General features: G+C 39.5%; 1 protein-coding gene across 1 annotated transcript; it reads left to right on the top strand.

Annotated features, from left to right (window-relative positions):
- Nucleotides 1-21076: 21076 nt before the first annotated feature.
- Nucleotides 21077-56825, top strand: RASEF (RAS and EF-hand domain containing). The gene is made up of 17 exons (XM_070935625.1): nucleotides 21077-21483; nucleotides 32897-33043; nucleotides 34816-34906; nucleotides 37166-37261; nucleotides 38215-38292; nucleotides 38852-38967; nucleotides 39052-39120; nucleotides 41641-41725; nucleotides 42349-42440; nucleotides 45636-45870; nucleotides 46407-46544; nucleotides 49357-49504; nucleotides 51193-51274; nucleotides 52444-52558; nucleotides 53463-53582; nucleotides 54015-54091; nucleotides 56717-56825. Exons 1-17 carry the CDS (start codon nucleotides 21077-21079, stop codon nucleotides 56823-56825), a joined length of 2205 nt encoding a protein of 734 aa, XP_070791726.1.
- Nucleotides 56826-129025: the final 72200 nt, after the last annotated feature.

Here is a 129025-nt window from a genome sequence, read left to right as displayed (position 1 = left end):
TGATGTTCTAGAATCTAGACTACAGGATGGGAGCTACAGCAGAAAAAGTCCTTACCTTGGATCCTGTCAGCCACAGAATTCTTTAACAAAAGGGTCCACAGCATGCCTCTTCTGCTTGAATGAGTGGGGTGGGCCAATCCCATTCAGGTGAGATGGTTTTGCAGGTATCCTGGACCCATGCCATAAAGGGGTTAAAAGATGATAATCAACACCTTGAATTGGACTTGGAAGCAAACCAGCAACCAGTACAGTTTGTACAGCAGCACTGTTAAATGTAGGGGCCATTCTAGGCCACTGTTAAATGTACCACTCTAGGGGCTCCTAGAACTACCCACGGGGCTGCTTTCTGTGTCAGTGGTAGCTTCCAAATACTCTTCCAGGATAGTAGCCCCATGCAGAATGCACTGCGGTAATCCAGGATGTGAGTGATTGAGCAGCGACTTTGGAGCAAGGTGCTCTTTTAGGTATCCAGAACCCAAGTCATGCCAGGCTTTATCTGGATTTGTAGCTGAAAGCCATTGCAAATGGTGTCACATAAGTTAACTGCAGAATGTTTATAATGAATTAGGGTCAGGAGGACCCTCTGGTTACACACAAATTCTGGTTGAGGTAATCCTGCAACCCTATCCAGAACAACATTGTCCAATATTACTGGCAATGGACTTCTTGTATTACTAGGCACTGAGACTTAATAGGGTTAGGCTTGAGCCTTTTCCTCCCAATCTGAATTCTAGCAGAATCCAGTCTCTAGAACAGGGCCCCAACCACATCACCAGTTCAGTCTAGAGTTGAGATATACAGCTGTATGTCATCCATATATTGATAGGGATAATCTTGCTCAGATGTTAAATAGAAGTGGAGATACAATTAAGTCCTAAGGAACCCTTACAAAGCACAGTTCTTGGGCTTGTGCCTACTAACTCTGAATGGAACTGACTCCAAGAAAAGAAGAAAATCACTGTAATCTAGGCTCCTTATTCTTAACTCTTGAATCAGTCACTCCTTAGAAGTTCTTATACCCTCTGCTTTCCTAAAAGGGTTAGGAAATAATACCGTGCGTGGACTTATATATAAACTCAAAAGAGCTATGGGGAAAATGTATGCCAATACACATTGAACATTAATCTATAAATAATATACCGGAGCTGGTCTCCTTATCGTACTGGCAATAAGAAACTTGACTTGCAGTGAATAGCTCTGTTCTATTATTGAAAGACAATCCTCCATATTGGCTTATTTCTTGCTTTTGTCTTGTCTTGGGCTGCAGATGAGGGATTCTCTAGTACATTGTATTTTGAAGAAGTGTCCTAAACTAGATTGCTTGGTTCTTAATTCGTGTGCTCACATAACTGACATCAGTCTAATTGAAATTAGCAGTTATTTGCCAGGGATCAGGTAAGATAATATGTTAGAAATCTACTTGTCCTTGAATTTATATATTTTGGTATTATTTAAATAATTTTCAGTGATGTTTCATCCTTAGTTACGTTGTTACATTTTGTTTTGCTTTTTTGCTGTTTGTGGCCTCAAATGCATTATTAAAGTGTCCTTGAAGCTGTACTGGATAGCACTATTTCTGTGGCAACTACTTAACGTTTTGTTGTGCTATCAAATGTATATGGTTTTAAACAGCAAAATTTAAAAGTGTATTAGATTCTTAACATTCTGATATTTTAATAATAAATTTAAAATAAAGAACTGGAACCTAGTTATAATTTAAAGTAACATGTATTCAATAAATGAAGTATGGGTTTAGCAGGATAGCCTGTTCTGAAACTCATTTTTAATCTATTTAATCAAAGAAGAGATAAGAAATCCTATAGCTGCACATCTCTGTGATTGTTATCTCCCCCTTAGTGTAATAATTATGTTGCTTTGAATAAAAAAAAGTTGTTTATTTTATTTTATTATTTTATTAGTCATATTTCTGTGCCGCCCACTCTCCAAGGACTCTGGGCGGCTTACACCAAAGACAGTATACTAAATAGCATATTGCCCCCTAACAATCTGGGTCCTCATTTTACCCACCTTGGAAGGATGGAAGGCTGAGTCAACTTTGAGCCAGTGAGATTTGAACCGCTGATCTGCTGAACTAGCAGTCAGCTGAAGTAGCTGCACTACTGCACTCTAACCACTGTGCCACCTCGGCTCTGTTGTTTTCTTTATTTTGCTAAAATTATGGACAGTATCTTGATGGTTCTTTTATTTATTTATTTATTTAATATAATTTATATGCCGCCCTATCTCCATAGGACTCAGGGCGGCTCACAACAAGTAAAAACGAAGCCAATAAAAGACATAAGTATACATACATACAATACATAAATGTATAAATATATAGTTTAAACATATATTAAAACCCATTAAAATAATCAAAAAACCCCTCAGTCCAGGCTGGGTGATGTGAACAGCCATGTTTTTAATTCGTGGCGGAAGGTGCGAAGGTCAGGAGCCAACCGAAGCCCTAGGGGGAGTTGATTCCAAAGAGTGGGTGCGCCCACAGAGAAAGCTCTACCCCTGCGGGCTGCCAGCCGACATTGTCTAGCCGATGGCACCCGGAGAAGGCCTTCCCTGTGAGAACGCACCGGGCGATGGGAAGCCGTTGCTGGCTGCAGATGGTCCGACAAGTATCCTGGGCCTAAGCCATGTAGGGCTTTATAGGTCATCACCAGCACCTTGAATCTCACCCAGAGGGCAACCGGTAACCAATGCAAGTCGCGCAGGAGAGGTGTAACATGGGAGTATCGGGACCCTCCCATCACAACCCGCGCGGCCGCATTCTGCACCAACTGAAGCCTCCAAGTGGTCCTCAAGGGCAGCCCCAGGTAGAGAGCATTACAGTAGTCAAGATGGGAGGTGACTAGTGCCTGAGTAACTGCGTAGGGCATCTCGGTCCAAATAGGGGCGCAACTGACGCACCAGACGAATCTGGGCATGCACCCCCCTGTCACGGTTGTTATATGATCATCTAAACTCAACCGTGAATCCAGGAGGACATCCAAGTTGGTGCCCTGTCTACGGGGGATAAAACTTCACCCCCTATAGCCAACGATGGAATCTCTCCTTCGGATCGAGATGCCGGTACCCACAGCCACTCAATCTTGGCAGGGTTGAGCCGAAGCCTTTTCCTCCCCATCCAGACCCGTACCGCTTCCAGGCACTGGGACATCACATCGGGGGCATCACTGGGCTGGTTCGGGGTGGATATAAAAAGCTGGGTATCATCAGCGTACTGGTGGTACCTCACCCTGAAACCACGGATGATCTCCCCCAGCGGTTTCATATAAATGTTGAACAGAAGGGGTGAGAGAACCGACCCCTGGGGCACCCCACAAGTGAGGGGCCTCATGGTCGATCTCTGCCCCCCTGCCAACACCGCTTGCGTCTGACCCGAGAGGTAAGAGGAGAACCACTGTAAAACGGTGCCTCCCACTCCTAACCCCTCGAGGCGCCGCAGCAAGATACCATGGTTGATGGTATCAAAAACCGTCGAAAGATCTAATAGGACCAGAACAGAGGAATGACCTCTGTCTCGAGCCCTCCAGAGACCATCCACCAGCGCGACCAATGCCATCTCTGTGCTGTATCCGGGCCTGAAACCCGATTGGTACGGATCGAGGTACTCCACTTCATCCAGGGCCATTGGGAGCTGACGTGCCACCACACTCTCAACAACCTTTGCAAGAAAGCAAAGGTTGGAGACTGGACGGAAATTACTCAAAACAGCTGGATCTAAGGCAGGTTTCTTGAGGAGGGGCCTCACCACCGCCTCCTTCAAGGCGGCAGGAAAGCTTCCCTCCTCCAAGGAAGCAGTTATCACCGCCTGGATCCAGCTGCGTGTCCCCTCCTTCTCCCCCCTCCCCTCCCCCAATGTAGACAAGGAGCCAGTTTCTGTGTCAGGTTACTGCTTTTTGCATCCTTTTAGGTACCTTGATGTTAATGGATGTAAAGACGTGAGTGATATTGGAGTTCAAGCTTTGGCAAGGAATTGCCATAAACTTTCTTATCTTGATTTGACTTCCACAGCAACAAGCAAAAGAGGGTAAGATATTTGGTAAAATAAATTGCACATTTAAAAAAGAAAATAGGTGACAAAAATTAAGACTGATCTTAAGAGTCTATTTAATATTAACTAAATTGTCAGTGCAAGCAGTGGCATAATACTACCATTGGTTAAAAATTGTTTTAAGTCACTTCAAGTGGTTATATAAAGAGGAAGCTGAGGGTATAAATTAATGAATGAAGTCTTTAAATAGGACTGCTTCTTGTTAGTGAACAGAAGAATATTTACAAATTACTTAATTTTCCTAGCAGTATAGGTAGTCTTCAATGTACAATTACAACTGAGCCCAAAATTGCTCAACAGTTGTTGAGTTTTGCCATATTTTATTATCTTTCTTGCCACAGTCGTTAAGTGAATCACAACAGTTGTTAAGTTAGTATCATAGTTGTTAAGTGAACCCATCAGACCCATGCCATGAAAGGCTTTAAAGGTGATTACCAACACCTTGAATTGCACCTGGAAGGAAACTGGCAGCCAGTGTAGCTTGCAGAGCAGTGGTGTTACATGGGCCATTCTTGGGGCCTCAAGATCTGCCCTCAATCCTGCATTCTGCACCAGCTATAGCGTCCAAGGGCTCATCAAGGGTAGCCCCATGCAGAGCGTGTTGCAATAATTCAAACACAAAATGACTAAGGCTTTTGAAGGATTGAGCACATGGATGCCTGATTAATATTCATTTCTTGATCTGATAATACAAGAAATTCACAGAAATTTGATAGGAAACTTGGAAAACATGAAACTTACTTGAGTCATGTTTGACTTCATTTGACCTGTAGTGCCAGTTAATCTACAAAAAGTGCTATTACTAAATTAGTTCAAGTAAACATTGGTTTTTAAAAGGGTTTGTGGGTAGATGTTTACCCCCATATTGTGGTTGGACAGTGGGCATCAGTTGCTACAACACTCCAGTTTGCCCATATGTATAGTGAATTTCAACATCTGTGTTGGTCTGAAGATCTATTAAGTAAGATAGAGTGGAGAGTAGACCAAAGAACATTTTCCAGTACATTTTCAATTTCCCTGAATTGTAAAACATTAAGCTCTGTATTCTAGGTAGCTATAATTGTGATTCTCAGCTTGCTTAAATACATTCCTGTATTGCTAATCTGAGTTTTATCTGATTGATTTGACGTATCTTTCGTTCAGCCCTAATTCAACCACCTTTTTAATGACTATTTTTTCCTATGAATTATTTAAATGCCACTGTACTAGAAGTTCTTATTGCAATGATATAGATTGTAGTACAACATTGTACACATTACTGTAGGAGTTTGATGATGTTTGCATTACCCTAGAATTCTATTGGCTTTCAATGGAACACAGTTTGAAAAGTTTTCAGAACTCACTCTCATATACATTCCTTATTTGCTGTTATGAAGCTTATATGTAAGTTATTCCCTGATCACTTAGACCCCTGAGAACTTCAAATTAGCTTTGCTTACTTTCTCATTTTATCAGTAGCCAGTTTTGACCAGCATTAATCTGTGAATTTAGTAAAAGGTTTGAAAGAAAATGCATACACAACATAATATACTGTATACTTCTGATATGGACATTTTTATTTCCAGTTACCTAACATGCAGACTTTTTGCAAGCATTTTCTTATGCTTAATTTTTTTGTAAAAAGTTTCATCTAATATAGAGATTTTTTTTCTTCTACAAATACAAAATGTGACAAACTGGTTGATATAAAGATTTGGGAGATTTTAAATTTATGTAACATTATGATGAATTATCTTTTAACTATTGCCACTGCTAAGAATACTATATCAGTCAGTGGGACATTTCACTCAGTGTTATTATTGCATGAATTTATATGTATGGGCAGATGCCAGGCATATGTATTTTCCTGTCCACAATATAGTTAGATAAAAATAATTGTATGCTAAGTTTAGTCCCCACTTAATCCCTTTGACCCAAATATATTTCAATGAATCTTTTAAGTAAATGGAAGCTGACACAACTTACATGGTAAAAACTATATCTTTTTGCAAATTTGAATGTATATGAGATTTCTATTAGTTAAAAGAATGTTCATCTTTTTAGTGTCCTTATACCTTTTCAAAGTAACAGATATATATTAAACAAAAGGTCTTTTTATGACCTGTTAAAAGATCCTTTTAACAGATAAAGCATTACAAATTAAGGGGTTTCCCCCCACATAGTGCCATTAAAGATAAATATGATATTATCTACCAATTGGAAGACAAAAGATGGCAGTGATGACCACTTAGCGTTATGTTTACTTAGTTACTGTGTTCATTGTCCAGGAATGCAATGAATATGGGAGAGACAACTATAGGTTTTGCCAAAATATCATCTTACTTCTTTTGTAGTGGGCACAAATAGTCATATCATAGGCAAGGCCAACAGTCATTTAGGATGGTGAATCTTTTCTACAGGTTCACTGTGTCCAACCAACATGGGCAAAAGGCCTTCTGCTGAATTTGTGACTTGTGATGATGGATGAAACTTTTATTTCTTCGAAGACCAGCCATCATACCCATCAATAGTAATGCAGAGATTGGCTTAAAGGGGCTCCTTTCTCAGCTGCTCTCAGTGGGTAGGACCAAAAGTGGGAGGGATTAGCTAGCAATAGAAGTAAAGCCTTACTTTTTGATCAGGGATCTAGAGCTGCAATGATGAACCAAGGACAGAAAAGGAGAAATGCATGGCCGTAGGATCACTTGTGTGGCAAAACTATTCTTCCATCATCTTAAATCACAAATTGTATATAAAGTGATAGTCATCTAAGCTAACCAAAGATGCCATGAATTAATTAGAGAAAACAGGACCATTCTCTTTACCATGTCACTGCAATTATTCATGATTAAGGACATAGATCCACCTAATATTGTACAATGTATCCAAGATAATTGTTTAATGATCTTTTTTTCAAATCTTATAGTAAAAGCATAATGTAGTTTGTTCTTGGATTTCAGGGTTTGCTTGTTGGCTAATTTCTGCTTTAATACCTTAGAGTGTCTGAAGCTTAGTTTCTGCAGGAATATCTCTCTAGATGCAGTTGCAAAACTGTGTAAAAACTGCAAAAGGTGAGTGTAATTTAAACTGATGCTAAAGTCTCTCTAAAATTCAGACTATTTCATTTCAGTGACTTGTTAATAAGCAGGGCAAGCTTATTTTAACTATTGAAATGAAGTTGTAAGGATAGATAGCCCGGTGGTCTCCAGATGTTATGGATTATTGGTCATAATAATCAAGAGATTTAGGGCTTATAAACGGTGTTATTTAGTATATGATATGTTTAAAATAATAAAAAAGAAACTGCCAGGGGTTATGACCAAGATTTATTATATTATATTATATGAAAAAGATATGGGAAAAAGAATAGGATCCCTATGTCCCGTACTAATACTCCATCCAAAAGCCAAAGTAGTTTTAATCTGTTCCTACTTAATGAAATTTGTTGTTTCAATGTATGATAATATCTTTAATTTTAATGGTCTGAGTAAAGGTTTAGATAAATTTGTGGTAGAACATATTTTTCTGATATTCAAGGATAAATGCTAATATAGCTTTAGAAATAAATTTCATCCATACACTGCAAATTATTGGAAATTCTAATCAAGGTTAGAAATGGAGGTGCAATGGACTGAAATATTGAGGAAAAGTGCATGGAGAAATGTTGCAATGCTTAACAGGACTGCTCCACCTTACATTTTATTGCATGCCCTCCTGTTTTAAATAACTAAATTAGAAATTCCTAACCTTTGGGCACCATTGGCAGGACCTGGAATTTGGACAGCCTGTTTTGAACATTTCTCACTAAATGGCTGATGTTTTTAGCAGGACCAGTTACAAAATATTCATTTATCAGTATTTATATTTTATACTCACTATCCTATCAAGGATCTCAGAAAGTTGTCTATTTCCTCCTGTCCCTTCCTTTTTATTTTTCTGGATAGATGGTCATTTGTAACATCCTGATATTTGGGTCCCAAGCATTATTTCAATAAAGATTTTTCTTGGGACTGGAACTTTATCCTGCAGAAGTTTCCCATTAGCTTTGGAAAAAAAATAACATTTCAAAACAAGAGAGACTGGAACCTGCTTCCTGTTCAAGCATTTATTCAGTGCTTTAATCTTTATGCTTAGCCAACCAGCATCATGAGGGAAAAATATTTGTACTTCCAGACAATTTAAATCTGCTAGGTAAACAGATTTAAGTTTTCAGTAGATGTCACCAACTATACTAACTATAGACCCATATCTTTACATCTCAAGTTACACTGAATTAATATTCAAAGGGTGTGGTTATGATTCTTTTGTTACTAAAGTGGTGATTTTATTGCTGCATATCACTTTAGAATTGATGAGAAATCTAACTGCAATAGATTCATTTATAAAATATTGCCGAAATTAGGTGAATGAGAACAACCAGTATTCTTTATTAACGTAAGTTTATAAATGTTAGAAATATATTGTATATCTGATAGACATGTGGTACGGAATAAAGCAAATATTTATGCTAATAAGGAAAAGGGCAGCAGAAATAATGCCAGGGATATTTTATGCATAAACATGTTGAGCAGTTTCATTCCCCATTGCTGATAATTCTTGGAACTGGTCCATATTTCAGGAAGTTAGCCAGATAGATAAAATGTGTAATAAAGGGTAGGAAAGGGATGTTGGTCTTACCGTGATACGTTCCTTCTCGTAGTGTAAAATGGGAGGTGCCAGTCTGGGTATTCCTTGCTCTAGCTCTATGTCCTGAGCTGAAAAGTTCTGAAGATCCGCCTCCCTGGTGACGTCTCTTCAGTTTTTGCCAGCGAAGCCAAAGCGAATGGTACACAGTCTGAAAGATAGAAACAACATGCTCCACCAGGGGAGCCGGCCCAGGCAGCCACAGACAGGGTGGGGCTGGCACCTCCCATTTTACACTACGAGAAGGAACGTATCACGGTAAGACCAACGTCCCTTCTCCATAGTGTAGAAATGGGAGGTGCCAGTCTGGGATATACCAAAGACCGGCCAGCCCTAAGGGAGGGAACTGTCCTGGGCCGACGACCCCGGATCTTCATGAACCCGCTGCAGTACTCTTCTCCCAAATGCTGCTTCCGCCGAAGCAAAGGAGTCGAGTCTATAGTGACGGATGAAGGGAGTGGGAGTAGTCCACGTGGCCGCCCTACAGATGTCCTCCACTGACGCCTGAGTAGACCAGGCCGCAGTTGTGGCAGCACTGCGGGTGGAGTGGGCCGTTATCCCCTGAGGCACCGGGAGAGCCTGAAGCTCATATGCCGAAGAGATGCACGTCCTAAGCCAGCGCCCCACCGTGGAAGAGGTCACCCTGTGGCCAAGAGTCGACGGCTGAAAAGAGACAAAAAGAGCCTCCGTCTTTCGGAAAGAAGAGGTCCTAAAAATGTAAATACGGAGGGCCCTCCTCACATCCAAGGTGTGCCAGGTCTGCTCCAAGGCGTGCCTAGGCCGAGGACAGAAGTCTGGCAGGATCAACTCCTGTGCTCGGTGAAACAAGGAGTTGACCTTAGGAAGGAAGGCAGGGTCCAGCCGCAGAACCACCCTGTTGGGGTGAAAAATACACAGATCTTTCCGCACCGATAAAGCCGCCAACTCCGAGATCCGTCGGGCAGACGTGACGGCCACAAGGAAAGCTACTTTACACGATAGGAGACGGAGACTAGCCTCCCTCAATGGTTCGAAAGGTGCCTTTGTTAACGCCTGAAGGACCTTAGCGAGGTCCCAAGTGGGAAAACGGTGAATAGGCGGTGGTTTTAAATTAGCTGCCCCACGCAGAAAAATCTTCACCCTTGGATGGTTAGCGAGGGAACCCCACTTCCCAAGTGTCAAGACAGTGCCTAGCGCAGCCACCTGTCGCCGTAGAGTGTTGGTGGAAAGTCCCATGTCCAACCCGTCCTGAAGAAACTCGAGCACCTCCACCACGGATGCTGAAGTTGGACTCAAATGTCTAGAGGCACACCACACCGCAAACCTGTTCCATGTGGCCTCGTAAATGCGCGTGGTGGAGGGCCGCCTGGCCGCCTGCATCGTCCTGATGACCCTGGCCGGAAAGTTCTCCCTCCTCAAGAGCCCCCGCTCAACCTCCACGCGGCTAACTGTAGTCTCTGCGGGTCCGGGTGCAGCACCGGACCTTGGCTGAGGATGACTCTGTCCGGGGGAATCCGCCAGGGCCTGGCGACCGACAGGTCGACGAGGTCGGCGAACCAAGGCCGCCTGGGCCAGTGCGGGGCCACTAACACCATCTCTGCCCCCTCCAACAACAACTTCCGAATGACGGCTGGGATCAAGGGTAGGGGAGGAAAGGCATAAAGGAGGCCCCTGGGCCACGGGGTCCGCAGAGCGTCCACCCCCGCCGCTCCCAGGGCTGGAAAGCGGGAGAAGAAAAGAGGAAGCTGTGAGTTCGCTGGAGAGGCAAAGAGGTCCACTACCGGGCGACTGAACCGGTCGACAATCTCCGCAAAGAGGTCGGGATGGAGCCTCCATTCCGAGGGGTCCACAGTTGCTCGGCTCAGCCAGTCGGCCTCGACATTGTCCGTCCCGGCGATGTGGTCCACTGACAGAGACAAAAGGTGAGTCTCTGCCCAAAGGCAAAGGGCCTCCGCCTCTCGCATGAGAGTCTGGGAACGAGTTCCCCCTTGCCTGTTGATATGGGCTTTCGTTGTTGTATTGTCCGTGAGAAGAAGCACATGCTGCCCCCTCACCTGCGGCAGAAAGGTCTGGAGAGACAGGCGGGCAGCTCGGAGTTCCAGCCAATTGATCTGGTGAGACATTTCGAGGCGTGACCAGCGGCCCTGGGCCACCTGGGATCCGCAATGACCCCCCCAGCCCAGAAGACTGGCATCTGACGTTACTACCACCCTGTGAGGCTCCCTGAAGTAACAACCCTTCTGGATGGCCTCTGACGTCCACCAGGTCAGGGAACGCAGAACCCGTAACGGAACTTGAACTCTGATCTTGGACGAGCTCATCCCTGCCTTCTGAAAGGGAAGCAAGAACCACTGTAGTGGTCTTGCATGGAACCTGGCCCAGGGAACAATGTTCAAACAAGATATCATTTTCCCCAGCAGGTGGGATAGTTGGTCTACTTGAACTGTCTGGGACCCCTGAAGGGAATGAATCAGTGCCCTTATACTGTCCTGTCTGTCCGGGGACAGGAAAACCTGCCCCGCTTGCGTGTCTATCAGGGCTCCTAGGTGCACTAACCTTGTGGAAGGTATCAGATGACACTTTGCCAGATTCACCGAGAACCCGTGGTCCCTCAATACCTGTATTGTAGTGGCCAAGTCCCGTTCTGCTCGCTGCTGGGAGGACGCTTGTAAGAGCAGATCGTCGAGGTAGCATTGAATTCTGATGGGAAGAGACCTGAGATAAGCCGCCAAGACAGAAAGAACCTTGGTAAACGTCCGGGGGGCGGAAGCCAGCCCGAACGGCAGGGCAAGATATTGGTAGTGACGGCCTGAATAGCAAAACCTCAGGTATTGACGATGCTCCGGCCGAATTGGTATGTGGAGGTATGCTTCGGTCAAATCGATGGAGGCTAGGAAGTCTCCCTCCCTGATTCCCGCCAAAATGGAATGCAGGGAATGCATTTTGAACCTCCGGTAAACGAGAAACTCGTTCAGACCTCTTAAATTTAGAATTGCCCTCCACCCCCCCGAGGCCTTTGGGATGACAAATAGGATGGAATAGAACCCGCACCCCCTCTGCCCCAGTGGAACTGGCTGAATGGCCCGAATATCCAGCAAATGCTGGATAGCCGATTCCATGAGTCCCCGTCTGAACGGGTCTCCAGAAACGGGGCAGGAGAGGAAACGCCTCGGAGGAGGTGAAAGGAATTCGAGGGAGAGCCCTGCTCTTACTGTCTCCCTCACCCAATTGTCTGTTGTTAGGTCGTCCCAGCGGTCTGCAAACAGGCTGAGCCTGCCTCCAAGAGGGTCCAAAGACGGACAGTCACTTAGATCTCCTGGCCCCTCTGCCCCCAGAGCCCCTGAAGGGCTTGTTGGACGCCTGTTGGCGACCCGGGGGAAGGCTGATCTATCTGCCTGGTAAGTAGGTCTAGAGAAGTGAAAGGGCCGTTGCTGACGGGGAAAGCTTGGCCCGGCTCCCCCCTGACGGAAGGAGGGCCGCCTATAGTAAGGGGAGGGACGGAAATCCGATCGCCTGCTCTGGGACGGGAGGACCTTCCTCTTATCCCTCGTTTCAATGAGTAGAGGATCTAAGGCTCGGCCAAAGAGAAACCCCCCCTCAAAGGGAGCTGAAGCTAACTTCCACTTATTCTTCCCGTCCATTCGCCAATGACGCAGCCAAAGCATACGTCTAGCAGTGACTGACGAGGCCATGGCTCTGGCGGAGAACCTGGCAGCGGCCAAGGTAGCATCCGCCGTGTATTCCGCTGCAGCTAAAACCTTAGAAAGGTCCTGGTGTGCCCGAACATCATCTGGTGCCAAATGGCCTTGTAGCTGGCGGAGCCATCTGACCGACGCTCTGGTGAGGAAAGATGCTGCCGAAGAGGCTCTTACAGCCCAGGCATCCGCCTGGTGCGCGCGACGAAGTGCCGTCTCCTCTCGCCTATCTTCTGCCTTTAAGGCGTCCTCTGCATCAGGTGGTAAAACAGAAGAAGAGGTGAGAGCCGCTACCGGAACATCCACCTTTGGAACCTCCAACAAGGCAAGCATGTCCGCATCCACCGTAAACAACTGGTTGTCCAGCCCTGAGGCCCGGGAGGGTAGAGCTGGGGCTGCCCACTGTCTACGGATCATGTCCAGAACATTTCCGGAATGGGAATGGTATCTGCCTCCACCGCCTGCTCTGTGAAAAGATAATCATCCTGCTCTCCAGTACCCGAGGTACCAGAGAGTGCTGGGTCAGGGCCCAATCGAGCAGTGGCCCTGGCCTTTGTCAGAAGTGGCTTCAAAAGGGCGGGGTTAAATAAGCCCTTGAAAGCTGGCCTGGGTGGTTGCACCTGATCCCCATCCGAAATCTCTCCCTCTTCCAAACAGTCTTCTGCATAGTCAACTAGTTCAGAGGGAGAAGGGGAGACCTGCCCATGGAAATCCTCAGAAGGGGCAATAAAGCCCTGGGACTCTACCTCAGGTCTAAGGGCATACATTTGTGCAAACATCTGTGACTGAAGCTGCATCCCTTCTGCAATGCCCTGCCTAATTGCCTGCTCCACCCAGGACTTCATGGAATTCTGAGCATCCAGTTCCCCCCCCCCATCCTGACGAAGGCCAGCCGCCGTGGGGGTAAATGTGGCTTCAGGGCAATTAATGGTCCCAGAAGGCCCTGGACGCTGATGGGGCTCGTCCTGCATCTCTGGAGACCAAGCCCTGGATGGCCCAGCCAAGGTGGGAGAATGGACAGTCTGAGGGACAGGATCTTCCACAGTCTGAACTGAAGTCTGAAGCGCAGGCACAGTGGCTTGAGGTGTGTCAGCAGCCGTATTAATGGCAGCAGCCCTTGCAAATTCTCTGTCCAAGGCACGTTGTCTAACTTGAGCTGTCTTTTCCTCAGCCTTGGAACGCCCAGGGCGAGCTCTAGCCTTGGCCTTAATTTTATTAGCTGCAGCAATGCTGGCAGTTCGAGGCCTAGAAGCCCTGCCCCTGTCAGGTATAGGAGACCAGGAGCCCTCAGCAGAGAAGGAAGATTGCCTGCCAGCATCCCTCATGATATAAGTCAGTTGTCAATCACAGGGAAACCAAAATCCAAAGACTCTGCAAAAAATAACAAAGGAGAGAGAATATATATATATATATGGAGATATATATATATATATAATTATACAGGCCTTGAATGAAAAACAAAATGGCTCTCAGGTCTCAAAATGGCCGCTCTTCAACTGCCACAGTATAAATAAAGGCCCACTTAGAAATTTAGAATCAGTATCAGGTCAGGCCAGCCAGCAAACCCGCAGATATAAATTACACTGTTAGAGATCCACGCTTTTCACTGCTTCACGAGTGTAAAAGCAGCAGCGCTGTGCCCAAAGGTTGCCAGGGGATCAAAGCCGCCTGGACTAAGTAGCGCCAAGAATGCGCGGGGACGAAAGCCGCCGCGACTTACAAGCCGCCATTACTAACAAAGGCGCAGCGAGGCCCTAGCGCCATGCCCAGATTCTTCAGCCATTGCCACTTTCATAGAAACTGCCACATTCAAAATAGCCAGTTCCCAGGCTAAGAATCCTGCTTGCAAGGCTGCAGCAAGCTTCACCAGGCAAAAAGGCAAGAAAAACGCCGCTCCGCTTCACAGCTGACGAGCGGTGATCAAAAGGGACGCCGCGGCAGCCAAAATGGCGCGCGCGGCTCCCGCGGCTGTTTGGGAAGCCTGGGAGGCTTCCGAAGAGGATCTGGAGGGACCGGGGCGAAAGCCAGCCGGCTAGCCCTTCACAGCCGCCCACGAGATAGGGGAGGTTGGGGGAGAACAACAGCCACCCCCCCCACGCTCGATCCAGAACCGGAGAGCGCCCCTTTGACCAATACCTGGTAATCCAGCAAAGGAGAGGCTTTCTGAGAAGAAACAGAAACAAAATCCAAAAGAAAGAAAAATAAAGAAAATCCAGGGAAATAATGATCACCATTTTGGCTAGCTCAAAGCTCAGGAGCTAAAAATTGCAACCAGAGCTGTGCTGAGCTGAAAAAAACTGAAGAGACGTCACCAGGGAGGCGGATCTTCAGAACTTTTCAGCTCAGGACATAGAGCTAGAGCAAGGAATACCCAGACTGGCACCTCCCATTTCTACACTATGGAGAAGAGGTTGTGGCCTGTATAACGTGTAAGTCTAAAAATTGGATTGCTCAACTCTTGTAACTTAAGGATATTTATAAAGGTAGAACTTTAGGATATTTGTTGTGTTGTTTTGCGGATGATTTGAAGATATTACTTTTAAGCTTTGTTAAGCTGTAGAGTTTAATTTTTGAAAGAATAATCATCTGTGTTTTCACACTTATGTTAAGAACCAGTGTATGCTCAGATGTGATTCAGTGTACATAAATCAAGTATGGAGTGCTATAATTAATTCTGGAGCAATTTGCTTCCAATATCATCTATTGTTTGTTTTATTTAATAGTTTTAGTGAAATAACCTTAAGTTTCTTTTCAAATGACTGACTGACTTCACTCAAAACTTCCTTGTTTAATACATTCTTTAGAGATATTGTAATGCTAACCTCACTGTTTATTATTTATGTCACATTGCTGTTTCCTAGAAATAAGAGCAAAATTAAAACTGCAGGTTCAGTTTACTTATAGAAACACGCCCAGTGTTTCTCATTTGCTTCAAATTCTACCAGTATTTTATGAATTATATATGTTGTAGTACTCATACTCTCTGCAATATATTTTACAGAAAAGAAACATCTTAATTATTATAAAAAAACATAACTGTGGTTGTGCAATAATTGTGATTGTGCACTAATTTGGCAATTGTGAAACTATTATTCTACTGATGTTCTTTTTTCATTCCAACAGACTGCAAATACTTCACTTATATGGTTGCCGCTTTATACCTGATTTGGAATCCATTACAAAAGTTAATAAAACTGTTAAAATATTTCATGACCTGACAATTGCAACTGTGAAGTTGTTACCTGAGTGAGAACTCTGACAAATCTTTCAGTAGTTGTCTAATTAATAGTTTAGTTTGACTATGATTTTTTTTTATGTGGTTAAAATGTAGATACGTACCTTTATCCAATGCTTCCTATTTGTGTTTCTTTGTCATCTGTGGAATAGTTAAAATGAAGAAAATCTTGTTAGAGCTATTTTCAAGAAATATTTCCAGTTTCTTTGATGATATAACTACCATCACCAAATTTGAATGACATGATGTTCTCAGAAGATCTAACCTCTCCAGATATTGGATATTTAAATTAGAGCTGCATTCTGACTGATATCTCTTTTAAAACCAATACCTACGTAATATATTTTGGAACAAAACCTTCTTTTGCTTTTTTTATGCGGAGAGCTCTGCCTTCATTGCTTGCACTATGGCTCATAAAAATAAATCGTCTTTTGTTGAATGTTTTTTCTGCCAGTTGCTTGAATAACATGGGTTGTCCCTCTGGCTGCTACACTGATGCCAGTCCTACATAGGCGGAAACTGGCTGCCTGAATAATACATCAAGAACCATCTGTTTTGTAAGCTGCATTTTCTGTGACACCATTAAATGACACCATATTTGATCTTAAGAAGAGAGTCAAAGCAAAGGGCTTGAACATTATGGCAAGATAAATATCAGCCTCCCACAATGTTGCATTTCTCTTGGGAATCAAATGCAAATTTTTGATAAGAGTATACCAATAACCTTTGGTCACAGCATTTTCAGATAACGTCGGCACACTATGTGTCACAAGTGGATACAAAATCTTGCTGTTCGATATCTTTCAATTTCCTGGATTATACTAAAAAGACTAGCCCAGCTACCTCAAATATCTCAGAAACCATCTCTGCTCTGAATGTTACTTACCTCAGAAGAAAATCATCTAAGTCCTTTCATCTCATAAAGCTAAATTAGTATCTCCACAAGATGTTTCTTAAACCTGAAACTTTTCCAAAACATTCTGTAATAATCACATTTACCTTATCGTCATACCATAATCATGATTTTAGAAACCAATCCTTTATAAATAAATAATAAAAATTTTGGACATCAATTAAAAATTAAAAATATAAGCAGATGCTTACATTTAGTATAGGAATACACAATTAAGAGAGATAGAATACTTATTTCCATATACATGGACGGCAGCCATAGAGAACTAAATGGCAACATCTTGTATTTTATTGTTTCAGAGGACAGGAATAGAACCAGAATTGGGTAGAAAATTACCAGAAAATTGCTTTTTTTAGAGTTAAGAGATGAAAACCAACGAAATGTAAATGTCTTAGAGCAATGGGCTTTGTGCAAGTGATATTCAAGAAGAGATTGAAGAATCATCTGCCAGAAATGCTGTCGCCATGATAACACTTTTATTATGGAAATTTGATAATTACCTCTAAGCTCCCTTCCAAATCTAATATTCTCTGATTCTAGGATTCCAGTATCAAAAATTGGTTTCTGAGTAGTGCCTTTCGTCCTAAATTATGTAACTTCTTTTCCTACTGGAAAGTACCCCAAATCTATGCTGTTAAATTAGAGGGATACAACAGAATCCCATGTGCCTAAGGACATCATCTTCATTAACACGCATCAAACTTCTGTCCCACTGATAGAATTGTAAAATATATTGTTTTAATTAAAGATTAAATGGAAACCTGGAATGATTTTTATTTTCAGCAGGGGAGGGCAATTAATTTTGCCAAGGGCCACATGAGAAACTCGGACTGTTGTGGAAGGCCGAACCAATTGGGCCGTGAAGTTAGTTGCATAACTGTTAGTTGCGATAGCAAAGAACATCCTGTGTGGCTAAAGGTGGGTAGGAAAATTCAAGTGTGCCCAGGTCTGATTTACAGCTCTATGCTTCTGAATCTACGTAAGACCAACAGGAAAACAAAAACGATGAAGGATTGCGATGCAGTACTTGGAATCTAAGGGAAAGTTTTATTTATTAAAAAGTACCAATTTGGAAGAAAAAAGTTCCATTGTTCTTTCAGATCATGATAGTGGATCATACTAATATAATTCTACTATATTCCTTCTTCAGAGTTTGCTGATCTTTTATTCTAGGGGTGGACTGGTAGCTCCCACATCAGTAGGATCCAGAATAAAAACAATGTCCCTAAATTATCTAGATTGTTTTGTTCATAAAATGATAGGGACTTTTCTTTTACATAACTCTTAGTTGCCATAGCAAAGAACATCCTGTCCTGTGTATGTGGGTAAAAAAGTTACTTACTGTTAGTATAAAAAATTGTGTCTCAATTGAAATTATTGATTTCTTATCTATTTGGAATTTTGATCTGTAGCATTCTGTTTTCCTAGGAAACATGATGTCTAAATCTTAAAAGTTAAATTAAAAAAAAATAAATTAAAAAAAAAGTTAAATTAAGTTAAAACCCAACTTAAAAGGCTTTTATTACCACTTGCTTGGATTGGCAATCCAATCAATAATAATGCAGAACAGAGGTATGTGTATGTGCATGTGTAGAAATTGAGGTTCTTGGATGGCACGAGCCTCCTAAAAGCCTTGGATGTGGCCCTCAGAGATCTTCAAATGCTATCTAATTGTAATCTATATTAAATGCTTGATTAGAAAACAAACATTTAAGTAAATTTAATTACAATTTAATTACATGAAATCAAATAGAGTTTTTGTGCTGGACTTACTTTTTTTTGAGAAACGTGGCCTTTGATATCGTTTTCTTTAGTAGTTCAGGCACTGGGCTAGAAATCAAGATACTGTGAGCAGGACTTTGGGCCAATCACTCACTTTCTCAGTTCAGCTCACCTCACTGGGTTATTGCTGTGAGGAAAATAGGAGGAGGAAGGAATATTAGTTATGTTTACCACCTTGAGTTATTTATTTATTATTATTTATTTATTATAAAAATGATAAAGGCCAAATAAAAATGACTCTGACATATGAGGCTTAAACCACAGAATCAGAATTTGAATCTGTCCCCTTATTGAGCAATAAATTGAGCATTTATTAAATTTTATTTATCAAACTTATATAGCTGCCCATCTAACCAGAGGTGACTTTGCATGGCCATACTACAAGCAAAAGGATTCAACTAGATATAAGCTGTCTGTTTATTACTGTTTCTCATTTGGTTGCCGCCTCTTCATTTCCATTTCAGCATATAGGTGGTCCTCAATGACCCAAGTCCATACCAACAAATCTGTAGCTAAACAAAGCAGTTCCAGTTATTGTCATAAAACGAATCCTGGGTTTGTTTGGTGAAGATACACCTAGATTCAAGCCATCCCTGACTTGGTCCCTCCCAGCCCAGAACTTCAATTCTCCAACCACTTGGAGAACTTCTTCTTCTCCCTCCACGTTCTCTCCCCCAATTCTGTTCTTTCAGCTGCCCTGAAGAGGCTGCTGTATGCCACTGCCACCATCCCAGTGGACCTTCCCATCCTCCCGGGTGGAATCATCATTTTCTTCTTCTCTCTGCTAAGCACGCACCACTACCAAGGAACACTGCCTCCTACTGCAACAGTCATAAGGTTGAGAACTGGTTCCAAGTCTATTTTTTCAGTGTTGTTGTAACTCAGTGTTCACTAACGAATGGACACTAAGCGAAGACTACTGTATTGTGAAATACTAAGAATCAGAGCAGATGGTTATATTATTTAAGATAAATGTGTCAGTAAGTTTCTCTATGATCTTAATGCAATGGCTATTTTTAAAATAAAAATACATGTTTTTTTAAAAAATGAGTGTCTCACTGCGATAACAAAGTGTTACAATCTTAGGTAACTTTTGATAAAGTATGGCTAAACAGAATTGTGTCCAGAAACAAGCCTGGCAAGAGAACATTTTCTCTAGTTATTCTTAATGACTCTCAACCTCACAAAACCAGTGTTACAAGTAAATGCCACTTCCTTTTCTAGAGTCTCAGGTGATTTATTTTGTGTTCACTGCAGAAAGGTCAGATGCTGCAATTTGTAGTGCCACTATTTCCTGAAACTTGTCCCAACCCCCAATGTACATAAGATTGGGTCCCACATTTCAGAATGACATTTCGTTGTATTTAATCAACTATCCAAAATTAACTTATGAACTCAGATAGGGATATGTGTGTGATTGTTTTTTTTACTATGAATGTAAAACATGTAATCCCAACCAAGTTAAATAAATGTATCATAAAACTTGTGAAATTACACAAGCTTGGGGGTGAAGCAGGGGTGAAATCCAGCAGGTTCTGACAGGTTCTGGAGAACCGGTAGAGGAAATTTTGAGTAGTTTGGAGAACTGGCAAATACCACCTCTGGCTGGCCCCAGAGTGGGGAGGGAATGGGGATTTTGCATTATCCTTCCCCTTGAGTGGGGGTGGGAATGGGAATTTTGCAGTATCCTTCCCCGCCACACCCACCAAGCCACACCATGCCCACCAAGCCACGCCCACAGAACCGGTAGTAAAAGAAATTTGAATTTCACCACTGGGGTGAGGTCTCCTAGGCTTTTTTCACATAGAGAAGCATTTAAAACGGCAACTTTATGGGAAAAAGGAGGAGGACAGCCACAAAGTGTTTCCACCAGTAAGATATTTTTTAGGGAAGACTGCTTGATTTCCCCCAAAAGTATGGTTTTCCTTCTCCAAAATAATAGAATTAAAGTGACCCAAACTTCTATTAGCCAAGAACAACCTGGCTGACAATAGAAGCTGATGCCTATTTCTTGACGTGATTCTTGGCTTCTGGGTGTATTTAAGTTGACAATCAAGTTAAATTCTTTATAGTTTGGGGCTTTCAGTGAACAGCAGGACCTGCTGCCCGCTTATTTAGAAGAAAACTGCGTCGAGGGGGACATCCTCATCTAAGGGCCGCTTTTAAGCCTGCAGCCTACTGGATTAAGGAGGCCAGGGGCCGGGGCGCAGAAAGGCAGCCGCCTGTCCCCCTCCCAAGCACAGTTGAATCGGTCTGTAGCAAAGGCTCCATTCGATTCGGGGCTATAACCATTCCTTTGGCGCCTAGTCAATTAGCGTCGTCAACCTTGACTAAGCAGCCAAGCCGCCTCTTTCCAGGATGCGGCGCTCTTGGCGGGCCGCAAAAGAAACCTGCGCCGCGGGGGAAAGAATCGTCAGAAGTGGAATTCACACCTGTGACGGACCAGCCCCGTCCTCCCCGTTCCTATACGTCTGGCAGGCCGCAGGGCGGTCGCGCCCGGGCGGACGCTCTCAAAGCAGCTCTCTCCACTGGGAGGCAGGGCGGGCGCTGGGGCGAAATTCTTGGGAAGAACTTTTTCTTCTCGAGGGGTGGAGCGGAGAAGGGGCGGCCTGGAAGGCAGCCGGCAGCAAAAGCACGGATTCGGGCGCGGAGAGTCGCCGGTCTTTCCTTCCCGGATCGGGGTTCCCCGCCGCTTGGAGCCGTCGAGGCGTCTCCGCGAGTCCGCCGCCCTCCCTCGCCGTGTGATGGGCTCCTCCGCGGGGGAGCAGGTAGACTTGGACGAAGGTGGCCGGCTCCGCTCGCTCTTTCTGGCCTGCGACGTGAAAGGTTCCGGCCGGATCGAGCGCGATGACTTCGGCTCGCTCTGCGCCGAGCTGAGGGTCCGGCCGGCGGAGGCCGAAGCTATTTTCCAGCGCTTGGACACTGACCGAGACGGCGCCATCACTTTCCACGAGTTCGTTCGGGGGTTTCGCGGCGTCGCTCAACCGCAGAGGCGGCGGAGCGACTGCGAGGAGCTCCCCGGGGAAGAGAGCGGCGCTTTCGGTGCCTTCGCCGGGATGGCGGCGGCGGCGACGGGATCTGCGGTGGGTCCCAGCCAGGCCTGGCGGGAATTTGAGCTTCGGCTCGGGGAAGAGGCGGGCTTCATTCCCAGGTAAGTCGCTGTTGCCTCCTCTAAGGGGAAAGGCGCGCCATAACCAGCCCCAGAAGTTTTAGCCTTTACTTTTTCACTCACCCTTGAAAGGTAAAGATGTTAAAAGTCCTTCTGAATAGTTCCGCCTTTTATTTTCCGAAAGATACAAGCCTGTTTTACTGTTAACAAATCGCTTTAGCAAACTTCAAGCAGTGTTTTCGGAATGGATAAAGGTTGCACCTGTTGAACTTTTGCCGGGCAGGTATTACTTCAGGGATACACAAGGGGTATCGCGGGCAGCATTTGACCATGTGATTATTATTATTATTTATTTCAGCCTTTCCATGGATAGAAGTTGAGGATCATGTATTTTATTATTTTCATTCTTCATAGTACAGTAAACACTAGTCACCTTTTCTACAAGGAACTGGGAGTCAGTGTTTACCCTCTTTTATCAATGCAAAGGTGGTGAGGTAGGAGAGGCAGTGTGTGTGTATTTGTGGCTTTGCTGGCATGCAAACTCTTAAAATTTTAGGTAGTTGCCAATGAGTAACTGGCTTTCCGATGAAGCAGAGAAAGTCCAAGATTATAGTTTCTAAGCAACGGCTGCTGTTTTCACTCTAACTGGAAATAATCTATTGCAGTTTTATCTCAAGCCTGTCTATAGCATAGTTTTTGGGGAAAAAAAGTATAAACTTTTTAATAAAAAGAACGCCGGACCCTCTTCCTTCTCCAGCGTGTTTGGTATTTGCTGTTCCCATTGAAAATCATCCCTGTTAGAAGAAGTGGCATATGGTAGCATCAGCAGATGGCTAGAGAGGGCAGCAGAAAAATGACAGGGGAATTTTTGTTTTTGTTTTAATGATGCAACACATACCTTTGAAAACTCTCATCTAGCAAGCCTGCAAGGTGCCACGTTGCTCCTAGTCTTTTCTTGTTGGTGCAAGTAAATAGAGGTGCTCTGCTCAGATTTCAAGTCTTTTCTTATGACTCTAAAAGAATCTCATTCTATTTTCTCTTGGTACTGCCTACCTCAGCTGATCACTTTGCAGTCTCCAGGTTTTGTGGGAGTCCATCAAGCACATTTCCAAGCTAGTATACTTTCTTATACCTGTCTTGATTCTTCAAACAGCTGCTCCTGGGCAGTGAAAAGCAGAACAAACAAACAAAAATCAATCAAGTGAATTTTACCAAGTGATAGTCCTGCTTGAAGTCAGATTTTTGATGTATTCGAAATTCTTTTTATAGTTAAAATGTGAAAAGTTTGTTGTTTGGCTGTTCAAAGATGTCCGTTTATTTAGACCTATATGGTTTTAGTATTGTGAAAATAATTCTTCGGTTGAGTTTTGTATCATGTCTCCCTGAGATGTATCCTGAATGTACAAATAGCAAGTTTTCTTCACTGGAGCATGAGAACAAGCCAATAATACAATGTCTTTTTTTTTTCTTTTTTGAAATGCTATTTCCCAGGATATTAGCACCATATTAGGAATATTGCCAACAAAAACAACAAAGATTTCCCAAACAACTCTATGGTTCTTTTGGAGAACAGATTATCAAAGAATATTAAATGTCTATGGAGATTCTCAGTCATCCAGGTCCTGGTTGTCCCAAAAGTGCTTTTTCAAAAGGCAACCGGACTTTCTGCAAAACGTCTTCGAAGAAAAACCAGAAAGTCCAGTTGCCTCTTGAAAAAGTACTTTTGGGGACATCAAAGGATATTGTATCATTAGGAACTTTCAGAACAAGAGTCAAAACATCCTTCAGGCTATTACTCTGTCTTAATTCATATTTAGCAAAGTACATTAAATTTCACTCAATTTGAACTGATTTCATGCCAATCTCAAGTAAGGTGCTCAAGAATGGGAGAAGGGTGCACACATGGCCAGCAAATTACAGTATGACCATTTATGAAGTAGATGAATTAGTGATATGTTGTGGTCTGTTTGTCTCTGTCTCTGTCTCTGTCTCTGTCTCTGTCTCTGTCTCTGTCTCTGTCTCTGTCTCTATCTATCTATCTATCTATCTATCTATCTATCTATCTATCTATCTATCTACCTACCTACCTACCTACCTACCAACCAACCTACCTACCTACTGTATATTCATTTCTCATATTTAGCAACTGCCCATCTCCTACATAGAGTGACTCTGAACAGTACAAATAGTATTCATATGTATTTTGCTCCACCATCAAGGCTTATGCTATGTTTCTAACCATTGCTTCCCACTCTTTTAGTTTAAATTAGGCTATAAATAATAGCATAAACCTGACTTAACTCAGGCTTTAACAGAGCTGATTGGTGGTCACAAGACTTGCATGAATTATAATTTTGAGGATTTCAGATGTGTTGGATTGCATGTTTTAGCTATCCTTCTCAGCATGGCTACGCTGACTAAAATGGATGAATTACTGCATTTTGCAAGCGCAGTCATAGCATTAAGAGTTTACTTTTTAAACAATATTAAAAGTTTGTGCAATAGATCTCACTTTTAAACTTTTGCTTGAACTTAATGCTTGCCAATTAGGACAGGGATTAAGAATTACTAGCAGCAGCACTAGCCAATACAGTGATTAGGGATGCTGTAAATTATAGATCAGTATCGAAACATATTTTCTTTTAAATTATACTTTATAGAACTTACTGCAAAGGTGTAGCTAAATAGGTGTACATGTTTTTAGAAGAGCTATGTAGGTGGTGGAATGAGGTTTGTGCACGAAGAGTTTGTGTAAGCATCTGCCTTTCTTATCTTAGTACCATAGAGACAATGTTTGCTCTCTGTAGTCCAGCTAATTTGGTTTAATAAGACAGGAGAACAAATGGCAATTCCTTTGTTAGGCATAAGTGTATAGACGTAATGCGTCTGAATTCTGAATAACAGTCCTCATGTATTGTTTCAAGCAGAATGATACTCAGAACAAAATGGATATGATCCCCAAAGAAGTAGGGCTGCTTATTGAAAAACCAAATTTTGTTAATGAAGTTTTAAATGCTCCTTTAATTTACAGGTTTTTTTAAAAAAAAATATAGAATTTAAAAAATTATTTTTTCCTTGCTGATATTTCAGTTAATGAGTTGATGCTAGGTTGCTGACTCAAGATGTGCATTGGTATTATCTATCTACGTAGGAATTACAATATATATCTTGCCTTTCATTCAGAAGCTCAAGGCAGTATATATAGCAATAACAATAGCACTTAGACATATATACCATTCCATAGTGCTTTACAGTACTTTCTAAGCAATTTACAAATGTCAGCATATTGCCCCCAACAATCTGGATCCTCATTTTACCAACCTCGGAAGGATGGAAGGCTGAGTCAACCTTGAGCCAGTCAGGATCGAACTGCAGGCTGCGGGCAGAATTTGCCTGCAATACTGCATTTTAACCTCTGTGCCACTATGGCTCCTTATAGTATTCCTGCCTCCTAATTTTTCTTACAGCAACAATTCAGATTGGGCTGAGAATAATGGTCACCTAGGAAGTTTTTCGGGTGAGGATGATTTAGAAGTTGAGTGTCCTCATTCCTAGTTCAACACTGCATTGGCTTTCATTGGAAGGGGTGATATTGTGAATAGCAATATGTTCATCAAACATTATGAACAATATGTTCAAGGCGTTTTGAATAGATTATTTTTTTAAAACCAAAGCCATAGTGAAAGAAAGGTGTATATAAGGAATGGGAACCTCCCCTCTCTCCAGGTGGTTTGAATAATAACAACAACAACAACAACAACTTTATTGTCATTGTATGGGTATACACAGTATACCCATACAATGAAATTCACTTAACACCCAAAGACCAGGTCCAACACACATAACAATCCCCAAACATATCCCCACCCACTACAAATTCCGCACCCCTAAACCACCCAAACATTCACACAACAGACCAAGTAATGTTGTCCAACAGCTCAATGATGGTGGCCCTTTAGTTCATTGTTGAGTGCAATTATAGCTCTGGGATAAAAACTATTCAGAAAACGTGTGGTCCGAGTTTGAAGCAACAGTACCAGAATATATGAGAATTGTCTGTCTTGAAAAAGGCTTATTGGAAATATAGATAGAAGTATCCGGAAGGCATTGAGTAGCAACTTCTGTATAAATATTGAACCTGAGGCTTGATTGCTATATTTGGACATAAAAACACCTACAAATAGTCCTCAAGTTATAGTTGGAATTGGAATCGGAATGTCCATTGCTAAGCAATATGGGCATAAAGTGTGACATTACATGACTGCATCACTTAGTGATAACAATCCCAGCAGTCCCTATTGCCATCATTAACCAAATCCCACTGGTTGTTTGGTGAGAACCCACCTGATCCCAGCCATTCCTGGCTGGGTCCCTTCTAGCCCTGAGCCTCAGTAAGGGAAGAGACTATTTCCTCTGTCTCCTCTTCAACTCTCTGTACCTCCCATCTCACCTCCCCATCCTCCCACCCTGTCTACTTGGATCCTGGTAAAGCTGCATTTCTCTGTGATGGCCATACTGAGGCTAAAGTAAAGGCCCAGGAATGGTGGCAGACTGATAAGACTGCTGAAGGCACTGGTCTTCTGAGGAATTCCCCTGTGAAGGATGGTCCAAAGGGCAGAGATGGGAAGAAGGTAGGTGGTGGGGAAGTTGAAGCACCCAAATTTTAATCAAGTCACTATGATGGTGCTACAGCATCCATAACTTCAGGGACCAAATCTTAAGTACCATTCTTTCAACACTGCCTTAACTTTGAATGGTTGCTGAATGGATGGTAGTTAAGCAAAAACTACCTATATTCTGATTAGATTCCCACATTGTGCTAAAAAGTGATTTTGTTTTGTGATACATGAATCCAGTCAGTTGTGATTTGTTGAACACAGGACTAACAAATCATGTCTTAATGTGAACTCAGCTGTAGAAAGAAGAAAAAAGTAACCTTCCTACCTTAGACCAGGGGTGGGTTCTAAATTTTTTTACTACTGGTTCTGTGGGCGTGGTTTATTTTGTGGGCGTGGCTTGATGGTTATGTGACAGTGGGCATGGATTGATGGTCATGTGACTGGGTAGGCGTGGCCAACTCAATGTCACTCACGTCAAGGGGTCCCCTCCCCTGGCCCCTCCCCTCCCAGCCATTCCTTATCACACCCAGCCTCAACGTATCTATAGTTCTGTAAAAATGTTGTTCACCTTTTTTCAACTTTATTTTCTACATACTATGTACATTCTACATACTATAGATGCACTTTCATGAACCACTGAAAGGAAGAAATGGCTCACATGCTTTGCCCAAGAGAGTGATAGGCAACAGGCTTTTAAGGGGCTGCCAAAAAAAAAAAGGGGGGGGCAATGTATTTTCCAAAGCACCAGAAGGCAAAACAAAAAGCAATGGATGGAAACTGAACAAAGAGAGAAGCAACCTAAAAATAAGGAGAAACTTCCTGACAGTGTGAACCAATATAAGCGCAGAAATATTTCAGTCATAATTTCACATATAAAATAGCCATTCGTATAATACATCCTGCATATTGTTCAAAACAGTCATTAGTATTATGGCTGATGTTTGACAGCAAGCCTAAAAGTCAAAGATTACAAGAGTGCTTCTTTCTCTGTATGTATACAAAACATCACATACCAGGAATAGCATATTAAAATGGACTTACGCAGTGGTGGGTTTCAAAATTTTTTACTACTGGTTCTGTGGATGTGACTTGGTGGGTGTGGCATGGCAGGTGTGATGGGAAGGATACTGCAAAATCCCCATTCCCTCCCCACTCCAGGGGAAGGTTACTTCAAAAACCTGCTCTGAAAAGGAATCAAACTCCCCCCTCTTCTTTTCCCCAAATAAAATATTACTCATAAGAAAAGGCTCCCAGAAAAGCAAGGAAAAATGAAGCTGCTAACAAGGAACCTGCCTGATACTAATTCCACATTCCTGCCAGCTGCATAAAGGAAACTTTGTAAGAAGAAAATAGCTACCAGTGCTTAAGAGATAATAGAAAGTTCGGCTCTATTTATAAGCAGGCAGAAAACTCATTCAAGACAGGATATTTCATAATGGAAATTGCCCAAACCTTTTTAGAAAAACAAAGCCCATGTTGCACAAACCTCAAAACTTCAAAAACATAGTACCATATAAGAATCCCTCCTCTTATCCAGATTGTTGTTCAGCTGACCCAGAAACGAACTGCTGAATGTCACTTCGCTTCTGCAAGCAAAAACCTCCTTCCAGCAGCTGCTTCTTGGCTTGTCAATTTAAAGCGACTGCATCTTCCCCCCCTCCTTTGCCAAGTGATCTCCTGGCTGAGAAACGAGGCCTGATTTTTTCCTTCTAGCCGATCAGTTGGGAGGCTTCTTGGCTTCTCAATTTAAAGCGACGGTATCTTGTTTTTTTTCCTCTTCTTTGTCAAGTGAGCCCTGATTTTTTCCTTCTAATTGATCAGTTGGGAGTCGGGAGGCAGTGAATAGATTGGGAGTGGGGCCAGGCAGAGGTGGTATTTACCGGTTCTCCAAACTACTCAAAATTTCTACTATTGGTTCACAAGAACCGGGGAGAACCGGTAGTAACCCACCACTGCCTTAGACCATATAATCTGGTTATCACTTCCTCAGTCATGGGTGCTATTCAGATAGATACTAATCAGTTTATGAGTTTGGTCATTCCATTGAGTATCTATTTCAACTATTGTATCAAACACAAACTAAATATTAATGTTAGCAGTGATTTCTATCCTTTCAAACAGTAACAAATCCAAACTGAATTGGAAACCTTCTTCATACTTCCAGAAAGTTTTTATAGATAGAAAAATGGAAATATGCAGATTTTCAGAGAATAATTAAATTTTCAGAAAAGTCTGAATCAAGTTATTTTGTGAAATATTAATATGTAATTATTGGTTACCATTTTATATCATTATAATAATCACATACTGTACTTATCTCCAGTTCTTTCTCTTCTCTTCTACTATTTTTCTTTCTATCTTATGTTGAAGTATACCAAACATGTATATTATTATTGAGGAGGTGGGGTTTTTTTTTTGCTTGATTATGTCAAGTCTGGATCAATTCTTGTGACCACATAAATTGATATCCTCTTAGATGATCTGTTCTCAACATAGCCCTTAAGTTATGTATAAAATTATATCTAGTTTTCTTACCCTTGGGTTAGAATCTAGTTCCAATACATAAAATATAGCATAGTGGTTAAACCAGTTTGAAGATGATTTATACCTGCCTTTCAAATCACTATCTTGCAGATATGTTTGACTAGACACTAGAACGTCTTACTGATCATATCTGAATTCTGAGAATGTACTCTGACACATTTACAGTATATGTATAGGGACATAGGGAACCCCAAATGTTTACATTGTACAAGTAAACTAGGACAAAGTTATTTGGCAATATGCAGTTTTTTGAATTGTGATAATCAAAATGTTCACAGTTCATGAAATTTAATATCAGGATTAAAGAGATAACTTGCAAACACAACTTCCAGACACCGTACATGGGATACTATTTTCATAACGTAATAGTGAAAAGAAATTACAAATAGGATGACAGGTTATTTTCAGAGGAACTTTGAAAAACTGAATTCAGGATTGTTCCTAGAACTGATGCTATAAAATATGTTGGATTACAGTTCACTTCCAGCCAGCATGATAGTAAGAATTATCATCCAACCGACATGCACAGATGTCCAAGTTGTCGGAGCTGGGATGGAAGACTTATTCTACCTGTCCCCATTCATGATTTGTTAAATGTGCTCTGTAGAGCATAATGTGTCTGTGGCAGAGGATCAATTATAATAATGGTCAATAATAATAACTGCAGGAAGATTGCAGAGACTGACTACAAAAAATGGAATGGCAAAGTAGCAACAATGGTGTATAGGAATATCTTGAAGAAATACCACTTGCCTGCAAACAAGAACAGGTGGAACTACAAAATAGATAAATAAATAAAAAAGGCAAAAGGCAAAATGCTCTGGAACTTTAGAATTCAAACAGGCAAACATCTGCTGAACAATACCCCAGGCTTAACAATTTTTATTTATTTATTTATTTTATTTATATGTCGCCCTTCTCCGGAGACTCAGGGTGGCTTACAATGCGTTAAGCAATAGCCTTCATACTTTTGTATAATTGTTGATTAAAAAAGATAAAAAAGACTGGGAAATAGACATTGCATACCCAGAGAAAACAAAATAGAAGAAAATGTGGTAGAGAAAATAGCAAAATATACTGTAAAGCAAATATTTTACTGTAAAGCAAAATATACTGTAAAGCAAATAGAAGTAGAACAAATATGGTAAAAGAAAGCAAAGAGAGTGAAACCAGTAGCAATAGGCACCTTGCATTCAGTCCCAAAACATTTGAAATACTATTTGAACACCATTGGCATTGACAGAATCACCATCGGTTAATTGCAAAAGGCAGCTTTAGTTGGAACAGCTTTCATCCTGCCACAATACCTTTAATATTATTATTAAACAATATCTACAGTACCTATCCAGGTCCTTAAAAAGGACTGGATAGATGGATAAAAATGCCAAATCCAGTTTAAATATCCGGCTGACATCATAATACTGATTCGGAGCCCTTGGAGCAATAGTTAAAGGACTCCCTTGATATCTGGAAATATTGAATTTGTCGAACTTGAGTACCCTCATTTAATAAAAAAAACCCACCCTGCTTGGAACTGCCTAGATTCCTTGATACTACCTTATTAATGTTTAGCTCCTTGGTTAGGACTCAAATTATTAAGTTTCTACCAATCTGGGAATCCAACCGTACATTACTCAAATATAATTTTGTACATTTTAACTCCAATCTTCTAGATGCCAACCAGTTCCACTAGCTGTCAATTATTTAAATTGGTGAATTTATACATGCTTCAGTTTGTTCAAAATCAACAAGGATGTTGGCTTTGAGTGTAGTTTTTTTTTTCTTTTTCTTTTTTAAATGGCTGTGGTGACGATTTGCCAGTATTGCTGCATACTTGATATATCGGTATTTAGGTCAGTCTTGTAATTATCCTTCATTTTTTTAAAAAGAAGCCTTCCCTATCCTTAGAGCTCCTTAGGTTTTTCTAGGGAATTGTTTTGAATTTGATTTCCCTTCTTCCACCTGACTGTTTTGTGTAAATGTAGGCCACCGAAAGCTCCTGAATGGAGCTGTTAATTGGGTCAGTGAGAAACAACAAAACCATATTAAGATTCTGTGATCAAATAACTGGAGCAAACTTTGCAGTCACCATTGTACTGAATGTTTACGACAGCAGCTTTTCCAAGCGGAGCTCAGCAGGCCTACATGAAGGAGCTCAGTGGAGGGAATCATATCTTTCAGCTTTCCTTCGTTCACGTTGCTCGTTTGTTTAATCTTCTGGAGATGAAAAACCCACAAGAACAGCAGTTGTGAGATAGTTCAGAGAAAAAAACAATAGGTAGGACTATTGCTGTAAGGCAACAGCATTGTAAGGCAATGCTGTTGCCAGATCTCAACATGAGAATTAGTTTTAGGACTCAGCTGTTTTTAAACCCTAGTTTGGTGTTACATTGAAAGCTGGTCAAAGAAAATCTCTATTAGCTTGATTTATTATGAACTAAGTATTGAAATAGGGTTGCTGCCAGATTCTCCTGGTTATTGACCATTGTAGATATCCTGAAATGTAACACTAATACCATATAGATTTTGGTAATATAAGATGGTGAAAAGAATGAATTAAATAGTTTTAAATGGCTTTTTTGTCCAGTATATCTCTTATTTAAAATTAACTTATTACCATTGTCAATTTTCAGTTTATTATATTTGTGTTTTAAATAGAATTGTCTAGATTGTACTACTTGCATTGTCACGCTCCCTTGAACCCATAAAAAGCATTGCAATGTTTTCTCCTTTCTGGCAACTGAGGATAACATTTTATGCATTGAATGAATTGATCCTTATCCATGTAAAGTTTTATGCAATAAATATTTTACTAGATTTAGAAACAGGTATGGTAGTCCTTGACTTACAACAGTTCGTTTAGTGATTGTTCAAATTTACAACGGCACTGAAAAAGTGACTTATGATTGTTTTTCACATTTACAACCGTTGCAGTATCCCCATGATCACATGATCAAAATTCAGATCCTTGGCAACTGATTCGTATTTATGACGGTTGCAGTATCCTAAAGTCATGTTGTCACCTTTTGTGATCTTCTGACAAGCAAAGTCAATGAAGAAGCTGGATTTATTTAACAATCTTGTTACTAACTTAACAATTGCAGTGATTCGCTTAACAACTGTGGCAGGAAAGGTCGTAAAATGGGGCAAAACTCACTAACAAATACCTCGCTTAACAACAGAAATTTTGGGTTCAATTGTGGGTGTACGTCGAGGACTACCTGTATACTAGTTCCAGGCTGCATATCATTCTGACAAACTTTGATTTTAAGATCTTTCAAAATCCCTTTCAACCTCAACAGCCCAAAATCAGTGATTTATTTGCTACCATTTTAAGGCAGGGCTTAGCCCTAAAGTGCATGTAATGCAATTTAACAAACATCAAAAGGGGTAACATCTCCTTCCAATCCATAGAAAACCTTGCATCCATTCACATGTGTGATGTGTTTCTTCTTCATAAGAACTCTACTACCCATTTCAGCCCTTGACTTCCTCTTCCCATATCCATTAGCAGGAGAATTAAACTCAAAATCTCTTTACCCAAGCATTTAGGTTATAAAAATTTAAATTCACCACATGGATTAAACACATACATATATGCAATACTGGAGAAACTTTTATGAATAAAGATGCTAACAGGAAGGAATCAGGTTTTCCCTTCACACAGGAAATGCTTCTAGTATAGAATCAGATCACTGTCCCACCCAGTCAAAATCTATCAAGTTCATCAAATGAGTGGTCTGGATAAGCCTCACCTTTCTGATATCATTCAAATTATATCTTTCTCTGTCAGGAACGAAAGATCAGGTTCATACATGAAAATTCAATTAAGCTGATTTATTACTAAAAGCCTATGCACAGGAATCTTAACTAAAGTTAAGAACTGGTTAGAATTAAATAAGGGTCAACAGCACGGGGGAGGAGGGCAAGACTTAATACTCTTATGTCTAAGTAGGGATTCTAGACTGATCCATCTTTTTCCTTAGCCCCCAGGTTCTGCCATTCCTTTCCCTACAATCTCTGGAGATATTTTGATTCTAGGATAGATTAAGATTACAGTGCTTACACCAAAATAATGTAAATCATATTAACAAGTAATATGTCTCTTTTTTGCTATCTGTAATTTGCTATTACTTATGAACTAATCGACCTATTTTTTAAAACCCTATTTGTAAAATCTTAATAAAAAGTCTGTGCCATCTACCCATTTTCCTTGACATTACCATGTAAAATATATTATTTCTTAATAAATCTGCAAAACATTTAATACTTGATTTCTCTCCCATTTCTAGACAAGAGCAGGTCTGCATTCTGTATCAGAACATCAATATAGTGGAACCACGATTAATTCAACCATATGAAAATGTTATTAAGAACTTTATTAGAGAGATCAAGCTGCAGAGTACAGAAATGGAGACCTTGGCCATTGCTGTAAAAAGGTAGATAACTGGGTTTGTACTTTATAATGAAACTATATTAGAATAAATTATTCAAATCTGAAGTGGGCAAGTATCCTCTAGAACTGTGGACATATCTACATCTGCATCAAGTAAATAAAGAGTGTCCATACCATATCCAGAGCACTACTGGATTCAAATACTTCTATCAGTCCCAGACAACAGAGCTGGTGGGAAGGGATTAGAGGAATTGGAGTACAAGGTATTTGAATTTGTTTATCCATGCTTTAAATACCCAATAAATCATGGGGTGAAGAACAAATGTATTATAAAGGTCATGCTATCATGACCCTTGCAAATGATTAAATATGCTTTGTTTTATAATTTGTGAACGAACATCTGTATGTTTTCTAAAACAGCCTTTTCAGAACAGGTATCTCTAACTTAACTTTGAGATTTCTGATCACAAAGAATTTGAGGCTGAAGGGAAGAGAAGGAAGAATTAAGTGAAAAATGTATTGCTACATAGAAATTAGGAATTTGGTTTATTAATGGTTAAAACACTAATTTTCTCAACAAGGCACAAACTAGGTAGTAGCTTCCCAAATACTTGGACCACAAGTATTTTAGTTTTAGAATGGCAGCCCTATCAATTGAGTTTCAGTTGGTGGAAGAGATAGCACAACACTGATAATACCTAATCTTATTTCAAATCCTATGCAATCATTTTGCACTTCTATACTTATGCAAAGAAGCCTTTGTCTTCTCGTGCTCCTAAGTCTTCTCCATTGAAGAGAGTTGCATGTGTACATTCCCTGCATTCTTTCTGAGACAATTTCTCCTGCCAGGATGAGATTCTGATGCCACTAATAGAGCCTGGTCGTCATATTACTAGTGGATATACCCTGTTTCCCCCAAAATAAGACATAATAAGCCCAATCAGGCTTTTGAGTGCATGACAATAAGGCCAAGCGCTTATTTCAGGGTTCAAAAAAATATAAGACAGGGTCTTATTTTCAGGGAAACATGTATATAGGACTTCAATTTAGTGATAAGATGTGAATTCTGCTATTATCTGCATTCCGTCAGTTTTTTTCTGCTGCCAACATTCTGAGACTATATGTACTATGTTTCTTTCCTATATCTTGCTTTTAATTTTGGCTTATTGGTATTTTCCAGTGAATTATGCTATAGGTGGAAATAAAATAGACTATATAATCTGTAATATATGTATTAATTTGTAGTCTTTGGAGTTATGGTATCAATGTGATAATTCATTTACATCCACATCAGTTTCACCTAGAGAGATTTAGTGCCTAGTATTGCAATGTCAGACCTTTCTGCAGATACTGTAATTTGCTTATTGCTGTGAGGAATAGAAAAACTTAGGTTCAGAGTTGTATGAAGACAATTTAGATATTTTTTAATTGTAAATTGATTTTAGTTGGGGTGTTTTAAATTTAATTGGGCCAAAATTTGCCTAATTCTTTTAAAAAATTTTAAATTTTGTATGTGATGTTTTTATTTTCGGCTGTTCACCGCCCTGAGTCCAGTAGGAGAAGGGCGGTATAAAAATTTAATAAAATAATAAATAATCAATCCCTATAGTTGCTCAATACTGAAGATCTTTGATAAACAGGATAATTGATTATGAAAGGCAATTTACATGTCTCTTTTAGCAATATAATGTCACATTAGCTACAGGGAAGGTCCACCAGTTAATTAAAGATGGGAATATAGTCTGTTCTCCTGGTTTGAAACATATTGCCCCAATTATTTTTAAGGTTGTTTTATGTGAGTATTCACTTTTATAGAGCACAAGATAAAGCAGCCATGCAGCTTGGTGAACTAGAAGAGGAGATGGAGCAACGCATACAGGCTACAGAACATAAAGTCAAGAAGGAGGTGATTAACTAATACTTAAAATACTAATGACTTAGAAAGGCTTGCTTCCCATAACAAAATAAATTTTGTTCTTCAGATTTGATGCATGGATAATTTCTCTGCATTATTTTCCTCTTTAGTTTGCCTCTAATGCAAAACAGTACAAAGCCAGCACTTTCTCTATCTCTTTCCTAATTTATCCATCTTTTTATACAAAAAAGAAAAATTTGGGGAAAAGGAAAAGATGCCCATGAAAGCTTACTGCAGGCTAGTAATTTGAAGTAATCTGTCATGGCAGACTAAATTGTAGTCTAAGGTCTGTTATGTAGAAGATGAAGAGCCATTATATAGGGTTCTGGAAAGTGGATAATACATATAGATCTGTGACATTTTTTCCCCTCCAAGTGCGTGGAGGAAATGTGAATTCATAACAATTGATTCCGTCCTAGTTCTTATAGATCATGTGCAAATAGAGATACTTGGAAATGGACTAATGTGTACAGTCCTGTTTCTCTTCCTATTTTCCATTCAACAATATCCTTAATTTCCATTTATTTATGGGTCTCATATAACAAATAACAAAAGTTATAATAACAAAAGTTATTTTCATATAACTTTTGGTAATTAAATCTAGGGTGTAATTAAAAGGAAAAAAACTGTATTCTACATATTATTATAGAACTGAAGTTACAAATAGTTCTAACCAGAAATGTAGATCTCTAATATTAGAATATGGTAAAATAATTACATACATTGACTACAGAAAATGCCTACAGTTTTTCCTCAGTGGTATCCTAGGGCAGCTCTGTATCCTTGGAAGATTTCTTTCACAGAATCTCTGGTCGTCAAATTAGATTACTACTTCATTCTTATAGATTTACTAGTGTGGTTGCATCCCTCCTATAATAGCTAAAAATAACTACTTATTTAGTAGTTATTACAACTTAATAGTGGGCTTTTAGGTCTTGTAGATAAGAAATCTGATCATGATGTTGTTAAAACTCTGAAAACTGCTTTTTTTAGTTAAAAGAACAGAGATGTTAATGTACATTAAGGCAGAATTGTTGAGATTTTTTTTTCTTCTTCTCCAAATTGGAACACCGGGGGGGGGGGGGGGGGGGGGGGAGAGTCTGCAGGTGAACTAAATTGGGGAGCAAATTGACAAAAAACATATTGTACTGTTAAGATGAAAGCCCTTCTTCTTTTGTACATATGACACTGTATGCATGCCCCAAAGGGGTGGAGCTTGTGATAAGTTGCTGTTTTTGTCATTTTGACAAAGGAGGGAAGCTTGTGTGGATACCCATGCACAGTGTCATTTATTCCTCCAAACAATTAAAATATGAAAAATACAGGAAAAAAATGAACGCAAAATTCTGGGTTTAGTTTTGAGTATTTGCCCTATCTCTCAAAATAAGCAAGAGATTCTAATAGGATTCACAAGCTCCCCTAAATTATATTATGATTTTAAATTAGGTTCTGAAGTAAAGTTTGCAAAATATGGTTTATGTTTTATAAATCAAGCTCAGTATTTTGTATGAACCAAGCTAATTAAATAAATTCTAGTTAAACCAATTTATGTGGCTGTCAACAACTAATAGCAATGTATACAATAGTTATAATCTTGGTTCTGATTATAAATAGATTTTGAAGTATCCCTGAGTTTCAAAAATATTGTTTTTCTCCTGTGGAATGAGGAGAACTTGCTTTTAGAGAAGGAAAAACAAACTGTTGCAAGTAATGTGTGTGCAATGGACATTTATGACTTTACTAAGGAATGGGTTTGTATTTGATGAAACAATAGCAAATGGGTATTTTCTGTGTATTAATTGCCATCTAAATATTAAGAGCAGCCTATAATAATGTAGTTTGCTTATCATTCTTGAAATTCTGCTTATCTTACTCTGTTCTTCACAAATGTACTGTTAAAAAGAAAGACGCCTCAAATGTAAATGCAAGATTGCTGCTGTGATATTTACTTTGTGGGATAGTTCTGAACTATAAGTTTTATTAGCACATAGTTTTTACCGAAGCAAGTATGACTTGTGATACAGTCAAATAGTGCTTTGTGTGCTAATAATTATTGTAGAGTATGTGCTTTTTTGTGTTTATTTTCAGGTGACATGAAACATGTACAATAGCAAATCTTTGTGCATATCTAGTCATATATGAATGCTTTTAGATTGGCCAACTGTATAATTAAAACAGATACGTGTTCTGCTGAATTAGAACTGCTTAAGTCTGCCATTTGTAATTTAACAAATGCGTAAAATGTTTCAGGAGAAGCGTAAAGCAGAAGAAGCTTTGAATGATCTCAAGCGTCAATATGAAACTGAAGTGGGGGATCTCCAAGTGACAATAAAAAAATTAAAAATGGTATGTACACCCTTAATGGTGATGAGTGCATGGCTAAATAGGTCCAGGCCTGATTCTCTGTAAATGTTCTGCTATCTTTGAAGCAATTAAACAGACAAGAAACTTGACTTTCATCTTATTGAAAAATGAACTTCACATATTTTAATCCCTGAGATAACAGAACAAAGTGATGATTCCTTAAAAACAAAGGAATTGTGTTCTATGGTATGGTTATGAAACAGAACTAAATGGTTTTAAATGTGTCCTTCTTCATTCTTTTTACAAGGCAATTAGTATTTCGTTATTTCAAAAAGTGAGAGGTTAGCTCTGTTGTATTTTGGGAGTAAATCTGCTCATTGAAGTCTAGAGTTAATGTCCGCAATTGCTTGTCTGAATAACCACAAATAAGAATCTATTGACCTTAATGAGCCTTTCTCCAGTCACATGCCTTTTGGTTACTCAGTTCCCTAATAATAACAGTGTTTGACAATTAGGTTTTGAATTATCAAAGCATCTGGTAAATCTAAATAGACTTTGGTCAGCTTGAAAGTAAGGATTTAGCTATAGCCTAAAATGAGCAGGAATTCCTTTTGTTGACAGATTGGGAAACCTTTCTGTGAATTGAAGATTAGTTAATTCTTAGCTTTCCAGTTATTGTTTTAATTTTTCAATTATCATTATGCAATCATTCTTTGTTCTTCAGTTATTCATTGCTTCACACCATAAATTATTTGTATTGGTGATAATAGCTCAGGAAGTTAATGACTAGTTTAATAGTGTAGTACTGTCTCAAGTTGTTAGTTTTTAATTTAATAAAACTAGTTAGCTAGTTTTAAAAGCTGCCCTCAAATAACCTATACAGAAAACAATTGAGTTCTTGAGCATTTTTGTGAAAGGTTTGATTCCCTTTGCATTGTAGTGAGGCAGTCAGAGAAATTTCCTTATAACTTTTACGTTTTCTTTATTGTTTACAGCTTGAGGAACAATCTAAACACATTAATCACAAAGAAGATTTGACAGTATTAAAAAGAAGGATACATGATCTGACCTTGGTATGAATTTCCTCATTTAGCCTATCAGTCTCAACGTAACTAGTATTTTTGTTGCCTCTTCTGGCTTGGTGAAATTTGACATTTTCTTGAACTGTCAGGGAATTCAAATGAACGAATAGAATTTTAGGGAGAGGGAAAAAAAAACATTTTCCTGGGTATGTGGTGTGTTTAGCTCCATATATTAACAAGTAGTTAATGGGTAAGTAGTGTGTATAACAATAAAATACAGACTGGTCCTTAGATGCAGACATGTTTTCCTACTGGTGGAACAGTGAGATGGAATTTTTATAGTTCTGTGGCCTTGTGCATACCATGAATATCTATTCTAGGGAGTTTTGAAAAGCTACAAACAGATTTTGTGGGGAAAGAGGTTCGGTACAAATGCGAAACCAGTACAGAAATAAGTAATCCTTTTATTTTAAGCTGGTGACTATTCACGTAGTTCATAGGTTGATGAAATAATTTATCAAAGTAGCCAAAAAACTTGTTTAATTTCATGAATCATTATTGCATGAATTACTATTTTTGAATGTTTCATTTTTAAAATTTCTGTTTTTAGGAAAACCAGAAACTTAAAAAAGATCTTATGGAAGCACAGACAAATATAGCTTTCCTTCAGAGTGAATTAGATGCTTTAAAAAGTGATATTGCAGATCAAAGTTTGAATTCAGAAAGGTAAGAGAATATCTCTAGAGATACATAGTAAGTTGTTGTTGGTAAAAAACCAAACTAATTCCCCCTAAACTATTCTCTTTGCAGAGATCTAGACATGATCAGAGAGTACACTGAAGACAGAGATAGCTTGGAGAGGCAGATAGCAATATTACAGTAAGCTGCTAAATAATTCTGTTTTTAAAATGTTTTCATTTATAAATTTTGATATTTAGAAGTTAGGATCTCCAATGGGGAAAAGAAAAGCTCTCTTTTTTTTCTGTGAAAGAACAGCGCTCTCTTTTTGGGGGGAAAGGTATCTCCAGTTCCCTGATCTATATTTTAATCAGCCTGCCTGGTAGATAAAACATAGTCACAGTATTAAGCTCCATTTGATATTATAGGAAACCGGTATGATCTTTGGAAGCATTCCTTTGTTCAGAAATAAAATTTAATCATTTTTATTTATTTTTCATTTTTATATCTCTACTGACCAAAGTCTATAATCTTACAGGTTTTTAGGTCACTGAATTCTAAATGAGCCATAGTCCACTGCATTTTATTTATTTATTTGTATGTTCCTTTCCAAAAGGATGTATTTATTTAAAACATTTATTTAGCTGCCCATCTCCTAACCAACATTGGGCAGGTTTCAATCAAAATTTAAAACAACATATAAAACCATATTAAAACTATCAAACTAAACAATTAAAACAGTGGTTATTACATTACATGTAACATCTTAATATTACACTAGGTCCAAAGTACCTGAAAATATAGTATAACAAAGTAATATTTAATGCTTACTTAATTACTAATACTTGGTTGAATGTTCTTGGGATAAAATGAACTGGAGGAAATGAACTGATCTGCAGTAAAATAGATAAGTTCAAATTGAATAATTTTGTCTCAGAACTAAGATAATTATTGGAGGCTTTGCTCCAAGAACACATGACTGCTAAAGTGGCTACGTAGAATCAGCCTTCTCCACATAAACTTTGAAATAACCCCTCTGGAATAACATACTTGGGCCTTACTCTATGGTCTTTGTGGTGACATATAAGCACTGGATGTTATTGTAGCTGTGTATTCTTTTGAAGAGGTGCTTTGCATTGTGAAGTCAGCCTGTTTGTGACTCAGTAAAGCACCCACATTAGTTTCTTACTGCATAGATACTATGGGAAGGCTTCTTCTGCAACTGTGCAGTCTTGGACAAAGCTGCTTTAGTGAGGCAGGTGCATTAGGGCCCCACACATTCCAAAACATTCCTCAAAATTTCAATCTTGAGCATTGCAGAAGCCTAATATTTATTTTAGAAATAAATGCTGTTTTTTGTTTCTTCCTGTATATTGAATTTCATGGAAACATTCTGAGAGGTTTTTGTTCTTTTCAAAGTTTTATCTTAATCACTTTGCTGTGATACGGTAGCTTTTGGATTTCAAAATATTTGATTTTAAACATGGGAGACCATTAAAAAGTGGGCTCCCCACCTTCATCTGTTGTGTAAAATAATACAATCAGTTCTGCTGCTTCAAAGTTCTTTAACTTTATATAGGTTGAGGCTTATGTACAGGCAAAAAGCAAAACTTAGTTGCAGCGGACTGCTCAGAGCTATCACTAAATTGTTTTACTACCTTACTCATTTTTAACAATTGCTTGGATAACTATGTCATTCTTCCCTAATCTGTTGCCTTCTAGATCTGAATTATAACTCCCATCACTTGTCAAACTTTCTACATGAAAGTACATGATACATGTAACCTAAGATACATGGAGGGTTTCAGAATCAGGGAGAATGATGCGAAGGGGCTTGATGGTGTTTAAAATGAAAAATCTCATCTTTTTTGTAGTATCTTATCATTTTTCTTCCTGTTAATTTGGATTGGGGCCTCATGAACTTTCAGATTGGCAAAAAGGCAGTGGAGTAGGGAATGAAAAACTAGCAGTTTGGCCCTTCTCAAATGAGCAAACATGGAGTCTTTGTAATTATAGGAGCAATTATTTCTTTTTCCTGTTTTGGGGCTAGTGGTACCCATACATATGATAACCATTAGGGCTGTATTAACACTGAAAGAGATCCATTTTGGTGTATGCATCAACTACAAACGGAGAGTGAGTTCCAGCCCTGCTTTTGGTAAAAAGCCAGCTGTGTGTTCTTGGGCTTCTCTTTCTCTTTCTCGTTCTCTTTCTCTTTCGCTTTCTCTTTCGCTTTCTCTTTCTCTTTCTCTTTCTCTTTCTCTTTCTCTTTCTCTTTTTCTTTCTCTTTCTCTTTCTCTCCCTCTCCCTCTCCCTCTCCCTCCCTCCCTCCCTCTCTCTCTCTCATTCTCATTCTCATTCTCATTCTCATTCTCATTCTCACTCTGCCCTAAGAAACATGCAATGGCAAACTGCTTTCAAAATTTTACCAAGAAAACTACAGGGACTTGTCCAGGCAGTTGCCAGGAGTCAAAACTGATATACGCTGATATACTCAAAGATATACACATAAAACTGACTCAAAGATACAAACACAGACAGACAGAAAGGCATTTATCAAACTATTTATTGAACCATTCTGCCATTTTCCTAACCTTTATGAAAGGAACATGGAACCCCTTTCATTCTCTTATTTTTGTTGCATTTCTTAAACCAACTTAAATTGCAATTGCTAGGGTTGACTTCTTGTAAGGCAATTTTTCCCCTCTGTCTTGATTTTAGGTCAGCTAACAGGAAACTACATGACAGTAATGATGGCTTAAGAAGTGCATTAGAGAACAGTTGGAGTATATACAACAGATCACTGGTAGGTTTGAACATTGCATATTCAACATGTAATTAATTATATATTAATTAGTAGATTGTTTTTTTCTTCTGGGCATCTCAATAAAACACCGAAATTGGAGTCCCTGAAATATAATAAATCTTCTGTATTTCTATCAAAACAATCCTAAGCTTTTTAAAATGGAAATAAGTCCTGTGTATTTAATGGGCCATAAATGTACATACTTTGATAGGTTAATTCTGTTTCTATTTAGAAAAAAAAAACCCACTGAATTACTTAGAATTGTATCTTGAGAAAAAAGTTTTGGTTATTGAATCTAATATTGCTTATTTATTTTATAATTTTGTATTTTTTTCTATAATTAAAGTAGATAGCATGCACATATAGAATTATTTTTTTATTTCATAAGAAAAATTATTTTTGGGAAAACATTATACCAAGGGGATGCTTCATTTAACTCCCTCCCCCCTACTCCCACCCCCCCAATTAGACACATAATGATTGAATATGTTTTTGTTTTGAATTTTCCAAAATTGAAATAACTGTAATCAAGAAAAAAATGTTTTGGTAGATAAAGAGATGATCTTAAACCAACTTTTTCCAGGTTATCTCAAAACTTTCTAATTCATGTGTGTGTTTTTCAGCGTCTAACAAATATTTCCCCTGGAAACACAGTGTCCAGAAGCAGTCCCAAATGTGGTCGTGGTCATTCTCCCCAAAATCCACAATACGACAGGTAGAATTGATTATGCCTTTAAAATGATACAGTTTGAAAAACTGAATATATATGTGTTAAGTAATATTCTAAAGACTGAGTCAAGCAGTTTTCTACCTTTCAGATACATTTCTTTTTCTAGAGCTTCATGATAAGGTTGGACTCATTCTCAGATTCAATCTCTGACAACCCAAGATAGGGTTGAAATAATGAGCATAGAATAATAGGGTTGGAAGGGACCTTGGAGGTCTTCTAGTTCAATCACCTGCCCATAACAGGAGAGCCTATATCATTCAGAACAAAATGGCTGTTCAGTGTCTTCTTGAAAACCTCCAGTGGTGGAGCACCCACAAATTTGGAGGCAAGCCATTCCACTGATTAATTATTCTCACTTGATAAAAGCTAGTTTTCATTGTTGCTGTGCATGATTAAACAGTGGGTTCTGAGTCTACAGTTCTTATTTTTAATACATGGATTGATCTGAGTTCATGACATTTCCATCTCTGGTGGTTTCTTTCTTTATCTCAAGAACCTGATTTAGGTTTGGAAAGTTATATTGGATTAGTCAGCAGTCTGTCTCTTCCTTATTCTGTAGCATCCAGATAGGAGCTAATTGGTATCACTAATCTTTCATAAAACGATTACAGTTACTAGAAGTTGAAGGACAGAGTACTGTTAGTTTGAGGTATCCAAAAATCCAAAAGGAGTCTGGTACCACCTTTTTATACCAACAAGCAGCGCAGTAGAATGATTAGATTGATGTAGGATTTAAATTAGGGTGAGATGGACTGGAGAGAAAAAGAAAGTATTTGAGTCTTGTTGTCAGTCTTTTAGTAGATTCTTCTGGGAATCAATCTGGATCTATAGATTTGTCTGTTGATCTTGTTGTGTGGGTAATTTAGTCTTTGGTATATATAGTTTAATTCAGGGGTGAAATGCTCCCAGTTCGGACCAGATCACCTGATCCAGTAGCGATGGAGGCGGGTGGTTTGGAGAACCGGTAGCAAAAATCCCTGCCTCCCCCCCCATACCCAGCTGAGCCACACAATCATCAGAGGCTTTTTTTTTACTTTTAAAAGCAACCCCTTTGACCGAAAAAATGCTTTTAAAAGTTAAAAAAAAAGCCTCTGATGATCGCGCGGCTCAGCTGCGATCTTCAGAGGCTTTTAAAAGAAAAAATCCCTTTTTTTCTTTTAAATGCCTCTGATGATCCATGCTGAGTTGCCTGATCGACAGAGGCTTTTTAAAAAAGTCTCTGCCAATTAGGCAACTCAGCTGGGATCATCAGAGTCTTTTGAAAGCATTTTTTTTACAACCTCTTCGCTGAAGAAAAAATGGTTTTAAAAGTTAAAAAAAAATTGGCCACGCCCACCCAGTCACATTACCCCACCCCCAAGCCACGCCCACAGAACCGGTAGTAACAAATTTTAGATTTCACCACTGGTTTAATTCCATCAGTCGGGTGTCTCTGTTAAATAGATGATACAGTTGGTGGTGTGCTCAAGATGGAAACTAGAAGCAAGTAGATACTCTGGGCAATTTGTAGGTTTCCTATAGTGCAGAGGTGTCCAGCCTTGGCTACCTTAAGACTTGTGGGCTTCAACTCCCAAAATTTCCCAGCCAGCATGTCCACAAGTCTTAAAGTTGCCAAGATTGGAGCCCCCTAATATGTATAACATAATGTTTATGGTAACTTTAATATAGAACATTGGTTGCCTACCCTATGCTGCTCTCTAGTGGAATCGTATGATCATCTAACAAGGGAAATGATTGTTGGAAACAGATGTATTGATTTTGTCCCTGAGAGATTTTCATGAATTAAAGTTAATACTTCTCATTCATTAATCATTTTGAATGGGAGCCTAGCATTTTTACTCTCTGGAATAATTTTGTAAATTTAAGACTTGGTATTATGTATATCACCTAAGTTAAGAAGAAAGTTTCAAGAAATACAAATTTTCTCTCAGTTTTCAGAATAGAGTTTCTCTAGCATGCATTTTTTGGGGAAATGCTTTAAGAGATGTGTGTTCTATTCTATGTTAACTACAAAATTTGAAGGAATTTAAACATTTTTTCCCCTTAAATTCTGTTTCTTAAACTTGAATGTTGAGAAATTGGGATGTAAATACTGTAATGAAATAAGCATATAAAAAACAAACTAGGCCTTAAGTGCTTTACTATTGTACTTTATTTTAATGTTTTAGCACTGTACTTCAAAAGACGTTTAACCACGATTAGTCTTTGAAATTATTCAGACTATTCTAGTGTAGTGGAACAGGATGACAACACTTATATATGTCTTAGTTGCAACTTCTATTTTATTTATTTATTTATTTATTTATTTATTTATTTATTTATTTATTTATTTATTTATTTATTTATTATTTATTAATTCAATTTGTATGCCGCCCCTCTCTGAAGACTCAGGGTGGCTCACAATGCATTTAAAAAAAAACATTTAAAAATTAAAAACATTAAAAACATTAAAACTCATTGCCGGATTGCAAGAGCGAGATCAACGGCCCCAAGCCTGCTGGAAAAGCTAGGTCTTCACCGCTTTTCGGAAGGCCAATAGGGTGGGGATGGTCAGGACCTCAGGAGGTAACTGGTTCCAGAGAGCTGGAGCAGCCACAGAGAAGGCCCTCCCCTGCGGGCCCGCCAGCCGGCATTGTTCAGCTGACGGGACCCGGAGGAGACCAACTCTGATCTTACCGGTTGTTGGGAGTTATGCGGTAGAAGGCAGTCTCGAAGATACCCTGGTCCTGAGCCATGTAGAGCTTTAAAGGTAATAACCAACACCTTGAATTGTGACCGGAGACAAATAGGGAGCCAGTGCAGCTCACGGAGAATTGGTGTAATGTGGGTGTACCTAGGTGCATCTATGACAGCTCACGCAGCTGCGTTCTGGACCAACTGTAGTCTCCGAACACTTTTCAAGGGTAGCCCCATTAACATTAGTACGTAGGTCTGCTCTCCCTGACTGAATGTCAGTATAATTATCCATATCCTCTGTATATTTCCCCATGTGAAATATAATTGGCTAAATGTCTAGAGGATCACAACACACTTCCTCAAATTTGTTCCATAGCAGGAATCCCTGTGAGGTAGGCTCGGTTGAAAGTAACTGCCGCAAAGGCTACGTTTTGTGGCTGAGGGTTTGAACTTTACCCTTTGCATTGCCTTTCCAATAGTTATGTCTCCTTATATCTCAATCAGGCTGTCTCATTCATCCTACGTGGATGAAGAGTATGACTCCCTCGCACTTTGTGATCCAATGCAGAGGATAAACTGTGAAGTTGACAGCTTGCCTGAAAGCTGCTTTGATAGCGGCTTGTCTACATTAAGAGATTCCAATGAATATGATTCAGAAGTGGAATCCAAGCATCAAAGAACATCTGAGAGAACACAGTGTCTGCAGGAAAACTTCCCGGGTGATGCTTCTGACACAGACGTAAGCTACGGAGCATGTTAACCATACATTTTAAAATGTTCAGATTGGTGTTTAAAAGCAGAATCACCTCCTGCTTGTCAGAGAGTTAACTAGAACCTCATATAAGATGGAAATACGTGTGTTTAAATAAGTAAAGGAATTGCAGGTTTTACATTTAATGTGGTTAATTGACCACATTATTTCTGTGGTTACTCTTCACAGAGTTTCGGGGGAAGAGTGGATGCTTATTCATTGCATCCCATCCTGTAGAATGACATAGTAAATATATATATATCCATCTTAACCTACAGGAAAGAGACGGTCTACAATTTTAATAGATGGAATGTAATAGTTGAAGAATTTACTCCAGTTCTCCAAGGGGAATCTGTAAATGCTACCCATACAAATGAAAAAAAATAATCTTGTATGACATGTATTAACTGAGAGTCAAATTGGATTATGGCAGTAGATTGATCTCTCTCTCTCTCCCCCTCCCTCCCTTTCATTAACAATAGTGTTTTCCAAGGCAGGTTAGTTACACATCTTGTTTTCTGCAGGTCCCAGAGATACGAGATGAAGAGGTATACAGTCCTGATGACGTAAATACAGTATTGTATTGGAAACCTGACCAGTCAGTCAATCAAAGCAGTTCTCGAGCTTCGACAAGGAAACACATCCCTGCATTCTCTCCACAGGTATCAAATATAGAGTGCCATATTTACTCTTAAAACCACAATGGCTGAGATTGAAAGGGCACCCTTCAGAACAACCAAAATATCAGTGTATTCAGTGTATCCTTGAATTTTTAAGCTCGAATTCTTCTTTCCCTTCCTATGTGCCGTTTCATTTTTTCACTATGTTTTTACTGTCAAAAGGTATTTTCCATATGGCATCAAGGAGCAACTGATGGAAATCTGAGGCCTTTTTTTGCAGTGAAGAACTAATCATGTTATTCTTTTGTTGACACATTATCCTATGGTGTACTTTATTGAATAAATAACTATAACTAGGTTTATAGTACAGTGCATTCTCTGAACCAAACAAGCTTGGCTTAGCATAAACATCCGGTACTATGGATGCCAATTCAGATGCAAGCTTCACTGATTTTATTGGCTATCAGATTATTATTTACAAAGCTCAGTGAAATCTTCAGAAAGAGTGCACCAACATCTTGTCTTGTTGTTATGTAACTGAGTTTCCTGAAATTTTATCTTTGAAAGTCTTTTATAATTTAAACTTAAAAACTTAACCCAAACAAAAAAAGTCCTCCAGTGATTTTAAGGCATGTTATGCTAATATAAAAATGTACTTTATGACATTTTTATAATGCATTATAAGACATAAAACACTTTTTAACATCTTTTATAATGAAAGAAAATTTTATACAAGATGAAAAAAAATAGTAACTTAAAAAGAAAAAATAGAAAAACCAAAAATGATGTAAAATAAGTGAGGAACCACAAAAGACAAACAAGAAAAGATATCTAAAGAAGTGACTTCTGATCTTTGCACAATTTGTAGTCATGTCAACTTTTCCACTTTTATAAATTGCCTATCTCAGTTTCCTTCTTCCTGGAAAAACCTCATTTTTAATTAGTAAATCCAGAAATCACCAGACATAAAGACATAAACTACTTTAAAATCTGTCAGAAGTCCACTAGAGTCGACCAATCTTCCCTGCCTCCTATCCTCTAAAACTGTTGGAGGAATAGGGAATATACCTCTCAGAGTTCTTACAAACTTGCTCAGACTTCATCCCTGAGCTCAACAGTAAATTATAGATCTCCAGACACTTAATCCTTAGTTCAGTTTCTCAGTTTGACTTGGCAGAAAACTCGCAAACACAGCTTGGCTAGATTAGAGAATTTACTGCAGACAAGAACAAAGCATCACATGTAACAAGTCGATTGTTCATTGCAGTGCAAAGATTTCAGGGAGTTTCATATTTTCTCAAGGCTTTAAATTCTGGCTTCTTGCTCTCACCCTTTTGAATGAAGGGGTATTTTGTATGTTGTTTGGTGACTTTGAGAGTTTGTGATATGTTTGCATAAAACTCATCTTCAGTCTGGGAATCCTTAATTCACCTTTGTTAACTGCGTCCTTTATGTTCTTGGCCAAAACAAATGTAAAGGGAACAATACTGGGAAGGCTTATTTACTCCACTGTTTCATTACTGATAGCCACCCAGATGACCCTTTTCGTTCCAAAGTTTTTGTTTATGTATTAATATCATAAGAGTACAGAAATACAAAAGAAAATAGTAGGAAAAATAAGAGAGGGAAAAGGGAAGGGAAAATTGTGGGAAAAGGGGGAAAAAGAAAAAAAAAGGCTTTGACTTCTGACTTCCTTTGGTGCCGTAGAATAAAATAATAACATCAAACCTAACTTTTTACTTTTACATAACAGTATAAACTAGCCATTTCTATAACAAAAGCCAAAGTCAAAGTTTCATTTTCTCCCTCCTTGAGCACTAAGTCTAGAAGCAGCTTCCAAGTAGAAACAAAAGTAATTGTATTTTTGTCTTTAATCAAAGCAGTCAGTTTAGCCATCTCCATCAACCTTCATATAAATAAGATACGAAAACATCAGTTCATTGGCCTTCAGGTCCACCAACTATATAGCAAGCCAAAATTTTATGAGTCACTCCTTTTAAAGGCAGCTATGTTTTGTGGTAGCAAATTTCATATTATGTAGAGTGGAAATACATATTTTTATGTTATTACTAAATCAGTGTTATTGGATATTTAGGCACTGTATCTTTTATAAATGATTAGGAAGTATACTTTTGAACTTGTACAAGCTCAGCATCTCTTTCAGTAAGAAATCCTTTTTTCAGAGTTTCTCTGGTTTAATGACATAATTTATTAAAGCAGCCACATCTTTAAGGGAGCCTTAAAGGAACTGACTCACTCGCCTGGAAAAATGTGATAGCTGCTTTAATAAGTAGAGCAGTTGCATTAGCATGGGTTTTAAAAAAATCTTTCCTTAAATAATGTTCAAAATATGTATAGCCCTAGTGAATCTCCTGAAAGAAAAAAAGAAATTTTAATTTTTCTCACCTGTTAATTTCTGTATGAACGGCTGTCATGCTACCACTTTTTAAAAGGCTTTGATTGACAAGGAAGGCTTTGCATCCTTCAGTTATTTCTTTGATAACTTTAGTTAAGTGGGAATCTATATAGTTTTCAGTATTCTAAATTGTACTATACTACTGGATTTATAGAAAGCATTGCAATATTGACATTGCAATAAATGAAAACACAAATATCATCCGTCCCAATCCCAATGATGTCCGATGAAATATTTTCATTATGCTGGTTTTCAGCGATGAAATTAATCATCATATCTAGAATTACAGCATAACCAACTAATTGTATTTATGTATATATACACACATGCTATTTGTTGCTCCAGTGTTAGCGCTGACAGCCTTAAAAATAAGATTGCTGAATCAAAGCTTAGTATTATTTTAATGTTGTCAATATGGTACATGTTTTGCTATATTAGGTTGATTCTATACACAGCAATTCCAAATACCCAAGCTCAGAGAAGGCCTACAAGATAGTTCTTGCCGGGGATGCAGCTGTTGGAAAATCTAGCTTTCTTATGAGGCTTTGCAAAAATGAATTTCGAGGAAACACCAGTGCAACCCTGGGTATGTTTTTTTATATTTTCCTTTTCTAGGGCACCCATAACTGCCTGAGCTAATAGATGAGTTTTGAAGATATTTCCCCCCTCAAAATATAGATACCATGTTTTGATTATAATAGTTTGTCTTTCAATCACCTCTACATTTGACTTTTTCCAGGGATCTTAAGACATCATATGTGGCTTTGTCCTGACCTATCTCAAAACTTCTGTTGAAGTTAAGAGGGAAACAGGGACAGACAGTAAAGTGGCAGAGAGATGGAAATGTAGTTAGGTCCATTCTCCAAACTAGAATACAGATTTTGACACTATATTACTTTGATATAAAATCTGAGAATTTCCTGAGAGAACAATTAAACACTGGGACAATCTGCTGGAGTTTTGTTGGAGTTTTCAATGCAGGTTAAATGTTCACTTGTTGTGATTGATTTACTGGATTCCTGCACTGAGCAGCAGATTAGACTAGATGCCCTGTAAAATGTAGACCATATTGTAGTAGGCTGTTACAGATTTATAAATCTGAAGATCAGCAGAAAAGAATCCAAAATAACAGGACAAGCAACTGCCAATAGAAATTCCTTGAATGACAGGTCTGCAACATGCCTCCTTTACTGACATGCTTATTGCCAGACCATTGGTTTCCCTGTCCACCCCTCCCTCGCCTAACCTCAAGCTACAGTAACTAGCAGCCCAGGTTTAGCTTTCTTGAAAAACCTACATGCACATGAAAATGAAATGTTGAGATCTTCAGCTCAAAGATGCTCCCAAAGGGGCATTCCCATTTGCACTTGTCCTTTTAGTGCCAACATTGTCAGGACAGTACTCTATTGAGCTCCAGACCTCAGAAGCTGATTGGCAAATGTCATCTGTTGGAAGCAGAGTCAAAGACTTGATTCTGTGAGGAGGAAATTATTTCTCATATTTGGAAGTGGACAAATAGCCAGATGGTACAGCGCAGTTTTCTACTTTATTATATCTTTTTGTCATCCTAGACGCTGGGCTTGTCAACCGGAAGGTTGGCAGTTCAAGATCTAAGCACTGTGTGATGGGGTGAGCTCCCGTTCTTGCCCCAGAGTTCTCAGTAATCTCACTTATTTTTATTATTATTATTATTATTATTATTTATTCGATTTGTATACCGCCCTACTCCCGAAGGACTCAGGGCGGTGAACAGCCAAACAATAAAATAACATAGACATAAAAAATTTAAAAACCAGATAAAATCAAATTAAATTATTTTGGCCCAGACAGATTAAAACACCCCAATAATTTAAAAACAGATTAAAATTTACATATTTAAAAGGGAAGAGATTAGGCCAAGCCCGCCTGCTGGAATAAAAAGGTCTTCACAGCGCGGCGGAAGGTGCGCAGATCCGGGATCCTCCGTATCTCCGGGGGGAGCTCATTCCAGACGGTAGGTGCCCCCACAGAGAAGGCTCTCCCCCTAGGGGTCGCCAGCCGACATTGTTTGGCTGACGGCACCCGGAGGAGTCCCTCTCTATGAGAGCGAACTGGCCGGTGGGAGGCTATTGGTGGTAGTAGGCGGTCCCGTAGATAACCAGGTCCTAAGCCATGGAGCGCTTTAACTCTGGTTATGTTTTTAGGTTTCATCCTATTGATAAATTCCAGATTCTTAACCTTAATTGAATTAAAGGATGGCTATTCAGTGCATTAAAGGATGTTATTTATTTTAAGGGGTTGACTTTCAAATGAAGAGACTCATTGTTGATGGAGAACCTACAGTGCTACAGCTTTGGGATACTGCTGGTCAAGAGAGGTTAGTTAAATTTATCTGATTTTATTTGAAATAAAAGATCTGTATTAGAAAATTATGTTTTGGTGCTGTCCTTTAAGTTAGTGATATTAGAATCTTCATAACAATGTCAGGAAACCTAGTGCATTTTGGAGAATGCCAGGTTAAGGAAAATAGCCTTAGAATGCCACAGAAAATGTCTTACGATTGAACAAAATGTAGATAATTTCAGCTTCCACTAGGTCCAGACAATGGTAAGGTATTTTACTCTGGAACAATTACAGGACACCTGGTATTTATACCTGATCTTGGATAGTAGTGGCCCATTGGACACTTAAAGCACTGGTTCTTTAAAGTTCAAACTAATCCTAAATTGCCACTATATTATTGGTACCAACTTAAAGGGTATGCAATGAAGCCTGATGTTCTGCCCCATCCCACATGCACACACACCAACAGACGTTCAAGAGTTAAAGACTAAACCAGCTGGCAAAATCCTTTTCCTTATGATAACGGAACTTGGCAACAACCTAGTGGCTGCCTGCCAAGAGTTTATTACTTATGAAGAGGAGAGATATCTTCTCCCCACTTCTGGTACATCAAAAGAAACAGCTCAATAATTACAGATTCAATCAAGTCCAGAGATAATCCAGCAAAGTCTATAGCAAAAGTCCGGCAATGCAGAATGGCGTGGAAGCTTTCAGCTTTGTTCGTCACAAGGTTTGACTGGCCACCACGCTCCCTTTTATACCTTGTGGGGTGTGGTCCAGTGACTCAGCCTAATCTCGGGCACGCCTTTTCTTCTGTTGCGCGCGCTTATCTCTGCAATGCTGGCGTGGATCCAGCCAAGACTCATTACCTTCATCACTGTCCATCTGTGGCTGCGTGGACGTGCTTGGCCCCGGCCCTATCTCTTGCCCTTCGGTGGACACCGAAGGCATTGCCAGAGAGGAGGGTCCTGGAGAGGGAGGCCTTGCCAACTCCTCTCGTTCACTCTCGGAGTCCTCTCCTGCCGATGACACAGGCTCAGGTAACAGAGCCATAACACCTTTACTATCTTAATTTCTTTCCTGCCATCCTTATGGATCAGATGTTTATGATTTTAATCTAATGAACTTAACCTGCTCTACAGACTAAGAAAAAAAAAAGCGGGATAGAAGAACTACAGCAAATTTTTAACTTTTTTTTAAAAGGTTCCGAAGTATTGCTAAGTCTTACTTCAGAAGAGCAGATGGAGTGCTTCTACTCTATGATGTTACTTGTGAAAAAAGCTTTCTTAATGTTCGAGAATGGGTGGATATGATAGCGGTAAGGATGTTTGATCTTACAAAATGTTCTAAGGAAACCTGTGTTTGAAATGTTATTAATGGTTGAGATGATTCAGACTCAGTGTGTTGCAGTACAGGTAGTCCTTGACTTACAACAGTTCATTTAATGACCATTCAAAGTTACAGCTGCACTTAAAAAAGTGACTCAGGACTGTTTTTTACGGATACAACTGTTGCAACATTCCTATGGTCGCATGATCAAAATTCGGATTGAACTTGGCAACTGATTCATATTTATGATGGTTGCAGTGTCCCAAGGTCATATGGTCACCTTTTTGCGACCTTCTGACAACCAAAGTCAATGCAGTGTCACTAACTTAATAACTGGAGGAAGTAATTTAACAACTGTGACAAGAAAGATTGTAAAATGGAGCATACTTCGCTTAACAAATGTTTCACTTAGCAACAGAAATTGTGGGCTCCATTGTGGTTATAAGTCAAGAACTACCTATACTAAATCTGAGGTCAACTCTATGCCTATATGTTTTCTGGAAGTCCCACAAGACCTGGCTATGTCATCAGGCCTGGGAGTTCAGGGACTGGTGAGATCTTGAGGTGGCTCCCTTGCTGATCTAATTTCTTGTGTGTTTTTATGCTTTATTTTTTTTTATTATGATGGTTTTGATATGCTTATTATTTTATATTTTTTTTTTGCTGTTTGTAGCCTAGAGTCTCCTCTTGTGAGATGGGCAACATATAAATTTAACTACTAAATATACATTAATATATATGATACAGTAACCCAACGGTTTTTTTATTTAAGCTAATTGAAAGCAGGGTGAAAATCTAATAATAACAAAAATGTTTTGATGGATTAGACTATTAAAATTTGTATTTTGTATTTAACATCAGAAGCCCCGGCATTAAAGTTCTATTCATTATAGGATGCCACACATGAAAATATCCCAATCATGATGGTGGGAAACAAATCAGATCTTCGTCAGACAGCTTCTGAAGAAGGACTGAAATGCGTACCTCTCAACTATGGAGAAAAGTTGGCCATGGTAAGAATGACATCCAATAGCTTGGAAAAATAAAAAAGATAATATTGAAAATAGAATCACATATTGAAATGGAAGCTTGAAATGTTAGAAGTTGAATCCTTGAGGTTCAGGCAATGTATAAAAACTTGATTTGAAAAAAATGCTATTGATATTGTAGTTTAGTGGGTGTTAGCAAACATTTGGAAAGTAACAGCTATTTAATGCAATATTTCAATCCTTTGGCACTTCTAGAAATTTTGGACATCAACTTCTACAATTTTCAGCCTGAAGAATAGCTGGAAATGATGAAAGTTGATGTTGAGAACATTTGGAAGGTATCATATCGAACAAAAGCGATTAGTTATTTTATTTTCAGTTTTGTCTTTTAATCATTTTTTGAATTGAATTTCCATGAAGGTAATTAATATACTTTCTGATTTTTTTTTAATCTAGACTTACAGTGCACTATTCTGCGAAACAAGTGCTAAAGACGGCTCTAATATTGTTGAGGCAGTGCTTCATCTTGCTCGGTATGTTCAGAGGCCATATATCCACACCTTTTAAAAAGTCATATTTGTTCAATGCCATTCATTTTTTTAAATGTACATTTGGTGTGTACATCTGTGTAAACTGGAATAGGTGGAATGAATAGTTTGGCATGTATACAGTTGGGTTTTTCTCCTTAGTTTCAAGACCAATTCCAGCTTTTCAGAGGCCATCAAAGGCTGTTCTTGGTGAATCAACTACCTTCTCACTGGTACTAAGTATCTTGTTCCATTTCCTCATTCAAGAGAAAGGTCTTTGCTCTCTTCCTTCAGGTTTAATTTTGAAGGATCAGATAAGACTACCAGAAGCTGTTCCTTGCACAATTAACTTTATGAAGTAAAAGTGGTTTAGTGGATCACTGCTGCTAGTGAATCCAATTAGATCTGAGGAAAACTGCACCTCAAGAACATTATTTCTTGGGGCTAAGTATAAAAGTTATTAGCATTGAGTCCTTGCAAGGCATCCTCTCCAATGACTACTGGCAAATCTCAATTATTTCAGATTTTGCAGGGTCCACTGAATATTTTAGGCCAGTAAGTATGCATAGTATACACAACCCCATGTATTGCCACGTTGTACTTCCCTAAAATATATGTGCATTAAATATATTTGCTCATTGCATATGAAGAACACTATATGTGTTTCATATAGATTGTAATGTAAAATTGGCTTGCTAGTAGAATCTTCATAAACTATAAAATATCAAAATAGTCTTAAAAAATAAGGATAGGTTTACACATTCAACATCTATTGGTAGATACTGCGGAGAATAGATACCTTCTGACAACAACCATGGTATGGAATGTCCCCATTATTTTAACAAGTTCCTTCCTCCATTGTTTGTGTTCCTGTCTGCTGCACAGAAAGATCTGCAGCCTTATGATGATGATCCATATAGCAAGCTGTTTCCATTATTGTGGCTTTTAACTGGGACCATTCTCTATAGCCAATTAAATGAGAATTATGGGATTGAAGTCTTGGATTGGGCTGCTCCAAAAAATGCCCAATTTTGATAGTCGTCTTCTGAATTCTATAATGTGTTCTCCAATCTTACTGTGTAATCAAAACTGGGATATATTTCATTGTAACTTTGGCAAGAGTGCTTCATTATTAAACTGATATGGGTTAATGAGTCTTTTGATAATGCACTTATAGATAGTCAGCAAATATCTATCTTTTAAATGTTTTTCCATGTCTAAATCAACATGAATTCCTGGTTTATGCGGGTTATTATAATGACATGGCTCATGAAATGAAAATCATGGAATGTCTGAAATCATGTCTTTTTATTTTTAGCAAGATTAAAAGTAGCGTTTGGTTGTAGCTTTGTGTTCAATTGTTCTTGCTGATACCATAAAAATACATTGGATTGTAGAAAGAGCCCCTTCTGCTTATTCATTTAGAATACAGAAAAATCTCTTAGGTATCATTGGCAACAGATACAGCAGAGATGTAACCATCTGAAACATTATTTTAAAATTAACTGTTACTGTGTGATAAGAGTCATTTCCAGAATTCTTTAGGCACTTTATTAAATGACAGTCGAATTAGAGTAGAGATTTCAAGGGAGTAAGTACAATATAATACAACTGTAGAATCTCCCAAATAATAGACAATAGGCTTTTAAAATTTAATTTTAGGAACAATACATTTATTTCAGAAATGAAATACAGGTAGTCCTCGAGATACAACGGTTCATTTAAGTCACGTGACCAAATTCAGATGCTTGGCAACTGACTCATATTTATGACAGTTGCAGTGTCCCAGGGACAAATTGCGACCTTCTGACAAGCAAAATCAATGGGAAAGTCAGATTCATTTAAAAACCATGTTACTAACTTAACAACTGCAGTGATTTACTTAACAACTCTGGCAAGAAAGGTTGTAAAATGGAGCAAAACTGACTTAACAACTCAGCATAGCAACAAATTTTGGGCTCCATTGTGGTCATAAGTTGGGGACTACCTGTAGTCTCTTCGTGATGTAAATATCAAAACATTAATGAAAAGAAACCTGGAAAACTTGCTTTCTAAAGATGTTTTATAACCTTATCCCAAAGGCACATTCCTGGACACCTTGACAGTTAGTGATTCAGTCCATGATCAAGATTATGTAGTTCTGTGATTCAGGATACTAAACCATTTATAAGGAAAAATGGAGTCAATGTTCTGGGCATGCATGAAGCCTTATTGCTGCTAGTACTAATTTTTTACTCAAATTGCAGTCCATAGGCAAACTTCCTTCCACAGTTCCCATTTATTTTAGCGCACTCTGTAGATGATAATTTGGATTTTCTGTGTGGATTGTGTCCAGAGCAGGAAAAATAATGCTAAAATGGGATGTTTCATCATGGCCCAAGACTGAAGTTTATTATGTAAACACCTCTTCTTGACAATACGTCTTCTCCTATGTTTGCCATTAAGCTAAGCACTGTAAATAGCATTAATTCACATGATATTTATTCATGTTCAGTGTACACGGTGAAAGCAAACTGTATCAATATGCAGTATTCATGAACCTTTACTCTTATTCAGCAAATGGTCACAATAAAGCAGGATAATTTTCCTTTGAAAATGCTTTGTCTGATCAAACAAACTATTGTTTTTCAGTGAAGTGCGAAAAAGAAGTGATAGCAAAGATGATGATAAAACAGTCACTAAGCTGGCTGGGACAACACTAAAAAAGTCGTCATTCACCAAAAACTGCTGCAGTGTATGAGAAGCAACTCCTTGGCCTCAAAGAAACAGACTTCTGTGGCAGTGGAAGAGGAAAAAATGAAAAGCATAGGTTGTTCCAGATGATCAGCAGAAGGAAAGATGGAACCAACTTTTCAGCTATGAGGCCCATAAGAGTCTAAGCAAAATTGAGATATGCTGCTTATTGAATGAACCAAGCCAAAAAGAATAAAATTCTTAGTTCGCCAGAGGAATTACTCACTTCTTCATTTATGCAGTTAAGATAATTCCATCTCAAATCAGCTGTGCCTTCATAAGCCAATCTGCTTATGCAATCATAAGCTCATTCTCTGCCTTGCATCGTGAAGAAATTTGTGATTCTTTATCACTATTCTTAAAGCTTGTGCAGTACTTGTTTTTGAAGGATATTCTGAAGCAATCAACTTTTCCATATCGTGCAGCTTTCGAGATCCTAGAAAAAGTAGTGATGGCTTGGGAATTGAACCTGAATTGGAAGAAAAATACAACTATCTAGAACTCTCTAGAAAAAAATGTACCCCTCCTTACGCTGAATTCCGAACGCTGCTGTTGGTATTACATAGGATCTCTGAGCAGAATGTATAGCTTCTTCATCTGTCAAGTGCCCTCCTGGAGTTTGGAGGGCAATTTGGACTATAACTGGATGCTGTTTTGAAATATAAGAAGTTGAAGTCCCAGCAATTCTGAAGAATGCTATGTAGAGAATGGCTATTATAAAATGTAGTAGATTTAATAATGGTAGATAACCTAGAGAATATTTCAGTTGTAAATATTGTTGCAGGGCTATACCATTTCAAACAACCTAGCAATCAGGAAGAAAGCTGAGCTACAAATTTTTGCCCTGATGTTTTAATTTTGTGTAGATTAGACTAAAGTTGCAAATGATATTTCTTCATGGATTCTCAGAATTTGGAACCACAAGATATTTTGTAACGAAGGGTTCTAACTAGGTGTGCATACATGCATAGTGGATTTATAATGATCACACTTTTCTTGTCCACATGCTGCAATTTAATGATTCATTCCTCCTCTTCCCAAATTTAAAGGAACAGAAGGCTGCAAAGGCTGAGATTGTAGTTATTACCTTCCCTTATCCCCAGAATAGTAAGTTGCTTTCTGAAACTGTTTGCTACCATTTTTGTACTTTGATGTCAAGAAGAAGGATCAAAATTTGTGAAACTTGATCAAAATCCTCATTCTTGATCTGGGTCTGAATTGAACATGAAAGCAACAAGGCCTCACTGAAGAAAATACCAGAAAGCAAATTCTCTATATTATTTATATAGAGAATTTGCTTTCTGGTATTCCAATCCTCCAACCCCAGGAGAGATTCTTTGGCCTTCCCCCAAGGCAGAGGTGTATTATCGTGGCAATTTTAAGACTTGTGGACTTCAATTCCCAGAATTCCCCATCCAGCATGGCTAGCTGGGGAATTCTGTAAATTGAAGTCCTCAGCTCTTAAAGTTGCCAAGGTTGGACAGCCCTGCCTCAAGGCATTGCTTTGCAACAAGGGAACCAATAGAAAGGCTGTCTGAACTTCTTTGCAAGAAATCTCCTTCATGCTTGGAAATTTAGAAAAGGTTTATAAGATTAACATCTACGTGGACTACATGAAATCCACAACATGCAACATGTGCACTTTAATATGATATCATAATGATAATCCTTGATGCTATACAAAACCCCAATTTTCCTGAGAATCTGATAAAGATCAGGAAATGCAAAAGTTTGTCATTCTGTTGGCTGGACTGAGAGGCAGTTTTATATGTTTTTAAAGTTTTACTAGATTCATATTTTTCTCCTTGATATATAAAACTAATCTGTTTTTCTAAATGCATAGGTTTTATTTTGCTTTACTGTGTTAAGCGTTCTCATTTTTAAGGAAGTTTTCATAGTTGAGACAATAGTTAGCTGATCACATTTGTCAATTTCTGTCCAAATTAGGAAATGAATTTAAATTCTACAGGTCTTGAAAATTATTAATTTTTCACAAGGCTATTTCTCTCTACTCTGATCTAGTGTCAGAATTTTTTTTTACAGCTGGATTCTCCATGCATTTTTTACAACCTGGTTGAAAGCTCCAGATTATCTTACTGACCAACTTCAAACCATTTAGATAAATAAATCGAAAAAATAAATACATTCTTTAATAATCTGAACCTAACTGTACTGGATCGATTTTAGGTATAATACGTGTTAGCCTTGGGCTCATGTTTACTATCCTTATTCCTAACAATTTATGATACAGTATTTGATCTTGAAGGACATTCTAAGCTAATTATTTTACTGTTAGAATACAAGCCAGGCTCACAAGCCACAATTTTCATCCTCTGTTTCTTTAACTAGAGTTCCATTGAGCTTGAACCCAGTGGAAGTTTGGATATTTGAAAGCTGAAATACAAGTAGTTGAGATTGGAGCAATTTTTTCCAAAGCAGTTACCACCAGACTACCCCATAACTCCTGTTAACCCTATGTAGCTTTACTGTTCTGTAGGGACTGGGGAAGTTCTAGAATAAGAATATCTGGAAGTATCTATGTTCAAATCTCCCTCATATAATGTTAAACTGTACATGAAGATTGTGTCCCTGAAAATGGTTGCTTTGTCATCAGATACAGATCAAGGAAGCTTACAACACTACAGTCTTTTTAATAGTGAGAATGTTTTGATGTAACAGTAGAAGAAAACCTATAGAATTAAGAGGAGTTCAGAAATGAAAGTTTTTGATACTAAGCCAACCCCAAAGCACAATTGTGCAAGTGAGTCACAAATGTTTTGCAGATTCTTTATTCTTTTATATTTGTGCTTCTCCTATAATGATTGAAGAGTGAAGTTTTCACTCTTCTCTTAATTATTTTGAAATTTTAAATATTTTTTTTTCAAAGTACCCTTTGAAATCCTCGCTTGGGATGTAAATAAGTCAGTGTAAGATAGTTTGTTTTGTTTTTTTAAATAAAGATTAGTTCATATGAATGATAAACCAATTACTGAGTATGTGTTAATTGCCTTGCTGAATGACATGCATGTACAAACCTAGATTTTTTAAAACACAGTAACAAGGCACTTAGCACTTGAAGCAAAAGAAGTATTGGCTTTATTAGTCCACCAAGACCATATAGTTTAAATCAGCAGAGTTACACTTTCTATAACTTGGGTTTCTCTTGAAGGACAGATTCTAAATCAGCAATATTTTGCAGGTGTGGTGTTCCAATGCCAAGAGACATTAGAGACTGTCTTTTCAGGGAGAGCTCCATTCATGCTATAAGATCTAGCCACAGAGATTTTTTGAGACAGACTAAAAATATAACCAGGCTTCTAGAGTCACAGGAAGTAATACAATTTCTGCATTGAGAAAAATCACAGTATGAAAGCCCTGAATGAGTTGAGCTCGGCCAACTTCTGAAAAAAATTGTTGAATATTTACCTTGTACTCTTAACTTCCAAAGTAAATCTTTATATTTATTTAGTTGTTACATTATATACATATATTTATTTATTTTCACAGGAAAATATAATTGTTACTTTGGTAAATTCTGTATATAAGATGTATTTTCATTCAATTAGTGATCACAAATTGTTTTGTCCTTACTGTCCTATTGTTTATAGCACGTGCCATTTTAAAGGCAATATTTGTCGTCCGGAAGATTTAATCTGTAAAAAGCTTTGGTATGTAAAACATGCTTTAAAAGGCTGTGTGCCCAAAAATGTGCTGCATCATATTTTCTTAGAAATAAAATTATAGAAGCCACAGGAAATCCGTGTTTATTGGAAATGTTACTTTAAGCCTTTTATTTTTAAATGGCAGCTTTTAAAAAATAACATTAAGGCAACCATATTATAACTCTTGGAAGATGTACCAGGCTACAGGTAATTTCAAGAATTCAGTCTTAGGTGGGGAAGACAAACATGGATTCTGGAAAAAGACCTTTTTTCCAGTGCTGTTGTAACTTTGAACGGTTGCTAAATGAACTGTTAAGTTGAGGACTATTTGTATTGTGGAATGTGTTTTTTGGGGGGAGGGAGGAGGTTAAGCAAGGGAAAGGTTTTGAGAAGCTCATCTTGAAGCTGATACTTTTGCAGGCAGGCAGTTGACCTCAAAGCCTAGCAAGAACTAGTCGGGAGACTGCAAACCAGTCGGCTAGCTGATCAGGGCAGAAAAGCTCTGAAAACAGCTGTCATTTATGCAAGGAATTGTTGGAGTGCTGAAAATGGCGGCTGCTTCCAGGAGACATGGGCAGCAGGCCTGAGCACTGCAGGGTCCCACTGGGGGGGGATGCGGGGGGGAGGACAGAGATGGGGTGCCGCAGCGTCCCTGTGGTCAGCCAGAAGGCGAATGGCTGCAAGGATACTTCAACTGCCGTAAATTTGAAATACTCTTATGTAGCTTTTTTTTGAGGGGAGAGAGGTCTGTTGTAACTTTGAACAGCTGTTAAATGACTGGTAGTACTATTCGATGTTTGATGCAAGAATGCTTTCTCTGCAATGCCAGAACATGTCTCTGGAGAAAACTAGGTTAAGGGTAAAGGTTCCCCTCGCACATATGTGCTTGTCGTTCCAGACTCTAGGGGGTGATGCTCATCTCCATTTCAAAGCCAAAGAGCAGCGCTGTCTGAAGACGTCTCCGTGGTCATGTGGCTGGCATGACTAAATGCCAAAGGCTTATGGAACGTTGTTGCCTTCCTACCAAAGATGGTCCCTATTTTTCTATTTGCATTTTTATATGCTTTTGAACTGCTAGGTTGGCAGAAGCTGGGACAAGTAACAGGAGCTGACTCTGTTACGCAGCACTAGGGATTTGAACTGCTGAACTGTCAACCTTTTGATCGACAAGCTCAGCTAGCTGCTGAGCCACCGTGAAACCAGATGCAAACCCTGGTTCACATGCCCAAGCAAACTGTTAATAAATGTGCATGATTTCCTATCTCACATTATGGTACAACAATGTCTGGTTTCTTTGTTAGATATTTAAATTTCTTGATATCCCACCCTTTCTTCAGAAATTCAAGACAATGTATATATATCACACCTCCACCATAACAAATTTGTAAGGTTGGGCTGAGAGATTGACTGGGAGGACAAACATTCAGCTTCCTGGTCTGTGGTTTCTGCCACAATACATTGAGTATGACCTTGCTACAGGGGATCGTATGTACTCCATGGGCCATAGGTTAGTCTCTGCTCCAGGGCTGTGGAAGGTAAAAGCTGGATTGACAGAGCAGCTAGAGCTCAAGTTCTGGTCTAAGAGTGGTAAAAGTATTTCTCCACCTTCATTATGTTCTCTGATTAATGACTCACAGTCATTTTTGAAGTCTTTATTTTATTTTGGGGGAAAGACAGGCCATATAAACATCTGTTGGGCGGCCATGAAGAGTTGGTGGTGACTGTAGGATAAAAATACATAGATACTTTCAAATTGGATGCCACCTAGGAAGGAGCAGGTGAGGTGAGTAAGGACCAGCTTAGTCTAATCTTTATTTGGGACGTATTTGGGTCTGTTGGTTCAGAGGATGTGTTCTTCATGACTGTCCTCTGTCTCTTGGGGGTTAGATTGTTGATCCTCCTAGTTGGGGAAAGCCTCCAGTGATGTGATTGGAGCCTGTGTCAGAACAGTGGTGAATGCATCGTTGATATGGGGGTAGTGCATTCATGTAGTAGCCAGGAGTCAAGAATTACCATAATCTTAACTCACCCACCCCCACAACTCCCTTAGTTATGATGATGGAGTGGGTATAGTCACTCCAACCAACTATGTTGGTTATAGTTGAAGAGGCTCACAAGCTTACGTAATACAGGCCCAAATCAATTATTCAAGCTTGACAGATCTGAATCTGGGAAATAATTTTCCAGATCCAGTGAATATTAATTCTTCAATATCAGCTTTAATACTGTCTCCTCTCTACATTTTTCATGTTCAGTTCTATCCTATTAACAAATTAACAAATACCGGTACTTTATCTCCACTAAAGCCATAGTCCAGTCTGGCACATTTCTTTCATAAAATAGGCAATAATTGAAAAAGCCACAGGCTAATCAAAACTTGCTAAATAAAATAAAAAACATGTCCTACATTCCTCTTAACTTCTGAAAAAAGGCTGGCATTCAAGCAAGAGTGGATAAAAGTGATTTTTGTCCACATGTTACATTGCAAATTGATTATGAGGAGGTAACATTTCCTAGAGTTGGCCTTAAAATGGGTTCTGATGTGTTTGGCCATATTTATCATGAACTTTCACCCATTTCATAGAATCATAGCATTGAAAAGCACCTTAGAGATCCAGTGGATCTAACTCCAGCTCAGTGTGGGATCTCTACAAATGATCATCCAGGTTCTATTTGAAGATTTCCAGTAAAAGAGACTTGACTACTTCATGGACCAACTTGTTGTAATGTCTGTTCTCTAGTTACTAATCTCAGCTGCATAGAATGCCAATAATTAAACATCAAGGCTGGTTAAGAGTAGTGATACCTGTCCATTCTAGATGTAAAAAGAATCAACTGAAGTTACAAACATATTCCACAGGAAACCGAGAAGGTCATCTTTCCGTTTAATAATCAGATTTGGTTTTTCCTTCTGCAGCCCAGCAGCAGAAGGAGAAAATACTTGCAGAGGGTGTGGGACATAAGACAAATGAAACCTGGTTCTACATGCTACAAGAAAGGGCTTGCTTGATACATAATCATCTCAAGCTCTTATTTATATTTATGAGCTTTCATAAGCTCTTATTTGGAACATCCCCACTGTAAATCAATTCATTAGAAGTTATATTCCATAGTGGAGGCAATTTTTTTTCTCATCACAAACTATCTAAATCTGTGTGCCTTATGGGTGCATTAGAAAGTTTTTTGCCTATTCCTAATTGGAGACACTGTTTTTCAAGTTGTGTTTGCTCAGCTCCTTATAAATAATGTCTACTCAGCCAGTTCTGACAGTGGTGTGTTAAATAACTACCGTATTTTTCAGAATATAAGACGCACTGGAGTATAAAACACACCTACCTTTTTTGGTTGTTGTTTTCTTTTTTAAAGTTTTTTTTTAAATTTTTTAGACAAACACACAAACACATACAATGTATTTTCTTTGAACAGAGTATTTGGCTGGTTCACAAATTTAAACAGTATTTAGTCATTTCAATTAAATTTACAATTTCTATATTTCCTTTTTGCCATATTTATTCCTCATCGATTTTTTTTTTAAAAAAAACAGTATTACCCTTCATTCTCATCTCTAATTTTAATCAAATTCAATTTTTCCCTTCTATTCTATATTACACCCCTTCCCATTGTCATCTATTTTTATATCCATTCTCACATTGGTTAATTATTTAATATTACAATTGTTTAATACAAATTCAACATTTTTATATAAATCAATTAGTTATAACTATCTTTTTTGTATATTAATCAATATAAACATGAATATTCCAATTATTTTCATGCAATCCAATTTCTTACAAATCAATTATATTTACCAATAATAATAAACCAAATAATTTTCCCCATATATTCCTCCAAACCACAACTTAACCATTTCTGCTTTCAACACAATATACAATTAATAGTATCTCAATTATTACAATTCCCTAGTTAAATAGAGCTTTTTTTCTTTTGTGTTTTAAAATCTTGAACACTCTTCTTTTGCCCTAAATTTCCCATTGTTTGCACCTACCTTTTTTGGTGAGCAAAAAGAAAAAGAAATCTCTCCCTGCCTCATTTTGTCATGTTGCAGCAAAGAGCCTGCTTTACTTTCAGTTTTATTTTTTCAGCATAGCTAGGGAAAAAAAAATCTGCTCCAGCACTCTTTGGAGCAAGCAGCAGAGCCCTGCACAAAACAGCTGAGAGCAAATCAGCTGAGAGTCGGGAGGCCGATCTAATTAACTTGTGCTAATTAACCTATACTGAAGCTGAAAGGGGCTGTTTTTTCTTGCTGTTTGCTTGCAAGGAAGTAACTGCTGCGAGGCACAGGCCAAAGGATGGGGGCCAGTGGGTGGGCAGGGCTACATTCGGTGTATAAGACACACCTAAATTTTCACCCCCTTTTGGGGGGTAAAAAGGTGCGTCTCATACTCTGAAAAATACAGGTCATTGGTTGTGATCCTTTTGATCAGGTCTGTCAGGCCTAATGTATCACACAAAGCCACGCCCACTGCAGCTCCACAAAGGCAAAAATCATCACAATACATCACGATATGTCATGTGATGCGATCGAGTTTGATACCTGTGCTCTTGATGGTGACCCTACTTAGGAAGCAACAGTAAGCAAAGAAACTAGTAGCACTGAATTTATTTATTTTTTTAAAGTAACATTTTCATATTTTACCTCCTTCCCATCAAAAAGCCAGGGGACTTCCTCAAAAAATTAAGAATTTTCAGACAATATTTAAGTCAGGTCAGGACCTTCTTAATATATAATATCTGCAAATGGTGAGTGGCTGAAAACTAACACCAAACTAAATATTTATTGCAAGAAACATTCAAACAAATGTGGCAGAGAAATTATCCCATGAAATCAATAGGAATGAGGAATATTTTTAATACAGTACATTTGATTATTGTGGGGACAATAATTTACCTGAGCACTTAAAAAGAAACACCAGCTGTACTTTATCCATATGTAGAAGTATGTAGTTGTGTGCCATAAACATACAGTATGTATGCATACACATTAGAATGTATAATGAAAACAAAACTTTTTGGCTTCCCCTTTGTTTCATCTGCATCGATAATGAATAAAAGGATGCTGCAATTAAATGAATAAAAGGATGCTGCAATTAATGTGAATGTGAATATTGTTAATATTCCAAAGATGAAATTGGTTGGAGCAGAGTAGGTAGGTAGTAACACAGTTTTAGCTGAATTGACATAGAAAATGAGGGTATAAAAACATTAAATCCAGATCCTGTCCCCAAATATGGAACGTAGAACATTATACAAAAGTATAATTTTAAAACATGAGATGGACCTTTTTTGGGAGGCAGTCTGATACATTTACAAAATGAATAATAATTCTAAGTTTCAAATGCATTTATTTTAATATTCTGTTACTTTTATCCAAAATTATGGGAAATAAATTGACTTTTTTTTTTATCAAGGCCTTGTTTCTATATTATAATTATAAAATTGCCATGGGTGCTAATTTGGTACCAAATATAGCATTAAGAAACGGTTGCTGCATCAAAATATAGCACAACATCTGATTGATCAATTTAGTTATATAATGAATCATGGCATTAAGGTAGGATGTAAAAAACTGTACAACATCATATATTTCTGAACTACAACTCAGGACAGTTTTAACCAGCCCAGGCTATTTCTTAAAGTATGCATATTTTTCATGTTAAATTTCCAAAGAATCTTTCTCTCCCTCTCTCTTTTCCCTATATATCTACTTTACAAATACCTAGTTATTTCCAGTGACACAATTTCATCTGTGAATGGTCCTATGTATTTCCCCCCTCTACCATTTTCTCCTTTATAATCAAATCAAAGACCAGACCTTACAGAATAATTCAACTTTTCAGAGCAATTCAATTCCCAGCTATTTTCTGTCATTGTGATGCAGGCAGCATATGGGATGTTTCAAATCTCACCTCACAGCGCTTGTCATGAAAACAATCAGGGTGAGACAGAGTCACATTCTTGAATTCTACAAGGAATCCTGAGTGAAATAGTACAATCTGCAATTTAGCTCCGTCATGATAAAGCTGCATTGAGTCACAGTGCTGAGACTCTTGCTACAATAATTTTGGCCAGATTTTTATGGTTTTTTTTTACTTAATTCAACCCAAAGTGGTTTTTAATTTTTCAAACAGGATAAAAAAAAATGCCTTATGTCCATAAAAAGATGGCACTAGGCAGCAGATGAGAATAAGCTCCCTTTCTATTTATTTAAAAGTTGCCACAAGAGGGCGGTATTGCCTAACTCAACTGTAACAACAATAATGATGATAATACTGCCACCTCAGGGCAGACAGGAGTACAGAAAAAGTCATTTAAAATATATGTAGTAAAAAGTAGGTTATTTCAGAGGTACGTTATAAGCGTTTCAGGGTTTTTAAGAGTTTATTTTTAAAACCACCTCATTGCAGAAGATCCATGAATTGTTGCCCTTTGACCTTAAAAAGTCATTGCAATCCTTATCAAGTGATTGATGCTGATTAGAGATAACTTCAGCTGCAATGGTTCTGAGGAGCTTCCACAAAGACCACAGGTGGTTTTGGATCTTTCTAAATCAGACCAGCCTGCTGTCTGTAGGTAGACGTGAACGTCTCAACTTGGGCTCCACTGAAAACAGATCTTCAGCATCTGTAGAGGGGGATAAGTGAGGTATGGAAAAAGGTGGATTAAGGGGAAAGCTTAGATCTTCTTCATGAAAAGTTGTCTTGTTCTCCATCATGCTGTTCTGCGCCAGCTACGGACCCCAAAGAACGCAGCACACACAAAGTCTGTACAAACCTTAGTTTACTAAAATAAAATCGGTTTTTTCTTCAAACAAAGGCTGTTAATTAACTTTCTTAACAGCCTGCAAGAATCCAAAGAATAAATAATCTTAATCTTACTATGGTTGGCAGAAAGCCCAGAAGCCCAAATTTGCAAAGAACTAAGATCAAGGCACGAAGGTATGTGAACTAAGTTGTTCCCTGCAAATTGCTTCAGTCGGCGTTCTTCCTTAAATAGGCTAAGGGAGTGGCCAATTAGCCCCAAGCCTTACTCTCGAGAAGACCTCCTCCTGAGGAACCATTCCTGCCTTTTGGCAGCTCTGTGCACCTGTGCATCAAGAAGAGGCTCCTCCTCTTCGTCCTCTTTACTTAAGGGAGCTTTTGGAGGTTCTGAAGGCCCTGGCTGAATCCCCACCTCTGGCACCACATCTTCTCCAGCCTCCTCATTATCCAACTCAAGTGTCAGCTTCACAGGCTGCTGGCGCAGTACCACACCAGCCTCCTCTCTGTCTGAATCAGCTACTAGTTGCACAGGCCGCGTACGGGCCACAACACATGCTTCCAAAACTTCCATAGCTCTGAAGTGGGCATAGCTCATGAAGTGGGCCTCCAAAAATAATCAATGGGAGAACAATCTAATAAGGCAAATGGTGAAGATCCTAACATGGGGAGAACGGACCACTTCCCCAAGCAGTGAAATGTTTTCCTTCCTTTGTCAACTTCAGAACTTTCATTGAGTGAAAACAGAGAATCTTGAAGTGGATGAATACGCTGTGAGGGGGAGAGAAACACTATACCTTAAGATTGGATATTGTTCCCTTTGGGTAAGAGAAACATTGTGAAATGCAATTAGCTGGGAAAAATAAATAGGGTTCAGAGAAATGGATTGTGTTCTGGAGTTCAGACCTCCCACCCTTGGTATATCTTTGGTTCTTCAGAAAGTTGCTTAACCCTTCCCAGAGCGCTTTTCTTTCTGTGATTAGTCAGATTCATCATAGCAGCCATTTTGGGAGTTGGTGTCAGGTCCAACTCAAGAATGACATAGAACAATCGAGCCAGCATTCAAGTCTTTATTTATTCAAACCCAATAGACGGAATCTTGCCAGACTAAACTACTCTTACCATAATGGGGAATTCTAGGGAGTGTCTATCCTAACTCTCTTCCTTTGTCTCTGATCTAATTCTGGCTGGGCTGCCTCTTGTTCCTTCCTCTCACTTTCTGGAATATACTTCCTCCTTCCTGGGAAATGACATTTCAATGTAGTTTATCATGTCATCTTCCCTATTGTAGACACCATTCATCACAAATAGTTTCTCTGTGTGGTGATATTTGCAAAATAGCTCACGTGAGGCTTGAATGATGTCTCCGACAACCATATCTGGGCTGCAAAAATCAAGAGAACCACTAGCTAATCTATTGTAGGATATAAAGAGATTCAGAAAATTCTAGTCCTTTGCTACCCTCGGGTGGTTGTTTGTAAAGTTATAGTTCAGAGATGTAAGATACTTACTGAAACAAGGGTGATCAGATCCCTGAAAAGAAAAGGAGGACCAATGGTGGAGAAAGAAAACATCATTTAATTTTCTTGGCATCTGCAGGAGTCTGTTAGGAGGCAAAACTCTTCAGTGCATAACTGATTAAGGTCTTGTCAATTTCAGGCATCAGCTTAGGCCAAGGGTGCCAATCAACTGATGAAGGTAATAGAGGAGAGCTAATTAACTTGTGGTTAGCACTTTTAGGGAAGCCTTGGCTGAGGAGAAAAACTGAGAAGATAAAAAAAAAAATACCCAGAATTTAATTTTACGGCTATGCCTGATAGATGGAGGATATTAGGACAAAAAATATGACATGTCCTCCTTTTGCTGGGGCATCTGATAACTGTCCAAAATACACATGGGTGTATCTATGTATTTAAAAAAGATCAATGTAATACCAACCATGGGGAAATTATTAATATTTTTATAGTCTGCTTTCTTTTTTTTTTTTTTTGGAAATAATTCAAGGCAGGGAACATATCCAACACACCTTCCTTCTCCTATTTCCCCCACCACAATAACCCTGTGAGGTGGGTTGGATTAAGAGAGAATGACTGGCACAAAGTCATCCAGCTGGCTTTCCTGGCTAAGACAGGACTAGAACTCATGGTCTCTGACTTTCTAGTCTGCTTCCTTAACCACTAGTCCAAACTGGATCTCAATAAAATAATGAATGGTAAATAGATGAAATAGCAGAAGCAATGATGGCTTAGTTGTATATGAAGCTAAGACAAAAAGCTTCAGATTTTATCATAGAGGTGGTGAGGATGGTAACAGAAAGCAGGAACTGGTACCTGAATTAGACTAGTTTATCTTACAGAGGTGGCATATTGTCTTGCTTTAAATAATAATTTAAAAAATGTCTGGAACCAGGAATGAATTGAGGGATGAATTGTTGTGGCCCATCAGCGGCCTGTGCGGATTGTGGCTGACTCTGACAGGGAGGAGGCTGGTGTGGTGTTGCACCAGCAGCCTGTGCAGCTGGCACTCAAGTTGGACAATGAGGAGGCTGGAGAAGATGTGCCAGAGGCAGGGATTCAGCCAGGGCCTTCAGAACCTCCAGAAGCTCCTTTAAGTGAAGAGGACAAAGAGGAGGAGCCTCTTCTCGATGCATGGGCTCGCAGAGCGGCCAAAAGGCAGGAGTGGCTCCTCAGGAGGAGGTCTCCTCGAGAGTAAGGCTTGGAGCTAATTGGCCACTCCCTTAGCCTATTTAAGGAGGAACGTCAACTGAAGCAATTTGTAGGGAACAACTTTAGTTCACTCTACTTCGCATCTGGATTCTCTGCAAATTGCTTCTGGGCTTTCTGCCAACCTTAGTAAGATTGTGATTACTTTATCTTTGGTTTCTTGTAGGCTGTTAAGAAAGTTTATTAACAGCCTTTGTTTTGAAAAAGACTGAGTTATTTAAGTAAATTAAGTTTTGTACAAACTTTGTGTGTGCTGTATTCTTTGGGTTCTGTAGCTGGGGCAGAACATGAATTGAGGAAGTGACATTTTCCTGTAGTTGTGGAAAATATCCTAAAATATTAGACCCCAACTGTCCCCAGGTCCACACACTCCCATTAGGAATCCCTAAAGCCTCCTTCACCATAACTGGTACTCTTATATCAGACAAGAACAATTAATTCCTTCTTTTCTCCTCTGGAGTCAAAAATTTTGTAAAGCATCTAACTGTTCACTAACTTGATTTCCTAAGAATACAATGAGGATATCAGAATCCTTTAGGGAACCAAGATTGGAAGTAACTAGAGGTCAGTGTTTCATTCTGAAATAGTTTCCATCAATTTGTGGCAGAGAAATGATATTGACCACGTATTTCGTGGCCATGAATACAAGGATATTCACATATATGGGCTCTTCTCCCACAGAAAGCCTGATATTTCTTCACGTTGGTGCTCTGGAAGCCCTGGTTCAGAGATGGTCAGGTTTATCTAAGATTGCTATGCGATGTTCTGAGCATATCTTAAGAAACTAGCCTCTAATTGCAGATATTTCTCTCCGATGAAACCTCAATAAAATTTAAATTAAAATCCTGAGTTAAAAAAAAAAAAAAACTATGCTGCAGTTGAGATGCCAACAGATCATTCTATATTTTCTGAAAGTAGGCTAATGAACTGAAAAGGGAAGCTGAGCTGAAAATAATTATTCCTTTTTCAGCTTCATTTGCATGCCCTTCAGTATTTCACTATTAACATCTTGATTTAGTGTATAAGTATATGCGAAGAACAATTGGTCTGAGCCCCTGAAAAAAATCCCTCGGCATCCTTTGGGTCTAATTGTCCCCACACTCCTTGGCTTTAAGAAGAGAAAAGGTTTTCACTTTAGTAGGGTGGGCAGCTAACAACCTCTGGATAGCAAATGGCTTCTTCCTGTTTCTCTTTTTTAAAAAAGAAAAAAAAAATGAATTGCATTGCATTGGAAGCCTCAGAAAGCAATGTTCTGTGATTGTTTTTATATTGCTTCAGTAACTCTAGAGCATTTATCCATGTAATAGCATGGTCTTCTGCTTCGCTGCTTGCATTGGCCTCATGCTTCAGTAGCTTTCCTTGATAGGATTCAGATGGAACGCTGCTTAGGATATTTTATGTATCAGAATGAATATTATAGCAAACAAGTCAACAAGACATAATCAGCTTGACTTGAAAAGCTAATTAGGCTTTAAGTTTAATATATAAAATTATGGGAGCCCAAACCATCTTGTTTACATGTAAATGTTGCAATTTGTGTTGAATTTGCAGCCTGAATTATTTGGCAAACAAATATGGAGAGAATATACGATTCTTGTGATTCCACGCCCCCCCCCCCCAAATGCATTTGCCCAGACATTCCATTATGTGCAATGTTGACATTTTGTCCTTGCTTAAGTAGTTTGTTGATATAACTTTGATAGCATCTTGAACAGGAAGACGTGACCTTCTGGAATTGGATGCCGTGGATCAAAAGATTTTGGATTTCAGCCTAATGCTGTGACTTGATCCCCTGCATTTACCAGGCAGAGCCTCTCCCTCTAACAGGCTCTATCCTGTATCACACTTGGCCATCATCACCAATGGTTACAGAGGGTGTAAATGAAGATCATCCATATTACTAGAGATTATAAATATGTATACTTAATGAGTTGGAGTACAAGGACATCTTGTCCAAGAAAATTCCAGATCTGAAGCAATTATGCATGTGCAAGTATGCTGTATGATGATAAGCTTGCAGCCAGCAATAATGTTCTGCTCCATTATGGACAACACCCAAGAGCTTTCAAAGGCTTTAAAATTAGGATGGATCATTAAGAGGAAACAAACTGGATAAAACTAGTAAGAAAAATGACAAATAAGGCTGCCACAGGCTGAGCAGGCAAGTCATTGATTGGTGTCTTCATGTAGATAACGATAGGCTTTTAGACACAAAGCTTGGGTCCAAAGCTTTAAGTGCAACCTCCGAAGAATTCTATTGAATTATACTTTTTAAGGGTATCAAAGATTGTCCTTATCCTTTCTCCTGATGTTTTGGTTTATATAGCTCCTGAAACATCATGTCGAGAACAAATGTATCCCTCAGCTACTTCACAGTTGCCTTAATACCAACCTAGCAATGTCACCTCAATGACACCTCACCTAATTCCACTTATCATTTACCAGGACTCACCAATTCCTTGTGAGCAGTGATGAAATCCAAATTTTTTCACTACCAGTTCTGTGGGTGTGGCTTGATGGGCATGGTGTGGCTTGGTGGGCGTGGCAGGGGAAGGATACTGCAAAATCCCCATTCCCACCCCACTCTTGGGCCAGCCAGAGGTGGTATTTGCCAGTTCTCCGAACTACTCAAAATTTCCTCTACCGGTTCTCCAGAACCTGTCAGAACCTGCTGGATTTCACCCCTGCTTGTTGAGGTTTAAGCCTTCATCATTGTTTATAGAAGTAATGCAGACAGATCTGGGCCCTCTGGAGTCATTCGTATGTAAAAAGATATGATTCAACCTATATTCTTTGTAAAGATAAGGTATGGAAGCAATATATAGAATGATTCTTGAACACCCCATCCTTGTTCACTAAAGTGTTTCCATCATAGTGAATAGAGGAAGGATCACCTGGAGTCCTTCTTTCTATGGCTATTCTGTTATTGCTATCAACTTAAAAAGTTCCAGTAGAAAAGGATATACCATATTTTTGAGAGTATAAGACGCACCTTTCCCCCCACAAAAGAGGCTGAAAATTTGGGTGCGTCTTATACTCCGAATGTAGCTTTTTTGAAGCTTTTTTTCAGTCCTAACGAGGCACTAACAAGGCGCTAGCGAGTGAAGCAATCTTCCCAGCTTTGTCTACTCCCTCAACTCTCTGCTGTGCTTTAAGGAGACACTAGTGAGTGAAGCAATCTCCATGCTTTGCTCCGAGTCTCAGCTGTTCTTTACTGTAGAAGCTTTTTTTCAGCCCTAACTAGACGCTAGCCGAGTGAAGCGATCTCCCTCGTGCTTTGCCTGCTTTTTTCATTGCTGCTTCCTCTCAGCTGTGCCTTAGAAACTGTTTTTTATCCTCAAGCAGGGGGTCAAAAACCAGCAAACTAATGTGCTGAAGCTGACCAGACTAAGGACACTAGCCAGATGAATACCTGCTATATATATTTCACTACTCACGTAGGTAACATGCACAGATGTTTTCCTAGTCAGTAGTGAAATGTCTGCAAGCAAACAACCAAACTCGGCACCAAGAACTTCATACAATATAAAAAGCTTAAGATTGAAATAACCAAAGACCACTCTCTTTGAAACTGTCCATGCTAATTAGGACCCATAGTTTACAGTAACTCTGGAAAGGTTTGTCTGACTTTTTCAGATAGTTAAAGTAAATTATTGCTTGCTGTTAATGTCTTCTCCCTGCCTCCCTCCCTTCCTCAGCCATATGTTTTTGCCTATCGATTTCAGAAAAGGCAGGCACAGCCACACTCCTCTGTGTATAAATGATTCACCTGTGGAGATGGTTAGCAGCATCAAATTTCTGGGGGTGCAGCTAACTAGTAGGCTAGCTTGGTTGCTCAACAGTGAGACATTGGTGAAGCGGGCACAGCAGCACCTGCATTTTCTGCGCCACAAGAGAAAAGAACATCTTCCTCCCCCTGTCCTTACCACTTTCTATAGAGAGATGATTGAGAGCATCCTGTCATATTGCATCACAGTCTGGTTTGGAAACATTACTGCTTCAGACAGGAAGGCGGTGCAGAGAGTGGTGAGGATGGCAGAAAAGATTATTGGTAGTTCACTTCTTTCTATCTAGGATATAGCATATAAGCAATGCTTGACCAAGGTGCACAAGATTGCCTGGGATGCTAAACATTCTCTTCATGACCTGTTTTCCTTATTACCTTCTGGGAGAAGGCTTTGTGATATCCGAAGCAGAACATCCAGATTCAGTCACGGTTTTGTTTCATTCAGTATCAATCTCATGAACTCTAAAGCTTCCTCTTTCCGCTATGTATTCAAGATGGACAGTGATTAATATTTATATGTATTTATATTTTAGGATGTAGATATATACATATGTATGTATATAGCACATCTATATGTGTGTTATGTATGTGTACACTTTTGAGAGCAGGCAACAGAATTTAATGTTTAATGTGTGCCAGGGTGCTCACAGAAAAAAATGACAATAAAGGTTATCTTATCTTACCTTTGTTCAATTTTCCCAATTCAAATGCTTGATGTTTGCTAATGTTCTAATAAATAATAAGTTGTATTTTTGCTACTTGAACTGAGTGGCATGTATGGTTGCTTTAACCTTGATATAAAGACTGCCTGGGAATGTGATGGGGCAAATAAAACTGGAAATTATCCACAATAATTTCCAACCTTCCAAGTGTACTAGATACTGCAATTTCTATCAAAGTGAAGAAGATAAAGAGAGCATGAATGTCAAATAAATTTGACAGTATTGCTGACAGAATAACATAGCATGTTTATTAATGATCCCAATCATTTTATATTACACTGTTCAAAATGCTTTAAATAGATTATTTGAATCAATTAATTCATTGTAATTAATTCATCAAGAAATCAATCTTTAATATCCTGCATTCTTCTAATGCAACTGAGGTTCTACTTACCTTTTTTAATTTTAATTTTTCTGATTTCTTCCTCCTTATTCCATCTTCTGTATTATTTATGGGCATCACGTGGCTTTTACTTCCTCCTCCAAAATATCACCCCTCTAAAATGCATTTATCTTAGTGTGCAAGTACTAAATCAAGTTTAGAATACAGAATTCGATTTACTACGTTGGACTGTGTATCAGATTCTAGCAAATTAACAATAAATTTTCAAGAAATGATTTATACTGAACACTGGCCTTAACACTGCCAATTCATTGAAAGCTTACTGTGTATAAATATTCATAGTAAACAAACAAATATATTAACTATATTATGCTTGCTTCAGTATCATTAAAACAATTACAAAATTTATGACTGGGAAGTATGCAATCAAATATTTTATAAAGTTATCAAATTTATTGCTCACACATACCAAAAAGCCCTATCAAAATCACTTGAATAAGAATAAAATTAGTCCAATTTAAAAAATTCTCAAACTATGGATGCTGACTTAGAATATATGTGTGATGAGAAAGACAGTTTCATCCATTTTTTTAAGGAGAGAGGGAAGTTGGGGAAATAAAAGCAAGGTGCTACAATGGATATTAGTAACCTATCTGTTGCTGCCATTAATACTTCATCTTGAGGCCATTGGCAAATGCTGGCTATTCCATTGCTCCATACTATTCAGGAATTGTGCTGGTATTTGCAAGCTGCAAAATCTAAAGAATAATGACCTATAAATGTCAGGCGCAAGAAATCAGGAGCCAGGATAGAGTTCAAAAGCACTGTGATCTCATTCCATGCTACCTACACACAAGAATCTGATCTACTAACAGTCAAGGAAAATTGGAGCCGGATAAGAATCAATGGACTTCAAGGGGAGGGGAGGGACCAAGGCTCTTACAGTGACTCCAAACTAATGATGCATTTGACCCAACCCTTGGGTGCAGCCTGGTCATCTCCTACATCAAGAGACTAAGAAGATATCCAATACAATATTCCTGTAATATGTTAAAAATGGCTATCTTCATCCAATGAGTCCTGTAGAAGCCCCCTAGGTATGTAGTGGCCTGGACTACTGGACAAGATGGTCTGACATTTCATTGGGAATAACCTCCAGTGGAAATGTTAGAAATATACAGTTGAATGCCCAATTGTTTGTTTCATAGGATCTCCACCTAAACTTGCTTCTCTCAAAAAGTAATTTTACTTATTCAGTTTATAGATTTGATTTCTCACAGACTTGATTTATAAACTTATAGATTTGATTTTTAAAAGATGGTTGCCTTAAATTCTTGCAGAGAGTTGGTGATGGGGAATTTGTTGTTGTTTGTCTTTCTGGTGAAAAATTCTCACAGAATTGTATGTCTTTGTACAAAATCATCCCTAGCTTTCTCTGGAAATCACTACTTATGCTGTGAAACAGGCAGGGTTGGCTCCGGGTTTAATCGTGTCTATTATAGCTTTTAGAAGTGAAAAGCTATCAACTGGCTCTCTTTGCAATTATTTATGCCCAGAGGGATCTCAATAAGTGGTGATGCTTCCAGCAGTCTGTATACGTTCTGTAAAGATTTGTAGGTGATACTTTCTCTCGGAATTCGCATCATTTCCTGAAAAACGTAGTGTCTCTTCTAAGTGCCTTTCTTGCTCTTTTTTCTGTAAAGTTATCTAGTCACAAACCCTTCTTTTTCTAGAAATAGCTGAACTGAGCCATTTTAATTTTACTCAGCTTTTTTTTTTATGTTATTAACATGGGTTCGGCGGGTGTGCAGGGATGCGAGGAAGTATGTGAGAGCAGTGGTGAAATCCTCCACGGATTGCTACTGGTTCGCTGCATGTGTGCCAAATGCATGCACAGTGCGTGCCAAAAGCACGCTGCGTGTGCATGCGCAGTGCTCACCAAAGTATGCTGCATGCACATGCACAGGCACACCAAAAGCACGCTGTGCATGCGTACATGCGCAGTGCATGCCAAACGTGTGCTTCGCGTGGAAAAAGGACTCTTAACAAGGTAATTAGAACAACAAGGGGGGGAACAGCTGTGCTGCACGATTTAGATTGGCTAGAAAACAGGATTTAATGCTTTCTAGCGAATATAAATCATGCGGCACAACTGATCATTGGAAATACCAGTTCGGATGAACCGGCAGCTTTTTTTTACTACTGGTTTACTCGAACTGGTAGCTTTTATCACTACAGGTTCGTCCGAACTGGTGCAAACCAGTAGCATTTCACCCCTGTGTGAGAGGCGTGGTGTATGTGCCAGGGAGAGTGCATGGGGAGGTGAAGGTGAGGGAGGCACAGGAAGGATATGCAGAAGTATGCAAGTGTAAGGTAAGAAAGTATCTCTGAAACGATGGCCCAACAAGTCATGGGTAGTCTAGTTTATTTACATTATTAAGAAACTGCATATAAACAGACACATGAAGAAGACAAGAGAGAAATATAGTCAGCATTAGGCCACAGAACTCAATGGAACCTATCTTTTTAAGAGGCTTACTCAGATTTAACAGATCATTAAAAACACAATAATCCCCCTTTAAAACCCAATTATAAACCAAAATTAAAACCAGAAAACATAAGAAGCAGGCAAGTCATCAATACAACCATCTAACAGGCTCTGAATTACAACCGGATCCTCGGGCACACTGATAAAGTCATGCTAACAGGAGCATTCCGGGAATTGAAGACAAGGTGGAGAAACACTGCTCTAGATCCTTTCAGAAGGTCAAGGCCAATCTAAGTGATTTGATTGGGATGATTTGCAAAGGCTGGGCAGTGTGACAGAAAAGATACTCTTCCTGGGTCCCATTAGATAACACTCCTTAATATTCGGAATCAGGACCCATAACATGATAGGAACTGATAGGATTGATAGATGTCACTGCCATGAGGCAACCCCGGAAATAACCCTTGGGCTGTTGAACAAATCAACTTCCCTTCATCTTTTGGTTAAATGCTCACTACAAAAATCTATGTGGGGGAAAAACAGGGGTGCTATTCAGCAGGTTCTGACAGGTTCTGGAGAACCGGTAGTGGAAATTCTGAGTAGTTCAGAGAACCAGCAAATACCACCTCTGGCTGGTCCCAGAGTGGGGTGGGAATGGAGATTTTGCAATATCATTTCCCTGGAGTGGGGTGGGAATGGAGATTTTGCAGTATCCTTCTCCTGCCATGCCCATCAAGCCATGCTCACCACGCCACACCACGCCCACAGAACTGGTAGTAAAAAAAAATTGAATTCCACCACTGGGGGGGGAAAAGGTCACTTTGTAGATTTTCTAACTCTTGATCCTGCCTTCTGGGTTGGGTCTCCAACTGATGTTTCTTCCCTAACTTCCAAGGGATTCAGTTCTCCCTTGGCCAATTCAAGTGATTTCTTCTCTGATAAAGCCCGCTAGTTCCTCTCTCTTTGAGTGTTGACCTGTCAAGTGATGCATCCCAAGAGGCCTCCCAGCTGCAGAAAGTGCTTTACACTTTTTATCCTCTTCTTGACTATTCATGGGTATCCAATAGAAGAGAATAGCTGAAGCTGAGGGTTGAACTACAGAGTTCTTGATTTTTTTCTAAGATTCTTAATTCTTTTCTTGGTTGTTTGCTTGCAGAGATTTCATTATCCAACTAGGAAACAATATCAAAGTGACGAGTCCCTGTTTATATTTAATAGCGTGTCCTGTCAGTTTTGGGATGTTTTCTTCATTGGTAGTTCTTGGATTAGAGTATTGTTTTCTGTCTGATTTGTGTTTATTATTTGAAAACCTAGGAAGGATACAATACAAAGAGATTAAAACTCATCCCCTCAGGGACCCAAGATTCAGATAAGCAGGAGTTAGCATTAGACAAATCACCAAGCAGAAACCAATATGGTAATCAAGGAACGACCAAGGAGGAAACTATGCCCCCACCAAACCTTAAATTCTTTCCAAAGTAACTTGATTCTCTATTCTTTGGAACAGAACCCCTCCAATTCTGATTTTCTTATTTACAAGCAGCCATTTTATCTTTTCTTTAAACTCTTCCTGTATTTACTTTAGCAGCTCTGAAGTTGCTGCATTTCTTCTTCTCCTGACTTACTCCTGGTACAGAGCTGTGCGATTAGTATCCTAGCACCCAAGCTAACTTCCTAACTTCTCCTTTCTACTGCCACAACTTATTATAATGCATTTTCTATGCATATCCCCCAATTTTTACAATTCTATATATTTTTGGCTACACACTGTATCACAGAATTTGGAAGGATGCAAATAGTAGCTAAATAGTAGTATAAAATGAGGTGGGCAGCCAGCACCAGATTATGTCAATGGTAAGGGATGTTGGGAGTTATAATTCAGCAGTATCTTGAGGACAAAAGATTTCCTACTTTTACATAGGTTTGGAAAATGCAGATTAGATAAATCCCAATTAGCTAATAAAAAATAAATATAGATCTTTCCATTCCTAATTCTTTCCTGAAGTTTTTTTTTTCTCTTCAAAGATGTTGCTTTACAGGTTGAGACCGGCTGATGCTCTGTTATCATGCCCAACTGGTTAACTCAAATTGATGCACTGAAACGTTTTAGTGCCTGAGTTCCAAGGATAAATTTTGCTTCCTTATCTTTAATTAGACCCAATTAGTCATATTTTGAAGGCCATTAGAAGCCTGTTTTGCAGGGGAGGGGGACACAATAGGATGTAGGCTGTCAATTTAATGAACAGTTCCCACTCAACCGCAGAATAGCTGACGGCAGGTGACTTGGGCCTGTCGCTACTTTCAGCCCATCCCTGTCCCACAGGATTACTGCTGAAATGCTATATGAGAGCAGACTCCAAGGGCATTGCTTTGAATTTCTAAATGAAAGGAAGGGAATGGGTATAAATAGATGAATTGCCTCCAATTTCCCTTACACTTAGTAGACCGAGGTTGTGTTTTATGAGGTGGAAGCTGCTCAGGTAATAAGCAAAACAGAGCCAGTGGATTCTTCCCATCTGCCTCTGGCAAGGAAATCCCCTTTTACCCTTTAACTAAATTTGTGGAATGCCTGTGAGATTAAAGTGGCCCCTGATCGCTGTAGCAAGATAACAGAATTTGGAGAAGATGGCAGTTTATGCATCAGTGAGAATTCCAATTGCTTTTCTGTCCCAGTTTGAATTAATTCTGCACAGAATGCAATTGACCAATATTGCAGGTTGCAGTTCAAATCTTAGTACTGTAGGTAATGATTTTTTTCTCAATTCTGTTTTATGGTTATGCAGTATAAAATGTAACCTGAAAGGGCATTTTGATTGCATATACTGCAAATGTTTGCAGATCTATCCTCCATATCCCATGTTATCTCCTCTGAGCAGCTAAACTGAGCTCCATTTTAACATTTAGATCAGGGCTATCAAACTCCCAGTCCGCGGGCCAGATGCGTCACATGCTGGCCATGCCCACACCTGGTTTAGCAAAGGGGAAAAAAGTCCTGATCTGTCGCCACCGTGACATGAGTTTGACACCCCGATTTAGATTAATGCCAGCTTCTTAAGAACTCAGTGGGTGTGGCAGTGAGATGCTTCAAGTGGTAGAGTCACTCCTGGTCTTTTCAAAGTTTAAAAACTTTATGGGGGCTTTTATGCAAAAATGGGGTAATTTAAAAAAATCACCACGGTCATTTTGTTTCTATATTTCAGGTTAATTTTGTTTTTTAATTGAAAAAGTTTTACAATTACATTTTCTCCCCAGTTTCCCCCCCCCAACCCTCCCTAACCTCCCTAACCCTCCCTAACCCCCCCTAACCCACCCCTCCCCCCGGACTTCCACAAAATATAATCCAATCAAAATCCCCTTTTTATAAAACTTGAACCCCTCCACCCCCTGTATATTTTTCACATCTTCACAAAATTCAATTATTCTATCTCTATATAATACTTTCAGTTAAAAGCTATCTGATATTTCCTAGTTTGATATTTATTCTGCAAATAATCTATCCACTTTTTCCATTCCCATTCATAAGTCTCTTGTGAGTGATCTTTTAAATATGCTGAAATCTTCGCCATCTCTGCAAAGCTGGCCATCTTCAAAGTCCATTCGTCAATAGTAGGCATAGCTTCATTTTGCCAATATTGACCTATCAGTAATCTCGCTGCTGTTATCATGTACAATATCAACTTTATTTCACCCAATGTAAAACCCTTAACTATACCCAATAAAAACAATTGTGGAGAAAACTGAATTTTTTTCTTCAAAACATTCTGCATAACCCACCAAATTTTTATCCAAAAAGCCTTCACTTTCTTACAAGTCCACCACACATGATAATATGTGGCATCTAGGCAATCACATCTCCAGCATTTTGGTTGAACATTAGGGTACATGCACGACAATTTCTTAGGATCTAAATGCCATCTATAAAACATTTTGTAAAAATTTTCCCTCAAATTCTGCGACTGTGTAAATTTAACATTCTGAACCCATATTTTTTCCCATGTTTCCAACATCACTGGTTCTGCAAAATTTTGTGCCCACTTTATCATACAATCTTTAACCAATTCAATTTCTGAATCACTTTCTAACAAAACATTATAAACCCTTTTAATATGCATTGGAGCTTTCTCTTTTTTATGTCTAACCAATTCTTCCTCATACATCATTATACCAGTTTTTTGGTCCTCTTTCCATCTCAATTGAAGTTGATTATACTGTAACCAAGTTAAATTAATCCCTTCTTCCAACAGCGTTTCTAAAGTCTTCAGTTGCCATCTGCCCGCATCTGCAAAAAGAACTTCTTTATATAACCCCTCCCGAGTGACATTATATTTGTATTCCACATGATATGACCAAGATCTAGCCATAACGGTATTTTGTAATCCCATTTGAGTCGGTGCTTCTTCCAAACTCTCATCAAAGAATCTCTAAGTATGTGGCTTTTGAATACTTTATCCACTTTGTTCTCATAAAATAAGTAAGCATGCCAACCAAATTCAAGATCAAAACTTTCTATATTCAATATTCCAGTCTTTTTCCTTCCAAACCAATCACTTGCTTGCGTCAAAGCTGCTGCTTCATAATATAATTGTAGGTTTGGAAGTTTAAGACCTCCCCTTTCTGGAACATCTTGCATAATTTTCAGTTTAACTCTCGGCTTTTTCTCATTCCAGACAAACTTATTCAGTCCTCTTTGCCATTCTCTCAGTTGTTTATCACTTTTAAGCACCGGAATCATTTGAAACAAAAAAAGAAATCTTGGCAAAATGTTCATCTTAACTGCTGCTATTCTTCCAAGTAAAGACAGCTGCAGTTTTTTCCAAGTCTCCATATCTTTCTGTACATCTCGCCACAACACGTCATAATTATTTTGGAACAATTTCATATTTGATTCTGCAACTTGAACTCCTAGATATTTAACCTTTGGTACTATCTCAAAACCTGCCTTGCTTTCAAGTTCCTGTTTTCGATCTTGTGTCATATTTTTAACTATCATCTTAGTTTTTTTCTGGTTCAATCTAAATCCTGATACTGTACCATATTGTTCTATAATGTCTTTCATCTGGATTATTGATTCCATCGGCTGTGTTAGGGTAACTACCAGATCATCTGCAAATGCCCTTATTCTATAATCCTCTTGCCTTATCACTATTCCTTTCAAAATGCTCGAGTCCCGTATTATATTCAACAAGACTTTTAATGTTAAAATAAATAACAATGGGGATAACGGACAACCCTGTCTTGTTCCTTTTTCAATATTAAAGTCTGTTGTCAAACTTCCATTAATAATAATCTGTGCCTTTTGTTCTTGATAAATTGCTGAAACCGCCTGTATAAATTGATCCCCAAAGTCCATCTTTTTTAAAGTCTCTAGTAGAAAATTCCAATCCACTCTGTCAAAGGCCTTTTCCGCATCCAAAAAGACCAGCACTGCAGGGATCTGTTTATTCTTGTCAAGATATTCCAGTAAATCTATAACTTGCCTTACATTGTCCTTCATGTATCTGCCTTCTATAAATCCCGCTTGGTCACAATGAATCACGTCTTGAATAACTGGCATCAACCTGTTGGCTAATACTTTTGCAAATATTTTATAGTCATTATTCAGAAGAGATATTGATCTAAAATTCTCAGGTTTTTTAGGACCTATTTGCTCTTTCGGTATCAATGAAATATAAGCTGTTTTCCATGATGGGGGTATTTTACCCCCTTGTTATATGCTACAAAATAAGTCTTTAAGATGTTCAGTCATTTCTGCTTGTAAGGTTTTATAATACACCGCAGTTAAACCATCCGTCCCAGGAGCTTTAGCTGTTTTCAATTGTTTAATTGCGGCAATAATCTCCTCAACTGTTATAGGATAATTCATTCTCTCCTTTTGTTGACTGGTAATTTTTGTAACTCTTTTATTTTCTAGATATTTCTCTTTAAGTCCATTCTGTGTATCATCTTTGGCATATAGTTTAGTATAATAATCTACAAAAACTTCTTTAATTAATTTTTGTTGGGAAATTTCTTTCCCTCCAGTATCAATACTATCAATGATCCGTGTACTCTGCTTCTTCCTTAGTGTGTAAGCCAACCATCTGCCCGGTTTATTAGCATTGCAAAATGTGTTGTGTTTTGCAAATTGTAAATTTGTTGCTGTTTGTTCTGCCATAAGCATTTGAAATTGATCTTTCAGAAGTTTTATAGCTCCTCGTATTCTTTCATCTGTTGGGTTTTTTATAAGTAACTGTTCTTTATTCTTTATTTCTGCTTCCATTTCAGATCTTTTCTTTTGTCGATTCAATTTGTGTTTAGAGTTCATATGAATGAGTACCCCTCTCATATACGCTTTACTCGCATCCCACACGATTTCAATAGGGGTACCCTTATTCAAATTCATTTCAAAAAATTCTTTCATCTGCTTTTTAAGTTCTATTATATTTTTTTCATATCTAAACAGATTTTCATTTAATCTCCATGATCTTCTCTCAGTCTTTCCCATCTCAATTTCTATCCATACTGGGCTATGGTTGGTTAAAGTCCTTGGAAAAATCTTTGTTCTTTTTGTTTTTACAAGTAAATCAGCTGATAGTAAAATAAAATCAATCCTAGAAAAGGATCTGTGTCTATCTGAAAAAAAAGTAAAGTCCAATTCTTTTGGGTTATGTATTCTCCAGATATGTTTTAATTCCAAATCTTCTTTCATGTCAAAAAAAGTCTGTGGTAGTCTAATCCTTGACTTCGCCGAACTCTTTTTATCTATTTTAGAGTCAATTACTCCATTCCAATCTCCCATGATTAAAATAGATCTATAGTCCCATTGCAATATTTTAGAATGCAAAGTTTTGTAAAAATTATCCTGCTGTTGATTAGGAGCATAAATTCCAATCACTAGAATTGGGCCACTTGCTGTGTGCAGTTCAATTGCTATAAACCTACCACCTTCATCTGCTTCTATAATTTTAGCTGACAGTCTTTTATTTATATAAATAACCACACCATTCTTTTTTTCCAAATTTGAGGCTATAAAATGTGTTCCTAATCTTGAATTTATCAAATATTTTTGATCTTGTGTTCTAACATGAGTTTCTTGTAAGCAAATTATATCATTATTAAATTGTCTCAGGTATGTAAATAATTTCTTCCTTTTCTGTGGTGAATTTAGTCCGTTCACATTCCAAGATAAAAACTTAATCGTCATGTAGATTTTTTTGAAGCGACGAGCAGAATTGCCGAATATCTTCCGAATCGGTAGTCTTCGGCTTTGCTCCCCCCATGGCTTCACATTCTTGTATATTGCTCTTGACTCCTTATATTGTTGTGGCTTGGGCCTTTCCTGTTGTTGTTTTTCTTTGAGTTGCTTAGAAATTGCTCGAGTTATACGCTGATCTTTAGCTTCACACATCCGGGCTAGGTCCAAAGCCACTTCCCTTGTAGTCTTAGGTGGTTCAATCACAATTTTCGAAGGAAAATCTAGCAGGAGCTCCTCCAGAAAACCTCCTGTAGCTCCCTGCATTTCCATTGCCTCTGATTCCACCTGCTTAAGCTGCTCTTCCATCTCTTGCTGGAGTTGCTTCTCCTTATCACTCTCCTTTATCTCCAACACAGTAGATGTACGTGGGGATGGTGAACTCTCTTTAAAAACATTAGAGTAAAATTGTTCCGCCTTCTCAACAGTGTTTAATTGGTATCTTTCTCCATTATACCTTAAGATTATGCCAGTTGGAGCATCCCACCAAAATGGAATTTGTTGTTTTTTTAATTCATTCACTAGAAATCCAAAATCTTTTCTATCTTTTAACATCTTAGGTGGTAGCTCTTTATAAACTCCAATCTGCGTTCCCTCCACTTGCACAGCAGCGAGAAAAGACTTTTGCAAAATATCATTTCTCATTCTTCTATCTGTGAAATATATCACCACATCTCTGGGCAATTGTCTTTGTCTGGCCACCCATAAATTCACTCTGTAAATTTTATCCATTTTGCAAAAAATCTCTTCAGGGCTAATCTTTAACAGCACAGCCAGGGCATCAGCACAAATCTGTGTCAAGTCTTGTCTATGGTTCTCTTTTATGCCTCTCAGCCTTATAGCAAATTCCATAGACCTGAACTGCATCATTGTAATTTCATTTTCAAATCTCTGCATTTTATTATCAGCATCAAAGATTTTATAGTCAGTTTCCTTCATTTTGACATCCATTTCTGATTTAAATTCTTCCACCTTAGCATCCGTTTTAATAATTGCTTCTGACAATCCAGACACCACTGTCATTAATTTTTTAGTCACCTTATCATACTTTTCTTGCACCACCTCTTTAATTTCTTTAATCTCCTGTTTAATTTCCTGTTGTGACTTTTCAAATTTCTCATCCAAAGCCTGAGTAATAAAATCCTTTAAGCTTTCAAGATCAATCTCTTTTTTTCTGGCTCTGCTGGCTGGGAGGCTGCTGTTCAGGTTTACGTGTGGGGGATCCCCCCCTGCCGCCTTCCCTTCCTGTTTGGTCTGCTTAGAAGCCATCCTGCCACATAGGCTAGCTTTTCCAAAAAAGGAGATCCTTTTTCTGTTTCCTCCACCACAAAGTCCTCTAAAAAATTCCCCCAGGTTTAGTTAAATTAGGGGTGAAATTAAAATTGAAGATCAGGCTTGTTTTAAAAAAAAAGATTTTTCCTTTCTTTTCCTCCACTTGTTACAGACAGTGCAACTTTGTAGCTAGTTGAAATAACTTTGCTAATCCACTCTTGCTTTCAGCTCGTTAACGCTGAAGCTGGGCGCCATTTTTAAGCGACTTTCACACATTCAGTCTTCTGCTTTAAACTTAATCACAGGGCTAGTAATATTTGCAGTTTCGAGGTTCAAGTTGTTATTCCACCCTGGTTGTTTGAGTTTACTTTGTTTTGAGTAAAAAGGTTGCTCCTGCCACCTTGCTCTGCGCTGGGCAGACTCGTCCCACGCTGTCCGGAGTCTCGGCGAGCTGGAAGGGAGCCGCGCCTGTTTCCTCCCCAGAAACCGCTGTCTGGGGGCTCACAGGGGCTCAACCTGCTTCTCACCCACTCTCTTCCACTAATCCTTTGGATTCGGGAACTTCTGAGCCGCTTCTCTGGGTTGAAGTGGCTCTAACAGGCAGCGGAGCTGGCAGTCCAAAAACGGGACCGTCTTTCAGCGACAGGAAGCAAACCGGAAGTCCTATTTCAGGTTAATTTTGAGGGGCCCACCAAAATGAGTCCAGTGGACTGTGGATCACCTACCAGCATAAGTCTGGCATCCTGATCCAGTTGTTTGATAAATGGTCTGCCAATAATAGAGGTCAAGGGGTAAAATGTAGATTAATGATGGTGTTAGTTGTAAATTTTTATGTGCTTTTGCACTGCTAGGTTGGCAGAAGCTGGGACAAGTAATGGGAGCTCACCCCGTTACGCGGCACTAGGGATTCGAACTGCTGAATAGGGACCATTTTTGGTGGGAAGGTAACAGCGTTCCGTGCACCTTTGGTGTTTAGTCATGCCAGCCACATGACCACGGAGACATCTTTGGACAGCGCTGGCTTTGAAAACGGAGATGAGCACTGCCCCCTAGAGTTTTAAACGACTAGCACATATGTGCGAGGGGAACCTTTACCTTTACCTTTAGTTGTAAATAATACCTTAAAAGATTTTGTATTTGCAATAATTAAAAGGTATCCCTCTAGGACTAGTTCACATGTACTTTAAAATAGGCTTGGGAGATTTTGGCCATAGGTGCATGGATATTATAGCATTGTGAGACTCAAAATGGTATCAAAAATCCACTAAAGTGCAATAGAAGCCTTGTACCTTTTATGTGAGTTTACGTACAATGTGTATTAAAAAGAGTGGAGGCTTTGATTGCATGGTCATGCCATGCTATTGCCATGTTGAGTTTTTTTTTTTACTCCTCAAGCCTACCCTACATCCTGAGAACATTGCTGATTTAGTGTATGTAGGAGATGAGCAGGCTGAGCCCAAGGGAGGGGTTAGATGTGTCATCACTTTGGAATCATTGTGCAGCCACAAAAGAACTAAGTCCAGCACCGCCGTTGAGCCTTCAATTTCCCCAGCAAAGCTTACTCAGGAATTCTGGGAATTGGAAGTCCACACAACTGAAAGTTGCCAAGATTGAGAAGCACTGCTCTAGATGACCGGTGTCAAATTCTCAGTGTTATGTTGCCATCACGTGATATATTGTGATATTTTCCCCCTTCGGTGAGCTGGGGTAGGTATGGCCTGCGCATCCAGCCCACAGGCTGCCGGTTTGACACCCCTGCTCTAGACTGAACGGTTTTGCCTTTGAAATGACTGAGTTTAACAAGTTGCTAAGATTGCTCCTGTACTTAATTTCTGATTTAACTGCATAGAAAAGAACTGCTTGGTGGCTGCGTACTGAGGCAAGCTAACTCAGCATAACATTTCAGAAACAAATTATATGGGATCACTGCAAATAATTAAGCGGTGTCATTCTTGATTACCTTGGTAATGAAGAGGCAAGCCAAGTGCTACTTATTATAACTCCAGGGCCTGGCAGTGCTGTCTTGTGTTTAAGTCATAATTGATTTTTGATTGTCTTACCTGAAGAAAATATCTCATTTTTGTACAGCGGATCCTTCTAGCTATTTGTAATTATGATCCTGATTCCAGGGAGAGTTGTTCCTTTACTGTTCGTAGTAGGCAAATTATTGGAGTGAATCATACACATTCTAGACCTTAATTGGCATGTAGCAAAGAGTTTTACATGTGTGCTCATGCAAAGCCATTTCCCTGATTGAGTGGCCGAAAGAGAAGGAACCTTGTGTTGGAAATTTCTTGTTCATGTCAAATAGTTGAAATTATCTGAAGTGTACTGATTTTTTTGAACAATCATCCTTGATTGTTATTTAACAGCTTAAAGTTGGGTGATTGTTATTATGTTTGTACTTTTAATATGCACTTAGTTTTAAATTGTTATAGTCCAACAATATTTTTAAACAGAGAAAGTAATACCGTGTTTCCCAAAAATACGACCTACCCCAAAAAGTAAATCCTAGCTTGATTTTTACACGTGCACCCAATATCAGTCCTATCCCCCAAATAACCTCTAATTAAGACCCCACTCACTCCAGGTTGCACTGATAAAAATTAAGCTAGGATGGAGATGGTGTGTGTGTGTGTGGAGCTGCCCTACTACTTACCTTTGGACAGTTGCAACCAGGCCTCTCACACCCCGACACCTGCCTTTCTTCGGCAGCTGGCAAGGCCTGCAAGGCTTTCCTGAAGGTCTCTGCAGCCGATAACAGGGCTCCAGATCAATCCGGAGCTGTTGTTGGCTGCAGAGGCCTTCAGGAAAGCCTTGCCGGTCTCAGAATAAATTCCTGAAGGCCTCTGACAGTGAAAAGGAGGCCAGGGGCAATGCGTGCAAGTGAGGTGAGTCATATGATGAACCCACCCCCCAAAATAAGACCTGGTGCCTTTTTTGGTGGAAAAAAATATATAAGACAGGGTCTTATTTTCAGGGAAACATGGAGTAGATAAATGAGAGTTTTGGAGTAACTGCAAATAAGTTCTGTTTCTACCCCTGGATATTTTAAAGCAATTTCTGGAGATCTAGTGGGATCTGGGCACAAAGTCATGATGTTGGTTGGAATGGTTAATCAAAATTCTGCCTGTTTTCTATATGTGATAAATGTAAAAAAGAAATGAAACTTCATTCACACTTATTGTGGCCACTATTTAACTTTTTCAACCATATCCTCTGGAGACCCTTCCAGAGACTGAATCTAAGGCACTACACAGCCCTTATATAAACAGGCTGATTGAATAAATGAATATAAATAGATAATGTGTGAATAGGCTTATATTAGATTTAAAGAAATATGCATGTTTGGTTTCCTGATTTCCTTCTGAAGCTTGAGCTTCTCTTTCCCTTTAGTCCTTCAGTAGAAACATTGGAATGAGGACAAAATAGCATTGGGGCATCTTAGAAGGTCAGCTTCTGAAGGATTCTTATAATGGTGAAAACACTTTCCTTGAAGAGATGCCTGGTTCTGAATGTGTTGCTTAGAGGGCATTGTGTACTAATGAGAACAGATAAGTTCACTCTGTGTTTAGCACATCCAGATGCCATTAAAGGTGCTAAGCAGAAGGATGCTAGGATGGGATTAGATGTCTGGGTCAGAAATACTCAAGGGAGAGGTTTCTTTTCGCCTGGAAGTGGATGGCGCCTAACCTTGCTTCTCTGCAAATATCCAATTTCATCTTTGCAGCTACTGAAACTTGTCAAATTGTTATTATTTTTTAATTATAATGTTTAAACTAAAATTACAGTTAGACAAAGTGTTCTTCAGAAAACAGGGAGTGCTTTGTTTCTAAAATCTCTCTGGGCGGGTTAATTAGTAAATAAGTCCTTGAAGATAAGAGGCTCAGTTGTCATAATCAGATGAAACTTGGTATATTTCGAACAATATAAATATCATTGTAGTGTTTGTGGCAGTGCTGGGATTCAAATAATTTAACAACTGGTTCTCTTCCTTGGGTGGGCTTGGCCATGGTGGGTGTAGCCAGGGATGTGACAGGCAGCACTTGGTATTCTGCATAACCCTGGGAGCAAAAATAGGTTGGGGGGGGAAACGTGCCGCCTCCCCGCACCCTGTTTTGGGCCTAGGAGGCCTCCCTGCACTTACCTGGGAACCAAAATGGGCACATAGGGACTCCTGAAAGGGGCGGGGAGGAGAGGAGTGGAGCCAGGTTCAGGTTCACCTGAATTGGCCCAAATCGGCTGAATCCCACCACTGGTTTGTGGGTAATAACCCCTAAATGTTCTCCTGTAAAAATTGTTTCCTGAATAAATGAGGCAACATTGGGCATGGTTCTAGTGAAAATGCTGGCTAGATCTTGTTCTGGCTAAGATATTATGAATGGAAAGGCTTTGGGCAAATTATTGCAAACAAGCTGAGTGTTGTCATTAAAAGGATGAAGAAGATGATAGAAACTGAATGATTTCTAAATTTGAACATGGGAAAAATCCTGAATAAATTGAGGATTGCGCAATGCTAATGCTAATGCTAATGCTAATGCTAATGCTAATGCTAATGCTAATGCTAATAATAATAATAATAATAATAATAATAATAATAAAAGAGTGTTGGACCCTATGGTGCATGTCTCAGTTTTGTTCCTAAATATTAGCTGGTAGTTTTAATTTAAAATCAGTAATGTAATGTAATACTGGGAAAAAAAGAGCTTTCCATTTCCTAAGTATGGATGAACTGAAAACCAGAGGCAATGAAAATGCCCAATAAATCTGGAATAAATTAGATTTGGCCAGTAAAAACTGGTGGCCTGGGGTTGGATACATCACACACAACCCACACCTACCCAGCTCTGCAAAGGCAAAAAAACATCGCAATATGTCACGATATGTCATATGAGTTTGACAATCGAGTTTGACATCCGTGTTCTAGATGGAGATAAATTGTAAAGGCTAAATCTAAGCAAGACAGAATTGCTGCTTGAAGAGTAGCACTTCCTTTAAGGAAGCTGGACCATTACTTAAAAGTAAATGGTCAGGAGGTGGTGGCCCTGGCCAAGATGTCTTTGGCCAGTTTCAGCTGGTTCACCAATTAGGGCTCTTCCCGGGACAATGGAATCACGCCCCAGTAATTCATGGTATCATCACACAGCTGGATTACTGCAATGTGCTCTACATGGGGCTGCCTTTGAGGATTACTCAGAAAGTGCCGTTAGCACAAAACGCAGTGGCTCATGTGCTATTTCAGTGAAAGAAGAGGACTAGAATTAAGTCAACAAGGCAGATAGGGGAAACTCCAAGTGTCAGGAAGTATTTATTGGGATTCCTCCCTCTTTCCCCTCATTCACATGGTAACTAGAATGAGACACTGTGGGCACATTACACCTGTTCTATGGGATCTGTACTACTTACTAATAGATTTCTGGATGCAGCTTTAAAAGCTAGTTGTAACCTATAATGCCTTCTGTGGCTTGGCACCAAAGTGTCTCCAGGTTTGCTTATTTCAACTAGAATCAACATCACGGGAAAAATGACTTATAATGCAAACATGGGTGTAGAGGTGTTTTTCTGTCGTGGCTGCCATTCTGTGGGATGAGCTTCCCCTAACAGATTTGTTCTAACCCTTGTTTCACCTTTTGGAAACAAGTCAAAGCTGAACTTTCCTGAAGGCCTTTCTAAGCTAATTAAACAATGACCCTGGGAAACTAATGCTGTTTTCCTTCTTCAGGTTTATTTTATTATTACATTTCTGTTCTGTATTTAGTGTGGATGTTTTATACACTACTAAGAGTCCTATAGTTAAGATGGTATAATTACCATTCCATAGACAAATGCTCGAGGTGAAATAGCCAACCAGATTCACTCAGTTGCAAGCATATGTTACTACTCCAGGAATCCAGTTTAGGAGATTGGAAACAGCTGAGCTCAAGAAAACTCGCAGAGGAGCCATTCTACTCAAATGTTTCTACTCTATTGCGTCTAGAATTTTCAACAGGTAATACAAGCCACTTTTGTGGGTACATTTGGATTTTGGAGAACATAAACTGGATGCCAGGTGGCATAAGAAGAAAAAAAAAAAGTCCCTTGATTTGAGCAGCAGTCCTGGTCAAGATATGGGTACCTCCGTTTCTTGGCAACAGTTCAGTGGTTTCTTGGCAACAGTACAGTGGTAACTTCGTGCTCCCTTCTTTTGGAATGTTTTTTCAACTTTCTGTTGTAAAACATCAATTCACCACTGGGGTGTCCAAGCTTGGCGACTTTAAGACCTGTGGACTTCAACTCCCAGAATTCTAGCCGGGGAACTTTGGAAATTGAAGTCCACAAGTCTTAAAGTTGCCAAGGTTGGACACCCCTGATTTACCAGATGGCAATATTGCTCCCTGCCATTTCTTTAGAACCCGAGGATGCGCCTTATCAGCATCGCTCATCTTTGTCTATTTTCTGTTAGATGAGCTCATTTCCAAACAGATCCTTGCACTGTTACCACCCACATTTTTGTTTACATTTTCTATGAAGGCCTCTGGAACTTAAGTGGGCCTCAAAGGATAACTGAAGATGACTGGTATGTTGTTTTGCCACACGTCAGCTTTCCTTAATTTTTAATTACAAAGATATAAAACAAGCTAGGTGGGGCAGGTAGCCTAGAGGGCACCAAGTTGCTCATCCCTTCTTCAGAGCCAAACCCATAAAATTCCTGCTACTACAGGAATGAAGAATCTAAGAGCCGAGCTGAAATCTTTGGGAAGATTGAAAAGATGCACCTAATTTTCTTAAATAAATCCTACAAGGGCATATTCTTGCAGAAAAATGAACCTTGTCTGGAAGATGGACTAATACACCAAGTGACTTTTTGCAAATTTTAGTCAGCCAATTAACTCTCAGTTCCATGGTGGCATACACATTAGTACAGAAATGTCTGATGACAAACGCTTGATTGCAACGTTAAGAACTTAAGCAAGACATGTAATAGCAAAAAGTAGTCACAGGTTTATGAGGTGTATCAATTAGCTAATAGCAATGAACGTTAAGGGGCAGATTCTTGGAGACAGAGTTGGTTAACAGAATCAGGCAAGCTGTGAACTGCAGCTGATTGGCAAGATCTGCGAAGAAGCAGGTTATGCAAGATCAGAAAACCTATCCAGGTATTGTCACAGAACTCTCATACAGTTTCTCTCCATAAAGGGTAAAATCAATCTTTTATTCCATATTCTTCTAGATGGCAAAAAAAAAAAAATATTCCTACTATAAATTAGGGTCTAGAATGAAGCTATTTATTTATTTATTTATTTATTTATTTATTTATTTATTTATTTATTTATTTATTTATTTAGTTAGTTAGTTAGTTAGTTAGTTAGTTAGTTAGTTAGTTAGTTAGTTAGTTATTGGTTTGATTTATATGCCGCCCTTTCTCTGGAGACTCAGGGCGGCTTACAATGCGTTAAGCATACTTCATACTTTTGTATATACCTGCTTAGTAGGGCTTTCACACACCCCCAACGGTGTTCTTTTTTATACAAAGTCAGTTTATTGCTCCCACAATCCGGGTCCTCATTTTACCTACCTCGAAAAGATGGAAGGCTGAGTCAACCTTGAGCCTGGTGAGATTTGAACTTGCAGTAATTGCAGGCAGCTGGTGCTACTTAACAGCACTTTAGTCTGCTGTGCCACCAAGCTAGTTAGGTATATAGGCTTTTCATAAACCTATAATGTACTTCTTGCAATTAAATCTCCCCTCAGTTATAGTTATAAAACTTGCTTTACTGTACAACAGGTCTAATTCGGTCATTGTGCTTTTGAGACGAACTGTAGAAAGCTTTCAGAAAATGTGTAACGTTTTGACTTGTTCCTTTTTTTCTCCATATATATATGTGAAGTTCCCCAGACCACAGGTGATGTTGTTGCCAGGAGAAGAATTATGGAGAACATAGGGCAGACTAATAGCAAAATATCTGACCCAAAGGTCTAAGTGCATTTTTCTGAGGGTTTTTTTTTTTTTTTTTGCAAACGACAAAAAAGATGACATATCTATAAGATCGATATAATAACAACAGGGACCTGCTTTGTGGAACAGTATCACTGCATAGACTCGCTCTGTGAGGGAGATGGACAGTCTCCAAATTTGATAATTAAACAAACAAATGAATAAACAAACAAACAAACAGTATCCACCCAGACCCACTCTGTTAACCTTTAATAATGTACTGAAGACCTGGTTGTTCCCCCAGGCTGAAAGGCTCTGCTGAACTGATGTCATTTTTATTGTAATTGTATTTTTGGGACAGTGTACATTTTTATCTGGTTTGTTGTTCTAATTATTCTGGTTTTAATTCTTGTGTGCTGTCCAGGGTGATTGTTATGAGATGTGGAGAAGTGGTTTAAATAAGTCGGATTTTTGTGTGTGTTCAAGTCCTTTTCTATCACAATTCTAGTTGCTTGCATGTAGAAGAAGCCTTCCTTGTTGCAGAAATGTGAATGCTTTTGGAGAAAAGCTTTCATGTTCACAATTTGGGGAGGGCAGAAGTTATTCCTTCTGCTCATGTGAACACTTTTAACCCTTTTTGTAATGCCTGAAAAGGGCTTAAAATAAACTAGAATTGTTGTAAGTGGAGCAGGGATGGGTTCTACTTACCTTTACTACCGGTTCACAATGGGGCCGCATGGATATGCTCTTCTCCCCTCGCACGCGATTCTGATGACGTCGGGGTCGGTGGGCAGAGCCTCCTGCTGGTTTTACTACCGGTTCTATAGAACCAGTGCAAATTGGGGGCAACCCACCACTGAAGTGGAGATTAAATGCAGTTTTGATGATTACCAGAAATTGATTCCACAAAACAGAGCTGTGATTGGACCCTCTACCTAAAGGAGAATTTATGTGCTGGACTCAGGGGTGAAATCTAGCAGGTTCTGACAGGTTCTGGAGAACCGGTAGCAGAAATTTTGAGTAGTTCGGAGAACTGGCAAATACCACCTCTGGCTGGCCCCAGAATGAGGTGGGAATGGACATTTTGTAATATCCTTCCCCCAGGAGTGGGGGAGGGAATGGGGATTTTGCAGTATCCTTCCCCTGCTATGCCCACCAAACCATGCCCACCAAGCCACACCCACAGAACCGGTAGTAAAAAAAATTGGATTTCATCACTGGCCGGACTCCATCATTCATGTGAGGACTGTAATCCTTTCCAGATCAAATTCATGAGTAGGTTTTAGCATGAGAAACTTTCAGGATACGTTTTGTTATAGAAGTGACTTGAGGACACACTTTCATGAGTTACAATTATAGTCTGAACGTTACTGGCATTTTCTGCACCACAGTAAACCAAGCCAGAGAAATAAAAACATTGAAAAAAGGTTCCTTCCTTCCTTCCTTCTTTCCTTCCTCAAAGTAAATATTTGATGCCAGGAAAGGGAAATAGTGACAGCCATTTTATACATTGTAATGTTAAGGGAACCTGTTGACAATATAGGTTATATAATCAGAGTTAATTATTAATCATTAATAAATTGGCTATGTTTTCCTTTTTTTCTGTCTAGCTATGTTACCTCAGATTTATACAAAGAAATGGGAAATAAAAAGATGTTCCAGATAGGTGATGGCAGAAAAATCAAGAGATCTTTTAGAGATGTCCCTGGGTTAATGAAATCTTCCTTCCCTCCCTCCCTCCCTCTCTTTCAGCTAAAGCACTGCCATCCTAAAACACCACAGGAGGGCTCTTCCTATGGGTTAAAGGGATACATATAAAACAGGGCGGGGGGGGTTTCTACTTACCTTTACTACCAGTTTGCAATGGGGCCGTGCGTGCGGGGAATGCACAGAGGCGTTCTGATGATGTTGAGGTCGGTGGGCGGAGCCTCCCACCAGTTTTACTACTGGTTCTGTAGAACTGGTGTGAACCGGGGGGCAACCCACCACTGAAACAGGGGTTTCCAACTCCCGGTCCATGGACTGGCACTGGTCTGCGACGTGCCAGAAACCGGGCTGTGAAAACAAGCAAAACCCCATCTTCAGGCAGCACATGAACCTCCCCCTCTGGTCCATGAAAAAAACCTCTCTCACCATGGAACCGATCCCAGGTTCCCAAAAGGTTTGGATCCACTGATACAAAATACACAAACATAGCAGGTATAAGGTTCATTTACACTTGTTATCAGGTATGCTTTTCTTTGATCAGAAACTCCAATTCATCTGCTGCTCTTTTGCTGGAGCATCTCTAATCCGGCTTGAAATAGATGACATTTGGCCGAAAACCAGACCACCCTTGTTTGTATACTCAAAGAGAAAACGGATCCTGCCTTCATTACTCAAATCATTAGCCCCTAGACAAAAGGGAGAAACAAGAAACAAATCATCCCAGTGACATCCAGGTCTTGCTTTATTTTATCCTGACAGGGCCTGTTTCTGCAGCATGGCTTCCATCTCCCACCACCCTGAGCGTCTGTTTCCTGTTACTCTTCATGGAAATTGAAGCTGGGCCTAAAAGACCTTGGAGGCTTGTATCTTCTCTTCACATGAGTGAAGCTTCAGCGATAAACTTGAACTTAAACTTACCGAGGCATAACTGAGGGTTCATTTGATAGCTAGTGGTTTTCAGCCCCACCACACAGCTTGGGAGGCTCAACGTGAGTGAGATTGTTAATGTCCTGTGAGAGAAAACAATAACACATTTCATTAATGCGTTCATCTGTGAAGCGTCTATTAGTGCACTGGAGGTATTAATGACGTTATGCTTGAGAATGACATGTGGGGCCTGGCAGGAATGGCAAGGTCTGATGAGAACAGATGACAAGATAAGCAAATATTTGAACGGCTTCATTTGCCTGGCAGCCAAAGGATGCGTTAAAGCAGAAGTGAGCAAGGAAAAGCCTGCAAAGGAAGGAAAGAAAACCCTTTGTTGGTGTACAGATGGAGTTGCAGCCAACTGGGAGAAAGCAGGCAGGGATACAAAGACAGTTTATACATGGGCAAGGCTGCATTTCTTTAAATTTCCAGCTCCTCAAAAGACATATTAGGAGAAATATTAAGGTTATATCCTGGAAATGATGTGCAAAAGGTTACATTGCACTGTGAAAGATTATCACAAACATTGGTCCGTTGTTTTTTTTTATTGTAAGTGTTAATCATGCAGGATATCTTTTTTTTTTCTTCAAATGATGCTAAGAACAACTTTTTAGTCTCTGAGAATGACACGTTGACCCCAGTGGTAGGTTTCAAATTTTTTTACTACCGGTTCTGTGGGTGTGGCTTGGTGGGCGTGGCAGAGGAAGGATACTATAAAATCTCCATTTCCACGCCACTCCAGAGAAAGGATACTGTAAAAATCTCCATTCTCACCCCATCCCAGGGGAAGGTTACTGCAAAATCCCAATTCCCTCCTGATCAGCTGGGACTTGGGAGGCAGAGAATAGATGGGGGCAGGACCAGTAAGAATTTTTACTACCGGTTCTCCAAACTACTCAAAAATTCCACTACCGGTTCTCCAGAACTGGTCAGAACCTGCTGAAACCCACCTCTGGTTGACCCAAATTAACATTTTTGCCTAGCACTATCTGATTGTGCAAATGAAGCTCATGCGTTTAATTTATGGTTCAAAATTGATAGAATTTTAATGAAGGAAAGAAGCAAAGGGATGAGCTTTTTTTTTGTTGTTGTTACATTTCATTTACCAGTGTAGAAAAGTCAAATACTAAAATTAGGGGCAGCTGGTAAAAATGTGTTAATACAAAATGATAAGCAAGCAAGCAAACAATTTTCTTTGGTTGAATAGAAATTTCAGTCAGGAGAAATTAGGTAGATTCAAACTGTCAAAATTTTGGGAAAGGGATAAAAGGACTGGCATTGTTCTCATGTCCAGATGATGAATGCAACCTTATTCTAATTTCTTGAATTCAAAAAGGTGGTTAGCCAACTGATGTATGGATTTGAAGCTTATAATACCACTCTGGCCTAATCAAGCCTCCTTCACTTGTGAATAGGATATGTAATTCATCTTTTGCATACCAACCAAATACAAGGGACAGCAATGAGCAAGTATTTTGAATGTACACGATGGCAATTGGATATGTGATTGTGAAGGCATTTCATTATTAGTCCTTACAAGTCTATTCCAGGCTGCCTTTATACATTTGTTCAGTCTATATTAGGGGTGTCAAACTGATGGCTGGATGTATCACATGCAGGCCATGCCCATCCCAGCTCCGCAAATGTGAAAAATGTCACAAAATGAAGGCAACATGATGTGGCGAGTTTGACACCTGTGGTCTATGTACAGGGGTGAAATTCAAAATTTTTCCCTACCGGTTCTCTGGATGTGGCTTGGTGGCCATGGCAGGAGAAGAATATTGCAAAATCTCCATTCCCATCTCACTCTGAGGCCAGCCAGAGGTGGTATTTGCCAGTTCTCTGAACTACTCAAAATTTCCACTACCGATTCTCCAGAACCTGTTAGAACCTGCTGGATTTCACTCCTGTCTATGTATTTCTATATTTCTATAAACCATCCAAGATTCTCCTAATATTTTCAGTTGCCGCCTTTTCCCTACCTGTCCAAACTGGTTCTTATGGGTTTGAAGACTATGAAACCTTTGACCACAGCTGTCAACCTTTGATAGCACAGGCTGTCTTCATCTTCAAATCATTGTCCAAGGAGCGGTCATAGCACTACTATCCACGGGTTAATGAGATTAAACCTTTGGCTATTATTTGAAGTAATTGAAAGCAGGTGAGGTTATCTCATCCCATGTGGTTTAATGTAGGCCAGAGCTGTAGGAGGGAGGGGCTCTTTCCTCCAAAGACTTTGGAATCTTTGGTATGCAAAAAGAAAGCGAAGGTGGACTTTCCTTAGCAGTTCACAGGATATATCTAGGAGTAATGCAGAAGGGACGGCATTATTCCTAGATAGTGGCTCAGTGGCTAAGACATTGAGCTCGATTGAAAGGTCGGCAGTTCAGCGGTTCAAATCCTAGTGCCGCGTAATGGGGTGAGCTCCTGTTACTTGTCCCAGCTTCTGCGAACCTAGCAGTTTCGAAAGCACATAAAAAATGCAAGTAGAAAAATAGGGACCACCTTTGGTGGGAAGGTAACAGCGTTCCGTGCAGTGGTGAAATCTAAAATTTGTTACTATCGGTTCTGTGGGCGTGGCTTGGTGGGGGGGGGTTAATGTGACTGGGTGGGTGTGGCCAATTTCTTTTTACTTTTAAAACCATTGTTTACATGTAAAACCATGTAAAAAATGCTTTCAAAAGGCTCTGACGATCCCAGCTGAGTTGCTGATCAGCAGAGGGTTTTTTAAAAACCCTCTGACGATCAGGCAACTCAGCTGGGATCGTCAGAGCTGGGATCGTCAGAGCTTGGATTGTTTTCTTTTTTAAAAGAAAAAAAGCCTCTGATGATCGCGCGGCTCAGCTGGGCATGGGGGGGGGGGGGGCGGGGGCAGGGATTTTTGTTACCGGTTATCCGAACTGCCCGCCGCCATCACTACCTACTCGCCCGAGCTGGTCCGAACCGGGAGCATTTGTTCCGTGCGTATTTGGCGTTTAGTCATGCTGGCCACATGACCACAGAGACATCTTCGGGCAGTGCTGGCTCTTCGGCTTTGAAATGGAGATGAGCACCGCCCCATAGAGTCGGGAACGACTAGCACATATGTGCAAGGGGAACCTTTACCTTTTTAATGCAGATAAATGCTTTAGTCTGGCAAGATTTCTGGCTGCAACAGTAAAAAAAACCCCTCCTTCTCTGAAGTAACTCCCCTTGGGCTTGATATCCCTATCAACTTTCTTTAAATCCCCTGAAACTTGATTGTATCAACTGACCTAGGGGAAGTTGAAGGAATGGTGAGTTAATGAGGTAGTGCCCCTGTCTGTAATATCTCATGCTCTCTCCTTGAGTTTTAATTATGATATTCATGTTTTTATTGTTTATTGTTTTTTGTATTGCTATTTTATAGCTTTTATTACACCTCAACTGAAGTCATGTTTTGTGAGATAACCAAGCTTATTTCAACAGGCAGGTATGCCAATTGGTGAGTAGATAATTACTGCACCATGTGCTATTTGTTGACGGGGAACTCTGTTTTCCAAATTTTGATTCTTATCTCTCTTGGGTTTGCTTTGCCAAGCTTGCTTGCTTCTTTCATTATGAATTAAGAGAAGAGTCTGCTTGGAACACGACTGGATGTTTTGCACAAGATTCGGGATGAAAAAAGATATGACAGCAGCACAAGCCAGTCTTTGGATGAAAATCTCACACATCTCAATGCCATCAAGAATAATTCAATATGAGTGATCAGACAGGCTTGGCAGCATTTCCAAGAAAAAGGAGACAGGAAGAACGGAGGCAGTTTCCTGTTTTACTTGATCTAATCAAAGTGTCCTTCTACATCTCCAATTTTTCTATTTAGCACAGAATAGAATGGAAATTCGGGGTAGCTGACATCCTGTTTTCTGAATTAACATACTATGTGAGATTACTGGTGATTTAAAAACACAAAGGAAAAGATTTTTCTCTTTTTGTTTTTCAAAGCTAATAAATACATTACTCTTTTGAAGAAATTCACAATTCACTTTCCATTCTTAGGAAAGCTGGCACTACAGTAATTCACCCATACTTTCCTGCTCATATTTCTTTGTGCTGAAGGTTAAAAAACATTTGTTAGCCAGATCAAATTCTTATTTCTGCACAGTTGTGATTAGTTAAACAGAACAAAACAAAATAAAACAGAACCGTACAGAACAGAACAAAAGAAAACATCCTTTTCCTTAAGATATTTTGCTAGAGATTTTTTTTTAATCTGGAAGAAGTCTATATTTTTATTATCAAGGCTCCAGTACTAAAGCAATAACATTAAATAAGCCTTTACTTTAATAACAAATATTTTAAAGTCCTACATTCACATATTCTTCTACTATTATTAAAAAAAATAAAGAAGATTATTTTAATAAGTTAGAATATTTCTTTTCCTGGAAAGGAAGTGGTATATGCAAACCCTTGCATTAGTATCTAATTGTTTTAGAACTAATATCTAGTGCACGTTAATGTTTGTTTAATATCTATTAAAATCTCAATATTCAAGAATTCTTACAGCTGCAATGTAATTAATGGTGCTACATTTGGTGGTAAAATTTATTTTCATATTAAACCCACATTTTAATATGTATCTATATTATCGATATAAATAATAACATAATTTGAAGATAATTGAGAGATAAAGGTATTATTAAATTGTTTTTCCCTTAGCAGCATAAGTATAATCACCATATTACTTGGATCACAGGTAATCCACATAGATAGGGAAATACTGTATTAATTCTGATTTTTTAAAAGAAGCTTTCTCTTTTTTTCAATTTCCATCGTCCTCTTCCTCCTTCAAAACTTACACACACTCCCTTTTTAACCATTCTTCTTAAATGTATTGGAATATTGTTTTCATTTTTTTTTTTACCACAAAGAAAATTTAATTGAATACTTATTGCCAGACTGGAAGGTTTTCCCTCTAAATGAGTTATGAGATGGTTGATGTTGCCCTTGTGTGTCCTACACTTCATCGTATAATCCTCTTTGTACAGTGCAGCATCCCATGCCTCTATGAAAGCCCAATTTTGGGATAACGTTCCTAGATTAGTAAACTGCTGTACATCCCGCCATCTTGCAACAACAAAAAGGAAGATCTATCATATCTGCGACGCAAAAATACAGATAACTGCTAACTACAACAGTATCTATAATAAATTTTAAAAAAAATATTTGCAAAGTGCTGAGAAGCCCTGATGATGAGATTCAAAAGGAAGAAAATTTTGGAGGAAAATTTGGAGGACGCATTTTAACACCATACTGTGTGCTACAAACAGTAGAGTAGGTCAGTATTACTGCTTCTTTTTCTAACAGATGTGTAGCAAAGGAGATTGCCAGTTCTAAAATGAATACAGCTCGATAAGTATTAAAGCTTGGAGAATGTTTATCTGAATACACTCTTCAAATCTACATGCTGATCATCAGCTGAAGTACTGTTTTCTAACACTGACAGTAATGGAAGTTATACAGAGTGGATGTTTAATGAAACAAATACAAAAACAGTCTTGCTGTATGAATTATCTAACAGCTATAAAGTAATATGTGAAATATTTTGACCTTTCTGAGTCACTAATGGTAAATAGCAAAATGTTCTAGGCAAGGCATGACATTTATTAATTGAATATGTGGGAAATGAAAGCGAAAAAATGTAATATGATACGATAATGGATTTTAACCCAGATATTTCCTTAAGATTGATACCTTGTTCTTTAGCAATATGATTGTGGATTTACTATCAACCACCAAGAAAACAGCTAATACAGTGTCACTCTTTGCTTTAATTTAGTTTTTTCTAATGAGTGGCCTCCAGATGTGTTGGGACTCCAGTTCCCAAAATGTCTAGCTCGAATGGCCTTTAATGAACCTTGACAGGTAAACTGACATTCAATCGATCTAACATTTCATTATCATCGGAACTCTGACAATATTTAATAACTTGAAAGCAGAAACAAAAAAAGAAAGAAAGCAATCCCTACAAACTCTAAAATGTGAACAGTTTCCTTAAAGTTGTGATCAAAATTAAATGTTAATAATTTAAAATGATTATGAAAATCCAGTAGTTTGAACCCAGCTTATTATGAAAACTGTAGGTGGTTTAAAAAAGAAATGAAATTATTTATTTTGGTTTTCCCACATTAGTCAATCTTCTGGTTGAATTGTTGAATTTATATTCCATCTCCCAGAAGTGAGTGTGATATATATGGCCCATTTTCCTCTATTTTTTCCTCAAAAATTGAGAAAAATTTTACGAGAAGAGTCCTCCATTCCTCTAACTGCAATAAAATACCTTATGCCACCAGACTCCAAATTTTGGGCTTAGACAACTTAGACAACTTAGAACTACTTCAGTCTGACCTAAGCACAGTACATAAAATTATCTGCCACAATGTCCTTCCTGTCAATGACTACTTCAACTTCAGCTTCAACCACAACAATACACAAGCAAATAATAGATACAAACTCAAGGTAAACCACTCCAAACTCAATTGAAGAAATTATGACTTCAATAACAGAGTGGTCAATGCTTGGAATGCACTACCTGACTCTGTAGTTTCTTCCCCAAACCCCCAAAACTTTAACCTAACTGTCTACTGTTGACCTCACCCCATTCCTAAGAGGTCTGTAAGGGGTGTGCATAAGTGCACCATAAGTGCCTACCGTCCCTCTCCTAATATTCCGTTTTACTTATTCTTTTCATGTATTCAAATTATGTTTATACTTTTTTTTTTAAATTTGATTTATATGCCGCCCTTCTCCGGAGACTCAGGGCGGCTTACAATGTGCTAAGCAATAGTCTTCATCCTTTTTGTATATTTATACAAAGTCAGCTTATTGCCCCCACAACTGGGTCCTCAATTTACCTACCTTAGAAAGGATGGAAGGCTGAGTCAACCTTGAGCCTGGCGAGATTCGAACCTGCAGTAATTGCAGGCAGCTGGTCTTAATAACAGGGTGCTTTAGACCGCTGTACTACCAAGGCTGTACTACCAATACTTTGACCTGTTATTTATTTTATTTATTTATTTATTTATTTTATTTCTATACCGCCCTTCTCCCGAAAGACTCAGGGTGGTGTACAGCCTAATTAAAAACACAAAGACACACAAAGTTTAAAAATAATTAAAATTATTAAATAATAGGCCCAATTTATAAAACCCCGAATTTAAAATCCCATTTAAAACCAATTAAAATCTTTATATTGATAGCCCAGCCTGGTGGAACAACATGGTTTTGAGGGCACAGCGAAATACATGGAGATCAGAGATTTTACGAATTTCTGGGGGCAGTTCATTCCAAAGGGCAGGGGCTCCCACAGAGAAGGCCCTCCCCCTGGGTGTCGCCAGCCGACATAATTTGGCCGATGGCACCCTGAGGAGACCCTCTCTGTGGGAGCAAACTGGCCGGTGGGAGGCTACTGGTGGCAGAAGACAGTCTCGAAGGTATCCAGGTCCAATGCCATGGAGCGCTTTAAAGGTGGTAACCAACACCTTGAGTTGCACCCAGAAGATCACTGGGAGCCAGTGCAGTTTGCGCAGGAGGGGTGTCATGTGGGCATAACGAGTTGCACTCATAACCACCTGCACGGCCGCATTCTGGACCAGTTGGAGCCTCCGGGTGGTTTTCAAGGGGAGCCCCATGTAGAGAGCATTGCAGTAGTCCAGTCGGAAGGTGACAAGGGCGTGACTGACTGTGTGCAAGGCGTCGTGGTCCAGAAAGGGCCGCAACTGGCAGATCAGGCGGACCTGATAAAAAGCTCCCCTGGCCACGGCCGTCATATGTTCTTCTAAAGACAGCCGTGCATCCAGGAGGACACCAAGATTGCGGGCCCTATCTGTGGGGGGTAAAGACTCACCCCCAATAGTCAGCGATGGCACCAGCTGACTATATCGCGGCGCCGGGAACCACAGCCACTCGGTCTTGGAGGGGTTGAATCTGAGCCTATTTCTCCCCATCCAGACCCGCACGGCCTCCAGGCAGTGAGACATCACATCAAAGGCATCGTTGGGGTGGTCTGGGGTGGAGATGTACAGCTGAGTATCATCAGTGTACAGATGGACTCTCACCCCAAAACCACGGATGATCTCACCCAGCGGCTTCACATAAATGTTGAACAGAAGGGGCGAGAGGACCGACCCCTGCAGCACTCCCCATGCAAGGCGCCTCGAAGTCGACCTCTGCCCCCCTGTCAACACGAACTGCGAGCGGTCGGAGAGGAAGGAGGAGAACCACCGCAAAACGGTGCCCCCTATTCCTAACCCCCTCAATCGCTGCAGCATGATACCATGGTCGATGGTATCAAAAGCTGCTGAGAGATCTAACAGGACCAGGACAGAGGAGCAACCCCTGTCCCGAGCCCTCCAGAGATCATCCACCAATGTGACCAATGCTGTTTCTGTGCTGTACCCCTGCCTGAAGCCCGACTGGTACGGGTCCAGATAGATAGCTTCATTCAGGTGCCTGGGCAGTTGTCGTGCCACCACACTCTCAACAACCTTCACCACAAAACGAAGGTTGGAGACCGGACGGTAGTTGGCTAATTCAGCCGGGTCCAGGGAAGGCTTCTTGAGGAGGGGACTCACCACCGCCTCTTTCAAGGCAGTGGGAAAGGCACCCTCACTCAGAGAAGCACTTATAATCCCCTGGAGCCAGCCTCGTGTAACCTCCCGGGAGGCCAGTACCAACCAGGAGGGACACGGGTCCAATAAACATGTGGCGGCACTAATCCTGCCCAGAACCCTGTCCACATCCTTGGGAGCCACAGGATCAAACTCCTCCCAGATAATGTTCTCAAGACCTACCCTCGTCTCCTCCCCTGGACTCATCCAGTCGGAGTCCAAGCCTTCCCGAATCCGAGCGACTTTATCATGCAGGAATTGCACAAAATCCTCAGCTCGACCCTGCAAGGGATCTTCCCGCACTCCCCCCCGAAGAAGGGAGTGGGTCACCCTAAACAGGGTGGCTGGGCGGTTCTCTGCAGATGCGATAAATAGCTAGATTTTGCCACTTTTATCGCCACTAGGTAGGTCTTGATATAAGACCTCACCAGTGTCCGGTCGGAATCGGATTGACTAGTCCTCCAAATGCTCTCTAGGCGTCTTTTCCAACACTTCATCTCTCTCAGCTCCTCGGAGAACCAAGGAGCCAATAGAGATCAGCATCGGGTCAGAGGCCGCAAAGGCACGACGCGGTCGAAAGCCCCGGCAGCCGCCCTCTCCCAGGCGGCCACCAGGTCTTCAGTCGAGTCATGTGCCAGGGTCTCGGGAAATGGCCCAAGCTCCGTCAGGAACCTTTTGGGATCCATCAGGTGCCTGGGACGGAACCATTTAATCGGTTCCATCTCCCTGCGGTGGGGGGAAATGGCAGGAAAGTCCAAGCGAAGAAGAGAATGATCTGTCCATGACAAGGGTTTAATGTCTAAATCCCCTCTACCAAGATCATTCAACCACTGACCAGAGACGAAAATCAAGTCCAGAGTGTGTCCCCCTGTGTGAGTGGGGCCCTGAACTAATTGGGTCAGGTTCATGGCCGCCATGGAAGCCATGAACTCCCGAGCCACTTCTGACGCCTCACCTGCAGATCCCCCATGACAATAAGTCTGGGGGTATCAACCGCCACCCCGGCAATAACGTTGAGCAGCTCGGGCAGGGTCACTGCCACGTGGCAGGGAGCCAGGTACGTAGTCAGCAAACCCATCTGCCTCCCACGGCCCCACTTCACAAGGAGGGACTCACATCCGGCTATCTGAAGAACAGTGGTCTCCCTCGGACTAAGACTTTCCCTAATAATCGCCGCCACTCCCCCACCCCTCCCCTGAGCCCTTGGTTGGTGAAATGCACAGAAACCTCGTGGGCACATTTCAACGAGGGGACCCCCCCCCCCTCGTGGCCCAACCAGGTCTCTGTAATACCTGCCAGCTCTGCACCCCCCTCCAAAATAAGATCACAAATGAGGGGGGCTTTGTTAACAACCGATCTGGCATTACATAACATCAGCCGCGGACCCAGGGCCTGAGGCTCTGTGCAACCCAGGGGCAAACTATTTTCCAAAGCACTAGAAGGCAAGACAAGAAACAATGGATGGAAACTAACCAAGGACAGAATCAACCTAGAACTAAGGAGAAATTTCCTAACGGTGAGAGCAATCAATCAATGAAAGGCTTGCCTTCAGAAGTTGTGAGTGTCCATCACCAGAGACTTTCAAGAAGAGAGTCAACAGCCATTTGTCTGAAATGGTACAGTGTATCCTGCTTGAGCACGGGATTGAACTAGAAGACCACCAAGGTACCTTCCAACTCTATTATTCTATGTTCTATGAAGTGATAGTTTCATTGCACACTGCACTTTTCAGACCATGCCTGAAAGACCATGTCCACTTTGGTCACTGCAACATAAGAAGGATGCTGAATAATTGGAAAAAGTACAGAGAAAAGCATCAAAGATAGTGAGGGGCTTAAAGGTTAAATCTTATGAGGAACAGTTAAAAGACTAGATTTATTAGCCTAAAGAAGAAAAAGGAGAGACAAAATAGCAGCATTCCAATACTTGAAGGGACATGTCACAGGGAAGAGTGTGTAATTATCCTCCTAGTGCCCAAAGGTAGGACAAGAAATAATGGATGAAAGTATTACAAAGTCCAGTTGCCTCCTGAAAAAATCACCTTTGGGACAACCATGACTTGGATGACCAAGCATCTCTACAGACTTTTAGCTATACAATTTGGGTTGAACACTCTTTGAATGATGTGGGAGTAAGAATAGTTTTCCAGAGGAAAAAAATTGCAGACTACAGGAACCAGGACCACTACTCAGGTAGTGAGGACCCTGAGGACACAGATAAACCCCCAAGTGCTTCAACGACCCTCTAAAAGGATGCAGATTACCAGCTGCCTGCAAGGAATATAAATCCTTCCATTCCCCACTATCCTGTTAAGAGCTAAAGAAGCTTCTTGGATGAGAAGTGAAACATCTCAAAGAAAAAACAAGAAAGTCCAGTTGCCTCCTGAAAAAAAGCACCTTTGGGACAACCATGACCTGGATGACTGAGAATCTCTACAGACTGTTACAAAGAAAGATCCAAATTTGAAATAAGGAGTTTCCTGACCTTGAGAGCTGCCAAGCAGTCAAACAGCCTGCCACTTGGAGTCATGGTTGCATAATCATTTGTCTGGCATGGTCTAAGAATTCCTGTTCAGGGTATGGAAAGTGACTTGAAGATATCCAAGATCCCTTCTAACAGTAAAACTCTATGATTATAAGAGAGGCAAAGCAGGAGTGGGATTCTACTGGTTCGGGCCAGTTCAGGCTAATCGGTAGCTCTGACAATCAGCTGGGAGAGAACCGGTTCACCCCGATGATCAGATGGGCCACCTGCCCACCTGTGCTATTTTCCTACCTTTATCTTCTCAGCTGATTTGCATGGCAGATCAGATTGCTGCGCCTCAGCTGTGTTTCTTCTCCAAAGAAACACGGAAGTGAAGATTTCTTCAAACTGTGCATGCGCACAAAGCGTGTGCATGTGAAGTGTGCGATCACTGAACCAGTTGTTAAACTGGGAGGATCCCGGTTGGGCTGGCTGGGGCCAGGTTAAGAATGATGTTATGTATTCCTGTCCTTGATACAAGATTAGTGGGCCACCTCTGTGCTGTGGCAAACAGAATGTAAAAATGCCACGTGTTCTCAATTTGTTCCAGTTATCTGTGGTCTAAAATTCAGTGTGGTCTGGATATCTTTCATCCAGGTTGAATCTCCCCACCCCCAAATCCTTCATTCAGGTGTAAATTCCAGAAAATCTGTAATGAGATAAACTACTGTATCTCCAAGGCCAGTTGAGGCCTGTTTCACACCAGCCCTTGAAACTAATGGCAAGTAGCTTAGATCTGATTAGCTGTGCAAAGAGGAGCTAATGGGAGGTGTTCAATGAAAGGAGGGAATGGGTTAGATCAGCAGCAAGAAAATAATTACTTGCTAATTGAGAACACTCAATAATTGGAAATGTGCCTTCCAAAATTAATACAAGTTAGCAAGGCACTGGATTTTTTTTTAAAAAAAACTTCCATATTCTTAAGTCCATTCAGTAATTAAATGATGCTCCTGTGGATTCTTTTGTGGGTTTTTTTGGATTCCCATTTAAACATAAGGTAGCAGTCCCAGTATTGGAGTTGTCTACTGCATCATGATACTTTCTATTGACAAACATTCTAATAAATCAACTCAGGCATGGCATATTTCATTTGCATCCTAATTGCAGTTCTCTCTCATTATTGATATTAATGACCCGGTGGTTCTAACAGTTAAGTGATGAACTGAGCAGAAAGCATGGTCCATAGGTTTTTGCTACTTTTTAAAGAAATAGATTCAAATGTGAATTAGGATCTGCATGCAAATTGGAGTCTAAAAGAAATGGTTGTCTTTCAGCACCATTGAGTTTGCTTATTTTATTGGAAATCAAAGTAACATTAACAAGTTTCCGTGACAATATTTAATGATGCCTCCCCTCACCAACTGCATTAGGTGCCATCACCATCGCTATGGGTGTGCACTATAGCAAATTGTCTTTGAACAGAACAGCCTTGTCTACCTAAAAAACAAGCTTTGTTGAATTCAGTAGGATCGCCTGAAAATTAAGTAGGCAAATGGCAGTAGCAATGATAGAAGAGAAACATTCCTATCTGAATTCAACCCACTCCTGAATTCTTTAAAATAGATATATTTAGGTGATTAATTTAATTTTAATTTAATTTAATTTATCACATTTCTATGCCGCCCAACTCCCAAGGGACTCTGGGCGGTTTACAGCAAAAATAATGCGAACAATGAACATAGAAAAATTATTAAAAACATTATAAAAAACATTTTAAAAACATTAAAAGCCCATGTAATACCCTGGCGGGTATTACTGAGACCTGGCTGGGCCTGGAGGGGGGGGTCCCCCTCGTAGAAATGTGCCCACCGGGTTTCCGCACATTCCATCAGCCAAGGGCCCAGGGTAGGGGTGGGGGGGGTGGCGGTTATTATAAAGGAAGGTCTTGATCCTAGGGAGGCCACTGTACCTCAGATAGCCGGTTGTGAGTCTCTCCTTGTGAAGTGGGGCCATGGGAGGCAGATGGGCCTGCTGGTTACGTACGTGGCTCCTTGCTGCGTGGCAGCGACCCTGCCCGAGCTCCTCAATGTTATAGCCGGGGTGGTGGTTGATACCCCCAGGCTTTTAGTCATGGGGGATTTCAACCTGCCGTCCATCGGTGAAGCATCTGGGGTGGCTCGGGAGTTCATGGCTTCCATGACGGCCATGGACCTGACCCAGTTAATTCAGGGCCCCACTCACATAGGAGGAAACACGCTGGACTTGGTTTTCGTCTCTGGTCAGTGGTTGAATGGCTTAGATACAGGGGATATAGTTATTGAACCCTTGTCATGGTCAGACCATTCTCTCCTTAGACTTGACTTCCTGACCGCTATGCCCCACCGCAGGGAGGCGGAACCGATCAGGTGGTTCCGCCCCAGGCGCCTGATGGATCCTGATAGGTTCCGAATGGAGCTTGGGCCATTTCCTGAGACTCTGGCGCGTGACTCGACGGAAGACCTGGTGGCCGCCTGGGATAGGGCGGCCGCTGGTGCTTTAGATCGGGTCGTGCCTTTGCGGCCTCTGACCCGGCGCCGAATCTGCCCAGCTCCTTGGTTCTCTGAGGAGCTGAGGGGGATGAAACGCCGGAAAAGACGCCTAGAGAGTAGTTGGAGGGCCAGTCGCTCCGAATCTGACCGTACACTAGTGAGGTCTTATATCAAGACCTACTTAGTGGCGATAAAGGCGGCGAAGTGTAATTACTTTTCCGCTCTTATCGCATCGGCAGAAAATCGCCCAGCTGCCTTGTTTAGGGTGACTCGCTCCCTTCTCCATCTGGGAGCGTGGGAAGACCCCTTGCAAGGTCATGCTGAGGATTTTGCGCATTATCTGCACGATAAAGTCGCTCAAATTCGGGAAGGCTTGGACTCTGACTGGGTAGGTACAGGCGGGTTGTCCGAGGTCTGTCTTGAGACGGTTATCTGGGATGAGTTTGACCCTGTGACTCCCGAGGACGTGGACAGGATGCTGGGGAGGTTGAACGCAACCACATGTTTATTGGACCCGTGTCCCTCCTGGTTGGTGCTGGCTACCCGGGAGGTTACACGAGGCTGGCTCCAGAGGATTATAAATGCTTCCTTGAGTGAGGGGTTCTTGCCTCCTGCCTTGAAAGAGGCGGTGGTGAGGCCCCTCCTCAAGAAGCCCTCTCTGGACCCAGCTGTTTTAGCAAACTATCGTCCAGTTTCCAACCTTCGCTTCTTGGCGAAGGTTGTTGAGAGTGTGGTTGCACGACAGCTCCCGCAGTACCTGGATGAAACTGTCTATCTAGATCCGTTCCAGTCCGGCTTCAGGCCCGGGTACAGCACGGAAACGGCATTGGTCGCGTTGGTTGATGATCTCTGGAGGGCTCGGGACAGAGGTTGCTCCTCTGTTCTGGTCCTATTAGACCTCTCAGCGGCTTTTGATACCATCGACCATGGTATCATGCTGCGCCGGTTGGAGGGGTTGGGAGTGGGAGGCACTGTTTTACGGTGGTTCTCCTCCTATCTCTCCGACCGGTCGCAGTCTGTGTTGGCTGGAGGGCAGAGGTCGACCTCAAGGCACTTGGTTTGTGGGGTGCCACAAGGGTCGGTCCTCTCGCCTCTCCTGTTCAACATTTATGTGAAGCCGCTGGGCGAGATCATCCGTGGTTTTGGGGTGCAGTGCCATCTGTACGCTGATGACACCCAGCTGTACATCTCCACTCCAGACCACCCCAACGATGCCCTTGAAGTGATGTCCCGGTGCCTGGAGGCGGTGCGGGTCTGGATGGGGAGGAACAGGCTCCGACTCAATCCCTCCAAGACTGAGTGGCTGTGGATGCCGGCGTCCCGATATAGTCAGCTGGTGCCATCGCTGACTATTGGGGGTGAGACATTGGCCCCCACGGAGAGGGCGCGTAACTTGGGTGTCCTCCTGGACGCACGGCTGTCTTTAGAAGAGCATATGACGGCCGTGGCTAGGGGGGCTTTCTATCAGGTTCGCCTGATTCGCCAGTTGCGCCCCTTTCTGGATCGGGACTCCTTATGCACGGTCACTCATGCCCTCGTTACTTCCCGCCTCGACTACTGCAATGCTCTCTACATGGGGCTCCCCTTGAGGAGCACTCGGAGGCTCCAACTGGTGCAGAATGCGGCCGCGCGGGTACTTATGGAGGCGACATGGCGCTCCCACGTGACACCTCTCCTGCGCGAGCTGCATTGGCTTCCAGTGGTCTTCCGAGTGCGCTTCAAGGTGTTGGTTCTCATCTTCAAAGCGCTCCATGGCTTAGGACCCAGTTATTTACGAGACCACCTTCTGCCTCCGATAACCTCCCACCGGCCAACACGCTCCCACAGAGAGGGTCTCCTCAGGGTGCCGTCTGTCAGGCAATGTCGGCTGGCGACCCCTGGGGAAGAGCCTTCTCTGTGGGGGCACCCGCCCTCTGGAATGAGCTACCCCCAGGGATACGACTAATCCCGGACCTCCGGACCTTCCGCCGGGCCCTGAAGACTTTTTTATTTCAGCAAGCCGAGCTGGGTTAATAATTTTTTAATTGGGTGAATTTTATGGGTAACGGGGTTTTAAATTGGAGAAGCCTAAGATAATTTAATTTTGTTTTAATGTATTTTAATATTTGTATTGTGTGTTTTTAATTCTGGCTGTTCACCGCCCCGAGTCCTTCGGGAGAGGGGGCGGTATAAAAATTTAATAAATAAATAAATAAAAATGTACATCATTCATGGCCGGCTCTCGCAAGGTTGCAACAGCAAGATCAACGGCCCCAAGCCTGCTGGAAAAGCCAGGTCTTCACCGCTTTCCAGAAGGCCAATAGGGTGGGGGTAGTCCAGATCTCAGGAGGTTCCAGAGAGCTGGGGTAGCCACAGAGAAGGCCCTCCCCCGCGGGCCCGCCAGCCAGCATTGTTTAGCTGACAGGACCCAGAGGAGACCAACTCTGTGGGATCTTACTGGTCACTGGGAGCTATGCGGAAGAAGGTGGTCTCGAAGATAGTGCATTAGTTGCATGTACCGCTATCAAGATCCTTTGGTTCAGCTATAATTTTAATAATCCTAGATGATTCTTAATTTCAAATTTGTTATTTGTATGGCAAAATAAGCAAATCAATGTGACGCAGAGGTGTTGAAAACATTTAAAATTCAAATTCATTTTGAAGAACCTGCTTTGAGTTTGAAACAGTTGCTTTGATTTCAAAGGGGCTGTTTCACACTTGAAATGGGGTGCTTTGAATTTGAAAGGATTCAAATTCAAAACATTATGCATACTCCCAATGTGATATGTTGGTAATAAAGCGTCTAATTGTGTGCATGTGAATTCTCTTCAGATTCCTGCTCTTCTATAAAATACACATTTACATTTCCTAAAAGACAGGTTTATAGTTGACTACAAACTCTGACAACACATTTATCTTAAAGGAGCAAAACAATTTGTATTTGACTGCGTTCTTGGATCTGCTTTTCTCCTGGATGTTATCAGTTATGAGGACTATCTTTTCTAATTGGATCTGCTTTTCTCCTGGATGTTATCAGTTATGAGGACTATCTTTTCTAATAGCTTTTCTGATTTAATATACTTATCGAGGCTGGGTCTTGCATCAGGCCACACTACAATAACCTTCTCTTTTGGATCCACCATTGAAAACATCTCAAGAGTCTGAATTGATCCAAAATATAACGGTCCAATTTCCATCTGATTCTAGGAGATTCTTGATGGTGATCGTCTAGTTTTGGAAAGTTTCCTTCTGTAGATTCACCTGGTTCCTTCTTGGCTATATTTTAGACAAACTCTTGTAATTCTAGAAGGGTACTGCTGGAATTTGTAATCATGGTGCCTACTGGAACTGATGACACTTCATAATCTTTCCTGAATTTGCACCTAAACTGTTTTGCTTTCTTGATATTATTTATAACAGAAGAACAGGTAAGCATAGATCGGATAGTAGGGATCTTTCTTTGTTGGAGCGATTATTCCTTTGAAGTAATTTACTGAAATCTGCAACCTCACAGTAGGCAGAGTTCTGTGTAGTTAGAATAGCTCCCTCCCCTTTCATTCTCTTCTTTTCCCTCATTGGATGTCTGGGGAGGAACAGATTGTTCTTAATGATAGTCTGAACTGACAGTTTGTAGAGGACTTCTGAAATTAGTCTGAGAACTTAGCTTGTGCGTATGTGTGTATTTTTCTCCATGAGACTCAGAGGCCTCAATACAGGAAGCATTATAAGTTGTTCCAGCTGAATATATGGGGCGGGTGTTATCTATAGATACAGCCAACAAATGACAAATTAATTAATAAATTGAGCAAGCATTAATGCTGCAGCAGATGTAATTATTGATGCTTGGGTTTAAGAAGCTTTATTGATAAAGATAGGTTTTAAATTACTCCAGTAGGATCTAATTTTATTTTATCTGAATTCTTCTGTCAGCATACTTTTGTCATGGGAAATGACAAATGGTTGGTTGTCGTATTTCACCTAAGCACCTAAGCAAAGAAAGTCTTCACAAAGAAATTGTGTTAACAAGTTAGGGGAAAAGCTCACCTCCTTTTGTTTCTGAGTCCAAATATGATACCATCTTATATTCTATTTTCCTCAATCATTGCTCACTTCTGAGAACTTGGAAAAAAATCCTGAGCTCAGTGTTTTGAACAGAATTGACTAATGCTGAGTTTTTTCATGCGCTCCCCCCCCTTTTAATTTATACTTGAGTTATTCCAAAGTGCAAGAAATGTTAATTCCATATTGGATCTCCTTATGTTTGCATTCTCTTGGTTTGTATAATAAAGTATCTACTGCTGGTTGAAGTATAAATAAGGAATGTGCTCCTTGCTATATTTGTTTTATGTTTTCCCCAGTGCTGGAAAGGTCTGGCAAAATGATGTTAACAGAGAAAATGTTTTCAAAATGCTTCTGAGGAATCCTGTTGTCTGACTTACAAGAAATGGGAACTATACTTGCATTTTTATTATTATTATTTTGTATAAATAATTGATTATGCAGTTATTTAAAATGTAGTAACTAAAATGTTATTTAACTCAGCTTTAGCCAGAAACTATGCCTAATGAGTTGATGGCCTTAGAAAGTGAATGAATGAATGAATGAATGAATGAATGAATGAATGAATGAATGAACTATTAGTTCTAGTTCAACCAATTTACTATACATGTCTGCATGGATGGAATAATTAAGGAACAAAATACTTCTGTTTGTTGTATTATTATTTCTTTTAATATACCTCTATTTACGTTCCTAATGCAATTATATGTTTATACAATGTCTAGAATGAATTTAATCCAGTGATTAAAGTGTTGTGCTTGGACTAGAAAGATCAAGACCACTCGAATGTGGATCTTGTTGATTTAGCTAATTATTGCCGCTGACAGGATTGTTAAAGTGAGTATAAAATTACAGGAGACACATTTATAGTGCTTTGGGCTGTGTCCCAGCCTGAAACTCAACTGGATAATCTACTTCTTGAAATATGGCCAGCAATCTCAATGAGTTTCTCAAAAGGAGGTTGGAGATTGGATAAAAAATTGTCCAGAACTGTGCAGTTCAAAGGGACATTTTGTGAAGATAGGCACAGCGCTGTCTCCTTTAAGGAAGGCAGAACCCCTCCTTACTCAAAGACACATTCACAATTGCATTTTGGGAATCCTTAACTAACCAGAAGGTTCAGGGATCAAAATTATAAATGGCCAGATTCCATCCTCTGAAGTTATAGGGTCTTCAAACACTGTGATAAAAGAGTTCTAATATTCTTCAAAAATAGTAATAAAGCTACAGGGCTGCATTTTTTGTAGCTTATTTGTCAGGGAATTTCCACATAAATTCTTTGTACTATTTTGGGATCAGTTCTGGATCTAATTGATCTTATAACATAACCTAATTTTGAGAGCTGAAGTAACTCAACTCTCAAAAATTATTTCTCATAAACTGGAAACCAGGCAGGGAATGCTGATTTTTTTGGGGGGGGGGGTGTTGTTGCCTGTGTTGCAATTTATTTGCAGGTCTGTTGGTTTCCCAGTGCCTCACCCTTTTCTTTTTATCTCAGGAATTTGATTTCTTGATCTTTCTTTTCTAGTGAAGGAAAAATGCATTCTTAGGTCATGATATGAATGAGTATGACATTGTAGTGCAGTTATACCTCAAAAGATCAGAGTCAGATTCTGCTCAGGGCCCTGAACAGAAGTTTACTGAGAACTCTAGATTGCCTGCCTAGGCTTGTACTTTGTTTAATTGTTCTCATCTTTCTCCCAAGAAATCAATATCTGTATAATTAATTGTAAAATATTTAAATAGGGATTACCCTTTGCATGGTATGTATACAAGATGAGCTAAATAAATTATTGCTTGCAGTAATAAAACAATTATTTTACAGGTCCAACAATTAACATGAGACAAATGTGGGAATATCAACTTTCATTTCTCAGTCTAATTAAGATTGAGAGGGGAAAAAAGGATTATCACAGTATTCCTTGTTTGTTTGTTTATTTGTAGCAGTACTCTTAGCTTGCAAGGACAGTTGATAATGAAAAACAGCTTAACGCTGTTGATTATGGATAATCCAAGCTAATAGAGATCTAAAAATTTAGCCCTCTTAATGCAATGAAAGACAAATTCCATGGAAAGGATCTTGTGCCAGATTTCAAATGAACAATGAGTTTTTTCCCTCTCCTACAGAAACCATGGCTTGGAAAGAAAACTTTATGGATTCCTCATTTATCTTGTTTTTCTGCTTAAGTTTAGAGTTCTTTTAGAGTTCAGGTGTAATCACAGCCTTCTGTTGCAACCAGAGCCACCATCTGCTGAAGCATTCTGTAAGCAATCTAACATTTCCCTAGAGATAGTTTAGCATTCAATTCACAAAGAAGGAAAGAAGGATGGCAGGGATGTGTAAACAAAAGGAGACAACTGAAACAGTGAAGAATGGGCTCTGCTCTAAAGATTCAATATGTTCCTTTGTAGCGGAAAAAGCCTATAATGATATAAAAGCTTGGCACAGTTTTCTGATGTATTAATTGTTTTCCTGTGCCTCTCCCCTCTGTGGCAGCATTAGAGAGACACAAAGAACAACCTTATGATTTTGGGAGGGAAGAGGATTACTCAGTGCTGGTGGGTATTTCAAAAGAGGTTCTCTGGTTTCTGCCAACGTTTGACCTTCTGGGACAAGATAAGGATGCTATTTACATTTTTCATCACATGAATTTCCAGAAACTCCAAAGGTGAGACATGTGGGGTCCACGGAGGATGACACAGGGAACTAGATGCTTTCTTTTGTCAGACAAAGTCATCCTGTGGCCTTTGTTTTAAATTTGTGGTTAATCTACTCACAACAGTAACAACAATTCTAAAGAATCCCCTCTCAAAATAGGAAGAAGTCCACATTTTGTGTGTGTGTGTATGTGTGTGTACTAATTATATTCAATGTAGCATGCAGAGATGCAAGATTGAGTCAGTACCACAGAAGATTACTGAAGGACACAAGAAAAGCCCCCTTGGATCAGTTCAGACTCATCTCATCTGGCTTTATTGTTTTCCTGACAAATTAAAATAATACATGCTACTTGCAGAACAAACATTTCTCCACAGTAGCATGGGGGCGTTGATCTTTGGAAAGCTTACTGCAAGGACACTTTCTTACTGCTGGCTTTTAGAAACAAGCTCCTGACCTCATGGAAGTCATGTGTGGAGTCATTTGCTATTTATTTTTGGACTACTACTACTAGCCCTGTTCCTGGACTTATATAGGCCTTATCCATGAAATCTGGGTGGGTGACTTTGGGCCAGAAACTCTCTCTCAGCCCATAATGTCAAGCTTAGGTGACAAGCTAAGGAGTTGGTCAATTCCTGTTGCAACTAAATGGATTGACATTTGGTTCAGTGGTGGAATTCAATTTTTTTTTACTACTGATTCTGTGGGCGTGGCTTGGTGGGCATGATGTGGCTTGGTGGGCATGGTAGGGGAAGGATACTGCAAATTCCCATTCCCTCCCCATTCCTGGGGGAAGGATATTGCAAAATCTCCATTCCCACCTCACTCTGGGGTGAGCCAGAGGTGGTATTTGCTGGTTCTCTGAACTACTCAAAATTTCTGTTACCATTTCTCCAGAACCTGTCAGAACCTGCTGAATAAGTTGAGCTGAAAAAAAAACGGAGCCTATTCTTTATATATATATATGTGTGTGTGTGTGTGTGTGTGTGTGTACAGTTAATATTTCGGGTTTCTTCCCGTGTAATTGTGAACATATCCCTAAAAGGGTAGAAGCGACGTTTCGACAGAATCTCATCTGCCATCATCAGGCTTATGTGAGAGGTCTTTTGCAGTAACTGCCGTTACTATTTCAAATCTGGTGCTGGTAGTCTGGGGTGGCTCCACCTTTTCATTCTGATTGGTTGGGAGTCCCAGTCTGTGTTTATTGGCTTGGCTTCGGGTGTATGGTCGGTTTTTCTCCACCAGGTGGCAGGGCTTCATCTTTGTGGCTGGCTGGAATGTGATTTGGCTGGAACTTGTGGCAATACAGGCCTTTTGATGAACCCTTGATCTATGTTTTATATTTTGTGTTAAGATTCATCTATCTATGAGAGCAGGTTTCCAAATAGTAGGCAGACGGGAAGTGTCATCACATTTATTCATGCAATATGGTCTTTTCTCTATTTCAATGGCCTCTCTGATTATTTTGCCATTGAGATGTTCTATTTTTGCAACTGTTTTTGTGTTATTAAAATTAATATTATGTCCTGTTGTATTTATGTGTTGAACTAATGATGATGTGTGTTCTTGCTTTTGTATTGAGTTTTTGTGTTCCTCGATGCGCACGCTCATTCTTCTGTTGGTCTGTCCAATATATGTTGATGGGCAGGAAGCACATGGGATTTCGTATATGCCTTGATCTTCTAATTCTATTTTGTCTTTAGGGTTTCTCAGAATGGACGATATCTTTCTATCTGTGCAAAATATGGTTTGATGTTGTGTCTATGCAGTACTTTGCTAATTTTATCTGTTGTTCCTTTTATATAGGGCAAGATGGCTTTCCCATTGTTTTGTTCCTCTTGTTGTTTTTTCTTCTGTCTAGGTGTTGCATGCTGGATCATACTGATGATTTTATTTCTACAGAACCCATTTGATGTCAGTAGGTTAGTTAGTGTATATAATTAATATAATAATTAATCAAGGAGTATATGAAATCCCATGCACCGCCTGCCCCACCACATACATCGGACAAACCAACAGACGAATAAGTGCACGCATAGAAGAACACAAGAACTCAGTCAGAAAAGAGGAACCAACTTCTTCCCTGGTCCAACACCTTAAAGCCACAGGACATGATATTGACTTTAAAAAGACCAGAACTATCGCCAAAACTGAACACTTTAACAACAGAATAATCAGAGAAGCCATCGAGATAGAAAAACGCCCACACAGCATGAACAAACGAGACGATACCTCCCGCCTACCAGCCATTTGGAAACCCGCCCTTATTGACAAACGAGTCCCTAACATGACGAATGACACCAGACCCACACTCACGAGAGCCACACAGGATGTCACCACCACACATCCACGCAGAAAGCAGACTCAAACCCACACTGATAATGAGCCACGACCAAGGACCAGAAGCCAGACTGCAGCTGCATCATTAGCCACTTTAAACCCCTCCAATCCATACATGAAGCAGACTGATACCCACCATGAAGAGCTCGCACGGCCACAAACATGAAGCCAAACAACAACAACGCAGCTCACCAGCTCAAATCCCCCTGCAACTCAGACTAAGCTGAGCACAACCAAGCCCCCACCCAAACAGAACACACCCCCAGCCAATCAGAGCACAACCAAGCCCCTAACCAATCAGAACACACCTCCACCCAATCAGAACACAGCCAAGTTCCCATCCAATCAGCTCACACCCCCACTAGCAGTTAAAAGGAAAAGACAGCTGTGATCTCACATTGCTCCTGGAAGCACGAAGCCGAGAACACCAGCCTGAAGATGACGAATGAGACTTCGTCGAAACGTCGCCAAGACACTTCCAATTTTATGTGGGAGAAGACCCGAATAACCAAAGACCTACATACAAACACCCGCGAAAACCTGAGAAAACACACACACACACACACACACACACACACACACACACACACACATATATGTATATGTATATGTATATGTATATGTATATGTATATATGTGTGTGTGTAGATAGATAGATAGATAGATAGATAGATAGATAGATAGATAGATAGATAGTTTACATATAAATATATTGAATACAGTGTAATTGTTCTGGCATTCCACTTGCCATGAAACAAAGGTAAAAACAAAATAACATATATACTATTTTAAACAGTGCTAGTGTTGTACAGTTATTTCTGACCATCATATTCTAGAATGTCAACTTATCTATCATTCTAATAGTATCTCTTTCTATGTCCACCTAACCTGATTCTTTTGCATTCCAACTTCTACCTCATGTTTCTAACCATTGATAGAATCTATTCCATGTATCTCCTTTATCTTTTATTTTTAGCTTTAGTCTGTCCATTTCCACACAGACTAATCGTCTCCTCTGAAGGGGTGTTTTCACTCTTCCACTGCTGTGCATACACAATTCTTGCTGCAGTCAAGATTATTTATTTATTATTATTATTTATTTTTATTTATTAGTCATATTTCTATGCTGCCCACTCTCCGAGGACTCTGGGTGGCTTACACCAAAGACAGTATACTAAATAGCATATTGCCCCCTAACAATCTGGGTCCTCATTTTTCCCACCTCAGAAGGATGGAAAGCTGAGTCAACCTTGAGCCGGTGAGATTTGATCCGCTGATCTGCTGAACTAGCAGTCAGCTGAAGTAGCTGCAGTACTGCACTCTAACCACTGTGCCACCTCGGCTCTAATAAGATGTGTCATATTAAGTATATTGTCCTTTTATCATAACCATCTAATATAATGCCTAATAAAAATAATTCTGTCTTAAACTCTATATGTTGTCTGGAGCCTATTCTTGTAGGAAAATGCTAGGAGGAAAAAAAAAATAGAGAAGTATCTTTGCTTACAACAAGAGTTACACATTTTCATGAGATTCTCTTTTCCTTTCCAGAGAGGATTCTTTCCCATTTAACAGTGATTTAAATCAGCTTATTTATTTATGGGGTTATATGCTGCTTTTCCCCTATGTCTTTTTAAAATGGGATATTTATTTGCTTACTAACGCAAGCTTTGGCATGCTGTCTTTCCAAACAGACTTTTCTCCAAAATGTCTTATGGCTCTAATTTAAAACTGATCTTTAAAAAGTTAAAATAACAAATAAAAATGGGCCCCCAAAATAAAATAAAGGCAAAATAATCAAACAATAATGTCATTTAAATAGGCACTAAACTGCTGGAGCTAAGCCACAGTGATAAACTAAAGCTGAGGAAGAAATGTGTTTAAAAGCTTGGGACCATAAAAAGCTCTTTTGCTGCTCTTGAGCAATCAATACAATAAATGGCATGTATGTCCCTCTGGGAAGGTCATCACTTCTGAGCAGACCATTCTTATGTCTCTAGAGCACACCCAGACCTAAGGCACTGATTTTAGGGCCATGGTAAGAACAGCAGATAATTATGCATAATTGTGCCCTTGACTTCTCCCTATACTTAGTTTTTAATCTTTGTAACCTACTCCTGCCTCCATGATCACAAAGAAATATACCTAGTTCTCCATTGCATTGGGTTTTTTCCTCAAAACAATCTATCGCCTCTCAAGTTAGCCTGATAAGGGTTTTCTTCAAGAAGATCTATTTCATGGATTTTAGCTGCCTCATGCCTTCCACAAACCTGACTGCATGGGATGGGGTTACATATACAGGCTGTAAAAATCCAAATTATCATTAAATGTCAATGAAGAGAAGCTCACAGTAACAGAATAACAGAGTTGGAAGGAAAGTCTTCTAGTCCAATCTCTTGCTCAAGCAGGAGATCCTATATCATTTCAAACAAGTGGTTGTTCAATCTCTTCTTAAAACCTCCACTGATGGAGCACCCACAACTTCTGAAGGCAAACTGTTCCACTGATTAATTGTTCTGTCTGGAAATTTTTCTTTATTTATAGGTTGGTTCTCTCCTTAATTAACTTCCATCCATTGCTTCTTGTTCTGCCCTCAGGTGCTTTGGAGAATAGGTTGACTGCCCCTTCTTTGTGTCGGCCCCTGAAATATTGGAACACTGCTATCATGTCACCCCTAATCCTTCTTTTAAACGGTGCAGAAGTAAGAATTGACCAAGTGAGCTACGGCTGTTCTACTACAACCTCCTACTCCACCGCCCTTCCCAAGCCACCTGTTGCTTCAGGATGAGCCCGTGCTGGAAGCAGAGCCATTGAAAGCACCCTGGTGATCTCTGCTGACTGCTGTATTCCTCTTCCTGCTCTTCTTTTTTTCTGCTTGTGAAGGAATGAGGAGAGGGGGGAATAGCCTTTTCACATGTGGACTGCCAACATGGCAGCCAAGCAATACAGAAGATGAATCCTTTGCTCAGAGGTTTGCCTTGAAGTCCAGAAAGCGTTACTGATGCCCCGATGGCAAGCCAGATATGATCCCATGCATGGTATAAGAAGGCAGCCTTGACCTTGAGATGCAAGACTGGCTTTGCTAATTCTCTCTAAATGAAGTCATTATGGACTTGGTTAACCTTTATGCTTTGGGAAAGTACTGGAAAGAAATGCATAAACAAAATCTTACTGTGGAGAATTGAAAACTGTGCAATATTACCTCAGTGAATTTTAAGATGACACTTAAAGAGCTTCAACAAATCCTTTGAGAAAGTCCCTGGCAATGTTTCTTCACCCTGCAGCATTAAGCAGTCCTTCATTTCTTCTTCTAATGATAGAACTATTTTCTGTGGATTTATAGGGGGAAGAAGCAGGATAATATCAAATCAGCTTGAGTTTGTGATAGCTTTAAAAAAATACTTTACAGTTAATGACAGAAAGCAACAGAAAGAACTTTCTTGTATGTTCCAAAGTTGTCATTTTCTATGGCTTGTACCCATTAATTTGGCTATTTTAAAACTAGGTAGAAAGGTGATTTACAAATCGTTTAATAAAACAAATTAAGAGAATGGAGTACACAATATGCTTCAAAGTGTGAACTACACACTTTTCCAGTTAAAGATTTATTATGACTGTGAAGTAACATAAATATAACTCAAAAAATTAAATATTAATACAGCAATCTCACCATAATTTTGGAGAGCTCTGATGTTGGAGCCTTGCTGATATCTAAAGTCCTAAGAACATGAACCTAAGAGAAAAATCCTTTATGTCAGCTCCCCAAAGAGCATAAATTCTTTACTACGTTAGGTGAATGTTTTGGAACAGAGAGAATATTGCATTCTACAGATCTAAAATCTCTTTTAACTCAAACCATAAGCAATGGTGTTCATACAGTCAGTGGTAGCACTTTGGCTTATAGGCACAAAGGTCCTGCCTGGGCCTTCAGTCTTAAAACAACAACAACCAAAACACAAAACTACACAAAGTCTGCTGCAGGGAGGGGGTATGCCTGGCAGATAGGTTTGGTGCATATTGAGGAGATAGCAGCAAAGAAATAGAGGAAAGTTTAACTATTTGCTGTCTTATAGTGGTTGCCTGAAATTTTGTAGTCTGACGGGCCTAGATAAAGCACATCCCATCCTGCAATTTACACTTTTATCAGTGCAATTGATTTTGTGAGAATTTTTTTGTTTAATTTTTCACCAGGCCATAATCCTTTCAAAAAAGTTTTTTAAAAAAACCTTCTCAGTCAGGAGGAGGATTTTTTTGGTGGGAGGGGTTTCCTTTACTTAAATTAGAAGAACTAGCTGTATCTGGAATTGTGGCATATACAGGCAGTTTAATTACACATTAGTAGATCACAAGTATACTTCATCCACCAACAGCACTAATTACACAATAAGCTAATTTTTTCCTCATTAAGATAGAAATCCCAATATTATTTTATTTCTCATATTTATATAGCTGTTAATCTCACACAAGAATATCTTTGGTGTCATACAACACATAATCAGCAAATAATAAATAAAAGCCAGTCACAATTAGAAATAACTATACAATTATATTTACAAACCGATGGTAACTTCCACATACAAATAGGATGTTGGTCACCTTGAACAGGCACGTATATATATATATATATATATATATATATATATATATATATATATATATATATATATATATATATCAGAGTTTTTTGGCAACTAGACAACAATTACTGATTGTGTGTCTCTTTTTGGAGTGGGGAGATAAGTTCTACTTGTAGCAATTCAAATAGATTTCAGTAGTGTCTGCAGCTTTGTTAGCTGCAACTTTGTTCTGCATTCTGTTCTCTTCAGCTGGTTAATGTGTGGGGTTTCAGTCCAAGAAGCTTGTTCAAGCTCTTTATCCTGAACACTTTTTTACAAATTAGGTTTGTGACGGTCCGGTCTTGAATAGTGGGTGTAAACTAAGAACATTGTTGGTGTTAGGTTTTTGGATGGAGCTGGAGAGGTATACCATGTATTGCCCTGTGATACATGAAAAGAAAATATGAAAGTTTTAGTCTTTTCTGTGGATGAAACTGTCAGATGTAAATGCCTTATTCTCTAATGTGTAAATAATGTATATATGGAACATCAGGGGTTAACTTATTCTTTGGACTTTAATGTATTCATAATTTACCACTCCCATTCCTGGCTCCACCCCTTGTATATATAAGGAGCCATCCTCCCCATTTTCCTTGCTTCTATCTTGAATATTCAGCGAATATAGAATGCCTATTATGATTAAAGAGAAATATATTTAAATCTCTAACTTCTATTATCTTTATTGAGTCTGATCCTGAAAATATTGCAACAAGCTGGTAGCAGAGGATGGTTAATTGACTCAATAAGTAATTAAAAATGTCCAAGAAAGATAGGCCCAACACCAGGGCCTACAGCAAAGAAATAGAAACTGATCAAGAGATGATCAACGAATCCACTAATGCGATTTCGAGAGAATCCGAAGAATACACCACTGAAGAAGAAGAACTGATGAGTGAAAACAACGACCAGGAAGAAATTGAGATAGAAAATAACGAACTCAGGTCAGAGATATTAAAGATACTAAAAAGCCAAAAGAATGATGAAAGCCTCATCGCGGACCTCCAGGAGATGCTGAGGAACAGCGGAGCAGCGAGAGAGAAAAACGTCATTAAAGAAAAACCCAAAGATCAAAAAACTGTGAGTAAAATGACTACTGAGAAAATAGTTGTAAAAAAGAAAAGATGTGACCTCGCGCGAAATTTTGAATGGCAGCCATCTTGGTTTCAACGAACTTCAAAAGAGAGTGAAGCAGAGCCAATCAAAACGCTCAGTTCAAAATTTCTGGCGCGAAAAACGCTATCAGACGAAGAAAGTGAAAAAGAAGTCTCAAACTCTTCAGATGAACCAAAATCAGAAAGTGAAGACGATTTAACAAAGTCTCAAATAAAGTCAGCAATGAAAACGCTTTTTGCTGCTTTTGGGCCAAGATTGAAAATTTCCAAGACATCAACGAAGAAGCAAGAAATCAAACCGACAACTCAAGACCTGCACGCTCCCATCCTGACTTCGAAAACGACGACACCCGAGCCCAGAGAGCCATGCCGATTCCGTCCTACACCGCAGACAGAATCGAGTGCCAGCGCACACAAGAGAAAGAGAAGAACCGTCGCCATCACCAAAGCCCCAAAAACCGAGCCAGAGACCGACTCATCTGAAGAGGAGCGGATCGAGAGAGCTGAAATGGAGAGAACCTTCCACAACGGCGCCAAAGAAGAAATGAGCAACGCGCATGTGCAAAACTACGTAGACGGCCCCGAAAGACTTGAACTGTCCAGAGAACCGCGCAGACTCGTTACAAGCATCCCAATGCCGTTCTGTAATTTCCTGCACTTGAGAGACCACGGACTGCCTCAGGTTGTAAGTAATGGACAAAATAATGTGGGGAACTTACCCAGTGACTTCCCAAAACTTAGAGTTGATGGCATTAATTTACAAGGGTGGTACCAACAGCTTCAGGTTATTTTCATGAAAGAAAATTTACTATTCTTTATAACTAGTCCTCCAAGAAGACCTTGGACTTTAAAAATAGATTGTTTACATCATAGAGCATTTTTCATAATAATTTCTAGCGTGTCTCCTGCAATGTATCATAGCGTCAAACCAAACCTAACTGTATCAGAAATAATTCAATGCATGTTTAATCTATTTCACAGCGATAGCGTAGCCACAACCACAAGAATGTCTAAGGATTTCTTTTCTTCTAGAGTGAAACCAGGGGTTTCTATAAGTGAGCATTTGATAAATCTAAACAAAATAAGAGCTGAGCTGCAATTGAGGGGGGAAGTGATTTCAGATCAAACAATGAAAAGTGTTATTATCAATTCACTTGATCCATCATGGGATAGCTTTATGTCACACTTAGATACCATTAATTTGGGATATTTATCAATAGAAAGTCTATCTAACAAATTGATAGCAGAAGACAATTCAAGAAAAAATCGTTCCAGTAACCAAACAGAACACAAATCTTTTAGGAAAGTAGTCTTTCAAGATAAATATAATGAGGCCTTTAGATGCCACAATTGTGGATCCAGGGAACACAGTAGAAGAGACTGTCACAAAGTCCCAAGGGAGAGACATAGGCCAGAATATAGGAGCAAATACAATTACAGACAATCTTCCACAGATAGACACAAATATAGAAGTCCACCAAATTACAGAGAAAGTAGAGGGGGTAGAGAAAATTCAAAAGAGAGAAAATCTGGGTCACTAAATGGGCTAAATAAACAAGACAGCACCAGAACACAACAAGATGAGAACAATAATTGGCTTATTGATTCTGGTGCAACAAATCACACCACTAACAACAAAAGTATATTATCTTCATTTACAGAAGATAAGTTTGTGATAAAGGTAGCTAATCAAGAAAAGGTTCAAGTATTAGGCAGAGGAAATGTGACCTTGCCTGGTTTAGGGAAAATAGAGGGGGTATTATTAATCCCAGAAATACCTCACAACATACTGAGTGCTATAAAACTAAGCAGAGAATCTGACATCAATATAGTTTTCTCAAAGGGGAAAGCAACTATAGAAAAGAACGAAACAAATGTAGGTACTGTGATGATAAAAGGGGGTCTACCCTATCTGATAACCAAAGAAAGATGGTTACATAACATTGATTCAAATATGGAAGATTGTATTGAAGCAGATGATGAAAATGTCAATAACAGTGACAATGATGAATGTAAAATAACTCATGATAACAAAAATACACACAATGAGAAGAAACCAAAAATAGGTAAACCAATTCATGATGAGTGTGCTCACATCTTACATAGGAAGTTAGGACATGCAAGCTTTCCCGTAGTACAAAAAATGACTGAACACGCAGAAGGTGTCAAAATAAAAAATTGTGAAAATTATTTGGAATGCTCAGTATGTAAATCCACCAAACTAAAAACCAGTCCCAGACCAAAAAAATCTAACAGATCAACTAACAATATTTTTGATTTGGTACATATGGACTTAGTTGGTCCATTAACTCCATCAATTACCTATAGAAAACGTTACTTCCTAACAATAGTGGATGATTACAGTCGCTATGGTTTTGTTTACACATTAAAGCACAAGGATGAAACCTTTCAGAAATTTAAGGAATTCTACAAACGCATAGAAACTCAGCATAATATCAGAATAAAACAAATTATGACAGATAGGGGATGTGAATTCATGTCTAAAGAATTCTCCCAATGGTTAAAGGATAGAGGGATGCTACATTTCACGTCCAATCCATTTTCTGCATTTCAAAATGGGATTGCAGAGAGAAAGAATTCCACACTACAAACCATGATTAGATGCACATTAGAGGATGCTGGTTTAGGCAAACAATTTTGGTCAGAAGCCTTACATTATTCAAATTACACTCAAAATAGAACATGGTCCAGTATTGTGAATAAGACACCATATGAGGTGATGTACAATAGAAAACCCAAATTAGCACACATGCACATATTTGGAGTTACTGCAGACGTACACATACCTAAACAATTGAGGAGAAAGGGAGAAAACGTATCCAGGAGATTAAGATTCATGGGATACGAAACTGGAACCAAAGGGTACAGATTCATTGATAGTAATAACAAATTTATAGTATCCAGAACAGCTGTGTTCCATGAGCAGGCCAATTGGTCTAAATTGCACCTTAATGAAATATTTCCTAATAAAAGCAAAGATAATATATCTTGCGAGGAAGGAACAACAGAAAATCAAAATATTAACAAAAGTAAGAACAAAACCAAAACTTGGACAAATAGTCAGCATAAAATAAAGACAGACACATTAACAAAAAAGGAAGCCAGATATTTGCATGACAACCATAGCAAACCTGAAAGAAATATTAGAAACAATAGAAACCAAATAACAAATAAATACAAAGATTACATAATGCATATGGATGGAGAACAAATAACACCTAATACATATGAGGAAGTATTGAAACTTCCCCGTGAAGAAAGAGAAAAATGGGAACTAGCTATGGAAAAAGAGATGGAAAGTTTACAAGGATTAAATGTATTCACACCTGCGATCGCACCTAAGGATAAAACAATTATAGGTACCAGGTGGATTTATAAAATTAAGAATTTGGAAGGAGGTAATACCTTATACAAGGCCAGACTAGTTGCACAAGGTTATGCACAAAAATATCCAGAAGACTATACTGACACTTATTCACCAACAGTGAGAACAGAGAGTGTCAAAACAGCTCTTGTAGTAGCATCTGCACTCAATCTGGACGTGTTTCAATATGACATACAGACTGCATACTTACACGCAAAATTAGATAAGGAAATATATGTAAGAGCACCACACAGTCAATACACTAATAAGAACGAAATTTGGTTATTAAATAAGAGTCTGTACGGATTGAAGCAATCTGGCAAAAGATGGTACGATTGTTTGGTAAAAGTACTTAAGACCATGGATTTCAACGCCACCACTGCTGATAACTGTTTCTTTGTAAAAAAGAGTAATGATCATATTGAATTTGTATTAATTTATGTGGATGATATTTTATATATTGGAAAGCATAAAGAGAGCAGGGAAATCTTTGTAAATAAGTTAAACGAACATTTCTCATTGAAATCACTAGGTAGAGTGAATAAATACCTTGGTGTACAAATTAACAAAACTAAAAGGGGATTCAAACTTACTCAGAAAGATAAAATCATTGAACTCCTAAACAAATGTAACTTAAATAATGCCAAAACATGTGACACACCTATGCAAACTGATTTTCTTAGAAACACTGATGAATCTTCCCCTGAGTTTAAAGACAACACATTTTACAGATCAGTTATAGGTTCACTCCTTTATATATCTAATTGGACTAGGCCAGATATTGCATTACCTCTCAATTTATTGTCAAGATATGTTAGCAAACCAACCTTGTATCATTGGGAAGCTGTCAAAAGAATTTTAAGATATCTGAAAAGTACATTAGATT

The sequence above is a fragment of the Pituophis catenifer genome, unplaced genomic scaffold, assembly GCF_029215685.1.
Source record: "Pituophis catenifer annectens isolate HBS135680 unplaced genomic scaffold, rPitCat1.0.hap2 SCAF_2, whole genome shotgun sequence".
NCBI lineage: Eukaryota > Metazoa > Chordata > Lepidosauria > Squamata > Colubridae > Pituophis > Pituophis catenifer.
Note: the sequence above shows the minus strand (reverse complement) of the source record. Positions and strands in the feature narration are given on the sequence as shown.

What these genes read in the sequence shown, in the direction of transcription:
- RASEF (XM_070935625.1), top strand. Translation starts at nt 21,077, where the DNA reads ATGGGCTCCTCCGCGGGGGAGCAGGTAGACTTGGACGAAGGTGGCCGG. An exon ending in CAAAGTTTGAATTCAGAAAG is followed by an intron (nt 38,968 to 39,051) that starts GTAAGAGAATAT and finishes TTCTCTTTGCAG; the next exon opens with AGATCTAGACATGATCAGAG. An exon ending in AATGGGTGGATATGATAGCG is followed by an intron (nt 52,559 to 53,462) that starts GTAAGGATGTTT and finishes TATTCATTATAG; the next exon opens with GATGCCACACATGAAAATAT.